The 144,179-nt window shown below is 43.3% G+C and overlaps 2 protein-coding genes and 2 long non-coding RNA genes across 5 annotated transcripts; 1 reads left to right on the forward strand and 3 right to left on the reverse strand.

Annotated features, from left to right (window-relative positions):
• Nucleotides 1-4,885: 4,885 nt before the first annotated feature.
• Nucleotides 4,886-57,219, reverse strand: LOC119654523 (little elongation complex subunit 2). 2 transcript variants are annotated; one of them, XM_038059965.1, is made up of 5 exons: nucleotides 57,014-57,219; nucleotides 51,314-51,981; nucleotides 50,615-51,244; nucleotides 5,807-6,032; nucleotides 4,886-5,753 (listed from the first exon to the last, which is right to left on the reverse strand). In XM_038059965.1, the coding sequence occupies exons 1-5, from the start codon at nucleotides 57,037-57,039 to the stop codon at nucleotides 5,294-5,296; spliced, it is 2,010 nt and encodes a 669-aa protein (XP_037915893.1). In that variant the 5' UTR covers nucleotides 57,040-57,219; the 3' UTR covers nucleotides 4,886-5,293. The 2 variants fall into 2 exon arrangements, with proteins under 2 accessions (XP_037915893.1, XP_037915892.1); XM_038059964.1 differs by having other exon boundaries at nucleotides 50,615-51,981.
• On the reverse strand, nucleotides 54,971-56,070 carry LOC119654525. The gene is made up of 3 exons (XR_005249826.1): nucleotides 56,056-56,070; nucleotides 55,078-55,418; nucleotides 54,971-55,028 (listed from the first exon to the last, which is right to left on the reverse strand). It is a non-coding gene; the product is annotated as an uncharacterized LOC119654525 (long non-coding RNA).
• A 41,132-nt stretch (nucleotides 57,220-98,351) lies between the features above and the next one.
• On the reverse strand, nucleotides 98,352-98,991 carry LOC119654782. Its single transcript, XR_005249847.1, has 2 exons — nucleotides 98,859-98,991; nucleotides 98,352-98,791 (listed from the first exon to the last, which is right to left on the reverse strand). It is a non-coding gene; the product is annotated as an uncharacterized LOC119654782 (long non-coding RNA).
• Nucleotides 98,992-99,723: 732 nt separating this feature from the next.
• On the forward strand, nucleotides 99,724-101,929 carry LOC119654781 (mRNA-decapping enzyme 1A). Its single transcript, XM_038060325.1, has 2 exons — nucleotides 99,724-100,586; nucleotides 100,641-101,929. Exons 1-2 carry the CDS (start codon nucleotides 99,879-99,881, stop codon nucleotides 101,127-101,129), a joined length of 1,197 nt encoding a protein of 398 aa, XP_037916253.1. The 5' UTR covers nucleotides 99,724-99,878; the 3' UTR covers nucleotides 101,130-101,929.
• Nucleotides 101,930-144,179: the final 42,250 nt, after the last annotated feature.

The raw sequence follows: 144,179 nt of genomic DNA on the forward strand, positions 1-144,179 counted from the left end.
CTTTCACCCACTCGTTTTTACGAAACTTAAACTTTTGTTTCGTATATAGGGATGATGTTTTCATCGCTTTCGCTTCCGAATCTGACCAGTTAGAACATATCGAGGGCATTTTTCAACGTTTTCTTGGGGCCCGACTTGTCTTAAACGTTGAAAACTGGAGATTCCTACAAAAGCAGGTGAAATTTCTCCGTCACTTAGTTACCCTTGACGGTATCCAACCTGACCCAGACAAAGTTGAGGCGATTAAGAGTTTTGCACTACTAACCACGGTGAAGGATCTGCGAAGGTTCTTGGGCATGTTAAATTTCTATCGTCGTTTCTTGCCCAGGACCGCTCATTATCAAGTCTGGGCCCAAAACTAGACTCTCGCGAGGTTGCGTGGCCTGCTGGGATCGTTCATTAGTTTGAAACGCTGCTGATATTTTCTCAGCCAGATGCACCACTAGCTATGTTCGTCGATACCTCAGATATTGCGGTAGGCGCCGCTCTTCACCAACGGGGAATTAAATCTGGCAACCGTTGAGTTTCTTTTCAAAACAGCTCAACGCAACTAGAACACCCATGATCGTGAACTACTCGCCGCGTACCTCGCTATAAAATACTTCCGTTTCCCCTTTGAGGACAGTCCGTTCACTGTGTTCGCAGACTATAATCCCCTTACATTCGCGCTTAGACAAAAGCCCGACAAAGCGTCCCCTCGCCAACTTAGGCACTTGAGTTATATCAGCCAGTTTACTTCTGATATCCAACATATGTATGGTAAAGACAATGTTGTTGCAGACGTTTTGTCTCAAATTTCGGAGGCCACAGTCCCCGCCGCGGTCGATTATACAACAATCGCCAAGGAACAAAAAGACGATGCAGAACTTCAGAGTTTGCGGAGTTTACTGGGAAGCGTTAAGGATCCTTTGGGAGCGGACGAAAAAAAGGGGGATTTACCGAATAACGTGCAGCGACTGCAATATAATATACATAGGACAAATGAAACGCCTGATAACGACGAGATTTGATGAGCACATCAGGGAAGCGGTAAATTGTGTTCGGAAACAAAAGTCGTCCATAAGGTCATCAGTGGCAGCGCACATAGTCGGAGAAGCCCATATCATTCAACGCGATAACCTTGAGCTCTTGCGGCATACAAACCGAACGACAACCTTGGACCCTTGGGAAAGTCTAGAAATTCTGACAGAAGACGCGACGCGGTTATTAAATACAGATTCCGGTAATTGCCCCTCAAAATTAATAAGACTTGCGGCGGTACTTAATAGATAATTAGGTTAATAATTTAATGTTTGTTTTTGTTAAAAGCAATTTAGGTAATTAGTGTTTTTAGTATAAATAGAATAGAATCGCAATTGTTTTCAATAGCTTTGTACTGATGAAAGGAGTAAGTTGCTCCCGAAATATATATATACATAATAAAATAAAATTGTAGTTTGGAGTAAGCTACTGGTCTATCAATTTCAGATTTCTCTCTTTGTCTCGGCAGGATGAACACCAAACAAGAGAGTGCGGGAAAGAGATGTGGATCCTCTGGGAAATCAGCAGGTTCCTAAGAGGAAAAAGGAAATACAAATAGTTCCGAAAAACGGAACTAAAATTTTCGAAGAGAGAGAGCAGGTCCCCCAAGTGCGAGCTCCGACAATCGACTCGACAAAATCCAAGGGGAATGAAAACGGTGGACGGTCAATTAGAAACTAATTCGGGAATCTCTGGCGAAGATTGGTATTCCCGCTTATTTTGCAGCTATTGTCAACAGCTATTTACAAGAACGGAGGCTTTGGTATGACACCGATGATGGACACCAGGAGGACGTTGTCTCCGCGGGTGTCTCATAGGGCTTCGTACTGGGCCCTCTGCTGTGGACTATCACGCACAGCGATGTACTACGCCGACGATATAGTGTTGGTTGTGGTCGAAAGCACCTCGAAGATGCTGAGTTATACTCTTGCGAAGCGATCAGTGCTGTTAAGGGTTGGCTAGAGAGTTCTGGTCCGACACTTGCCGACGAAAAAACGGAAGCGATCCTCATCACCAAGCGCGGTAATAGAAATTTTGCTCAGATTCACATTGGGAATCATATCATCACTTCTAAGCCTGCGATCAAATACTTCGGAGTGATGATAGACGGGAAGCTTAGCTATAAGCAACAAACTGCAATATGTTTATGACAAAGCATCCACTGCAAGTGTGGCCCTGGCAAGGATGATGCAGAACGTGGGAGGGCCACGGAATGCTTCCAGGTTGCTTATAGCTAGGGTAGTGTGTTCGATTCTGCTCTATGCCGCTTCAGTTTGGGGAAAGGCATTGCAGGTTGCATTTAACGCTAACGAACTGAGTTCAGTTCAGTCTACAGAAGAACAAGGGTGTGCTCGGCATTCAGGACTATATCAGATGATGCAGCATTCGTCATCTCTGGAATGATGCCCATTGACATGTTGGCAGATGAGATGACGAATATATATAATGCAAAGTCTATTTCTCTTTTATCGCTGACGAAGAACGCCGAAAGGGAGAGATCTCTAAATAGATGGCAAGAGCGTTGGGAACGCTCGGGAAAGGGTCGGAGGACATACAGGTTCATCCCTGCCATCAGGGAGTGGCTGGAGAGACGGCACGGTGAGATTAATTATAATCTTACTTAGTTTCTCATGGGGCATGGAGGATATCGTCAGTACCTCTTCAGGTTTAAACTAGATACCTCACCCGATTGTCCAAACTGCGATGGAGCCCCAGAGGACCCAGAGCATGTATTCTTCCACTGTCCAAGGATTGTTGGGGAAAGGAAGGACCTAGAGGAGTCTCTAGGGGAGGTGCTCGTACCAGAGAATCCTGAAAAATGTTAGCATGTCAGTAAGACTGAGATGCGATCAATTCCATGGTCGTATCTATCCAAAGTAAACTGCGAAAGGCAGAGGAGACTAGAAAAGCGCGGTTATGTACGCCGCGTAGAGACGAAAGCGGGCCAAGCTAAAATGAGCTGGCTCCGCCGCGTGATGCAATACCATACGGTAGTTCCACGGGGCTTGGGGGTAGCCGGGGTGGTTTTGGGACACGCTGGCGTGTCCAGGCGTGTCTTTTAAAGATTTCCACCTCCTTAAAAAAAAAAGACAGACAGACACCGACTCGATTCTAATAAGGTTTTGTTTCAGACAAACCCTTAAAAACAAACGATGCTTGAACACCGCTTGTGAAACGTGGGAGGCGCAACACTGCAAGGACCTTTCCTTTGAGCCCACATAACAATACTTCAAAAAAACGACACCGATATTTTTTTCCATTTTGTTCAAGATCGAGAAGATGGAACTTAATCAAAACTTGTAATTAAATCACTATGTATTCACCACACCGAAATTTATTTCCACTAAAACACGTTTGTTTAATATTGCACCGTTTCAATGCAATTCAAGTTGCATTCAAAATTCTTTATTTGGATTATTACAAGCATATATAAGTTCACACTAAATTCTAATGAATCAATTATGAAAAACTTACGTGAAGGATCGTAGTTTCCTATTCGGCTCGACGAACCAGCTGTTTCGGTGATGTCCTAGACGGCCTCGTCCAGGGGCTACTCTGCTTGGGCACTGGCTCGCGCACTAGGCCCTGGATTTTGCTTCGATGGCCGTGGTTATACTCGTTCCGGGCTGCCGAAACTTAGCTCGGGAACGCCTGGGAGTCCTACTGCAAAGGTTAAGTTGTTAAGCTTAATTCTAACACTTACGTTGTAACTCCACAGAGAACTTTCGGGTATCCAATAACTTCTCTTTATTTTCAAACGAATTTTAATTATCACTGGTAAATTCGTATACAATATTATCAACTTTTAACTTCTAACTGATTTCCTATACAATATTATCAGCTTTTAACTTTCTTGATAGTGAATTAAAGAGTCGCCGGGCGTGCAAACCGATATCGCGTTAAGTCACAGTCTCAGACCCCTGCGGGATATTACAGAACACTAAACTACCAAATGTAATATGACTCTTTAATTCACCCATCTGTTGACCCTTCCGTGTTTACACAACGATCGGAAGGTGTTCTTGTACATCACACAAGAACACTTGTTTATTATTATTCCCTCGTTTGTAGCAAAACGACACCTGTTGCTGCTAACGCAAATGTGACGTGAATTGTTGCTTGATGATACAGAAGAGAATTATGAGGAGGCCAAATACACCATTTCGCAGGTGATAGGCTAATACAAATACGCAAGAGAAGTTTGATGAAGCCAAATAAGCAAGAGGCTACATGCACAAGCCGATTATGACAGATTTGTTATTATTGGGCTGGGTCCAAAGATGCGGCTGCTAGAGAACACTTGGCCTAATCGCTTAAACAGGGACGATTGTGCGCCCTGTCACAGGTCCCACATTGTTAGTAATATTTTTTTCCTTTCTCTAGCTGTTTTTAAGGAATAATGAATGTTTCCCAATTATTTGACTTTTTTTGCTTTGGAGGTGCGCAACTTTCTGGCTGAAAACTCAGTGAAGCAGCTGCCTGCGCCCGGGAACACCCCGAATTAAAGCCCCATAGAAACACTAATGAAGAAAAAGGTAGCTGAATGGAAGTTGAAAAGCCAATATGAGCTGGATTTAATCCTCTTAAGGACGTGGAATGACGAAATTGACCAGCAAATTCTGCTGAATCTCGTTTCACCAGCGCCAGCGAGAATTAGAGCCGTAATTAAGGCAAAAGGGGGTGTAGCGAAATTCTAATTAGGCTAATCTAATATTGTGATTCGACGAGTTTTGTGATTGATATGAAACACAAACCAAATTTTTCGTAAACTAGACTAATTTGCAATAAAAGGCCCTCCTGAAAAAGTTTACATAGATTTTTTTTCTACAAAAGCAACTTTTAGTGCGAAATATCAATACAAAAAAACATTCATATTTACTTTATTTAACAGCTCGATATTTTTACTCAAAAATCAGATTTTCTTACTGATAGGATTTTTTTACCCAGCACTGTATTTTATAAATTAATGTGAAAAGATTTTTGAAAATAGTTGGCAGTTCGAAGAAGGAGGTTCACGACTTAACAATGTAATACTTTTGCTTCCTTAATATAATCGCAGTATTCAGTAGAATAAGATTGTTTATTATCATTGTATTCAATAACGTTATATTTACATGTTTGGAAGAAGCGAATTTCAATGTCCAATGATCTCTGTTTAACAAATTAACATTTTAGGGAATCGATTAAATTTTCCATTCGCCATTCATTACTGCCTTGGGTCTGATTCCAAAATACTTCATCAATATATTTACAAGATAGAAATAATTTCTTGCTAATATATTCCGGAGTTTCTTTTGAGAATTCCTGAAAGTTTATTCCTTAATCCTTTTTTCTTTTTACTAATTTTACTTCTAATAGTTATCTTCGATTTTTCTAATAGTTTTGTGCTTAATAGATGAGCACCACTAGAGTCTGACCTTATTATTGAATTCAAATTGGGCATTTTTCGCAGATCGTTATTACCATAAATATAGTCATTTTTAACTTCACTTTTGTTCATTTTTGCTTTTTTCCTTGTTCGTTTCGATTGAGTTGCAGCTTTATCCAATTCCTTATGCAACGACTTTTCACTGATGTGCCAGTGGGGAAAACAACAAGGAAGGACATTGTAGGTTTTATGCCAATCAGTTACCACATTGCCATCAATTGGAATGTAATCCGATGATTGTATGAAGTTTCCTTTGAAGCGAATACTTTCATATAATTCAGGAAGATTTATTCCGTTAACAGAGCTGTAAAAAATTTTTATTTATATTATGGAAATTTGATAATAATTCATCCATACTTTGTAGATGCTTTCGAATAGACCATCAGCTTATCACTAAATTTTGGATTGAACTTTAGCAAGTAATCGCCGACAGGAAAATTCTGAATCAGTGTAAGCATAGAGAAAAGAGGACTGAGCATATCTTCTGGGCTTGTGTTGTATAAACGCTTTAGTTCAGCTTCGATGTCGTTTAAATCCAGATTCTGTATTGCTATAAGTTTCGAATCATGAGCATCAAGTCGCACTGAAAATAGAATATATATATATGAAGGTACAACGGCTTCGAACAAATCTATATTAGGACATAAAAATGCATTAAACATTTGGCAAACTTTTTTATCTATATTAATATCTATTTTCAATGAGTTTTATGTACAGTACAAAGTCTTTACTGAACCATTATACGCGATTTCCTAGGGATTCAGTGCAAGGTGTAGGAACAAGAGCAGATCGCGCTTTACGGGAAGTAGCTCGCCCATCTTTGGAGTGTTACATTGTGAGATATAAGAGGGAGAAGGAGTATCTTTATATGATGTAATTATAATATTCGCTGCTTAATTATTTCTTCAAATTGTATTGTAAATAAGTTGGAAAAATGGTAATATAAGTATATGTTGATTTGTTTTCCAGACGAACTTTTGAAATGTATACTACAGCATTTTCACGTTATCTGATGATCTAGTTCGCCATCTTCCTGGTCACTGCAAATCTTACGTGCTGGTTTTTGTGCTTTTGTTTTATCATCATCATCAACGGCCCAACAACCGGTATCCGGTCAAGGACTGCCTTAATAAGGAACTCGAGACATCCCGGTTTTGCGCCGATTCGATATCCCTAAAAGCTGTCTGGCGTCCTGGCCTACGCCATTGCTCCATCTTAGGCAGAGTCTGCCTCGTCTTCTTTTTCTACCATAGATATTTCCCTTATGGACTTTCCGGGCTGGATCATCCTCATCCATACGGATTAAGTGACCCGCCCACCGTAACCTATTGAGCCAGATTTTATCCACAACCGGACGGTCATGGTATCGCTCATAGATTTCGTCGTTGTGTAGGCTACGGAATAGTCCATCCTCATGTAGGGGGCCAAAATTTCTTCGGAGGATTCTTCTCTCGAACGCGGCCAAGAGTTCGCAATTTTTCTTGCTAAGAACCAAAGTTTCCGAGGAATATATGAGGACTGGCAAGATCATAGTCTTATACAGTAAGAGCTTTGACCCTATGATAAGACGTTTCGAGCGAAACACTTTTTGTAAGCTGAAATAGGCTTTGTTGGCTGACAACAACTGTGCGCGGATTTCATTATCGTAGCTGTTATCGGTTGTGATTTTCGACCCTAGATAGGAGAAATTGTCAAAGGTTTCAAAGTTGTATTCTCCTATCCTTATTCTTCCTGTTTGACCAGTGCGGTTTGATGTTGTTAGTTGGTTCGTCTTCGGTGCTAACGTTGCCACCATATATTTTCTTTTGCCTTCATTGATGTGCAGCCCAAGATCTCGCGCCGCCTGCTCGATCTGGATGAAGGCAGTTTGTACGTCTCGGGTCGTTCTTCCCATCATGCTAATATCGTGAGCATAGGCCAGTAGTTGGGTGGACTTAAAGAGGATCGTACCTCTTGCATTTACCTCAGTATCACGGATCACTTTCTCGAGGGCCAGGTTAAAGAGGACGCATGATAGGGCATCCCCTTGTCTTAGACCGTTGTTGATGTCGAATGGTCTTGAGAGTGATCCTTCTGCTTTTATCTGGCCTCGCACATTGGTCAGGGTCAGCCTAGTCAGTCTTATTAGTTTCGTCGGGATACCGAATTCTCTCATGGCCGTGTACAGTTTTACCCTGGCTATGCTATCATAGACGGCTTTAAAATCGATGAATAGATGATGCAACTGTTGTCCATATTCCAACAGTTTTTCCATCGCTTGCCGCACAGAGAAAATCTGATCTCTTGCTGATTTGCCTGGAGTGAAGCCTCTTTGGTATGGGCCAATGATGTTCTGGGCGTATGGGGCTATCCGGCCTACCAAGGTAGCGGAGAATATCTTATAAATGGTACTCAGCACAGTGATACCTCTATAATTGCTGCACTGTGTGATATCCACCTTTTTATGTATGAGACAGATAATGCCTCGTTGCCAATCGTCAGGCATTTATTCGCTGTCCCATACCTTCAGGACAAGTTGATGAACCACTTGGTGTAACTGTTCGCCTCCCTATTTAACCAATTTGGCTGTAATTCCATCGGCTCTTGGCGACTTATGACTGTTTTTCCTAAACTTGGTGGTGGCAGTATTTGTACTTCGTCTTTAGTTGGCGGGACCTCCAACTCGCCGATGTTCTGGTTGTTCAGTAGTTCATCAAAGTACTCAACCCATCGCTGCAATATGCCCATTCTGTCGGAAATCAGATTTCTCTCTTTGTCTCGGCAGAATGAACATCGAAGTGTGTAAGACCTCCTGCTGACTTGTTGGTAAAACTTCCGCCTTCTATGCTTGGTGTAGTTGCTCCCTGTACTTTTCGAGTTCACAGACCTGTTGCCACTTCCAGGCTTCCTTTTTCAGTCTGTGAAGTCGCTTCTCCGCTCGCCGGAGTTCGTAATAAGTCTCTGTGTGTGCCCGCGTTCTTTGAGAATGCAACATTACTCGATATGCGGCATTCTTCCGTTCCATTGCTAGCTTATATTCATCGTCAAACCAGCCGTTCCGACTGCTTTTGCGACTGGGGCCAAGTATGTTTGTGGCCGTATCCATGATAACGTTCTTCAGGTGGTTGTGAAGATCATTTGTTTATGCTTCATCTCCAGCCCCTCTGTTAACTGCGGTTATTGCGGCATCCATTTCCCTCTTATAGATGTTGCGGAGGACTGTGTTGTGGTAGCTACAGTGTTAACTCTCACCTGATTGTCAGAGGGGATTCTAGGTGGTGTTGTTATTCGAGCTCGGAGTACCATGCCAACGAGATTCGAGTCTATATGTTCTGACATTCATCAAGGCTGAGAGGTGGCGGCCTTCGATCAACATCTTGTCAATTTGGTTGAAAGTGGTCCCGCCTGGACAGGCCCACGTATGTTTGTGGACCGCTTTCTGCGCAAACCAGGTACTTCCAACAACCATTTCGTGTGACCTTGCTAATTGAACAATCCGCAGTCCGTTATCATTTGTATCGACTGAATACGGGCTCCTTCCCTACTTGGCTGTTAAAATCCCCAAGTACGAATTTGATATCATATCCGGGACAGCTTCGAGGATCCACTCAACTGCCTCGTAGAAAGCATCCTTCTCCGACTCTGCAGTCTCCTCTGTAGGGGCGTGAACGTTAATGAGGCTTATATTTCTAAACTTGCCTCGCAAGCGCACAGTCCATAGCCGTTCGCCTATGTTTTCAAAGCCCATAGCAGCAGGTTTAATTTTTTGGCTGACTAAGAAACCTGCTCCGAGCACATGGTTTACTGGATGGTTACTATATGGTGTAGCAGCTGTTCTCCATTAAACCGGTCCCTGTCCAACGCATCTCCTGTAACCCTGTTACATCAGCCCTATATTGGGACAGGGTACCGGCTAGCTGCTCATCAGCTTTATCTCTGTACAGGGAGCGCACGTTCCATGAGAAAATGCGCAAATCGTTAATCCGTTGTCGTTGCCGGGTTCGTCGTTGTAAAGTCCATCCTGTCCGGGGCTCCTTTCGTGGCTTCGTAACATCGGTTTTCCGTGTAGGATTGTCAGCCCTACCCAACCCCCAACCTAGAGGACCAGTTACTACAATTCGTCCCGTTTTTAGGTGCGGGAGACTCGCCTTCATCCTTCTCCGTCTGCAGTTTTTCGTTAAGAAAGAGCTCGCAGCGGTCACCACGTGGAGGTGGAGATAGGGTTTGGTAGTAGAGCTGTTGGTTCAGCAGGCGTTTCCCAGGTTTTATGCTCTATCGTGGGTACCAATCCAGTTTTCGCCCTGGGATCTGTACTATCCTTTGACCACCTTCTTTATACATTTCTCTAAAATGTCCCATGACACGGGTGTGGTCCAATCTTGTTCTTCTGCCCTCATGTCCCTTTTTCTTTAGCCTTTAGCGGGGTCGACTCGTCGTGATTAGTTGCGCCATTTTGTACTATCAAAGACCTGATTTGGATGCAGTCGTGAGGCTTTCAAATCCCCAGCCAGCGTGTCTAAGTCACCGTTGTGTCGGCCGGGCTTTTGGTTACTTACCATCAATTTCGATGTCCAGACCAATCTTGGCGGGTGAATTCTCGTTGTCGTGAATTACATGACCATACCGCATAGTCGCACTGGTCGAAGGGGAACAATAAAGGTAGGAGACTACAACTTTGAGACCAGTGATAATTTCTCCCATTAGCTTAAAAAACTGTTCCGCTTGAAACATCGCACCATAGGGTCAGGAGCAAACCGGGATGTCTGGAGTTCTTTATTAAGGCAGGCCTAGACTGGATACCGGTTGCTGCACCGTTGATGATGATGAACAGTTAGAACCATAGAGGGCGACAGGGCGGACGACATTGCGGTAAATTTTAAATTTGAGACGTTCGTTGATACACTGATCACACAGAATACCAGTTGTGGAACACCACTTCAATCTTGTTTTCTGGTCTATATACATCATATCGTATTCTGGGCAAGTCATCGTGTAAATTTCATTCTGTTGTTTTTTATTTTGATAGATTGTAGTTTAGTTTTGAGTCAAATTTGTCTGCTGGTTGGAATCTAAGATTTTTAGACTTAATGTCAATTGTGTACTTTTAAGAAAGTGACCCTTTCAGCTGCAAGACAAATCTTTCTTTTCATTATATTCATGATTACGTCCTTCTGGAAATCGTCCAGGTATATCTATGATATAGTATTCCTCTTTCTGTCTCCTTTCTTTATTTAGTTGGGTCGTCATCATCTTGTGGAACATAGCATTGTCAGCTTTCTATAAATGTCATAGTTAGACTTTCCATTTTTCTGTACTATTTTTCGGTTCATGAAAGAAACTTCCCCCTCTTTTTCGTCTGAATTGTAAAATCTACTTTCCCGTGGTCATAAAACATCATCTGCAAACCTTATCCAAAATTTTGGAAGAACACTATTCTCTAGATTCTCCATGCATCTTTCACACACGCTGCTCTGATTATCGCTTTGTAGAACTTATTCGTAAGGGTGGAGTTGAAGGTCTTTCATTGGGACGGTCAGGAAAAATACTTTTACGACTCCAAGTTTTCTATCATTTCGTCATCTTGATCCTGTTCTCGAAACTATTTCTATTCCAGAAACTATTGTTAATCCTAGCATATGAATACATTCTCTAATCATCAATTTAGATTTGGGAAGTAGCACGATAGAATTGAGCAAGTTCACAACTTTGCATCAGAAATAAGCAATCCTCTTGAAGATATCAGACATTGTAGTATTCCCAAATTTGGAGTGTTCGGATAGATTTGACACACGAACTTATTAACAAAATTAGACTGTTCCTCCTCAAAAATGACTGACGGTTTCGTTCAGGGCAGAGGCAACTCTTCAGACGCTGCTCACCTCTGCCCTGGCAGCAGCGTTACCCAAAGTGGCAACAGGTGGAAAAAAGCTCCTTTATATGATCGCAAAAACATGACAAGGTTGCGAATTATATTGAACTGAAGCGCCAGTTGTTTTAGTCGGTCAGGCTGCTCCCAGGGCAGAAGTGAGGCAGCGTCTGAAGAGTTGCCTCTGCCCTGGACGACAGCGTCAGTCAGTTTTGGTTTTTTGATTTTTAAAACCCGCCTCTGGAAATAATAGGCCTGACCTTTCATTTGGTACTCCTTAAGCTATTATGAATGAAAAAAGACTCTCCTCCATGTATGAAAACCTATACTTTTAAGCTCAACATAGCACAATGTTATTCACTGTATGCACATGGGTTTGCAGTCCCAATCTTGTTCTTTGCAAGAACTACCCTTACCCATCTATTGGCAGATTCTAAGTCCGTATTACTCAACTGTATCATTCAGAATGAATATAGAAAGGCAGGTGTAGCAAAGGTGTTGTTTGCCATAATTTTTCCCGAACTGTTCTGTTTTCAGGAGAAGATCCAGACGCCGTTCAAATTCCCCCAGCAACTTAGATTTAATTATCACCACAGCAGAATTTGTCGCTTCCAAAATGTCGAAGTATTTGGTAACGTCGTCTGAATCCTTACCCCCAATTGCGATGTTATTTTGGCTGTAACCTTAGTTGTCGGTTTATTTCCTCCGAGAAATTGTTTTCATGTGACATTTTTCCAAACCCAACTGTATGCCGACATCCCAACTGAGCTGGATGGTGATGTGCAGGAAAGAGCGAAGTTGATTCTCGTCTTCGGCATTCAATTTGATGACGTCAATATACAATAAACGACTTAATATACATTTCGACAATATGCCATGTTTAATTTGGAACCCGTATTTGCTTTCATAAAAAAGACGTGATAATGAATTCAAAGCTAAACAGAGCTGCAGTGGGACCGTATTGATAATAAGCCGTTCTTTACAGCCTCAATTTATGAATATCAAAATGTTTTGAAATGTTCACGTAGAGAAGAAAGAAAAGTAATTGGTCGACATTTTGAATGGCAAGAGGCGCGCTGCCTAAGTTATCCCCTTGGTGAAGAATTGTGGAACTTCTTTCGGGTGTGATCAGTGCCCTCAAACTGCTTTAGCCAGAAGTTATGAATTACCTGTCTTTTCAAGGGCTGCTTCAATATCGACTTCACTTGTATCGGACATGGTTTGCTTGTAAATTGCACCGGCTGGGTTGTCTCCAAACACTTCTCCAGAAATTTTCTGCCTGATCCAGTCGAGGTTACTTTCCCGACCTAAAGTGCTGAGATTTTTATAAAATTCTCTTTAATTTTGGATAATTAAGAGGTTGTCTGTCTTTCGCTGGATGTTCTTTTGATTTCTGCGGATGCAATTGGAGCATTCCGCGAGTTTCTGCTTCAACACCTTGAAGTTTTTTACAATTGGCATATCGTTGGAGGCGTGGTAGTTTCCAATGATTTCCGCAACACATTCGCAACGCACTCTTCAAGATAACCAATTTCTTTTCACAACTTTTCGAATCGAAACACCCAGAACGACAAAGTCCTCCTGTGCATCATCAGCATGGTATCGCTCATAGATTTCGTAGTCCTAAACCAAACTAAGTTCTAAGCCAAACATTTTTTGGAGGATTCTACTCTCGAATCTGACTACGAGCTCGCATTTTTTTTTTTGCTAAGAACCCCCAACCCCCCGAATACATGAAGAGTGGCAAGATCATTGCCTTATAAAGTAAAAGCTATACAGTGAGACATTTCGAGCGGAACAGTTTTTATAAGCTGAAATAGGCTCTGCTGATTGCCAGCAACTGTGTGCGGATTTCATCGTCGTAGTTGTTATCGGTTGTGCCCCTAGATAGGAGAAATTATCAACGGTCTCAAAATATTAGTCTCCTATCTTTATTGCTCTTATTAGATCAGTGCTATTTGATGTTGGCGTTGAGATCACTTATTTCGTCCTACCTTCTTTGATGTGCAGCCCAAGATCTCGCGCCGCATGTTCAACCTGGATGGAGGCAGGTTATTCTTCTCATGATGTCGATATCGTCAACGTAGGCCAGTCGTTGGATGGATTTAGGCCCCAGGGCGAAACGTGGTTTGGTACCCACGGTGGAGCATAAAACCTGAGAAACGCCTGCTGAACCAACACCAATAGCTCTACTACCAAACCCTATCTCCACTTCCACCTGGTGACCGCTGTGAGTTCTTTCTTAACAAAAAGCTGCAGACAGAGAAGGATGAAGGTGAATCTCCCGCACCTAAAAACGGGACGAATTGTACCAATTGGTCCTCCAGGTTGGGGGTTGGGTAGGGCTGACAACCCTTCACGGAAAACAACTTGTTACGAAGACACAACAGAAGCCTCGGACTGGACAGATAGCACAACGACGACCCCAGCAACGACAAAGGAATAACTATTTGTGCATTTTCTCATGGAACGTGCGCTCCCTGTACAGAGATGAAGCTGATAAGCAGCTAACCGATACCCTGTCCCAATATAGGGCTGATGTAACAGCGTTACGGGAGATGCGTTGGATAGGGACCGGTTTCCTGGAGAAGAGTCCCTACACCATATAATATAGTAACCATCCAGTAAACCATGTGCTCGGAGCAGGTTTCTTAGTCAGCCAAAAAATTAAACCTGCTGCTATGGGCTTTGAAAACATAGGCGAACGGCTATGGACTGTGTGCTTGCGAGGCAAGTTTAGAAATATAAGCCTCATTAACGTTCACGCCCCTACAGAGGAGACTGCAGAGTCGGAGAAGGATGCTTTCTACGAGGCAGTTGAGTGGACTCTCGAAGCTGTCCCGGATATGATATCAAATTCGTACTTGGGGATTTTAACAGCCAAGTAGGGAAGGAGCCCGTATTCAGTCGATACGTTGGTTACCATAGCTTACACCAAAATACAAATGATAACGGACTGCGGATTGTTCAATTAGCAAGGTCACACGAAATGGTTGTTGGAAGTACCTGGTTTGCGCAGAAAGCGGTCCACAAACATACGTGGGCCTGTCCAGGCGGGACCACTTTCAACCAAATTGACAAGATGTTGATCGAAGGCCGCCACCTCTCAGCCTTGATGAATGTCAGAACATATAGGGGGGCCAATATAGACTCGAATCTCGTTGGCATGGTGCTCCGAGCTCAAATAACAACACCAACTAGAATCCCCTCTGACAATCAGGTGAGAGTGAATATTGAAGCCATCCACAACACAGTCCTCCACAACACCTACAAGGACGAAATGGATGCCGCAATAACCGCAGTCAACTGAGGACCTGGAGATGAAGCATAAACAAATGATCTTCACAATCACCTGAAGAACGTTATCATGGATACGGCCACAAACATACTTGGCCCCAGTCGCAAAAGCAGTCGGAACGGCTGGTTTGACGATGAATGTAAGCTAGCAACTGAACGGAAGAATGCCGCATACCGAATAATGCTGTATTCTTAAAGAACGCGGGCACGCACAGAGACTTATCACGAACTCCGGCGAGCGGAGAAGCGACTTCACAGACGGAAAAAGGAAGCCTGGGAGTGCCAGCAGGTCTGTGAACTAGAAAAGTACAGGGAGCAACCACACCAAGCATAGAAGGCGGAAGTTTTACCAACAAGTTAGCAGGAGGTCTTACACACCTCGATGTTCATCCTGCCGAGACAAAGAGAGAAATCTGATTTCCGACAGAATGGGCATATTGCAGCGATGGGTTGAGTACTTTGATGAACTACTGAACAACTAGAACATCGACGAGTTGGAGGTCCCACCAACTGAAGACGACGGAAAAATATTGCCACCACTAAGAATAGAAGAAATAGCCTCATTCATTGGCTTAAAAATTATAAGTCGCCAGGAGCCGATGGAATTACAGCCGGATTGATTAAATATGGGGGCGAACAGTTACACCAAGTGGTTCATCAATTTGTCCTGAAGGTATGGGACAACGAATCAATGCCTGACGATTGGCAACGAGGCATTATCTGTCTCACACATAAAAAGGGGGATATCACACAGTGTAGCAGTTATAGGAGGTATCACTGTGCTGAGTACGATTTATAAGATATTCTCCGCTACCTTGGGAGGCCGGATAAGCCCCATACGCCCAGAACATCATTGGCCTATACCAAAGAGGCTTCACTCCAGGCAAATCAGCAAGAGATTACATTTTCTCTGTGCGACAAGCGGTGGAAAAACTTTTGGAATATGGACATCAGTTGTACCATTTCTTCATCGACTTTAAAGCCGTAATCCGTATGGATGAGGATGATCCAGCCCGGAATGTCTATAAGGGCAATATTTATGGTAGAAAAAGAAGACGAGGCAAACCCTGCCTGAGATGGAAGGATGGCGTAGGTCAGGACGCCAGACAGATTTTAGGGATATCGACTTGGTGGACCTCTGCGGTTCCTTATTAAGGCAGGCCTAGACCGGATACCGGTTGTTGCGCCGGTGATGATGATGATGTCTCTCGGTATTGGATCTGGGCCTTGAAGTGTGTTAGATCACTTCATTCAAGACTGTAACCGTACACTACAGGAGTACAGTACCCTATAGAAGCCAAAGTGGTTAGCATTGCGCTCCCCCGAGATTATTACCCTGATTTGACTCAGGTACTCATTCACAGCAGAGTCGAATGGCATCCGACGTCAAATCACGATACAAACCCCACTGTCACCAGTTAAATTTGAACCGCGACCTTCCGTCCTTGTCCTCTAGTCACTTTCGCCATTCCCGTCCTTTTGAAACCATTCTGTGTGATATAGTGGAATAATACCGATTTACAATATGTTAATAGACGGATAAGGGTAGTTCTTGCAAACAATAACAACATCGACTACATGACGCGTTCATAACCCGATTTCCGGAGCTAAGTCACGTTCCGGAACAGAACGTCGTCAACCAGTACCGGGTGATAGTGAATAACAACCGAGCTGCCCTACCAACTAGGTAACAAATCTTCCAAGAGGTTTCACTTGGCTCGGTCTGGAGTTATCAAATTAACGGACTAGTCAAAGGAGTAACACAAGTACAAGTAAGGCATTCCATGAATCCAGTAGTCAGGAGAAGCTTTGTAACTGGGGATGTCGACCCAATTTATAGTGAGGCTTTGACTGCATTCCAGGGCGCATTCACAGAGTATGCTGAGATTCTCCCAGACGCTAGGCCAAGGATCCTAAAACTAAAGTATCCTTCGGCAAATAATAAAATCATTGTTGGCCTTGACAGAATTTTGATTGATCGTTTGGTTAACGAGATTACTGCGGCAGAGGTTCACAGCCTGGTCTACGTTGCAGCTGCCGCGGTTATTCGCCTCCATAATCAACATCTTAGAGCGAATAACAGATTTCGGCTCAAAAAAAAAGAGTCGAAAAGTTGAGAAAAGAGATTGGCCGTGTCACGCAAGCACTTCTTGGAAATCCATCGTCAAGAGTGCACAGATGCGTTGCGAACATCATTGCAAACTACCATCTCTCCAATGATATGCCAATCGAAGAAATCCTCGAGGTGCTGAAGCAGAAACTTGCGGTATGCTCCAATCGCATCCGTAGGTATCAAACGAGCTTTCAGCGAAGGACGGACAACACCTTATTCGTCCAGAACCAACCGGGATTTTATAAAAATCTCACCATCTCAAGTCGGGAAAGTTTGGAGCGAACGTAGCCGTTGCAATTTAGAAGCAGCGTGGCTCCCACACCTTATGCGTTCATGCGAGGCCCTCCCCGAAATGACCATGCCTGACATTACTGAAGCTGACGTAGAAGCAGCCCTTGAAAATACAAGTAATTGGAAAGCGCCAGGAGTTGATAAGATTCACAACTTCTGGCTGACGCGGTTCAAGAGCATTCAACGGGTATTGGCAGATCATTTTAGTCAGATGATTGTCGATCCGAAATTATTCACCAAAGGGATAACTTTTCTCATCCCCAAGGAACAGGGTGTCTCTTGCCCTTCAAAATGTCGACCAATTACTTGTCTTCCTACTATCTACAAGGTCTTCACTTCAGTTTCGTGCGCGAACATCTCAAAACATCTTGATGTTCATAAATTGATAACTGAGGAGCAAAAAGGATGCGCAAAAGGCTCCCGAGGCTGCAAAGAACATCTTGTAATCGATACCGTCGCTGTAAAGCAGGCTGTCCACCAAAAACGAAATATCTCGACAGCCTGCATCGATTATAAATCAACCTTTGACTCCATATCACATTCGTGGTTACTATAAGTGTTACGCTTGTATAAAATCAACCCGAATGTTGTTCTTCTCCTCAGAACAGTGATGAAGATTGGATTACGAAGCTATCGGTATCCTCACAAACATCAGGAGAGATACCAATCAGGCGTCGCATTTTCCAAGGCGACTCTCTAAGCCCACTGTGGTTTTGTTTGGCTTTGAATCCATTATCCCATCTTTTGCATGAAAGCAAATACGGGTTCCAAGCCAAGCATGGCATATTGTCGAAATGTACATTAAGCCATTTAATGTACATTGACGACATCAAATTGTATGCCAAAGACGAGAACCAACTTCGCTCCTTGCTGGGCATCACCATCCAGTTCAGCAGGGATATCGGCATGCAGCTGGGTTTGGAAAAATGTCGCATAAAAACAATTGTTCGGGGCAAACATACCGACAACGAAGGATACAGCCAAAATAACATCCGAATTGAGGGGATTGATTCGGACGATGTCTACAAATATCAAGCAAGCAACACCTGCTGTGGCAATAATCAAATCCGCCGAAAAATTGAGGATCACTATCCCACGTCATCGGGGAGGAAGGGGGCCTACTTGATTTAAAAACGTTGCACTACAATCAAGTGCATTCTCTTCGTGAGTTTTTCTTTGAGAAACAATCCTCTAGCCAAATACATCAGGCTGCCGTCATGGCAGATAATAAATTATCTCCTTTGAACTTGAAAAGCAGAGAATGGGATCACATGTCGAATGTTACTTCAGTCCAACAGAAGATCGACATGTGGAAAGAGAAATCCATTCAAGGAGGTCATATAAAAAATTTGTTGTTGGCAGGCATTAACATCGAAGCCTCCAACAAATGGTTGACAAATGGTGTACTTTTCTATGAGACCGAAGCATTCCTAACTTCAATTCAGGATGCTTCGCTCCCAACAAAAAATTATAAACGGTACATTCTTTACGACTCCTCAATCACCAACTCCAGTTGTAGGTTATGCAACTGTAAAGAGGAGACCATCCAGCACATAACATCTGCGTGCAGGATGTTGAGCAGTGCCGAGTAGACCAATCGTCATAACTCCGTCTGCAAGATTCTCCATTAAAACCTTGCGTTGAAGTATAACTTAGTGGCAACCTACCATCCTTATTATAAGCATATTCCGCAGAGAATCCTGGAAAATTATCGAGTCAAACTACTGTGGGATCACACTATTGCCACCGACCACAGTGTTAATCATAGCAGACCCGATCTAGTTTCTGAAGGAACAACGAGCGTGCTTCCTAATCGATGTAGCCGTACCGTTGGACCGGAACACTGTTGAAAAACAGCACGAGAAAATCCGGAACTACTGCCCCTTGGCAGACGATATGAAGCAGACTTGGAGACTACAAAAGATCGAAGTAGTCCCAGTGGTAATTTCAACGACGGGATTAGTCCCGCAGAACTTACATAAAGGGCTGGACTATACATGGAGATGCAAAAAGCGGTTATCCTTGCAACCTGTGCTATAGTCCGAAGAGTCCTGTCCGGTAACAATCTGACCTAATAGGTTTCAGTCTTGATCCGCACTGTCTTGGATTTAAGATCCATGTCTCTGTAGTGTAGAACCACCGCGTCATTGGCTGAAGTGTTTGCGACAATCGGGATGAAAATCCTGGGGGGTTTAACGTGAGTACCTGCCGTGAAGGCATAATCCCACAGTACTCTTCGGATACGGATTGATTTTGGGACCATAATCAGAGCCCCGCCATGCAAGCACAGCGGTCCTGGTTTATACTGAGTGCATGCTCAAGATTCATACCAGTGGATGCAAGGCCTATCTAACAGCTCTGCCGCAACTAAGGGGTACGGCACTCGAGTTGTACAGCGCAATTCCACGTTCAAACTCCGAGGAGCTCTGCCCGTGATGTAGGCATAACCACAACCACCATGAAACTTCCCACTAGGAAGCCAACCGCAAATAACCGGGCCGAGAACACATCTCCAGGAATTCTCCTGGAACATACGCTCTCAGAGGGCCATCCCGGTTCCCATGGTACCAGATAACCTCCGGTGAGGTTTCGTGGCAGAGCCACTTCAGATGAGTCCCTTGAAGACTCGGGCCTGATCGCCCTCCTCGAGTACGTGGGGAAGGTGACAATCGGGGTGTAGGAATACATTTTCGCATGGTCGCACATCCTTTAAGTTAAAACGCATCATCGCTGTGATGCAGGCCTTTGGATATTGCCTTCAGCCCATCCTTAGGTTGGTCGCCCCTCGGTCCGGTTGGGCGAGAAGAGGGACCGTGGGCTTTTTTAACTATATATATATATATATTGCAAGGATGATGCCCAACTTGGTAGGTCCGAAGTATAGTCGCAGGCTACTAATCGCGGGAGTGGTGAGGTCGATCCTGCTATACGCGGCCCCTGTCTGGGCGGGAGCGTTGAACCACGCTGTCAACCGGAGGAAGATAAGTTCGGCATACCGACCAATTGCGCTAAGGGTGTGCAGCGCATTTAGTACGGCGTCGACGGGGGCAGTGTGTTATCGCGGGAATGATCCCTATAGATCTTCTAGCGAGCGAGGTACACTGGCTCTACGAAAAACGGAAGGCAAATCCAGCCGAGGTGAATGCGGACTTCCGAAAAGCCATCAGTAGAGTTGTGTGGCAAGTGGCAACAACGGTGGGGTAATTCCGACAAGGGCCGGTGGACCCATACATTGATCCCGTGTATCAAGAAATGAGTCGACCGAAAGCACAGTTCCTTACGGGGCACGGTGGCTATAGGAAGTACTTGCATCGCTTCGAGTTGGACGAGTCTCCCAACTGTCCTGAATGCAGTGCTACACCCGACGACCCGGAGCACGTTATGTTCCATTGTCCCAGATTTCTGCGGCAGAAAAGGAGGTTGAACAGCATCTTGGGGCGGACATCGAGCCCTCCAACCTAGTGGAAGAGATGCTTAACTCAGAGAAAAGCTGGATGGCGGTAAATGAGACAGTAGCCGTGGTGCAGACAAAACTGGAGTTGGATCGAACTCGGAAGGCGGCACGACGGAGACGCGACATAGACGAGCTGGTGTAGCGAACCAGAGCCTCCCCCGCGAAGTAATACTTCACGGTGGTCCCGCAGAAAGGAGCGGAAGAGTGGGGGTGGTTTTAGTGAGTGCGAATCCCACACACTACTGCAACCTGGCGCAGCAGCGTCCTTCTAAGATTTCCGCCTCGATCCATAAAAAAAAGAAAAAAAAATATATATATATACATATATATATAGTTATAGTTAAAAAAGTCCATGGACCCTCTTCCCGCCCAACCGGACCGAGGGGCGACCAACCTAAGGATGGGCTAAAGGCTAAAGGTTACCCCTCAAAAAGTGATAGCTCCTTAAAGTATTGTTTTTACAAAATATCATGATTAATTTTGAATTTTCAATCCAAACTCCAGAAGATGAGAAAATGAGAAGAATATCCGAGTGGAAGAAGAAGAATAATTATATTGCTAGACGGCACTGTGAGTTAGGCAGTCTATGTAGAAACTGGCCTTTTGCCAAGAGTCGAGGCTTTAATTAAGCACACATGGACAGTGGACTCCTAAGATGATTGTACACCGTGCCATTGATTAAACTTGATGTGAACAGCGAGGACATTTTCTTATTTGCATCTTTTGTTCCACTTTTTACAAACAATTTACGACGACCCTATTATAGCTTAGTGTCCGGATGGCTCAAGTGGTTAGAGCGCTGGGCTGTCGTAGCGGAAGGTCGCGGTTCAAATCTCGCTGGGGGCAGAGGAATTTGTTATCGTGATTGGATGTCGGACACCAGTCGACTCAGCTGTGAATGAGTACCTGAGTCAAATCAGGGTAATAATCTCGGGCGAGCGCAATGCTGACCACATTGCCTCCCACAGTGTACTGTGGTGTACCGTTACGGTCTTGAATGAAGTGCTCTAACACACTTCAAGGCCTAGATCCAATATGGATTGTTGCGCCAACGATTATTATTATTATATTATAGCTTACAAACAGTCGGGAACTCAACCGCATTGAGAAGGTTTTGGCCGTTATAAAGTGAAATATACACCGTTATAAATCCAAAAATATTTAAAAATTGAAGGAAATCATTTCATTTCCTTCATACGATGCACTTACGACAAAATTAAGATAATTGTAAGACGCCCAGAATTTTCTTACTGATGATTATAAGTTTATAACTAACCCCCTTTTATTGGTTACTTATTTGAATTTTCCGCATTTCTCTCAAAACTGTCGTTTACCCCATAAATTCATTTATTTCATCAATTGATATGCCAATACTGATCAAGTTAATGCTCCTTTTGCCCTTTTGTATCAATAAACCCAAAACAAATTAAACAAGTCGAAATACCGGAATACCTATAACGTTGTAAATAATAGTTGGATTTTTGCCAAACTTTCCAAAATTATGCATTATGTTATTTATAACCATACCAAATTTTGTACTTCTGGGATGAACTTAAGGGCGATTTTCGGATAAATTAAAAAAATATTGTAATATATTATTGTTTAACTTTATTTAAAGGATTAATTTTGATGCCTAGACCTGTTATATTTTTTGGGGACGCATTTTGAGTTCTCACTAGCCTATATGTCATCCAGTATCAAAAATATCATTAGTTCCGACCCCTTTCATTTGATAACACACACAACCATATAAATAACACCCCGCTTTCACCCTTAAACCCAATGCAAAATAATGGACTCACAGACCACACGTTATCACCAAATTTCGTGACAATTAGTTTAGCCGCTTGTGAGTAAATCGAGTGTAACAGACACCTAATTAATTCTAATAAGGTTTTGTTTTACACAAAACTTTTAAAAGACCCTTTACATAACATATCTTATCGAAAAATACCCCAGAAACGTCATTTTTTTTTGTGACAGATTAAAAACAAGTTGGGAAACCGGAAGCTGGGGGCTTCAGGTACGAAAGGTTTTGTGTATTTCTTAGTACATATCACGTAATAAATGCATATACATGTATACATGTATTATGTGAGAATATTCACTTTCGGATGATATTGACATTCATAGTCTTTAATTTGCAAGGAAGCGACAACTTTCACGTATTATAACTTTGTTAGTAATAGCGCAATTTCGACCAAACTTGGTGAGATCATGCTCTATGTTATACTCTATATTACTGCTAACATGAACTTAAGGGGGGTTTTGCAGCCAATTACTAAAAATTATGGTAATATACTATTATTAACTTTATTTGTACAGATATCAGTATGGAAGGTATTTCGGAGCCCAGGCACCATATAGTGGCAGTCTCCTGATTTTTTTCAGATTTTTCGGTTTGGTAGTTTCTGAGAATGGCCCCCTTAAAGGAATGGTCACTTTCAACCCCCCGCACTCCCCACCTTTCCAACAAATGTCAAAACTAAGACCGGCTTCGAAAAGTACTAACCGAGACCTTTAATTTGATACCCCACATGAGTATATTTGATGCAAAAAAAATTTACACCCCCCTTTTGCATGTATGGGGACCCCCCCTTAAATTCGACGTAAAAGGATGTAACTCACTGTATGCGTGAGCGTTCACAGTTCCCATCTTTCTACCAAATTTGGTGTCAATCGCTATAACCGTTTCCGAGAAAAATACGTGTGACGGACAGACAGACAGACAGACAGAAATGTTTCAAGGAGCTCTGTTTAGAAGCGGACATAAATCCGTGGGGTAGCGCCTATAAAATCGTGACAGGGCGATTCAGAGGCCGATCATCACCGCAGATCACGTGCCCTATGCTCTTGTTGAAAATAATCCAGGGGTTATTTCCCCAGCAAGAGCGGGGTACTAACACTTTCCAGCGTCCCCTGAATGTGACGCCGTTTCCACCAGTCACCAGGGACGAGCTGCTGGAGATCTGCAGTCGAATAGACGACAGCAAAGCCCCGGGTCTGGACGGCATACCGAATAAGGCGCTCAAACTTGCCGTCAAATGTAGACCGGATATGTTCGCGGAGCTGTTCGAAGCGTGCATGTCCGAGGGTATCTTTCCAGCGACGTGGAAGCGGCAGAAGCTGGTGTTGCTGCCTAAGGCTGGCAAACTGCCAGGGGAACCGTCCTCCTATAGACCCATATGTCTTCTAGACACTATGGGGAAAATGTTGGAGCGGGTTATTTATAATAGACTACTCCCAGTCGTCGAGAGCCAAGGCGGCCTTTCAGATAGGCAGTATGGGTTCCGCAAAGCCAGATCAACCATTGATGCCATCAAAATGGTTACTGGCTTGGCCGAAAATGCAATTCACGGAAGGGGTTCTACCAGCAAATATTGTGTGGTGGTCACCCTGGATGTGAGGAATGCTTTTAACTCGGCCAATTGGAACCTTATACGAAAGTCTCTGGCGACGATTGGTGTTCCCACCTACCTTGCCACTATCATAGATAGCTATTTGCACGAGCGAACATTGTGGTATAATACCGATGATGGACCCAAGGAGTACATTGTCTCCGCGGGTGTCCCACAGGGCTCTGTACTGGGCCCACTACTGTGGAACATCATGTACAATGATGTGCTTAACCTTCCGGTTCCGGGGGAGGCCACGGTGGTGGGTTACGCCGATGACATAGCACTGGTTGTGGTCGCAAAGCATCTCGAGGATGCTGAGTTGTACTCAAGCGTAGCAATCAGTGCTGTTAAGGCTTGGCTGGAAAGTGCTGGACTGGCACTCGCGGAGGAAAAGACGGAAGCGGTCCTCATCACTAAGCGCCGCAAAAGAAATTACGCCTGCGTCAGAATCGGGGATCGTATCATCACTTCCAAGCCGGCCATCAAATACTTGGGGGTGATGATAGACGGAAAACTCAATTTTAAGCAGCACATAGAGCATACTTGTAAAAAAGCATCCACCACGAGTATGGCTCTCGCAAGGATGATGCCGAACGTAGGAGGACCGCGGCATACTTGCAGGCTGCTCATAGCCAAGGTGGTGAGTTCTATCATGCTGTATGCAGTCCCAGTTTGGGGAAACGCGCTACAGGTTTTAGGAAATGCATATAAACTGAGTAGGGTTTACAGAAGAACAGCCTTAAGGGTGTGTTCTGCCTTCAGGACCGTCTCAGACGATGCAGCGTTCATCATCTCGGGAATGATGCCAATTGACATCCTGGCAACCGAAATGATGAACATTTATAACACCAGGTCCATCTCTCCCTTATCTCAGGTGAAAAAAGCCGAAAGAGAGAGATCCATAAGCAGGTGGCAACAGCGATGGAACCAGTCAGAAAAAGGTCGTTGGACGTACAGGTTGATCCCTTCCATCAGGGAGTGGCTGGAGAGAAAGCATGGGGAGATCAATTATAATCTCACCCAGTTTCTCACCGGCCATGGAGGATACCGTCAATACCTGTACAGGTTTAAATTGGACACCTCGCCTAATTGTCCAAACTGCGACGGGGTCCCGGAGGACCCAGCGCACGTATTCTTCCAATGTCCTAGGTTCGTGGAAGAAAGGAGGAACGTAGAGGAAACTCTAGGTGAAGTGCTATCACCGGAAAATTTTGTCCGGAGAATGGTAGCTTGCCAGGAAGACTGGGATGCGATCAATTTCATGATCGCAGTGATCCAGGAGAAACTGCGAAAAGCAGAAGAAGTGAGGAAGGCGCGGTTACGGACCCCGCGGGAAGACGGAAGGAGACCTAGCTAAAGTAAGCTAACTCCGCCCCGTGATGTAATACCTAAAGGTGGTTCCACGGGGCAGGGGGGGAGTCGGGGGTGGTTTTAGTGGGTAAAAATCCCACACGCTGGTGTGTCCAGACCAGTGTCTTTTGAAGATTTCCACCTCCTCAAAAAAAAAAAAAAAAAAAAAAAAAAGACAGACAGACAGACAGACAGACAGACAGACAGACAGACAGACAGACAGACAGACAGACAGACAGACAGACCTGTGCGGAGTTGCCAAATCTCCCATCAGGCGCGTCCCTTCGTGCGGATAAGGGAATGCTCGGCGGATGCGTAGGAATATGCACATATACGCATTTGGAGGTGTGCGTGTATGGGCATGCTTATGCGCAGGCCGGGTAGGTGGGAAGTAAACGCCCGCCCGTGGATAAAAATTGGCTATGGGAAGGATACCCAGAAATAAAACCAAACATGGAGGAACAGAAGGAGAATAAAGTTACGGTGCAGGGCTTCGGAAACCCAGTACCGGCGGCTTTTGGGAGTGGGCAAGCAGGCTCCCGGCCGTCGATATCCCTCGACTGCAGTGCCTCGGTGGTGGATTACTTGGCCACCGTTGCATCAAATACTACAAGTAGCCTGGAGAAAGAGGCATTTAAAAGGAGTACATCACTCCCGAGAACGCCTGTTCAAAACCCAAGAAAAGATGGGGCACAAACTGGTCAGGTATTAGCCCATAGCGGGGTAACTACACCTGGTCGAAATATGTCGCAGGACTTAGTGGTTGATCCATTTAAGAGAAGCTCGACGATAGCGCGATCTCCTCCGAAATCAACCTTGATGAAGGAAGGAAATCTGGGAAGCATTCGGAAGGCTAATAAGTACGTAAGCGCCCAACGTGAAAACCAAGCGGAGGAGCTATGTCAGAGTCCGGAAGAATCATCGTTTGCCCTACTCGGAGGTAAAATAATAGAGTTGTCTGAATTTATTAAGGACAAACACAACGTGCACCAGGCCATCAAAAACATGGTGCGTACCATTCGGGTACTATACAATGGTGCCAAGGAAGAAAAAAACGCCTCGAAGAAATCAAGCGTCACCCAGGCAACACAAGTGACACCCCCTCAACATCCAAAGGGCGGTAAACTTGAAAAAAGGAGTAGAGAGTGCGCGAACGATTCTTTCGGATGCTCACAGGACGCGAAAAGGCAAAAAGGCCTCTCACCGGCAAAAGGCAAGGGAAAGAAAGTTACCAACATCGTGGAAACTGCGGCGCCGGCTCCAATTGACCCAAGGGAGGCAAAGCCTCAAAAAGGGACCAAGGAAGCATGGACCAAGGTTGGTGGAAGGAAAAACACGACGCAGAAAAGAAGATTACGGCCCGAATTAATCATCATCTCCAAAAAAGGGGATATGACTTACGCCGATATCCTTAGGAAGGTCAAATCCGATCCTGAGCTGATGGACCTTGGAGAAAACGTCAGCCGAATCAGACGCTCCCAGAAAGGAGACTTGATGCTTGAGCTGAAGAAGTCTCCGGGCAAAACGGTGGAAAATTTCCTCGGCAAGGTGGAGAAGTCCTTAGGAGAAGAAGCTCAAGTACGGGCCAGAAAGCAGGAGCTTGTCATCGAATGCAAGGACATTGACGAAATCACGACCAAGGAGGATATCCGTGACGCCCTAGAAAAGCAGTTCGGACCACTTGGCTTGCAAGATTCCGCAATCAGGGGACTGAGGAAGGCATACGGAGGCACGCAAACGGCAACTATAAGCTTACCAACTGAAGCAGCGTTCAAACTGCTGGCGGCTGGGAAAGTAAAAATAGGTTGGGTCGTTTGCCGACTCAGGGAGCAGGTATCCCTTAAGCGATGCTTTAGATGCCTGGAATTCGGCCACATAGCGGCAAAATGCACCGGTGACTGTGACAGGTCAAAATGTTGCAGAAAATGTGGGGGAGAAGGCCATATGTTCAGGGAATGCAAGGCTGAGCCTGAATGCATGCTCTGCAAGGAAAAAAAGGGCGTCGACTGTCGGCACGTTGCAGGCAGCAGCAGATGCCCAGTGTTTAGGCGAGCCTTGAATGCAGTAAAAAAATGAGGTTGATACAAATCAACCTCAACCACTGCGAGGCAGCGCAAGACCTTCTCTCGCAGACCATCTATGAGAAGGGAATCGAAGCTGCCATAATCAGCGAGCCCTATCGCAACAATAAGAGCGGTGCCTGGACTGCAGATGAAACTGGCAAGGCGGCAATATGGGCGTGTGGAAATCACGCCATTCAAGAAGTGATGGAGTTTCCAGAAGTTGGATTCGTCAGGGCAAAAATAGCTGGTATCTATATTTATAGTTGCTATGCTCCACCAAGCGCGACGATAACAGAATTCGAAGGAATCCTAGGTATGCTAGTCTCGGATGCAAGAAGTCGAAACCCCAAGATCATAGCTGGTGATTTCAACGCGTGGGCCGTGGATTGGGGCAGTCGCACTACGAACACCAGGGGCCGTATCCTGCTCGAGGCTTTCGCGGAGCTAGATTTGGTGCTTGCCAACACGGGAAACGCTTCCACTTTTCGTGGGACAGGGTCGGGCTCAAAAGTCGATCTGACATATGTGAGTACCACATTGGCGAGGAGAATGACATGGTTTGTCAGTGAGCATTATACTCACAGCGACCACCAGGCGATTTTCCTCCAGATCGAATATGGGCCATGCGTCGATGCGTGTTCCCGTGAGGCTGGAAACCGGGGCTGGTCCGTGAAAGGGCTTGAGGGGGATGCATTCATAGAGATGCTATTGGGAGCCCAATGTCCCGGTGGTGCGGCTACGGAAAAGGTAGAGCAAATGATGGGACGCATAACAAGAGCATGCGACGCTGCTATGCCGAGGCGACGAGTTCTCGCAAAAAGGCGCTCAAACTATTGGTGGAATGAAGAGATCGCGGTGCTACGGAATGCATGTTTTCGTGCTAGAAGGATCTGCCAACGATCTAGAGCAAGACCAGACTTCGACGAGAAACGGCTAGCATATGTGAACCTTCGAGGTAGGCTTAAGCAGGCTATACGGACCAGCAAGCGAGAATGCTTCAAGGAGCTTTGCACAGAGGCAGACCAAAGCCCCTGGGGAACAGCGTACAGGATAGTTATGAAGAAGATGAGAGGGCGAACACCACAATTGACCTGTCCGCATCTTCTGCTCGATATCGTGACGGCGCTCTTCCCCCCGGATAAAGGGGAGCGCAAACAACACAAGCGAGCACTCGACGTCTACACCATACCTGCGGTAACTGAGGAGGAACTTATGCAAATTTGCCGGAGAATTGGTGATAACAAAGCACCCGGTCTGGATGCTGTTCCCAATAGAGCCCTTAAACTCGCTGTTAAGACCAGACCCGACTGGTTTATCAGCGTGTTTGAGACATGCATGATAGAAGGAATTTTCCCCGATCGGTGGAAGAGGCAAAAACTAGTTTTGCTCCCGAAGCCGAATAAACATCCAGGACACCCTTCATCATACCGACCGATTTGCCTTATCGACACGGCAGGAAAGATGCTCGAAAGGGTCATCTACAACAGACTGCTCCCTATCATCGAATACAAGGATGGACTATCGGAGCGACAATTTGGATTTCGTCAAGCCCACTCAACGATCGACGCCGTAGACGTTGTTTTGAAGCTGGCTCGAGACGCGATGTCGTCTAAAAAATGCTGTGCCGTAGTGACATTGGACATCAAAAATGCGTTCAATTCCGCAAGCTGGGAGTGGATAAAAAGTTCACTGGCTAACACGGGTGTCCCTAGTTACTTGACTAAGCTCCTCAACAGTTACCTTTCGGAGAGGACACTTTGGTACGACACGGATGAGGGATCCAAGCAGTACACCGTCACCGCAGGAGTACCACAGGGCTCAGTGTTGGGTCCTCTCCTGTGGAACGTCATGTACAATGGGGTCCTTGTCCTTCCCGTGCCAAAGGAGGCCACGATAATCGGTTTCGCAGATGATCTAGCTGTGGTTGTCGTCGCGAATGAACCTGAAGACGTCGAAATGTACGCTAACGAAACCATTAGCGCCATAAAAGCGTGGCTGGAGATGGTTCAGCTTGACCTTGCGGAACAAAAGACGGAGGCGGTCTTGATTACCAATCGTAGGAAGAGGAATACGATTAATATTCGCGTTGGTAGTCACGTCATCACTTCGAAGCCGGTTATCAAATACCTGGGGGTGATGATTGACGCTAAGATCAATTTCAGGGGACATCTGGACTATGCCTGTGCGAAAGCGGCAAATACCAGCGTATCATTAGCGCGGATGATGCCTAACATTGGAGGTCCAAGGTATAGTCGCAGATTACTTGTGGCCGGAGTGGTTCGCTCCACACTATTATACGCGGCACCAGTTTGGGAGGAAGCATTAGTGTGTGAGAGTAATCGTAGGAGAGTGAATATGACTTACCGCTTAGTGGCGCTAAGGGTGTGCAGCGCCTTCAGAACAATATCAGGCGAGGCAGCGTGTGTTATTGCGGGAATGATCCCGATAGACATTCTGGCAAGTGAGACACGCTGCCTGTACGAGACAAGGAAAATGAATCCTCTTGAAAAGGATGCAGAACGCCGAAAGGCGGCAAGGCGAGAGTCGCTGGAAAAGTGGCAGAAACGGTGGGATGACTCGCAGAGGGGTCGCTGGACCCACACTTTGATTCCCCGTATTGAAGAGTGGATCCAGCGACGACACGGTGAGATTAACTACCATCTGACGCAATTCCTGTCGGGACATGGCGGTTACAGGAAGTACCTGCACCAATTCAGGCTGGATGATTCTCCCTTGTGTCCTGAATGTGGTTGCACACCTGAGGACCCGGAGCATGTTATATTCCACTGTCCACGATTTCTCTCAGAAAGGAGGAGTCTGGAAGACTCCCTGAAAACCACTCTAAGCCCGCAGAACATCGTCGGGGAAATGTTGAAATCGGAGGGAAACTGGTGTGCGGTGAACACCGCCATCAAACGAATACAAGAAAAACTGACAAGAGCGGAGCGCGCAAGGAGGACGCGAAGAACGGAAGGCGTGGTCGCGTAAAGCACAGTCCACCCCGCGAAGTAATGCTTTGCGGCGGTCCCGCGGGGAAGGAAAAAGGAGAAAGTGGGGGTGGTTTTAGTGGGTGAGAATCCCACACGCTGCTGCAACCTGGCGCGGCAGTGTCTTTCTAAGATTTCCACCTCCATCCATAAAAAAAAAAAAAAAAAAAAAAAGACAGACAGACAGACAGACAGACAGACAGACAGACAGACGGTAAACCGATTTTAATAAGGTTTTGTGTTTACACAAAACCTTAAAAAGAGATTAGCTTTCGCGTTTTAACGGTGGAATAATCCCTTAAGATGAAAACCAAGCTGCTGTTTTAATTTTAAACGATTAATTTGATTGATTTATTTATATGATTTTTTTTACTAATAATGTGTACGAATACAAATGAAAATTAAGTATACAGTTAGTTTTTAATCGCTGCGTAAAGTGACAGAAGAAAATACCAACCTACAAGAGATTGGATGAGGCAACCAAGAAAGTAGTTATCATCCTAAAACGAATCAAGGCGAAAAATTGTAACATTGCAAAACGTTTGAAAGTTAATCTTTCATCAGCGGGACGAATTTTAAAAGAGCACCATCAAACTGGCCAGCTACGGGGCTGTGCTAGTAACTCCAAAGACAGCACTCATTTAAAATGTGTAACTGTTTTTTGATTTTACTGAACTGGGAATAAAATCGTTCAAACAGCAGAAACCTTAATCTTATTGAAAATCTGTTGTTAAGTCTTAGGCACGAAGTCAGACGAAAAATCCCAGAACGTTTAATGATTTGAAAAAAAAAACAATAAACACATTATGGAGTAAAGGTATTATAAAACACTACCTTCTGAATTTGGTTGATTTGTGTGAAACAAAACCTTATTAAAACGATTCAATGTCTGTCACACCCATTTTACTCGGAAGCGGCTAAATGTATTATCACGAAATTTAGTGAGAAGTAAGTTGGCATCAGTTACTATTGAGTTTAAGGTACTCATACATGTGTAAAAGGGAGATGTAATTTTTGTCAGAATATGTCGTGTGAGCTATCAAATGAGAGGGCTTCATTACTACTTTTCCAAACGAGTTCTATTTGATCTTGCTTGAAACAGGTCGCGTTTTCAGAATCTACACAACCGGAAAATCTAAACAAGCCGGGAAACCGGAAGCTGGGCGCTTCAGGTATGAAAGGTTTTGTTTGCTCTTGTGTGAGTATATTTGAGTGTAGAATTATCCCATTTGTAAAGACAACTTGAGCTACTGTAACTTTGTTAATAATAGTATGATTTCGATCAAACTTGGAGATAATATGCTTCATATTATATTTTACACTACTACCAACTTCTATAACTCTGAGATAAACTTAAGGGGGGTTCTCCTCAATTTTCCCAAAAATATGGTAATATACTATTATTAACTTAATTTGAACAGATATCGATATGGAGAGTATTTTGAGGCCTGGGCACCGTATAGAGGCAGTTTCATGATTTTTTTCAGATTTTTGGGTTGGATAGTTTCTGAGAATGGCTCCGTTAAAGAAATCATCAATTTGTACAACTTCCACTCCCCGCCTTTTTAACAAATCTCAAAACTGGGGCCGGCTTCGAGAAGTACTAATCGAGACCTTTCATTTGATACCCCACATGACTATATTTGGTGAAAAAAAAATTTTACACCCCCCTTTTACATGTACGGAGACCCCCCCCCCCCCCTAAATCTCAACGTAGGAGGATATCACTCACTGCATATCTGGGGGTCCACAGGTCCCACCTTCTCACCAAATTTCGTGTCAATCCGTACAGCTGTTTCTGAGAAAAGTGCCTCTCACATACAGACAGACAGAAAACTGGCAAGGCGGCAATTTGGGCGTATGGAAATCAGGCCATTCAAGAAGTGGAGTTTCCAGAAGTTCGATTCGTCAGGGCAAAAATAGCTGGTTTCTTTATATATAGTTGCTATGCTCCACCAAGCGCGACGATAACAGAATTCGAAGGAATGCTAAGTATGCTAGTCTCGGATGCAAGAAGTCGAAACCGCAAGATCATAGCTAGTGATTTCAACGCGTGGGCCGCCGAACACCAGGGGCCGTATCCTGCTTGAGGCTTTCGCGGAGCTAGATTTGGTGCTTGCCAACACGGGAAACGTTTCCACTTTTCGTGGGACAGGGTCGGGCTCAATAGTCGATCTGACATATGTGAGTACCACATTGGCGAGGAGAATGACATGGCTTGTCAGTGAGAATTATACTCACAGCGACCACCAGGCGATTTTCCTCCAGATTGAATATGGGCCACGCGTCGATGCGTGTTCCCGTGAGGCTGGAAACCGGGGCTGGTCCGTGAAAGGGCTTGAGGGGGATGCATTCATAGAGATGCTATTGGGAGGTCAAAGTCCCGGTGGTGCGGCTACGGAAAAGGTAGAGCATGCGACGCTGCTATGCCGAGGCGACGAGTTCTCGCAAAAAGGCGCTCAAACTATTGGTGGAATGAAGAGATCGCGGTGTTACGGGATGCGTGTTTTCGTGCTAGAAGGACCTGCCAACGATCTAGAAAAAGACCAGACTTCGACGAGAAACGGCTAGTATATGTGAACCTTCGAGGTAGGCTTAAGCAGGCTATATGAACCAGCAAGCGAGAATGCTTCAAGGAACTTTGCGCGGAGGCAGACCAAAGCCCCTGGGGAACAGCGTACAGGATAGTTATGAAGAAAATGAGAGGGCGAAAACCACAACTGACCTGCCCGCATCTTCTGCTCGATATCGTGATGGCGCTCTTCTCCCCGGATAAAGGGGAGCGTAAACAACACAGGCAAGCATTGGACATCTACACCATACCTGCGGTAACTGAGGAGAAACTTACGCAAATTTGCCGGAGAATTGGTGATAACAAAGCACCCGGTCTGGATGCTGTTCCCAATAGAGCTCTTAAACTCGCTGTTAAGATCAGACCCGACTGATGTATTAGCATGTTTGAAACATGCATCGGAATAGACACGTTGATTTTGTAGCAATGAAGCGTGAGGAATCAAAGCGCTCAATGGACCCCCCCCCCCACATTCCCGAGCCTGGCTAGCACAGAGGCGTGCAAGAACGTGTCGACCGAGCACTTTGATGGAGCTTCAATCTTTGCGGGCGGACCTTCACGGTCAACTTCGCCAATTTTTTTAGGTTTCTGGGATAACTCTGCCCTCTAGGTCGTTGTCGGCCACTTAAGATGATCGCTCTGATCGTTCTACCCAATTAAGATCATTACAGACCCCTTGGCTCATTCTTTTTACTGTATTAGACAGTAGAGAATTTGCATTACTTAATCAATATATAGTTCACCTCTATAACGTTAGTTATGAAGATGACACACAATTGACCTGCCCGCATCTTCTGCTTGATACCGTGACGGCGCTCTTCCCCCCGGATAAAGGGGAGCGCAAACAACACAAGCAAGCACTGGACGTCTACACCATACCTGCGGTAACTGAGGAAGAACTTACGACTGGTTTATCAGCGTGTTTGAAACATGCATGACAGAAGGAGTTTTCCCCGACTGGTGGAAGAGGCAAAAACTAGTTTTGCTCCCGAAGCCGAATAAAAGCCCAGGACACCCATCATCATTCCGACCGATTTGCCTTATCGACACGGGACAGAAAAGATGCTCGGAAGGGTCATCTACAACAGACTGCACCCTATCATCGAATATAAGGATGGACTATCGGAGCGACAATTTGGATTTCGTAAAACCCACTCAACGATCGACGCCGTAGACGTTGTTTTGAAGCTGGCTCGAGACGCGATGTCGTCTAAAAAATGCTGTGCCGTAGTGACGTTGGACATCAAAAATGCGTTCAATTCCGCAAACTGGGAGTGGATAAAAAGTTCACTGGCTAAAACGGGCGTCCCTAGTTACTTGACTAAGCTCCTCAACAGTTACCTTTCGGAGAGGACACTGTGGTACGACACGGATGAGGGATCCAAGTAATACACCGTCACCGCAGGAGTACCACAGGGCTCAGTGTTGGGTCCTCCCCTGTGGAACGTCATGTACAATGGGGTCCTTGTCCTTCCCGTGCCAAAGGAGGCCACGATAATCGGTTTCGCAGATGATCTAGCTGTGGTTGTCGTCGCGAAAGAACCTGAAGACGTTGAAATGTACGCTAATGAAACCATTAGCGCAATAAAAGCGTGACTAGAGATGGTTCAGCTTGACCTTGCGGAACAAAAGACGGAGGTGGTGTTGATTACCAATCGTAGGAAGAGGAATACGGTTAATATTCGCATTGGTGGTCACGTCATCACTTCGAAACCGGTTATCAAATACCTAGGGGTGATGATTGACGCTAAAATCAATTTCAAGGGACATCTGCACTATGCCTGTGAGAAAGCGGCAAATACCAGGGTATCATTAGCGCGGACGATGCCTAACATTGGAGGTCCAAGGTACAGTCGCAGATTACTTGTGGCCGGAGTGGTTCGCTCTACACTATTATACGCGGCATCAGTTTGGGAGGAAGCACTAGCATGTGAGGGTAATCGTAGGAGAGGGAATATGACTTACCGCTTAGTGGCGCTAAGGGTGTGCAGAACAATATCAGGCGAGGCAGCGTGTGTTATTGCGGGAATGATCCCGATAGACATTCTGGCAAGTGAGACACGCTGCCTGTACGAGGCAAGGAAAATGAATCCTCTTGAAAAGGATGCAGAATACCGAAAGGCGGCAAGGCGATAGTCGCTGGAGAAGTGGCAGAAACCGTGGGACGACTCGCAGAGTGGTCACTGGATCCACACTTTGATTCCCCGTATTGAGTAGTGGATCCAGCGACGACACGGTGAGATTAACTACCATCTGATGAGAGAGATTAACTACCATCTGATGCAATTCCTGTCAGGACATGGCGGTTGCAGGAAGTACCTGCACCAATTCAGGTTGGATGATTCTCCCTTGTGTCCTGAATGTGGTTGCACACCTGAGGACCCGGAGCATGTTATGTTCCACTGTCCACGATTTCTCTCAGAAAGGAGGAGTCTGGAAGACTCCCGGAAAACCACCCTAAGCCCGCAGAACATCGTCGGGGAAATGTTGAAATCGGAGGGAAACTGGTGTGCGATGAACACCGCAATCAAACGAATACAAGAGGAACATGGAAGAGCGGAGCGCGCAAGGAGTACGCGAAGAACGGAAGGCGTGGTCGCGTAAAACGCAGTCCACTCCGCGAAGTAATGCTTTGCGGCGGTCCCGCGGGGAAGGAAAAAGGAGAAAGTGGGGGTGGTTTTAGTGGGTGAGAATCCCACACGCTGCTGCAACCTGGCGCGGCAGTGTCTTTGTAAGATTTCCACCTCCATCCATGAAAAAAAAGACAAGACACGCAGACAGACAGACAGACATTGAACCGATTTTAATAAGGTTCTATTTTACAAAAAGAACCTTAAAAATTGTGCATCTATTTATAAATTTAAGCCTTAAAATACACCCCTTTTCGATATCTGCTCAAAGTTAAGGGGGTCATCCCGTGTGAAGGCCGTTTTTTTTTTGGCTTTTTTTAGAAATTTTTTGTGAAGAACTGGATAAAGATACAAATACCAATTTTTCACCATAGATTTATTAATATCTTGAGCGTTCATAGTAATTTTTCCAGCCCGATCGCATAGTCCGTTATTGAAATACTGAGCACTTTATACACCCATCTGCAAAAAATATGTTTTTCTGCTGCCACGCTAGAGGGCGCTGTGATCATCTTAAAGGAAAAAAAAGTAAACGGCATTTTAACGTACAGACTTAACTACAGTCCGCAAACTAGGATTATGAAAAACTAAAACTAAATTTTTGGTGCCCTGTTAAACTGTTTTTTTATGAATTTTGGTGTTTTTTCACACCTTTAAGGAATAAAAAAAAAACTACTGAATCAATTGCAATTATACTAGTTTGCGGACCGTAGAAATATGTTCTGAATACATGTGAAAATTTCTAAGAATTTCGTTGGATAGATTTTGGGCTATGGTGGCAGCCGATTTTCAACATGCAGTTTCGAAAAAACATATTTAAAAAGTAGAATGCGATTTTTAGCCATAAAACCTTAATTGGCCTGTATGTATGTAGCTTTGTACTGATGAAGGGAGTAAGTTGCTCCCGAAAAATATATATACATAATAAAATAAAATTGTAGTTTCGAGTAAGCTACTGGTCTATCAATTTTAGACTTAGCTACAAATGATAGTATGCTGCTCCCAAGCCCAGGAAAAGGAGGAGGGTTTGAGGCAACGTACTCTGTACTATCTTCACTAAAATCAAAATAGAATGCTGAGATCAGGGAAAGAGATAAATAGAGTATAGTTGGAGTTACTCCACTATGCTAAATCCTACCTTATCTCTCTTGGTGACAGGCCCCGCGACAGGCCGACCAATAAAATGCATACAATGTCGTTACAAACATGATGATCGGATTGAGTCACAAGCCTCGGAGAAATGCTAGGGCATCCACCTCAGTTGCAGGACGTGGCAGGACGGGCCCCGGTCCTGTCGAGAAATGGGCAAGGGTTCTTGAGGCATGGACGGCGTCAGGACGTAAGTATGTTAGTCCGAACAAAACGAACAAAACAAATATGTGTCTGCACGCTAAATGTTGGTACCCTAAGTGGAAAGACCGAGGAACTCGCAAGATCCTTTCGGAAAAGGCGCATTAATATCTGCGCTCTGCAAGAAACCCGATGGTCTGGTGCCAAAAGCTGCGACATTGAACGCGAACGCGGTAAAAATGGCTATAAACTTCTCTATTTTGGTAACCCATACACTCAATATCTCAAAGGTTTTCCGTGATGCCATTACAGAAGTCGAACGATTTGATGATCGGCTGATGAAGCTCACCATTATATCAGCTGATCGCACTATTCACTTCTTCACCGCGTATGCACCACAGACAGGTCGACCTGATGCCGAGAAAGATGCCTTCTGGCAACTTCTCGATGAAAAGACTTGTCACGTACCTGCTGACGACTATATTATTATTGCCGGCGACCTTAATGGTCATAGCGGTAGACGGCAGACGGTAACAGGTGCCATGGCGAAAAGGGGTTCGGAGCGCGCAATGAGGGTGGCGAGCGTATAATCAATTTTGGGGACACCCATGACCTTGTACTTATGAATACATGGTTCATCAAACAATTGTCTCATCTTCCTACATTTTATAGTGGGAACAGTAAAACGCAAATCGATTATATTCTCATAAGACGCCGACATTTTACCACCGTCACTGATTCCAAAGTCGTTCCCTATGAGACCATCGCACGTCAACATCGGCCATTGATTATCGTCCTGCGAATTAAGCCTCCGATAAAAAAGCGTGAGGAACGCACTAGCTCGCGGCGCATCAAATGGTGGCGATGTGGTGAGAAGAAGGAAGAAACCACCTCACTCATACGATTGCCGACCATTTCGAATGTGGAAGAATCGTGGAACCAAATGAAAGACACGATCCACAAAGCAGCCTCTGCTACCCTCGGGGTCAACAAGCAGGGTGAGCGGTACATCAACCGAGATACTTGGCTTAGGAATGATGATGTTGAAATGAAGGTCCTTGAAAAGAAACGCCTCTACCACAAATTTCTCGACGATAAAACGCCTGCCGACGCCACCCAAGCAAACCATTACAAAAATCTTTACGATAAACTCGACACTCGGGATGGGGAGAGAGATCTGTATCGACTTGCTAATAGCCGTAACGAACGCACACAGGATATCGAACACTTCTGCTGCGTTAATGACAAAGACGGTACTTTTCTTAACTATCGTCGAGCTGCAACGGATAGGTGGCGAGAATACTTCGAGCAGATTTCAATTGAAGAATTTGCTCATCCTCTACTTCCACAATCATTGCCGACATTTGAAGCAGTTCTACCAGTCAGCGCAACTGAAGTCGAGGAGGCAATAAAACGAATGAAATCGGGGAAAGCAACAGGACCTGACGACATCGCATCTGAGCTCTGGAAAGCGAAGAGCTCGGACCCAATACTGTGGCTCAGTGAATTTTTTAATCGGGTTATTCAGGAAGGCAGAACACCATCTGACTAGCAGGAAAGTACCATGGAAAACCATATGGAAAAAGAAAGGTAGTCCAGAAGAATGTTCAAATTACCGTCCGGTCCGGTTGCTTTTCCATACCTTGATGTATTTTGAACACATTCTTCACAACCGTATTCGCGAAATCGTTCAAATAACCATGAATCAAGCCGGATTTGTCAAAAACTGCAGAACTACTGACGCAATACACCGTGTACCACACGAACTCATCTGGTATGATTTACGACAACACTTAGTGCCAGAAGAACTCGTGCGCTGGGTTCAATTGCTCTACCACGATCTGTAAAGTAAATTTCGAAGTATGGCGGGTGTATCAAAACCGCTTTGTGTCTCTGTTGGTGTTCATCAAGGAAGCGCCCTCTCACAAACAAACACTCCTCTTTGTTCTTGTTATGGACACCGTCACATGGGATATCCAACGTCCTGCGCCCTACACACTGCTTTATGCAGATGATATTTTCCTAGCATATGATAGCAAAAATCCTCTCGAGATATTTTCCTAGCATATGATAGCAAAAATCATCTCGAGCAACTTGTCCAAAAATAGAATTATCGCCTCAGGCAACACGGTCTCAGATTGAATCTAAACAAAACTGAATTTCTGAAGACCGAATCCCCTTGAAACAGGCACAATCACTGTCAGCGACAGTGATCTGCCCAGAACTGAGCGATTTAAATATCTCCGGTCCCACGATATCAGCCAATGGAGAACTGCGTTATGAACGCATTAAGGCAAGCTGGAGGAAGTGGCGTTCTACTACTGGTGTTCTTTGTGATCGACGTATCAACGAACGTCTCAAATCTAAAATTTAGCGCAATGTCGTCCGTCCAGTCGCTCTCTATGCTTCTGAGTGTTCGCCGACTATAAAAGACAATGAACGGCGTCTTGTGGTAATGGAGACGAAGATGCTACGTTGGACTGGTGGGGTGACACGGTTTGATCACATCCGAAATGAGGATATCCGTGATCGTTATGGGGTTGCACCGACGGTGGAAAAATTGAGAGAGAGGCGTCTTCCATGGTATGGTCATGAAATTCGTGATAAAGAGAATTCACTTGCCAAGATTGGTCTGAACATCGAATTCGATTGTAAACGACCAAAAGGCAGACCTAAACAACGGTGGCTTGATACGCTGGATGGGGATTTAAAAGCCTCGAAATTGCACCCAGATCAGGCATTCGATAGAGCCAAATGGCGAAACCGATCACGACAAGCCGACCCCGCTTATGAATGGGGCAAAGACTGAAGAAAAAGAAGAAGAGGACAATATCTAACCCCTTAATTGGCCATTAATCTGCTATACCTAATCCATAGACCTTAGATTTTTTCAAGAAGCATATGTACATCCTTGGCTTCAATTTTTGCCTGTTTAGCAAAGTGATTCCAACATCATTCGGACCCATAAATGCGAGCTTTATTACGGCGATCGGCATAAATCTGGCTTGTGACTTATCACGTGTATAACACTATAATTTCCGAACAACTCCGAATATCAAAAAATCACTTTACCCATATATTCTACACTATATCTAGATACAATTGATGGCCATGCACATGCACGCATCCGGAGATCTGCGTGTATGGGTATGTTTATGCGCAGGCCGGGTAGGTGGGAAGTAAACGCCCACCCGTGGATAAAAATTGGCTATGGGAAGGATACCCAGAAATAAAACCAAACGTGGAGGAGCAGAAGAAGAATGAAGTTACGGTGCAGGGCTTCGGAAACCCAGTAACGGCGGTTTTTGGGAGTGAGCAAGCGGGCTCCCGGCTGTCGATATCCAACGACCGCAGTGCCTCAGTAGTGGGAACTTTGGCTACTGTGGCATCTAATGTTGACCCGTTCAGAAGGAGCTCGATTTTTTGCAGATCCCCTCCCACACGGGCACAAGCCCCCACGATCGCTACCCCCAGTGGGAAGCGTATAGCGGGAGTCTTCGATGAGGAAGAATCACTGACGCCGATTCACCCGAGCGATGTTTTGGGCAATGATCAGTCTGGAGCTGCCTTTACTGCCCTCGGTAAGAAGATCATGGAGCTGTGTGAGTTTATAAAGGAGCGCAGGAACATTCACCAAAATATAAGGGCCATGATAAGAGGCATCAGTTTGACGTACAGCAAGGCCCAGGATGAACGAGTAGGAAAGTCGCCGATTGGAAAAGTCAACCAGGCAACTCAAGTAACGCCGGTTCAAAACACAGAAGGGGAGAAACCGGGGAAGAGGCTGCTCGAAAAGCTAAATGACTCAACAATCCAGCAAACCCCGAAAAGAAAAAAGGACTCAACTCCGAAAAAGGCGGAGTTCATGAAAAGTACGTCTGAAGCTGCCAGTGAAAATACTGCAGATTCTACCTCGAGAAAAGGGATCGAACCTTCAAAGGCGAATGCGGAATCTTGGAGGAAGGTAGAACCGCGGAAAAAAAATTATCGGAGGAAGATTAGACCGGAGGTGATTTTCATTTCTAAACGGGGCGAAGGGTCATACGCCGACATTCTCAGGAAAGTGAAGGCAGACCCCGAACTCACCAATTTGAGAGACAACGTCAGCCGCATTAGACGGTCCCAGAAGGGAGATCTTATGTTGGAACTTAAGAAATCCAAGGATGTAACCGCGGACAAATTCTTAAGCCAAATCGGGAAGACATTAGGGCAGGAAGCCGACATAAGAGCTAGCAGGCCGGAGATCACTATAATCTGCAAAGATATAGATGAAATCACGACGAAAGTGTGAAAACTTTCGAGGGGAACAGGTTTTCCGCGGTGCTCAAATCCGACATATCCCTGAATTGTACGGCTGGAGAGAATGTCACCCAGATCACTCGATGGGTGACGGAAGCATGCGATGCTACTATGCTCAGAAGGCGATTGCTCCCCAGTAGGCAACCCACCTACTGGTGGAACAATGAAATCGCAAGTTTGCGAGCCGCATGTTTTTGGGCAAGGAGGCTTTTTTTTTTTTTTTGGGAGTAGGGTAGGTGAATGCGTTTACGTACAGAGTGTTGGACTCCCGCAACAGCACGCTGGCGGACTACCAACTAAACACCTCCCTGTCACCAGAGAACTAGCCTGGAACCGTTTGACACATTACTTCGGGCTAGCCCTCCCGCTCTCCCGGCTTTGGGAGCCTTCAAGTCAGGGAATTCCTTTCACCAACGGGAGGGGAGGGGAGGAAGGGAGTTGTTAGTTCAGGGAACCCCTTACCGTCCGATCCCTCTGCCGGTCGAGTTCAATCTTCTTCGTAGTAAGAAGAGCCCGAACATAATGCGCAATACGCAAGGAGGCTTTGCCAGAGGCTCAGGGAAAAACCCGGTGGTGACGGTCGAGAGGAGGCACAGAAGCAATTGCGTGGTCGCCTAAAGGAAGCCATTCGGAGGAGCAAAAGGAACTGCTTCAAACAGCTGTGCGACCATGCCGACATAAACCCTTGGGGCGAGGCTTACAGAGTGGTGATGAAAAGGCTGCGGAAATCACCCCAGGTGACCTGTCCGCGCCTCCTGAAACAGATTGTTACCACTCTGTTCCCTCACCACGAAAATAGGGGAAGGCAAATTTTTGTCCAGCTAAATGACGGCATAATACCGCCTGTAACTGTGGAGGAGCTGCGGGAAAATAGGTTCTGTGATAACAAGGCCCCAGGTTTGGATGGCATCCCCAACCGAGCTTTGAAACTGGCAGTGAAGACTAGACCCGACCTTTTCGCCAACACCTTCGAGGCGTGCCTAAAAGAAGGAATATTCCCTGCCCAGTGGAAAAAGCAAAAGTTGGTGTTGCTTCCGAAGCCTGGCAAGCCACCTGGAAACCCAGCGTCGTATCGTCCTATCTGCCTGTGGGATACAATGGGGAAGATGATGGAGAGAGTCATCTACAACAGACTCCTGCCCATCGTCGAAGCCAGCAATGGTTTGTCGGAACGCCAGTTTGGTTTCCGACGCGCCCACTCTACGGTGGACGCAATTGGCATGGTGGTAAACCTGGCAAAAGATGTATTGATTTCTGGCGGCTGCTGTGCCGTGGTGACGTTGGATGTCAAAAACGCATTCAACTCAGCCAACTGGAATAGAATTAAAGGGGCGTTGGCTGACATAGGTGTCCCCGGATATTTAGCGAATTTGGTGGAAAACTACCTCTCAGAGAGGACTCTCTGGTACGGGACGGATGGGGGCCCCAAAGAGTACATTGTCACAGCCGTGGTACCACAGGGATCGGTATTTGGTCCCTTGTTGTGGAATATCATGTATAATGGGGTGCTTGCTCTTCCCATCCCAGAGGGGACTACGATTGTCGGCTTTGCTGATGACCTAGCTGTGGTTGGTGCAGCAAAACACCCAGAAGATGTGGAGGTTTACGCAACGGAAACAGTGAGAGCGGTAAAGTTCTGGCTAGAAAAGGCCGGGCTGACCTTGGCGGACGCGAAAACGGAAGCGGTCTTAATAACGAAACGCAGGAAAAATAACACTGTAAAAGTGGAGGTCGGTGGACATACGGTCGTATCAAAGCCGGCTATCAAATACCTGGGGGTAATAATTGACACCGAATTGAGTTTTAGGGAACACCTAGAGTATGCATGCCAAAAGGCAGCCAGTGCCACCACGGCACTTGCAAAAATGTTGCCAAATATTGGTGGCAGAAACATTGCCGGTGGTTGGCGCTAGCCGGAGTGGTGCGCTCCATCCTGCTCGACTCGTCGCCTGTGTGGGCAGAGGCGCCTGCAAACTCTCAGAGACGGAAGCAGGTGAACTCGGTTTACCGGCGGATGGCTTTAAGGGTTTGCAGTGCTTTTAGAACCACATCAGATGAGGCAGTATTGGTGGTGGCAGGCATGATCCCGGTTGACATTCTGGCCAAAGAAATGAGTGTCCTGTACAATGCAAGACATATGGAGGGGCATGCACAGCGTAGAAATGCGGTAAGATCAGAGTCGCTTGATCTCTGGCAACGCAGATGGGACGAGTCTACGAAAGGTCGGTGGACGCACAGGCTCATTCCCAATATTAGGGTGTGGCTTGAGCGAAAAGATGGGGAGACCAACTACCACGTTACCCAGTTCCTCACGGGACACGGTGGTTGCTACAGGCAATATCTGCATCGCTTTGGGTTGGATGATTCTCCAAACTGTCCCAGATGCGATGGCATACCGGAGGATCCAGAGCATGTGATGTTTCACTGCCCACGATTTGCGATGGAGAGAAGGAGCTTAAACCAGGTGCTGGGCAGGAGCGGGACCCCGGAGACCTTGGTTACTGAGATGCTGGAGTCCGAGGAGAAGTGGCTTGCGGTTGGTTCCGCAATCATCCAAATGCAGGAGGACTTGATGAAGGAAAAAAGAAGGAGGAAAGCCGCAAATAGGAGAAGGATGAGTGCCTAAGAGCAAACCTACCCCGCGAAGTAATACCTCAATGGTGGTCCCGCGGGGCTAGGGCTGGAGAGACCGGGGGTGGTTTTTAGTGGGTGTGGATCCCACACGCGCCCGCTGTAGTTCCGCCGTTCGGGCGGCGGAGCTGCGGCGGACGTGTCTTTCTAAGATTTTCCACCTCTGTGTACGCACAAAAAAAAAAAAAATATGTGCATTAATGAAGTTTACGGGTAGTGTACATATAATTCAGATAGATGTATTTGTAATCAAGTGTAGTTAGATGCGATTTTGGTGTATCAAACCACCACCAGTTGGCGCTGTTGGTGTTGAATATTGAAGTATAAATACTCCTATATTTAGTCAAGGTGTCATTTTAGTTTTCACCATCCTTGGGATAACAGGGAATAGAAAGGAAAAAAAGAGCCAAGAACGTATACTTTTCCTGTATGAGTTCAAACTCGGTCAGCAAGCGGCGGAGATGACCAAGAACATTAACACCGCATTTGGAGCTGATACGGTAACCGAACGAACCACATGGCGTCAGGCGACGTAAACCTTCAAAGTGAGCCACGTGGACTTCCAGGACCATCGATTGACAACGACGAGCTGCGTTTGCTAGTCGAATCCGACACACGTCAGTCTGTGAGGGACATTGCAGAGAAACTGGGCGTACACTATTTGACAGCTTCCCGGCACTTGCAACAACTTGGAAAGGTGAAAAAGCTCGACAAATGAGTTCCGCATGCCCTTACGGAGCAAAACATGGCCCTTCGAATGGAAATTTGCAGTTCTCTACACACCCGCAACAGAGCCGATCCTTTTTTGCACACAATGGCTAGATGCTGATGAGCCACCGAAGCATATGCCGAAACCCAGCCTCCATCCGAAGTAGGTATAGGTGACTGTTTGGTGGTCTACAGGTGGTGTTATCCACTATTCATTTTTGACACCTGGAGGAACGACAAATGCACAGAAATACTGTGCCCAACTCGAGGAAATGCACCAAAAATTGAGTATCCAACGGCTGAGATTGGTCAACAGAGATGGTGTGATACTCCCTCCTTCACGACAATGCACAACCTCAGAAGAACGGTTCAAAAGTTGAATGAATTGCAGTATGAGACTCTGCCTCATCCACAATATTACACACAACAATTTAATACATTAAACCAGAGGTATTCAATATACATACTATATATTAAGATATATATGCTTTTGCGCACGAAGTAGATAGGAGATATGGGTACGATCAATTTATATAATAATAATAATAATCGTTGGCGCAACAATCCAATTGGATCAGGGCCTTGAAGTGTGTTAGAGCACTTTACTCAAGACCGTAACGGGACACTATAGGGTTACAGTACCCTGATTTGATTCAGATGAACTGGAATCCGACGTCAAATCACGATATATATCCCACTGTCAACAGATTTGAACCTTCCGTACGACAGCCTTGTGCTCTAACTACTCAGCTATCCGGATACTGGACAATTTATATACGTGCATGTATGTATTGCATTTGGTAATAGGCAGTTGTCTGTTTAGGGTGAGAATAACATCTATGTTTGTTTGGAAAAATATGGAAGAATATGTTGGATTTGTAGCTATATACGGATGGAAAAATATGTGTAAAACACACACACAACACATAAATCTTTATACCCGAAGCGTGAGCTTCCGGTATTCCGACTTGTTTAATTGTTGCATTCATTATCAATTAGCTATAAGCGGTCTCTTATCAGTTATATGCTATTTTTCAGTATAGGTTTTTGTTAAATATAGAATTACCTTTTTAAGGTATTGTATGAAACAAAGCCTTATTAGAATCGAGACGATGTCTCTCTGTCCGTCACACCCGATTTATTCCGAAACGGCTTGACCGATTATCACGAAAATTGGTGAGAGCGTGTGATCTGTTGTTCCCTTTACATACAGCAAGTGGCGCCATTTTATGTTAAGTTTAAGGGGGGAGCTCCCCATACATGTCAATGGAGGGTGAACCTTTTTTTTCATAAAATGTAGCCATGTGGGGTATCAAATGAAAGAGCTTAATTAGTACTTTTCGAAACTGGTTCCATATTTGATATCGGGAGTGGGAGCTAAAAAAAAACCACCAAAAAGTGTAACAGGTTTTGATCTCAGAACCTATCTAACTGAAAAATCTGAAAAAACTCACAGTGGTGCATCTCTAAGAAATCTATGCCTCAAAATACATCCGGTTCCAATATCTGCACAAATAAAGTTAACAATAGCATATTTCCACATTTTAGAAATTTACCCGGCAACCCGCCTTATGTCCATCCCAGAAGTACCAAATTCGGTATGTGGATAAGGGATAACATAATGCACAATTTGGTCAAGCTTGAAGAAAATGCAACTATTATTAACAAAGTTATAGGGGGTGAAACTTTGCGATTTTGTGTGAATTTCGTGCATTCTACAACGTGTATGACTTCATCATCCCATATCAATTTGTCAATACCGCAACTAAATCAGTTCATATGAATGGGGTCGCAAAGAATTTTTTTGTTTTAGTTTTTTAGTTATTTGTATATGCATGTCAATTATTCCAAACAGAGATGTGTGCATTTAGGTATATAGTATATGCGTGCTAATGAAGTTTGCGGGTAGCGTCCAATTCAGATAGATATATTTGTACATTAAACGAAACGTATTTAATATACGTACTATATATGTACATATGTATGCTTTTGTGCACGAAGTAAATGGGAAATATGAATACGATGGCTGTAATATGGTTGTAAAATCTACGTATGGCTTGTAGTTTGGAAAAATATGAACGAATGTGTTGGATTTGTAGCTATATTCGGATAGAAAAATCTGCGTTGATGTTTCTTACATAAGATCAACACACAACCTTTATACCCGGAGCGCGAGCTTCCTGTATTCCGGCTTAAATAATGTATAAGTGTCTATACTTACATAGCCTATCACTACAACGCGAATAAAATTATTTTTAAATAAACCATAGCTCAAATTCAAGCGATAATTAATTATGGCCGAACCGCCAAAGGAGCTGAACCACCGTGCAATTTCTGTCTGTCCATCTGTCTGTCACACGAAATTTACTCCGAACCGGCCGGAGCTATCGTCACATAATTCGGTATGTGGTCTATGAGCCGCTACACGTGCAAAGAGTGGCATTATTTTTATTTAAACCATTGAGGATTAGTTTGGTGGGTGTTGAGTTGGTGGATCTCGTGAGATCACAATGATTAAACGTTAAACAGGCAAGATCAGAATAGACTCCGTCGGTTAGAAAATAACTATGTTTTCGACGCCGAAATAGTACTTTCACTTAATCAGTTACCATATCCAACCAATTCGGAACGTTTAAAAATTGAATGCTCACAAGACGGAAAAGATAACGCGGTGATTGGCTGACACTCCATGTGACTTCACGGAAATAGCAATTTAATCTTGGTTTGTATTTGTTACTTTTTATTTTAAAAGTAATCAATCAGTTTTTAACAGAAAAATGGGTAATTGCTGTGTGAAAGGGCAATCCTTCAATTTACCTTACATTTCGGTAGTAATGGTGACAAGCTATTTAGCAAATTCTGGCAAGTAAAACGGAAAGTTCAATATGTTGTTTGCCCCATGTTAACTGTACTAAGTAGAATAATAGTATTGTAATGTTAATTAATATTTGTCTTCATCGATTGCTTCAAACATATTTTCGATTTTACAAGTGTGAGAAATATAATATAATATAATTAATGCAAATCTTTGCCATATTTCTAAAGTTACAGAGACTATGCAGTGTGGGAGTGCAGTTAATGGGCAAGGATAATGTTTACACGGCTTTGGCGGAAATTATGCCCGAACACAGGTGCACAAGGAACTTCACTCACATCTGTACCTAGAGCAATGATGAAACGGGCCGCAAGAAAATGTACTTGCATTGAACGGGATTTGAACCGTGGGGCGGTTGAATATTCGCGGTGTCTCTTCCCTTTCTGATCATATATTATCAATTATTAACAAAGTTATAGAGCGTAAAGGTTTTGTATTTGATATGAATTGCCCAAATCAAATAGATTTACATATGAACATATGTATGCAACCAGCGGTATTCAATTCAATTTGTACGCATTGTACGCGGTATTAGAATATGTTTGTTTGTTTGGGATGAGCTATATTGATGACTTTAATATTTACATGTGTATATTTTACAGTTTGGAAATATATGAGGACTATTTTGAATGTACGAATGGAGAAACGTGCATAGAAAGTTTCTCACATAAGATGCACACAAAACCGATTTGAATTATTACTAATTTCTTCGTTTTGAATGCAGCTGAATTTCACATATAAATCAACAAAACCCATGATGAACATGCATTAAATATGATGCATACCAAACTATCCACTCACAATCATCTAAGGCATGTTCCCGCAAAATTTAACTCGCGTAAAAGGACAAACAAAAATGTTAGCCCAATATGTGAGCCCATTCCCAGGTCTAGAATCAACATGTATCTGTTTCTGGGAGCTACATTTATACGCATTATTACAGCTAGTTACACATGCTGCGAATATAGTTGCAAAATGTGTTTATATAAGTAGTACAGTGGAGAACAGGGAGCTTTATTAGTTGATATTATCGTATGTTTCACGTGTGGTGATTTGATACAGTTGGAAACAACGAATGCAATTTCAAGTCAAGCAGTTTGGAATTGGTTACTATGACTGCACGTCGCACACTGGGGACTTTACAGGGCACTCGTGCTCAAAACCATGTTTTTCGTGTTAGAATCTAACTAAATAATAAATAATGAGATAAAAACAGGCATAAACTAAAAAAAAAAACCCGAGAACATTTATATTTTCAACGCTTGGTTCAGTTGTTAAGTACAGTAAGTAAGGTGAAATATTAAGATAAGAATCAGTTCAATAAAAAATGATAATAATAAAAAAAAATAGGAAGAAATATGAATGTATATTTATTTGCACTTGATTCATTTTGCGTGCAAAATAATTTCTGGGAAGTGAATTAAAATCTTATGCAGTCGGACTTACGTATTTCCATGGATATAAACGTATGTATAATTTGGCAGTTTCCAAAAAAAAAATTGACTTTTTCTTTATTTAGATCAAAACCACTTGAAATTGTTTGTAGAATCATGTAAAGTCGTCTAATAAGTTATTTATTAAGTCCAGAAATAGTTGCGGATTCTTTGAAATTTTGAAAAAACTTCCTGGCTACATCCCCATTGTTATTGCTATCGTACCCAGGTGTTGTTTGATCGGTTATTAGTAACATTTTTTCCTAAATTTTTCTTGACGATTTTTTTTTTGTTGTTCTCAACAATATCGGTTGGGATTCGCCAAGATTTAATCGGTAATTTATATGCTAGTTGCAGTAAAAATTCAAATGTTCTTATCCATGAATGTAACACTGAAATACCAAATGACAGGAAGCCATCGACAATTCTAGATAATATCATATTTGTTGTTGAATATACACATTGTTGTTAAAATTTTTAGACGCGGCACCGCATAAATAGCATCAAATTTTTGTTTGTACTGCGTATGACTGGAATTATCATCGAAACCCACTTTTAAATTAGGGTTGGAAAATACAATGGATCCAAACTTCTAATAACATCTTTTAGAGCTGACAGTAGCCGACAGGTAGTATGGTCTAAAATTGATTGTAATGGTATCTCAGCTTCACTTTCTTTTAAAGAAATATTTTCTGGGTAATATTTTAATTTTTCTTTTTGGACAAATTTGTTAAGGGGGAATAATTGCTTCGCAAACCTCCAGATTACGTTACATTGTTTCATCAGTTACTAGCAAATGTGTTGACTTCTGGACATATTTATCTTTTATATTTTTGAGCAAACCCTAGGATTTCGGATACTTTCTTCACCACGTCCAATTGCATTTGTAAAGCATAAGCTAAAACATCCGGATGATTTCCAACACGCAAAGCTGCTCTTTTCCCACGTTTCGTCTGCTCGCTACTTGCTTGGAAATCGAATAGTGGCCGACCGCAACCACCTCTTCAATGTCGGTTGATTTGAAATACGTCGGACCCTTCTAGCCATCTCTTTTCTATTTAAAAAAATCAGTCCTTATGTCTATTGCAACTGACCTTCTATTGTAACATTACATTGGCGGATTTGAAATCCCCTTGCGCGAAATTGAAATATTCACATTCAAAAATAAAAGTGACTGGTCAGATTTGAAGGCAAATTTCTCCCTAATTTCGCCATTAAAATTTGTTTTTTGCATTTTAATGTATTACATACCATTACTAGAACTCGCCCTAGTAATTTGAAGCAGAACTTGCAAAAGATAAGAAATTGACGTATATTTGCTTTTGCCACTTCGAATATATGTAATAATTAAGTCTAATACCAACGGGAAATGACAAGGACTAAGAATGGTAAAAGTAAACAATTGGGACTAAACCTGTTTAGCTGATGGTCTGCCGAAATGTTTACATTGTTTTAGTCATTTAATAAATTCAAAATAACGTAAAATTAAAATTAAGGTTTTGAGTGCTATTTACGAAGAAAAGGCCCCAGTGTGCGTCGTTGCTAGCTGCTAATGCCAAAATGGGATGATCATTTTGAAAGACTGCCAAAAAGTATATTTAAAGGACAATGGTCCACCGACGACGTTACGAAAACCATGAGAAGACACTATAGATGCACACAACAAAAACGTTACTTTATTTATCGAGCTGAGTACGAAGTCGTGTATCACAGAACCCAAGGGATTGTCAACGCATGGAATTAGCAGCTTTCGAATTTTTTATTTAATATTTTTTTATATGTGTGTTGATGTTTGTTGATATGTTTGTGTTGATATATTTCTGATACAACTTATTTTCATATTCATTCAGTTCAAAATACGTACCTCGTTTTGAATAATAAAAATATACTTCTATTCAATAATTAAATATAATCAATAATTCAACGTACCTCGTTTAGTGAATCCATTAGAAATTAAATATTGCCGTAACCATTCTCTAGTTAGTTCATTTTTAGTCATTAGTTCTGCACCGAAGTCGATTTTGTTTTCTATCTTAAGTGACAGATTCACAAAAGTGGGCTCTCCATTTTCAAACTGAAAAAAAGGAACGCTGGTTTTTGTGATAATATTCATTTGCATTGAATTCGCATTAGAACTTTTCCTTTTTATTGCCCATTTTCTGAAAATTTCACTTGAGCTGAATGCGATGGATTCGGACGGACGAGGTGTTTTCTTGTGTAAATATTCATTGTAGTCAACAATATGATAGTCACAGTCTAAATCAACAGCATGTATATCCATATGTTCTCCATAAGTGTTCTTTCTTATTTTTCCATCATCTAGTGATAAGCAGCGACAATCTGCTTTCGATAACATCTGCTGTCTAATGATGTACTCCAAAGTTTGATGACAAACAAATTCGGTTCCAGAACGAAGTGGTAATGGTTCATCAAAAGAGATTAATCCATTCGAATTGCAATCTGATGGAGTAATTTTAAATGCTATCTCCCAACTTTCTAATGTGGGGCAACAGTTTAGAAGAAGGATTGCTGAAGCCTCAGGAAGGATAATGGCAGTCTCTGCAAATAGGCGCTCTATATTCTCTTGATTTGAAGTTTGAAATGAAAGAAATTCAATTTCAGAAATACTTTTCTCTGATTTCAACACATTAGTAAAGTTGAAATTTGGTAAATATTCGATAACATCACCGCTCTGTTTAACAATCTCGCCTTGTGTATACTGTATCGCATTCTCATTTTTTGACCCAAATGGAATTGCACTTTGAATTGAGTAGAACTGATTACCTTTGTTAATAATCTTCTGTGCTTTATTTTGAAGGATTTGCAAGTATTGTGCTATTAATACTTCCTTTAGCCTTGAAGTTCGAATTGGCTCTACACACAACATCTTTTCCACAATTGCATTGAATTCTTTCATTTCCTGAACTCTTTTATTTGATGTAAGAACTTGCGACGAAGTCTTCATTTTCTCTTGATCATGAAGCAAAACTTGCAGACCTGACTTATGCTCCTTTTCCGTCAGCGCCGAAACTTTTGTAAATACCGCAAACATTTTCGACATTCTAGTTTTGCTCACTAATTCCGAATTATCCACAATAGGATTTACTATTACTTTTTTGCTTCTTGGATCGATAGAAACTGCTTCGTAATCGATACTAAGCTGAGTTTCATTCTTTGACGTAAGTGGTGCCTCTATTTCATTCAAATGACAGAAAAAAATATCACTGTTTTTCGCCGAAAAAGTGTCATCGAAGTATTTCAAATACTCTCTGGATTGCCGAATTTTATACCATGACCTTAAAAAATCAAAAGAAAATATTAAAGCTAGAGAGTGAGAATATCTTACAATAAATAGGAGAAATACAACTGCGAAGGTAATAACCACAAATAAGGATTCAATGGCTTCAAGCTCATAATTCAAATTCTATTTTATACAAGATAACAGCCTCTTCAGAAAAACCAATTTCTCAGCTAATGAAGAGCTTAGGACGATATCGCAGGTCTCTAAAAATCTGTCCTAGCCACCTAAAGCCCTAATTCCAACGGCACAAATTAAACATCTTTCCCTTAGCTCGTCGCCTCATTTAAATCGAATTTACCACTTTTCTCGGCTCGCGTATGAAGGCACCGTTATTTCAACTGGCCTTCGGGTCATTTCCTACCGACTACGATGTTCATAGCGATTCCAGCTAGTGAGTTCTTGTCATCGCGAAATATATGATCATACCATCGAAGATGCCGCTCTCACAACTTTCCGCGACCCGCACAACCCCCTATCGACCACCGATGGCTTCATTTCGCACGTGATCATAGCGTGTTATGCCCTGCCACATTATAATCTGCATTACCAGAAGGCGCCGTTCATTGCCTATCATTTTTGCCCACGCCTGGGACCAATAGAGGGCACTTACTGAACGGCACTGCGGTAGTTTTCAGATTTGCGACATTTATTATTGGAACCCACTATATCCAGGCTATGCAGATGTGTGAATCAATTTCATAGAACAATTCAACGTTGGCGGAGAGCATTGACCCGAGATACTTAAACGGCCCAGTGCTGGACAGATCGTTGCCGCTGACAGTGATAGTACCTGTCTCACTAGAGTCGGTCGTCAAGAACTCTCTTTTATTCGGATTCAATCGAAGATCGTGGTGTATAAGTCAATGATTGTATTTTTGGACAAGCTGCTCGAGATCAGCTTTATTGTGAGACGCTAAGAGGGCGTCATCTGCCTAAAGCAATGTGTAGGACACTGGCCGTTAGATGTCCTGCGTGACAGTGTCAATATCAAGAACAAAGAAGAGCGAGGTGAAGGCACTTCCTTCATGTACATCGACAGGGATACGGAGTGTTTTTGGTACATCTTTTTTTGAAATCCCAATTCAATCTAGCGCACGAATTCCTCTGACACTAAATGTTGTCGCAGTGCATATCAGATGAGATTGTGTGATGCACGATCAGACGTCTTCTCTAGCTCCATTATCCTAACCGTACAGGCAACGTTCTGTCACCAATATCAAATATTAACATTCAACAGCCGATATTACTAAATATTCCTTATCAATAGAGGTGAATGCCATGCATTTATCAGATTCATAGCGTAATATGTATAGTACCGCCAAGTATGTGTAAATGAAGACATTTCATATAACAGAAGAAGAAAGCAAAAGAACCCATATACTACAGTATGTTTTTTTTTTTCGTTTAAGAATTGTAGCTTTGATCAAGTTCTAATTTCATTTGTAATAATTCGTACCCACATTGTGTTTTGCGGATTATAAAAAGTGTATAACACCTTCGTTCGGTCACACTGCTTCCAGAGTGGAGGTAAAGCAGCGCCTGATAAGTTACCTTTGCCCTGGACGAAACCGTTAGCCACCTTCGTTTTTTTACTATAGAAAGATATTTTTCACATGCAAAGAACAGGAAATCTTGATTCTGGGGAACGAGGATTACATCACTTAAAAATTTATGCATTTTGTATTGATTTGTCGGCATCGTGTGTAAGCAAGAAATCCTCGAAAACATTTTTCAATATCAAACCCAACTTAGAGACCAGGGAATCATATACAGATTCGAAAACGACACCCGGCATCATCACTTTGGTGATGTAGTGATGTTTGGATTGGGCTTGGTTAAATGTGATACTACGCTTTAAGGTGATTATCACTTTTGTGATATTACATACATCAAATATCCACCTTTATTGCGATGTTGTCAGGTCCATTTACTTTGCCCAGTTTCATTCGTGTAATTGGCTCTTCAACTTGTGATGCTGACAAATGGGATTTTCAAACGGCAATCGAAATGCTGACAAGGTTTGCGAAAATGATGGATGGGTAAATTTCTTTGCTCGATGTATTCTCGCCACAATCTGTCTTTTGTTAGCAATGTACCATTGTATTGTTAATACAACAGAAGTATTCAATTCTTACATGCGAAATGGCAGTGTAATTTTTTTTCTCACAATTTGGTTATGTAGGGTATCAAACAAAAGGGATAATTGCTGATCTTATTTCCAATATTAGGCAAAATTCATGTATGGCAACTTGAGGTCGTTTATTAAATTTCAATTAATGCCTTGCAAAACAGAGGGAAATATCTCTGAACGAATTCCTTTGGGTGATAACTATACGTCAACTGAGGATGACCCAGCGGTCAGCCGATTGACTCTAAAATTAAAACTGGAGCTCAATTTAGTGGCAATGATACTGTGAAAGGAGTATCGAAGGAAAGCGACTAAAGAGCACCAGAGATAGTGATGCTGAGGAGATGATTCGGTTGGAAGATCAAATAGTAAGAATATTGGAAATGGATATTCTACGAGAGTGAGGCGGGGATAGAGACTAAAACTTTTTATTTTTCAAAAGTTAACTTCCATTTACCAGTTTACACAAATACAAAAACTAGATATACGAAATGTGATTCTGAAACACTCAGAACAGGTCTCAACACCTGCACTATCACACTCTTCTTGGGTTTCTTTTGATGATTCCGCTTCTAATATAGATACGGTTTAAAATGTTGACAATTATTAATATTATCACTTTAATTTATGTGTACATTTATGTAATGTAAAATTAAATTACTGGATAAGACTACGATCTTGCCAGTCCTTATGTATTCCTCGGAGACTTGGGTTCTTAGCAAGAAAAATTGCGAACTCTTCGCCGCGTTCGAGAGAAGAATCCTCCGAAGAATTTTGGCCCCCTACATAGACAATTCCGTAGCCTACATAACGATGAAATATATGAACGATAACACGACGGTTGTGGATAAAATACCGCTCAACAGGTTGCGGTGGGCGGTCCGTATGAATGAGGATGATCCAGCCACGAAAACCTATAAGAGCAACATCTATGATAGAAAAAGAAGACGAGGTAAACCCTACCTGAATTGGTGCACCTCGGCGCAAAACCGGGTTGTCCCCTTAAAGTTACATCTTTCTTCTGGTGAAATTGGTTCACGAAAGTTTGTTTTTTGCTTTCTAATATCTCCTTCAATAATCGTCAGTATGTAACCAAATGGTTTAGAGACATTCTGGCATATTTAAAAAGTTATTTGGGTAACTTTTTTCCCGTAAGTTAGTAGTTTCATGTATGCCGGTTCTCTTCTTTTTGACAATTTTACACTCAAGTGACCTTACGCTCATTGAATAATATACGCTACGCTGCGCTACATTCCGCTACGCTTTTAGTCTGCACTGGACCTAGTCTGCGCTCGGCCTAAATGCTTAAAAGATAATTTTGGAACATTTGACCGCCGTTATTTTGATCAACATTTGGTAAATAGGGTTTTCCGGAATGGTTGCGGGTTGTCGCACTTCATTTTTAAGTCGTAAATTTTGGATAACAGGGTTGTCGTTTGGGGATATTCGAAAGATTAAAATCGCAAAATATGGGGTGGCGGAATGTGAAAATTTGTCACCTCTTGATTTGAAATTGAATAAAACGTTTCAAAGCACCACCGTAGAATTCAATTAACATGCATGCAATTAACTTTTTCTCAAAATTGATTGGCTCCAAAATGAGGAGCGGCAGCCCTAACCTTTTTTATCGAAAACGATCCGCGATTCGCACCCACCAACACAATAAAAAATCTAAAAAAACAAACGCCCATTCTAATATTTTACACAATAGGCTCCCCGCCATATTTTCACTAATGACAGAAATTACTTGTATGGTGCAACCTAACAAAACTCTCAAAAACCGTTTTGGAAAAATGTCTATCAGCAATTGAAATTTCAAGCAAATTCAAACAGACTGAATAGCCCGCGCCATGTTGTGAGACGTCACAACTCTACCGAGGAGACTTCATTGGCATGGCAACCCATAAAAATGTATAACTGTCAATTTCCCGTGGCATTTACAATTCAATTAGTGCCTTCCACAGTTCTCACAACGAATTCATGTAAATTAATTACATTCAAAAGTAACAGCCAAAAAACGAAAAGCGCCACCATATTGCAAATGACGCAACAAACTCTCTCTCACGCATCGCAAAAGCTTTCCGAACTTTTCTGCGTGCGGCATTGCGCATCGAACTTGTATATTGCTTCATACAAGTCCGTGTAATGAACTTCATTTGACAGCTCTCTCACTACGGAAATACGCAGTTACTCTGCTGTTGTATTTGGGCCTTAAGCATTCGGAGATCGGAAAGACCACAAACGCGGAGGATACCGTTCCATTCCATGGATCAAGTTTGATGGCATTCCACGCAACTGCCGTGGTATGTTCAAAAAGCTTTTAGGAAACTGAATTAGGTGCAACAGGGAGTTTCGAGTTGCGACTCCTGGAAATTACAAAACTGTCAAATTGTCACTTCGATCACGATGAAAATCGAACGGGACAGGAGCCTTCGCGAGCATTTATGAGACGAAGCTATAAGCTGTGTCCGATATCACTCGAGTCTCGCGATGTGTACGGACAAGCACCACCAAAGTCGTTACCTTTGGCTTGTGAGTTTACTGCCAAAAAGGGATTTTGAGGAGGTAATTATTTAGGAGATACTCTTCAGCTGATTTGACATTTCATCGCCATGCGAAGGCGATCGAAATCCGACAGAATACTCGCGATTAGACACAAATCTCAAACGGTACGCGTTTGTTTGCAAGAATTCTTCAGAACTCGCATTCATAGTGTGCAGTCTTATTTGGCGAATCACAACTTGGTGACGAAAACCGCGTATGTTTCACGAATCTAGACATGCAAAATCACAGATTAGTAAATAGAGAAATCAGGGAGCAAATAAGATCGGCTTTAGTTGCCTTTCTGTAGAATTATATATAAAGCTAACTCTACCGAACACTCAACGTAAATACTCACCAACTCAACTCACAAGGCTCTTCCATCTCTTCTTTATGCCCGCTTATATTATCCGTTAACTTGTTTTGGCCCCGGCAGCCTAATATCAATGCCGTAGCTTATTTGACATATATAGCAAGAACATGGATTACATCGACGCTTTCCCGGATTGACACTTAGGTTAAAGGCAGTGTACACAGACTAGACAAGGTAATATCAATACGAAACGTCAAATTGATGATAACGTCACTTGGACTGATACAATGTGTAGTGAAAATTAATAAATATCCGGTATCACTGGAACTATCATGGCTAAAGGAGAGTTATAGATTAAGATTTGTAGGAAACATCTCTGCTATGAAAAAGTCCATATCTATGAAAATCGACAGAAACATCTGAGAGATATTCGATTTTAAAATTCCAATTTGATAAGATAGTCACAGATTTGTTGGTTCTGCGACCAAAAATGAAATCATGACTAGAATTTATTATTAGCAAATTGGATCACGATTATGTTCGATAAAGAGCATAAACGTAACATGAACGCACCAAATTAATAAATAATATTAATAACTTTTCTCTTTTTAGTGGGCGGTTCTGGAAGGAAATAATTTCGATGCCTAATTCGAAAATAGAGACAGCATTTTAAAAATAGCTTTTTAACGAAATCGCCTTTTGAAGTAACTTTTGTCACTAAAATTTTATCATTTAAATATTTCGTACGGCCGTGTCCGCATTTCACTTTTGCTCACTGTATATAGTTATGACCCGAACTAGAACTAACGAAATTATTCAAAGGTAGAATTTTGGCTGCTTCTAATAAATTAAATATCAATTCAAAAACGTCTAAAAAGGATCTTAGTGCCAACGAATTTCGATGTTGTGTTGTGATTATTCTCATAAAACAATAATTAAAACCGATCCAGCAGTTCCTGAGGTTTCCGAAGATATTTGCGACCATTTGGAGTGTAAAAAGTTATTAAGTCTAAATACATATCGAAACCGCATAGCGAATATTATCATTTTTAAAAGTACTGGGCACTTGCCCACGAAAGAGTAGTCCGCGCACTGAATAGCAGAAATAAGTTCCTTCTCAAATATGTGCGGCCCGCTATCAAGTAGATGGTAGGCTCAAGACAACTCATCTCAAAGAAAAATTTTCATCTCTATAAGCTTAAACCAGTTTAGGTTCTAACAACGCGATTTCGGTCGTTACAATTCATACCCTTGGCGGATTTTGAATTCAATATAAACGAGCCAAATACCACCGGTCACGCCGCTCCGGGTAGAGAGAGGTCAAGATATTAATAAATCTATGGTGAAAAAAATTCTAAAAAATGCATTAGAGTCTTTATTCATTTCTTCTTAAGTGGGATGACCCACTTAGTAGAAGTTTAACGAAACTAGCAGATACGACAAACGCTTATTGTAGGCAGTCGCATTCAACTCTTATTGAGGGATTTCACATATCTGACAGATATGACTTTGCAAGGAACACTGCAATTGAGGCTTTTTCGATCATATGGACATGCCATTCGCACTGGCGGGAACTCATCTGCGAAGATTGGTTTGAGAATGGAAGTCGATTGAGAATAAACCAACAACAAGGATGGCTTGATATGCTAAATGGTGATTTGAGAGCCTGTCAATTCCATCATATTAGGTCCATAAATTAGCAAAATGGTGGATTTGACCGAGGACAGCCGGCCCCGCATTTGCCTATCATAGTTCTGACTAGTCGCTGACAATTGACAGTTCACTTGTCAGTGGATAAAAGCATTGAATGGAAACTTAGCATTATATGGTTCTGGAAGAGACGAAGTCATAAAAATGATTATAATAAATAAAGAATCTCAACTCGGAATTTCCTGCTGCTATTAATTAAGTTGGCTAAAAAAATTTTAGAGATGCCATGCCAAAAAAATCCACAATGCCATTGAATACTTTCCACTTAAAATCGCTAATAAGCTGGTGCAACGCAAATAATCGTAGACGCAAGTGATTATAAGTTCTATTCAAGGTTAAGAGGAAAAACTTAAAAATTAGAATTTATTCGTTTTATTAAAGAAATTCCATTCTTAAGCATCTTCCTTCAACTTATAATATTAATTGAATTAAATCTTAAATTTAACACCTCTTTTAAATGTTCTTTTATCTATCTATTCAATTGCATCTGATTATTAATATCTTATTTTATGGGTGGAAAACGTAACTCAAAAATCAGGGCCATGCGCTTGTACGAAGTCTAGTCCCCAAAATATGTCTCATTAGGAGATCTGTTTAAATAAACTTAATAATAAATTATTACCAGCTTTTAGGATTGGACCGGATAACCCCTCTTAGGTTCATCCTAGTTTTACTAAATTGCAGCAACCTAGGGAACAGTATCGCGTTCAACACTGCAAAGTTTCATGAGAATCCGGCTATTAGTTTGCTCCGAATTTACTGCATCTTAAGCCATGCAAATAAGATGCTGACGTCATAGTTAACGAGAATAATTGACATTCGAGTAAAAAAAGTCGAATATATAAAGAATTTACTTACCTTTACCCTTTGCTGCTATTAAGTGAGTCCTTTTTATGGTTTTGTGTGAAACAAAACCTTATTAAAATCGATTCAATGTCTGTCTGTCCGTCTGTCGGTTTGTCACACCCAATTTACTCGGAGACATCTGGACCAATTATGTGGTCTGTGTGTCCCATTATATGTAGCGATTAACACCATTTTAGGTTAAGTTTGGAGAGGAGGTCCCCACACATTATTTGCATATCAGTATCAATTACTCGAGGCAGACATGTGTATGTACTCGTATATGTATGTGTAATAAAGCTTGCCTGGTTACCAGCGGTTTCTAGTTTACGTACGCGCATTTGTGCAAGGAGTGCCTGAAGATGCGTTAGATCAATTTATCAATGCGGTAGCAGACAATGTTCGTTTATTGTTTATTTTTATGATGAACACAGTATTTATGTCAGCGATATGTATGTTGATATGTGTATCATCTGGTTTAGCGCAATATTGTAGAATATTTTGTATTCAGGGAGGCAGGGAGTTTCTCACACAAGATTAACCCAAAACATTTATACCCCAACACGCCCAGCTCCCGGTATCCCGACTTGTTTGTTTGTGTGTTTTTGGTGAACTTCTTCATATTTGCTAATAATGTTGAACTGCTGCTGTCAAGCGTATGAAATTAGTTATTATCAGAGCAAATTATTTCTATAAATAGCTGCTGACACAGTTGAATTTTGCATTATTTTGCCAGTGCAATTGCCATGCACTCAAAGTTCCTCACATATGGAAACAAAACCTTTTATATCTAAAGCGTCCAGCTTCCAGTTTTCCGACTTTTTTAAATTTATTTGCGAGTTTCTCTGCCGGTGTATTTATATGCACTTTCATGAGATTGCTTTTGTATCTGAAATACAAGAACAATCAATTAGTAAATTGGTGAACATTATAGCGGGAAGTGAAGATATAATGACGTTACGTTGTTAAAATTTGTTACAAAATGGCTGTATTTCTCCATATAAATTTCAAGTCAGTATAATTCCCTTTTCAATTTCTTCAATATAACTATGATTATTAGCTTTGCTAATTTTACCCACAGTTAATTAAATTTTCCAAATTCTTTCTATATTTATTTACAGGGAATTTTGGTTACGAAATTTAATCACAATTTGATCAACTATATCAATTTTTGTGTAGTTAAGAGAAGGTATAGGGCGTAAATAAGATGTTGATACTGGGTTGTTGTAAAATATTGGAATACTTAATACTAAGCATAGGATGTTGCTATTAACTTTTGCAGATAACTATATAGTTAGTTATACGTTGAAATTCATAAAAACGGGTAGCAGTGTTTCGAGAAAGTAGCCATTACATTTTTACATTAAAAAAAAACATGGAAAAAAAATTTATCTACATAGAGTCCTCAATTCCAGCACCACATAGTAAAAAGCCTGCTGCAGCGCCAATATCTAGGTAACACTTGCTCCTTGCTCCCACCTTTTTTTATTAATTTGGTTATCATCATTATTAATATTTCGAAGGAGTTCAAGGATTTGCTGGCGATTGTTGTTGTACATTATATCGAACATATAATCCTTTTTTGAAAAAAGCTGTTTGTTAAATTATCAAGATAATCCGCAGAATATTCATCCGGTCCAAGGTTCGAATCCCGCGCCGTGCAAAACCGATATTTTGAAAATTTTTCAGAAAATGTACATTCGGTCGCCACTCAGGTAAAGACGCCAGTGAAGTATTTTATTCACCTTGTGTTCGGGCGTTATTCTCGCTAAAGCCGTATAAACATTGTGTTGCGCATTAACTGCACTTTCCCCACTGCATCGTCTTTATAAGTTTTAAACTGGGACCTGCAAATCAATTATGTAGCAATATGTCGGAGATTTGCATTAATTTAATTTCTCACATTTGCAAAATAGAAAATATGTTTGAAGCATTCGGTGCAAATAGGTGTCGGTGTCAACATTACAACACTATTATTGCAATAGAATCCCCGCTTTAGAAAATGACTGAGCAATTTGAATCTTATCCACGTGAAAGTATCAGGTTAAATGTTTATTAGTTTTTACTTTTAGAGTAATCAATCAGTTTTTAACAGGAGAGTGGGAAATTGACGCGTGATTTCTTCAAGTTACTTTACGTTTCAGTAGTAATCGCAACAAGCTTTATAGCAAATTGTGACATTTTTACCTGAACGGCAATAAAACGTACATTTCTGAAAGATTCACAGGTCGCAAAAAAATGGATTTGCACTCAAAGACGCCTCAAAGTCCACTGCGTGCATCGTCTTCGTTGTCCGTTTCGCTTCGTTTAAACTTAGCAAACCACTTTTGAACGTTTGATTTTATTGGTGTCCGAATAACGTTTATCAAGCCAAGCCTTGGCTTCAATAGTATTTTTTTTCGCAGAAAGCAATGCTTTATTAACCCATAAAATTCCTTTTTATCTAATTTCTCCAAACTAACAAAAATTGTTTCATTCAAAATGCTCTATCCCATAAACTAATAGTCCGACCGATGTTAAATTTGTATACGTATCTTTTGACGGTTAGGGTTATGTAAAAATCATATGAATTTAATACTTGTAGCGCCACCTGTGTGTTGCCCCACGACTTTTTTAGCCCAACTTTTACTTGCTCTGGGATAATATCGTAAGTAACTCTTATATATATTCATGGTTGTATAAACCTGTGCTCCTATTTGAATACGAACTTTATTTGTTGGTATCGAGTAATTTCTATCTAACAACATTAACTGATATTTTAATCTGTTAACATAATCTTTCTTTATTGGAATTAAAAGAGTCTCGTTTTTTGGTTCTGAATGAATGGTAACATTATCGTTAATGGGTGCGGGTATCGGTGTAGATCCATTTTGAACTTGCAATGACTCAGAAATACTTTCAATGTTTATATTATCTGCAAGTTGAATGTTTTATTCCCTTCAAATATTTATTATTTCTTGTAGAGTCTTTTTAGGCTGTTTACGAATTATTGATGATTGTTCGCCCACATGTATTGTCTGTACCATCCTTAATACGTGACAAAATGTGCGTAACTGGATTATTTTTACCTTTAATATGATTTATTTGAAAATCAAATTTGTTCAAATGAAGTTTCCATTTTATGAGTTTTTCTTTTTGTGAATTAACCAAATTAAAGGACCATGGTCTGTTAAGAGTTCAAAAAGAAGAGCAAACACATAAGGCCTAAAGTTGTTTGTTGGCCAAACAATGGCACGCAACTCTTTCTCAACTGTAAGATGGGCATTTAGAATACGTGTTGCGTAAACTATTGGAGTGGCACCTAAGAGTTTTCGAAAAATCTGAATATTCTTATATGGATGAATTAGTGAGAATCAGTTTCAGTTTGCTAGAATATTCTATATATTCGATGTTATTGCTGTATATTTTCACATAATTTTTCAGACAGAACTGTTAAAGCAGAATAATCCCTAATGAATTCTTTATAATACCCCGCCCAGGAACGATCTAACTTATTTAATAGTCTTAGGAATTTTATCCAATTTGATGGGACTTGTTTTCCTCACCCATACGCCCACCCAACCTATTCAGCCGGATTTTATCCACAACCAGGCTGTTTTGGTATCGTTTATAAATTTCGTCGTTATGTAGGATACGGAATCGTCCATCCTCATGTAAGGGGCCAAAAACTTCTTCGGAGGATTCTTCTCCCGAACGCAGCCACGAGTTCCCATTTTTTTTTGTTAAGAACCTAAGTCTCCGAGGAATACTTGAGGACTGGCAAAATCATTGTCTTATACAGTAAGAGTTTTGACCCTATGGAGAGACGTTCCGAGCAAAATAGTTTTGGTAAGCTGAAATAGGCTCTACCAGTAGGCAACAACCGTGCGCGGATTTCATCGTCGTGGCTGTTGTGATTTTCGCGTATGGTGCCTCTCGCGGTTATCTCAGCATCACAGATTACTTTTTCCAGGGAAAAGGTAAAAAGGTGCACGATAGAGCATCTTCTTATTTTAGACCGTTGTTGATGTCGAACGGTCTCGAGAGTGATCCTGTTGCTTTTATCTGACCTTGCACATTGTCCAGGTCAACTTAGTCAATCTTATCCATTTGGTCAGAATACCGAATTCTCGCATAGCCATATCTCTGGCTATGCTATCACAAGTGGCTTTGAAGTGTATGAGCTATTCCAACAATCTTTCTATTGCTTGCCGTAGAGAGAAAATCTGATCTGTTACTGATTTGCCCACCTAGCAGGATAGCGGAAAATACCTTATAGATGGTACTCAGCAACGTGATATCTCTATAATTGCTGCACTGTGTTATATCTCACATATGGGACAGTTAATGCCTATTTGCCAATCGTCAGGCATTGATCCCCTAGCGATGTTGTACGTCAGTGAGTTCGATTCCGTAATGATTTCTCGTATCTCGTCCCCTTCCTTGTGGATTTTCAGTTGACATTTGATTCTTGGAAGCGCAGGATTAGGCATTCGAAGTCGCCCAATATTAGGGAATACCACACCAGCTTCCTTCAACGCTCGATCAACGGGAAAATTTCTCTTGCGTCATATAAACCGAACGACAACCTTGGACGCGGTTATTAAACACAGACTCAGGTAATTGCCCTTCAAAATTAATAAGATCCGCCGCGGTAATTAACAGGTAATTAGGTTAATATTTTAAAAAAATTGTTTAAAGTAATTTAAGTAATTAGTGATTAAGTATAAACAAGTCGGGAAACCGGAAGCTGGACGCCTTAGGTACGAAAGGTCTTGTGTATTTCTTAGCACGTAGCATGTAATATATCCATATATTATGTGAGAGTATCCACTTCGGGTGATATTGACATTCATAGTTTTCAATTTTCAAAAGCAACAACTTTGACATATTGTTTGTTAGTAATAGTGCGATTTCCACCATGGTATGATCATGCTCTACATTACAGCCTAGGTCGCTGCAAAATTTCGTGGTGCTAGGATGAATTTAAGGGGGGTTTCCAGCCAATTACAAAAAACCCTAATAATATACTATTATTAACTTTATTTGAACAGATACCGGTATGGAAGGTATTTCGGAGCCCAGGCACCATATAGTGGCAGCCTCCTGATTTTTTCAGATTTGGGTAGTTTGGTAGTTTCTGAGAATGGCCCCCTTAAAGGAATGATTAATTTAAATCCCCTGCACTCCCCACCTTTCCAACAAATGTCAAAACTAAGCCCGGCTTCGAAAAGTACTAACCATGTATGGAGGCCCTCCTTAAGTTCGTCGTAAAAGTAGTAGTAGTGTATGCATGGGCGTTCACAGTTCCCAGCTTTCTACCGAATTTGGTGTCAATCGCTGTAACCGTCTCCGATAAAAATGTGTGTGACGGACAGACAGACAGTAAAGCGGTTTTAATAAGGTTTTGTGTCTACACAAAACCTGGTGTGGTTGTCCGCTGTACTTTTCAACTTCACAGCCTTATTGGTTGTCCGAAGCTTCCTTTTTCTGTGTGTGTTCGCTTCTCCACTCGACGGAGTTCCTGATAGACCTCTGCACATGTCCGCATTCTTTGAGAGTGCAGCATTCTTCCGTCCCATTTGGGGAGTCCTTTCGTTAAATCGTCCTTTCGTCTAATCTATAATTAGCTTTCCTCAATTTGTCAAACAAATTTTCTATGTTTAGAATTATAAAAATAATCGTTGGCGCAACAATCCAATTGGATCAGGGTCTTGAAGTGTGTTAGAGCACCTAATTCAAGACTGTAACGGTACACTATATGATTACAGTACCCTATAGTAGGCAATGTGGACAACATTGCGCTCGCCCGAGATTATTACCCTGATTTAACTCTGGTACGCATTCAGCCTTGTAAAATTTTGCACCGACATAGAGGACAGTCTCGTGCATACACATGCCAAGTTCCATGGAAATCCAACTATTAGTGTCAAAGTTATAGAAGTTCAAACTTATCAATTTCGTTCTAATTAACAGCCTAAACCATACAAATAAGATGCTGACGTCATAATTAACGAGAATAATCGACATTCGAGTGAAACATTAAAATTCCATTCAAGAAGAATCTAATTCTCCCTAGCCTTTTTTAAGGTTTTGTGTAAGACAAAACCTTATTAAAATCGATTCAATGTCTGTCTGTCTGTCTGTCTCACGCATTTTTCTCCAAGGCTAAACCGATCCGAACGACATTTGGTGGACAGATGGGAGCTATGAAATCCCACGGGGGACTCCCCATATATACAAAGGGGGGATTCAAATATTTTTTTTACCGGATATAGTTGTGTACAGTATCAAATGAAAGGTCTCGATTTGTACTTTCCGAAACAGACATTAGTTTTGGCATAGATTGCAAAGTGCGTGAGTAAGGAGTCAAAATGTAAGAACTTAAAGTGAGACAGGACTGATTTCCGGAAACTGCCTAACATAAAAATCCAGAAAAAATCAGGGTGGTGCGCTTAGATGAAATCTCGGTCTCAAAATATGTCCCATTCCGATATCTGCTCAAATAAACTTACTAATAGTATATTACCACTTTTTAGAAATTTACTGAAAAACCCCCCTTAAATTCATCCTAGGACTTGCGAATTTTGTAGCATAGAGGGCAGTTCCTCCTAGGTGTACAAAATTTTGCACCGACCTAGAGGACAGTTTTGTGCATACACATGCCAAGTTCCATGAAAATCCAACTATTAGTGTCAAAGTTATAGAAGTTCAAACTTCCAAACTTCCAACCATTCAAGAAGAATCTAATTCTCCCTAGCCCTTTTTACGGTTTTGTGTAAAACAAAACCTTATTAGAATCGAAACGGTGTCTGTCTGTCCATCTGTCCGTCTGTGTGTCTGCCTGTCTGTCACACGCAATTTTCTCAGACAGACAGACAGTCTGTCTGTCTGTCTGGCACACCCGATTTATTCGGAAGCGACTAGACTGATTGCCACAAAAATTGGTGAGAGTATGTAATCTGGTGTTCCCTATACATGCAGTAGGTGGCGCCATCTTGTGTTAAGTTTAAGGGGGGCTCCCCGTACATGTGAATGGAGGGTGAACATTTTTTTTTCACTGAATCTAGCCATGTTGGGTATCAAATGAAATTATTACTTTTCGTAACCGGTTCAATATTTGATGTTGGGTGAAACATGGGGGAGTGAGGGGTTAAAATATGACCCACAAAAATTGTAATAGGTCTTGTTCTCGGAACCCATCCAACCGAAAAATCTGAAAAAAATCGCAGTGATGCATCTCTACGAAATCTAGGCCTCAAAATATATCCGGTTCCGATATCTGCACAAATAAAGTTAATAATAGTATATTTACACATTTCAGAAATTTACCCCCCCTTATCTTCATCCTATAAGTATAAAATTTGGCATGCGTATAACGAAGAAGATAATGCATAATCTGGTCAAGTTTGAAGAAAATCCAACCATTATTAACAAAGTATCATCACATATCAATTCGTCAATACCACAACGAAATGAGTTCTTATGATTGGGGTCCCAAAGAATTATTTTGTTTTAGTTTTTTAGTCATTTGTATATGAATATCAATTACTCGACAGACTTGTTTGTATGTAGGTATATAGTATATGAACTTTAGGGGTAGTGCCTACTTCAAATAGATATAAGAAGTTAATCGGAAATATGGGTACGATCAATTTATATACGTGCATATATGTGTATAGTATTTGGAAATAGGTAGTTTGTTTGTTAAGGGTGAGCGTAATATCTATGGTTGTAATATGTACGGATGTCTTGTGGTTTGGAACAATATGAAGGATTATGTTGGATTTGCAGCTATATACGAATAGAAAAATGTGCGTTAAAATTTCTTACATAAGATGAACACAAAACCTTTATACCCGAAGCGTGAGCTTGCGGTATTCCGACTTGTTTATATTTGATGTTGGTTAAATTCTTGGCATTTGCTAATAATATTAAACTCAGAGTGTGAAGCGTATGAAGTTGACTATTATCAACACAGTGCTTTCCATCAAATGATTTATTTAAATTACTTTCTAAAAAATAGAGGCCAATCGAATTTTTAACTATGTGACACGGAACTGTCAGGCTCATCGCTCCTCACATCTTTTTCTTTTCCTTCAGCCTTCAGTTCACAAGCGGGGTCGGCTCGTCGTGATCGGTTTCGTCATTTTATTTTATCAAATGCCTGATCAGGATGTAATCGCGAGACCTTCAAATCCCCATCCAGTCTATCAAGTAACCATTGTTTGGCCGGCTTTTTGGTTGCTTACCATTGACTTCGATGTTCAGACCAATATTGGTAAGTGAATTCTCTTTAGCGTGAATTACGCTACACTATCCAAAACGCTTCTCTCGCAGTTTTTCCACGATCGGTGCAAACCCATATCGGTCGCGGTTATTCTCATTTCAGACGTGATCAAAACGTGTCACGCCACCAGTGCAAAGCAACATCTTCGTCCCCATTACCGCAAGGCGCCGTTCATTGTCCTTTATAGTCGGCCAACACTCAGAACTATAGAGAGCGGCAGATAGACGACATTGCAATAAATTTTAGATATCGGACGTGCGCTGATACGTCGATCATTTAACTAAATTAGTCCATTTCTTTGCAAACCACAATTTTTAAGTACACCCGAACATAGACTAGGTTTTTTACAATCAATACTCGATAGATGTAATAATTAGAATTTATTAAATTTTAATGAATCAGCAAGAGCAAACGACTATTTACACACATTAGAGGCAGAAGAGAATGATCTCGCTTCATGTGTTTCTTTCTGCCCCTAACTCATGGCACACTTTCCTCGCTAGTTCCTCCGATAGTTCCGCGCCACCTATTTGTTCGCATTCGCAACATTTGAAATAAATTTCGAATGCTGCGAATCCTGCCGCGCCACAATCACAAAGAACACCAGTTGGGGAACGCCACTTCATCCAGGTTGCATTAATACGTGAAACAATTTCAGTTCTCCATTGGCTGATAGCATTGACTCGAAATATTTAAATCGCTGAGTTCTGGCAATGACAGTAACCTGCCCCTCGGGATATTTAAATCGCTCAGTTCTGGCAATCGCAGTAACCTGCCCAGAACTGAGGGATTTTAATATCTCGGGTCAATGCTATAAGCCAATGGATAACTACGTTATGCTCCTCACATAGGGAAACACAAAACCTTTTATATCTGAAGCGTCAAGCTTCCGGTTTCCCGACTTGTTCTTCATTATTGGTGGACAGTTTTTATGTTGTTTTTTGGTGGACAGTTTTTTATGTTGTTCAACTCCGCCATGCTATTAACATAGTATGCTGGTCCCAAGCCCAGGTAAAAGAGGAGGTTTTGAGGCAGCGTACTCTGTACTATCCTCAGTAAAACAAAAATAAAATGCTGAGATCAGGGAAAGAGATAAATAGAGTATAGTTGGAGTTATTCTACTATGCTAAATCCTACCTGATCTCCCTTGGTGACAGGCCCCGCGACAGGTCGACAAAGAAAATGCATACAATGTCGTTACAAACTTGATGATCGGATTGAGTCACAAGCCTCGGAGAAATGCTAGGCCGTCCACCTCAGTCGACGCGGCAGGACGGGCCCTGGTCCTGTCGAGAAATGGGCAAGGGTTCTTGACGCATGGACGGCGTCAGGACGTAGGCAAGTTAGTCCCAACAGAACGAACAAAACAAATATAGGTCTGCACGCTAAATGTTGGTACCCTAACTGGAAAGACCGAGGAACTCGCAAGAGCCTTTCGGAAAAGGCGCATTAATATCTGCGCTCTACAAGAAACCCGATGGTCTGGCGCCAAAAGCTGCGACATTGAACGCGAACGCGGTAAAAATGGCTACAAACTTCTCTATTTTGGTAACCCATACACTCAATATGGTGTTGGCATTGCCATCTCAGAGAGTTTCCGTGATGCCATTAAAGAAGTCGAACGATTTGATGATCGGCTGATGAAGCTCACCATTATATCGGCTGATCGCACTATTCACTTCTTCACCGCGTATGCACCAGACAGGTCGACCTGATGCCGAGAAAGATGCCCTCTGGCAACTTCTCGATGAAAAGACTTGTCACGTGCCTGCTGACGATTATATAATCATTGCCGGCGACCTTAATGGTCATGTGGGTGAAAAGGCAGACGGTAACAGGTGCCATGGGGAAAGGGGTTCGGAGCGCGCAATGAGGGTGGCGAGCGTATAATCGATTTTGTGGACACCCAAGACCTTGCACTTATGAATACATGGTTCATCAAACGATTGTCTCATCTTCCTACATTTTATAGTGGGAACAGTAAAACGCAAATCGATTATATTCTCATAAAACGCCGACATTTTACCACTGTCACTGATTGCAAAGTCGTTCCCTATGAGACCATCGCACCTCAACATCGGCCGTTGATTGCCGTCCTGCGAATTAAGCCATCGATAAAACAGCGTGAGGAATGCACTGGCCCGCCGCGCATTAAATGGTGGCGATTTGGTGAGAAAAAAGAAGAAACGATCTCACTCATACGATTGTCGACCATTACGAATGTATAATAGAAGAATCATGGAACCAAATGAAAGACACGATCTACAAAGCGGCCTCTGCAACCCTCGGGGACACCAAGCCGCGTAAGCGGTACATCAACCAAGATACTTGGCTTAGGAATGATGAAGTTGAAATGAAGGTCCGTGAAAAGAAACGCCTCTAACACAAATTTCTCGACGATAAAACGCCTGGTAATTAGCAAATTTATAAGAATGCCAACCGGGAAGCAAAGAAAGCGGTCGCTGTCACCCGAGCGAACCATTTCAAAAATCTTTACGATAAACTGGACACTCGGGATGACGAGAGAGATCTGTATCGACTTGCTAAAAGCCGTAATGAGCGCACACAGTATATCGAACACTTCTGTTGCATTAATGACAAGAACGGTACTTTGCTTACTGATCGTCGAGCCGCGACGGATAGATGGCGAGAATACTTCGAGCAGATTTCAACTGAAGAATTTGCTCATCTTCCACTTCCAAAATTATTGCCGACATTTGGAGCAGTTCCACCAGTGAGCGCAACTGAAGTCGAAGAGGCAATAAAACGAATGAAATCGGGGAAAGCAACAAGAGCTGACGACATCGCATTTGAGCTCTGGAAAGCGAAGAGCTGGGACCCAACACTGTGGTTCAGTGAATTCTTTAACCGGGTTATTCAGGAAGGACGAACACCATTTGACTGGCAAGAAAGTACCACTGTTCCAATATGGAAAAAGAAAGGTAGTCCAGAAGAATGTTCAAATTACCGTCCGATCCGGTTACTTTCCCATACCATAAAGATTTTTGAACGCATTCTTGACAACCGTATTCGCGAAATCGTTCAAATAACCATGAATTTGTCAAGAATTGCGGAACTACTGGCGCAATACACGCTGCGCCGTTACCCATGGAGAAACACCGTGAGAAGCGTCGCCCTCTTTACATTGCATTTCTGGATCTAGAGAAGGCGTTTGACCGTGTACCACACGAACTCATCTGGTATGCTTTACGACAACACTTTGTGCCAAAAGAACTCGTGCGCTGGGTTCAATTGCTCTACCATGATCCGAAAAGTAAAGTTCGAAGTATGGCGCGTGTGTCAAAACCGCTTCGTGTCTCTGTTGGTGTTCATCAAGGAAGCGCCCTCCCACCACTCCTTCTTGTTCTTGTTATGGACAACGTCACACTGGATATCCAACGTCCAGCGCCCTACACACTTTTTGTTCTTGTTATGGACAACGTCACACTGGATATCCAACGTCCAGCGCCCTACACACTGCTTTATGCAGATGTTGTTTTCCTAGCATCTGATAGCAAAAATGATCTCGAGCAACTTGTTCAAAAATGGAATGATCGCCTCATGCAACACGGTCTCAGATTGAATTTAAACAAAACTGAATTTTTGACGACCGATTCCCATGAAACAGGCACAATCACTGTCAGCGGCAGTGATCTGCCCAGAACTGAGCGATTTAAATACCTCAAGTCAACGCTATCAGCCAATGGAGAACTGCGTTATGAAATTGCTTCACGAATTAACGCAACCTGGATGAAGTGGCGTTCCACAACTGGTGTTCTTTGTGATCGACGTATCAACGAACGTCTCAAATCTAAAATTTACCGCAATGTCGTCGGTCCAGTCGCTCTCTATGGTTCTGAGTGTTGGCCAACGATAAAAGACAATGAACGACAATGAAAGCCTCGAGATTGCACCCAGATCAAGCATTCGATAGAGCTAAATGGCGAAGCCGATCACGACGAGCCGACCCCGCTTGTGAACGGGACAAAGGCTGAAGAAAAAGAAAAAAAAAGATTTTTTATGTTGTTCATATTATATAGTGAAATAAAAGCTTTCAGATATTAGTTTAGAGCCTTGTTTCATGCACTAAGGGAGACTTCCCATATAGTGGAGAAGGATGCTCTCTACTAGCAGTTGCACGCAGTTCAGGAGAGGCTTCCTAAAAATGACATTTCGATCGTGATGGATGATTTGAATGGCAAGATGGGCTCAGACAACACCTTCCTCGGACATGTGATGGGGAAGAACGGTCCCCAACCATAAAGATAATAGGGGGAGGTTTGTGGTTTTCTTCCACTTCCACCGCCTCGTTATTAGTGGTACATTGTTCGAGGAAAGAGCCAGCCATAATGTGATTCAGAAGTTGTCTCCTGGATGTGCCAAACAAGAAAGACGCTGCATCGCTTTCGAAAGGGATCACCAGCTTATGGTCGTTTACGTTAGTTTGCGTAATATATCGGCCACTTTTCGTAAGGTCGGAAAACTTAAACTTCCGAAGTTCAACATCGATCACTTATATGATTCAGTTATCACTCGCCCGTGAGAGTGCTGTTTTGTTTATTCGATGGCGGATATACTGAGCAACCAGCCTGACAGTATCGATGATCACTGGACTACCATCAAACATGCTCTTTCTTTGGGAGCTGTACAGGTTCATCGGACGCGTCCCGAAAAGGCATCAGGATTTGGCTGGCTACGGAATCATAGAAGTGGATCGATGAACGCTCGAACTCCGATACCGAGCGAAATCTCGAGAAGTTCACCGTAGTAGCCGTGACAAAAGCCAATTTTCAGAACGCGATGCTTTCAGAAGTGTATACAACATCATCATCCTATCTTTCCCAGAAGATGTGGAGGAGTTCAATGGACAATGACATCTTTCCTCAAACACCTCGACTACGCTAATTATATCTCCTTGTTCTCTCACTGAATCATGAACCTTGGCCAAATGTCTCTGCATTTGGAAAGATGTTTTGAGATGTTCGCGCACAAAACTGAAGTGAAGACCTTGTAGATGGTAGGACGACAAGTAATTGGTGGTAATTTTGAAGGGCAAAAGCTACGCTGCTTCTAAATTGCAACGGCTAGGTTCGCGAGCAAATTCTCCAGAAGTTCAGCGTAGTAGCCGTGACAAAAGCCAATTCGCAGAACGCAATGATTTCAGAAGTGTATACAGCATCATCATCCTGTCTTTTCCAGAGGATGTGGAGGAGTTCAATGGACAATGACGTCTTTCTTCAAACACCTCGACTACGCTGATGACATCTCCTCGTTCTCTCATCGAGTAATTTTTTTTTTTTTTTTCTTTTGGAGTAGGGTAGGTGAATGCGTTTACGCACAGAGTGTTGGACTCCCGCAACAGCACGCTGGCGGACTACCAACTAAACACCTCCCTGTCATCAGAGAACTAGCCTGGAACCGTTTGACACATTACTTCGGGCTAGCCCTCCCGCTCTCCCGGCTTTGGGAGCCTTCAAGTCAGGGAATTCCTTTCACCAACGGGAGGGGAGGGGAGGAAGGGAGTTGTTAGTTCAGGGAACCCCTTACCGTCCGATCCCTTTGCCGGTCGAGTTCAATCTTCTTCGTAGTAAGAAGAGCCCGAACATAATGCGCAATACGATTCCAGCTGCCAGCGCTCTTCAGCATCTCTCTGACAATGTTGTCTGGAGAGAGCTCCCCCGTGTCTGCATAAAGCTGCTGGCGGAGGCGATCCCACCTCTCGCAAGAGAAAAAGGTGTGTTCAGCGTCATCCGGCACTCTATTGCAGAACACACAATCAGGAGATCGCACCTTCCCAACCCTGTGCAGGTAAGACTGAAAACCTCCATGCCCACTTAGAAGTTGGGTAAGGAAGTAATCAATCTCACCGTGCTTTCTGTTCAACCACGGGTCTAATTTGTCGATGAGCCGCGCAGTCCACTTGCCCCTTGGCTCATTTTGCCAAGAAACTTGCCACTCGTTAAGGGTGCGTTGACGTTCTTCACGGGCAACCACTTCTCTTAAGTTTTCGCCCTTACGGCGATAGATAGCTTTGCGCTCCTTGGCAAGGAGGGCAACGGGGATCACTCCCGCAATCGCCATCACAGCCGGTTCGGAGACAGTGCGATAAGCAGACGCCACTCGCAAAGCTCCCCGCCTTTGCACTTGAGCTAGGCGTTTACGATGCACCTCCTTGTCAAGGGCATCAGCCCATACCTCCGCACCATAGAGAAGAACGGACTGCGTTGCTCCCATGAGGAGACCTCTCCTAGTTGATATAGGGCCGCCCACATTCGCCATTAGCCGACTCAAGGCCGCGACTCCTGCTGCAGCCCTGTCCGCGGCTGCTTTGATTTGCTCGAAGAAGCTCATCTTCGAGTCGAGCATTAAACCAAGGTATTTAACCGCTGGTTTTGACTCTATAGTCAACTCGCCGATCGATATGGGACGCAAGGTCGGGATTCTCCTTCTGGTCAGGATGACTACTTCGGTTTTCTCCAGCGCAAGGTTGAAACCGTGAGCAGTCATCCATCCGCTTACCCGTCGCATCAATATGTCAAGTCTGCTTTGCGCCTGTTCAACAATGCGTCCGGCAACAAGTGCCACAACGTCGTCTGGATAACCGACCAGGCGCGACTCTTCAGGCATATCGAGTCTCAGCAGACTATCGTAGGAAGCATTCCAGAGGTCCGGCCCTAGGATGGATCCCTGCGCTACTACCGACGTGATTTCCATCCTCCTCTGGCCCTCTAGCGTCTCATAGAACAGGGAGCGGTCTTTCAGATAATCCCTCAATATCCGCAAGAGATAGCTTGGCACGTGAAAGGAGTTCTCTAGTGTGCCCAGCATATCTGTCCATCTTACGGAATTGAAGGCATTTCTGACGTCAAGCGTTATGAGGAGCACTATCCGTCGAGATCGGCGGCTGTGCGCCCCGGCTCGATTAAACGCATCTACGACCTCCATAACAGCATCCACTGTAGATTTCCCTGTTCTAAACCCGAACTGCCTTGCGGATAAGTCCCCGGCAGCACGGATCGCTTCAGCGAGTCTACCCCTGATGAGCTTCTCGAGCACTTTTCCGGCCGTGTCAAGCATACACAGCGGTCGGTATGCAGACGGGAGCTCCGGATCTCCTTTACCCTTACGGATCAACGCGAGTCTGGCCACTTTCCAGCGAGAAGGAAAAATGCCCTCCTTCAAGCACGCGTTGAACGCTTCGAGCAGCAATTCTGGCCGTTGGCGGAACACCAGTTTGTAAACTTCCGCCGGGATGCCATCAGGGCCTGGCGCCTTCCTGTTTTTCATAGTGAGAACCGCTTCTTCGAGTTCTCCCATTGTGAAAAGGGGGCAATCCACGAGGCTTTCCGCACTGTTTACATCAACCCGTACAGGGTGTCTGGGGAACAATGCCCGCACAATGCGGTCCATCTGGTCCATCTCATCGAGTCATGACCCTTGGCCAAATGTCTCTGCATTTGGAAAGAGAAGCAAGTAGAATTAAACTGTAGTAAACACCATCAAAGCAAAGGTTCTCAGTCTGGCCGGTCATCTGCATTAATGGCCAGTTCGGGTTTAGAACAGGGAAATCTAAAGTGGATGCTGTTATGGAGGTCGTAGATGCGGTTAATGGAGCCGAGGCACACAGCCGCCGATCTCGACGGATAGTGCTCCTCATAACGCTTGATGTCAGAAATGCCTTTAATTCCGTAAGATGGACAGATATGCTAGGCACACCAAAGAACTCCTTCCACGTGCCAAGTTGTCTCTTGCTGGATATTGAGGGATTATTGGAAAAACCGGTCCCTGCTCTATGAGACGCTAGGGGGCCAGAGGAGGATGAAAATCACGTCAGGAATAACACAGGGATCCATCCTAGGGCCGGACCTCTGGAGCGCTTCCTACGATAGTCTGCTGAGACTCGATATGCCGAAAAGTCGCGCCTGGTCGGTTATGCAGACGACGTTGCGGCACTTGTTGCCGGACGCACTGTTGAACGAGCGCAAAGCAGACTTGGCATATTGATGCGACGGATAAGCGGATGGAAAAAACCGAAGTAGTCATCCTGACCAGAAAGAGAATCCCGACCCTGCGTACCATATCGATCGGTGAGTTGACTATAAAGTCAAAACCAACGGTTAAATACCTTGGTTTAATGCCCGACCCAAAGATGAGCTTACTCGAGCAAATCAAAGCAGCAGCGGACAGGGCTGCAGCTGGAGTCGCAGCCTTGAGTCGGCTAATGGCGAATGTCGGGGGATCTTTAGCTTAGCGTCTGGGACCATTTCAGCATATTCTGTGAATGCGAGCTGGAATGCGATCAAAGCCTCATTATAAATTGGGTCGACATCCCCAGTTACTAAGCTCCTCCTGACTACTAGGTTCATGGAATGCCTCGCAGGTGGAGTACTTGTGTTGCTCCTTTGACTAGTCCGGTAATTTGGTAGCTCCAAACCGAGCTCAAGTGAAACCTCTTGGAAGATTTGTTGCCTAGTTGGTAAGGCAACTCGGTTGTTATTCACTATCACTCGGTACTGGTTGACGACGTTCTGTTCGGTAACATGATTTAGTTCCGGCAATCAGGTTATGAACGCGTCATGAAGCCGGTGTCGGTACCCTGATGGATTCCGTTCCAAATTCGTGACACGGTAATAGGCGCGGACGATAAATTCGTTGAGTTGGTTCGTCCAAACAATACGACGCCTAGCTCTTCCGTCACTGGTGGTTGACGGCATAACCGCCAAAACATCCAAGGGGGAAGAGCTGCTCTGATGTTGTTAAGCGACTCTTAACCGTATTGGGTACTGTCTTCGGGTCCCATCAAAAGAATTTGAAATATTTTCCCCAATTTTGTTCCCACGAGTGTTGGGCAGGCAGTCAACCCTGCAACAGAGCCCTAATGTTGCAATGCCCCATGGTTACTTCCAAAGGTAGGGAAGGTATTTCGAGGGGAGCCGCTGAAATACAGTGTAACGTCACTGCAATTCACCCGATAGGCGCGTCGATTCCTTGAGCCCGAATTGCGGGTTTGTTAAGGAGGTTTACTCCCCCTGAAAGGGAATAATAGGTAAAGAAATGTGAACACAAAGGGAAACGTTCTGCTTGTCCTCGGCTAATTATTTACAAGATTAACTTGCGATATTTGTAGCTGACCCGGTAGGCCATGTCTTTATCCGCAACCCATGACACGTGCCTGTTTGCATGCAGCTCTGCGTTTGCGACTCAGGTCGAGAATAACCTGGTGCGCGGGAAGTTGCCAAATCTCCCATCAGGCGCGTCCATTCGTGCGGATATGGAAATGCTCGGCGGTGTCATGGGCATGGACATGCACGCATCCGAAGATATGCGTGTATGGGCATGCTTATGCGCAGGCCGAGTAGGTGGGAAGTAAACGCCCACCAGTGGATAAAAATTGACTATAGGAAGGATACGCAGAAATGAAACCAAACATGGAGGAACAGGAGGAGAGTAAAGTTACGGTGCAGGGCTTCGGAAACCCAGTACCGGCGGTTTTTAGGAGTGGGCAAGCGGGCTCCCGGCCGTCGATATCCAACGACCGCAGTGCCTCAGTAGTGGGAACCTTGACTACTGTGGCATCTTATGTTATAAGCGTACGGAAGGGACTGGAACTAGCTCCATTGACGGACCCGTTCAGAAGGAGTTCGATTCTTCGTAGATCCCCTCCCACACGGGCACAAGCCCCCGCGATCGCTACTCCCAGTGGGAAGTGCGTAGTGGTGAGTCACTCGAGCGATGTTTTGGGCAACAATCAGTCTGGAGCTGCCTTTACTGCCCTGGGAATATAAGGGCCATGATAAGAAGCGTCCGTTTGGCGTACGGCGAGGCCCAGTACGAACGAAGGGGAAAGCCGTCGATTGAAAAAGTGAACCAGGCAACTCAAGTAACGTCTGTTCAAAATGCAAAAGTGGAAAGACCAGGGAAGAGGCTGCGCGAAAAGCTGAACGACTCAACAGGCCAGCAAACCCCGAAAAGAAAAAAGGATTCAAGTCCCTAAAAGGCGAAGCATATGAGAACTACAACTGAAACTACCAGTAAAACTATTGCAACGGCGACCTTCAGAAAAGAGATCGGACCTTCAAAGGTGGATGCCGAAGCTTGGAGGAAGGTGGAACCGCGGAAAAGAAATGATCGGAGGGAGATAAAATCAGAGGTGATTATCATTTCCAAACGAGGCGAAGGGTCATATGCCGACATTCTTAGGAGAGTGAAGTCAGACCCCGAACTCACCAACTTGGGAGACATTGGCAGCCGCACTAGACGGTCCCAGAAGAGAGACCTTATGTTGGAGCTTAAGAAATCCAAGGATGTAACCGCGGACAAATTCTTGAGCCAAATCGGAAAGTCGTTGGGACATGAAGTCGACATAACGGCTAGCAGGCCGAAGATCACTATAATCTGCAAAGATAAAAAGGAAAGTACGACGAAGGACGAGGTTCGCGAAGCGTTGGAAAAGCATTTCGATCTTGCCGGACTACAAGAGACAGCGGTAAAAACGCTGAGGAAAGCCTACGGAGGAACACAAAAAGCCATCACCAGCCTACCAGTAGAGAACGCACTCAAACTGTTAGCAGCAAGGAGAGTGAGAATAGGCTGGGTTATGTGTCGCCTTAGGGAACAGGTGGCGTTGAAGCGATGCTTCAGATGCCTTGGCTTCAGTCACATTGTGAAGGCATGCACTAGTCCAAATGACAGGTCGAAGCAATGCAGGAGATGCGGAGTGAAAGGTCATATCAGCAAGAACTGCGGAGCTAACCCAAATTGTCTACTGTGCAAAGGAAAGGAGGGTGTGGATCATCGGCACATTGCAGGCAGCAGCAGGTGCACGGAATACAGGAGAGCCCTTAGCACGAATCGCAGATGAGGTTGATACAAATCAAGAGCGGATTGAGCTCAAAAAAGAGTTCTCACGGGTGGTGTGCTCGGCTGGACAGGGAAAGCTTTCGAGGGGGACACGTTTTCCGTGGAACTCAAACCCAACATATCCCTGAATGGTACGGCTAGAGGAAAAGTCACCCAAATCACCCGATGGGTGACGGAAGCATGCGATGCTACTATGCCCAAAAGTCGATTGTTCTACAGCAGGCAACCCAGCTACTGATGGAACAATGAAATCGCAAGCCTGCGAGCCGCATGTTTCCGGGGAGTACCGACAAGGATCAACCGCACGCTCAGGAGCCCCAACCTCAAAAACGCTGTCAGTGCAAGCCGCAAGGAAAAAGTTTCTTTTTAAGTTGTAAAATTTTGACATATTCCTTCCGTGTTCTAGTAAAAGCGTAAATAAATATAGAACCACCGCAAGAGACGGCGACGATATTCTTTTTAAAATTCTTCGTTGGAGTTCCGCTCTCGTGGCGAGTTTTTTATTTTTGATCTTCGCGTCAAGCGTCCGCTTCGGGGTACATCGGTGGATTTTGCTGAAGTTTGTTTTTCTTTTGTCTTTTGTACGGGCATTTGGGGGTGCGGTCTGACGTCGTCAAATTAGGGTCTCTTCAAATTCGGTACAGTCGCGTCCTCGACTCATTTCGCATCGTTTAGCTTAGCAGCCAAGCACGCGGTAGGCCCATCTGACCCTTAAGTGACCGCCCCCGCTGTGCGCGTTTCTCTTTCTTGGCGAAGGAACCCGGAGTTGTGGTTCGTCCATCTGGAGGGACAATTCCAGATGCCCGGAATCACAGCGCACGCGACCAAGTTTAAGCACGCCATTCTAGTAGTAGTAGTAGGAGATCATCCTCTTTGTGGCAGACATTGTCAAAACGGCCTGCTACAATGTACTCAAAATGGAGCTAATTAAGCGCCTGTCGATAAGTGAATCAGTTAAGCTGGATCACTTGCTGGCAGGTTTGACGTTGGGCGATCGCGAAATGAGGCAGTTGGGTAGAAGCAAAATCGACGACTTGCTGAAGTCGCTCTGGCTTCGACGACTTTCAGAGAGTGCCCAGACGGCCTCGCGTTCGTCTCCGGTTCTTTAGAGGCGCTGGCCGTTGTGGCTGATAAGGTGTATGAGGTGCGCGCTTGTCCCACGATAGCAGCCGTTCAGAAGCCTTCAGAAAAAATAGGCAAGCTGAAGTTCGAAATCACTGCTCTTGTGGCCTCCATGGCGGAAATGAGGGCGACGCTGGACGCTCAGCCACGTCGCCTAACAATTTACGACCCTCTCAGCAGGCGCAGTTCTCTTGTTGATACTGGTGCGGAAGTTTCGGTTCTTCCCGTGCCCTGGCACCACCGGCTATTCCCACAATCTTTGAAATTTCCGGCGGCAAATTCCTCGCGCATTAACACCTACGGTTACAAGCAGGTGAACGTGGCGATTCATCCTGGCGGATGTCAGCTTCCCCATTTTAGGCGCAGACTTTTTGTGTCACTATGGGCTGCTAGTGGATTTATAGACTCCACAACCAACCTCAATTCGTCAGGCAGAATCTCATCTCACCCCTACAACAATCTTTCCGTACTTTTGGAGGACATTACTGACTCTCGTGTTGGGGCACTCCTCCAAAAGTTCAGCCAGATTACTACCGAATGTAGAATCTCTAAACCAGTGAAGCACAATGTGCACCACCACATTAACAACACTGGTTTAGTTATCTTCTCAAAGGTGCGTCCTCTATCACCCCAAAAGCTGGCTATTGCACGGAAAGAATTCGAGCAACTAATCCAACAGGATATCTGCAGATCTTCAGACAGCTGTCGGTCTGCCCCACTCCATATGGTCCCTAAGCCGAATGGTGCCCCGTGGGGATTATAGAAGACAAAACGTACAGATTGTTCCTGACCGATATCCCATTCCACTCATCCACGACTTTGCACATCATTTCGCAAACTGCCGCATCTTTTCGACCTTGGATTTAACCAAGGCGTATGCACACCCTTTGGACGATTCGAGTTCACACGGATGACTTTCCCAAGGCTGCCCAACACCAGTACGTTTTGAACGCGTACTTGTCTGGCCCCAAAACAAAAGAGACACGAGAGATTGTATTGTCTGAAGAGGCTGTCCGCGCGTTTGACAAATCCCGACAACAACTGGCTGATGCTACAGTCTCGGCATTTCCTCGACAAAATGCACCTCTAGCCGTTTTTGTTGATGCCTCTGACATCGCAGTAGGTGCTGCTCTTCACCAAAAAGTGAATCAAGTCGTTGGGCTTTTTCTCTAAACATTTGAACCCCGCTCAACGGAACTACAGTACCTACGATCGAGAACTGCTGGCCGCGTACTTGAGCATTAAATACGTTCGTTTCTCCCTAGAAGGCAGGCCGTTCACAGTGTTCACGTACCATAGGCCTCTCACGTATTGTTTAAACAAAGCGTCTCCTCGTCAGTTTGACACCTGAGCTTTATAAACCAGTTCACGTCCGACATAATGCAGCCCGTCCGGCAAGGACAACACAGTTGCTGACGCTTTGCCACATGCCTCCGAGGTAAACTTCCCCGCCTCACTCGACTTCTCGGCTATAGCTAAGGCAGAAGAGGATAACGTAGTGCTTTAGAGCCTCAAATCCAACCCCAAATACAAATTTCGGAATTGCCTATCTTCAGCTCGAAACTCTCTCTCTGCTGCGAGTACTCGGAAAACGGACCCCGACCATACATTCTGGCGACCTTTCGCAAGGAAGTGTTCCACGCAGTTCACGACTTAGCGCATCCAGGCATCAGGACAACAAATCGGCTAGTCACCGAAAAATACTTCTGGCCATGAATAAGGACGTCAACTCCTGGGCCAGAGAGTGCATAGCATGCCAGAAGTGTAAGGTCACCAGGCATGTAAGAAAAGAAGTGGGTTCATTCCCACGCACTACCAAGCGATTCCACACAATACACCTCGACATCGAAGGCCCTTTGCGAGCCTCGCACGGTTTCAAGTATAGTCTCACAATCATCTACAGACTTACGCGGTGGCCTGAAGCAATACATCTGATGGACATTACGGCGCAATCTTGTGCCAAAGCCCTCTGTCGAGAGTGGATCCCTTGCTTTGGTGTCCCTGCAGTGATTATCACTGACCAGGGAATGCAATTTGAGTCCACCCTTTTTATTGGAATTGGGCAAACTACTGGGATTCCAACGCTAGCGGACTACTGCATACCGCCCGCAATCAAGTGGGATGCTAGAGCGTTGGCACCGAACGCAGAAATCCGCCAATATGACCCGCGACGATCCATCCTGGACTCAAGTCTTGCGCCGAGAGGAATTTGGAGGAGAGCTTAAGGCTCCCAAGTGACCCGGTCTTCGACAAGACCTGCTGGGAGACAACCTCCACACCCTTAAAACCACACCTCCCGTCCGACACACATCCGCACCTGCCTGCGCTCCCAGAGAGCTAGTCTCGGGCACGCGCGTCCTGGTCAGGAAGGATGCTGTCCGGAAGCCATTGCAGCCTCCATACGAAGGCCCGTACCGTGTTCACGAGCGTGGAGAACATTTCCTCCAGCCCGAAATCGGGGGACACAGGAAGGCTATCTCCTTGTCCAGGCTGACGCCAGTTTGCGCCCCAAATCAACGTCGCGTTCGCTTCGCCGAATGATGGGAAACGCGGTTTTGGGTTCAGTCGCTGAAACCCCTAGATTTCATCAGGGGGCGAAGTGATGTGGAGCAGCGGGGTTAGCAACATTTATTTCGAATGTTATTAATTCAACTGACAGATGCCATCGTCGATGCTGTCCGTGGCTATTTTGACATAGAATTAAATGATTGAATGATTATTAAGTTGTCAACCATCGACCGGACTGGTCGACTTCATTTGGATTTTATCTAAAACTAAAATAATAATTGTAAATATAAGTTGTAAAATAAAAGAAAATGTTTCAATGCTCTTCCCGTCCCATAGGGGACTATGATTGTCGGCTTTGCTGAGGACCTAGCTGTAGTTGTTGCAACAAAGCACTGCGAAGATCTGGAGGTCCACGCGACGGAAGCAGTGAGAGCGGTAAAGTCCTCGCTAGAAAAGGCCGGGCTGACCTTAGCGTACGCGAAAACGGAAGCGGTCTTAATAACGAACCGCAGGAAAAATAGCACTGTGAAAGTCGAAGTCGGTGGACATACGGTCGTATCAAAGCTGGCTATCAAATACCTGGGGGTAATAATTGACACCGAATTGAGTTTTAGAGAACACCTAATGTATGCATGTCAAAAAGCAGCCAGTGCCACCACGGCACTTGCAAAAATGTTGCCAAATATTGGTGGGCCGAAACATTGCCGGAGGTTGGCGCTAGCCGGAGCGGTGCGCTCCATCCTCCTCTACTCGTCGCCTGTGTGGGCGGAGGCGCTTGCAAACTCTCAGAGACGGAAGCAGGTGAACTCGGTTTACCGGCGGATGGCTTTGAGGGTTTGCAGTGCTTTTAGAACCACATCAGATGAGGCAGTATTGGTGGTGGCAGGCATGATCCCGGTTGACATTCTGGCCAAAGAAATGAGTGTCCTGTACAATGCAAGACATATGGAGGGACATGCACAGCGTAGAAATGCGGTAAGATCAGAGTCGCTTGATCTCTGGCAACGCAGATGGGACGAGTCTACGAAAGGTCGGTGGACGCACAGGCTCATTCCCAATATTAAGGTGTGGCTTGAGCGAAAACATGGGGAGACCAACTACCACATTACCCAGTTCCTCACGGGACACGGTGGTTGCTACAGGCAATATCTGCACCGCTGTGGGTTGGATGATTCTCCAAACTGTCCCAGATGCGATGGCATACCGGAGGATCCAGAGCATGTGATGTTTCACTGCCCACGATTTGCGATGGAGAGAAGGAGCTTAAACCAGGTGCTGGGCAGGGGCGGGACCCCGGAGAGCTTGGTTACTGAGATGCTGGAGTCCGAGGAGAAGTGGCTTGCTGTTGGCTCCGCAATCATCCAAATGCAGGAGGAGTTGATGAAGGAACAAAGAAGGAGGAAAGCCGCAAATAGGAGAAGGGCGGGTGCCTAAGAGCAAACCTACCCCACCTAGTAATGCCTTAATGGTGGTCACGCGGGGCTAGAGAGACGGGGGATGGTTTTTAGTGGCTGTGAATCCCACACGCGCCCGCGATAGCTCCGGCGTTCGGGCGGCGGAGCTGGGGCGGACGTGTCTAAGATGTTCCACCTCCGTGTACGCACAAAAAAAAAAGATGTACACATACACATACAGAAACCAGGGCAGTGCGAATTGCGCGGTGAATGCGTCTGGCAACACCGCAATCTAGGCGTGCGGAAGACTGGCCATTCGGGAAGTCATGGCCCCACCGGCAGTCGGTTTTATAGGGGCGAAGATCAACGGTGTTCATATTTACAGCTGCTACGCTCCTCCTAGTGCAACATTAGCACAATATGAGGAGATGTTAGACAGTCTGGTGTTGGACGCTAGAGACCGCAGCCCTAAAATCATTGCGGGCGATTTCAACGCGTGGGCCCTGGAGTGGGGAAGCCGATCTACGAACACCAGAGGTCAAATTGTGTTGGAGTCTTTTGCGGAGCTGGACGTTTCGGCGAGTCCGTTCTACGGTCGATGCAGTAGCAAAGGTCGTGGAATTGGCTCGTAATGCAATGGCCATGGGCAAATGCTGTGCTTTGGTGACGCTGGACGTCAAAAATGCTTTTAACTCAGCCAACTGTGGCTGGATTAAGGGCACTTTGGACAAACTGGGTGTACCTAGCTTCTTGGCTCGGCTCATCGAGAGTTACCTTTCGGACAGAATCTCTGGTACGAGGCGGACGACGGGCCGAAGGAGTACATTGTGACAGCAGGTGTGCCTCAAGGTTCTGTATTGGGACCGCTGCTGTGGAACATAATGTACGACGGAGTGCTTGGCCTACGCGTGCCGGAGGAGGGAACGCTGAATGGTTTTGCGGACGACCTGGCGGTAGTTGCAATTGCAAAGCATCCCGAGGACGTGAAGCTTATGCAAATGAAGCCTTCAAGTCATGGTTACGAATGGCTAGACCTGGCGAACGAAAAGATCGTGGCGGTCCTCATTACCAATCGTAGGAAGAACAACACGGCTAACATCTGGGTTGGTAATCGTGAGGTCGTCTCAAAATCAGTTGTCAAATACCTGGGAATGATGATCGATGCCAAGCTGAGTTTCAAGGAATACTTGGATTATGCACGAGAGAAGACAGCGAATGCCAGCTCATCCCTTGCAAGGATGATGCCTAACGTGGAAAGGCCGAAGTATAGTCACAGGCTACTCATCGCGGGAGTGGTAAGACAAATCCAGCCGAGGTGAAAGCGGATTTCCGAAAAGCCATCAGGGGAGAGTTGTGTGGCGAGTGGCAACAACGGTGGGATAATTTCAACAAGGGACGGTGGACCCATACATTGATCCCGTGTATCGATAAATGGGTCAACCGAAAGCACGGAGAGTTGAATTACCACCTGACACAGTTCCTTACGAGACACGGTGGCTATAGGAAGTACTTGCATCGCTTCGAGTTGGACGAGTCTCCCAACTGTCCTGAATGCGGTGCTACACCCGACGACCCGGAGCACGTTATGTTCCATTGTCCCAGATTTCTGCAGCAGAAAAGGAGATTGAACAGCATCTTGGGGCGGACATCGAGCCCTCCAACCTGGTGGAAGAGATGCTTAAGTCGGAGAAAAGCTGGATGGCGGTAAACGAGACAGTAGCCATGGTGCAGACAAAACTCCTGGAGTTGGATCGAGCTCGGAAGGCGGCGCGACGGAGACGCGACATAGACGAGCTGGTATAGCGAACCAGAGCCTCCCCCGCGAAGTAATACTTCACGGTGGTCCCACGGAGAGGCGCGGAAGAGTGGGGGTGGTTTTAGTGGGTACGAATCCCACACACTACTGCAACCTGGCGCAGCAGCGTCTTTCTAAGATTTCCAGCTCGTTCCATAAAAAAAAAGAAAAAAAAATATATATAGATATGAAGATATATATATAGTTATAGTTAAAAAGGTCCATGGACCCTCTTCCCGCCCAACCGGACCGAGGCCAAAGGCCCGCATCACAGCGATGATGCGTTTTAACGCAAAGTGTGTGCGACCATGCGAAAATGTATTCCTATATCCCCCCCCCCCCCCAAATACACTACAGAGACATGGATCTTGAATCGAAGACAGTGCGGATCAAGACTGAAACTCATTAACGCTTTATGTAAGTTCTGCGGGACTAATCCCGTCGCTGAAATTTCCACTGGGACTACTTCGATTTTTGTAGTCTCCAGACATATGCTATGTGCTGGATGGTCTCCTCTTCACAGTTGCATAACCTACAACTGCAGTTGGTGATTGAAGAGTCGTGAAGAATGTACCGTTTATAATTTTTTGTTGGGAGCGAAGCATCCTCAATTGAAGTTAGGAATGCTTCGGTCTCATAGAAAAGTACACCATTTGTCAACCATTTGTTGGAGGCTTCGATGTCAATGCCTGACAATAACAAATTTTTGATATGACCTCCGTGAATGGGTTTCTGAAATTTATTATCTGCCATGACATTTGGCTAGAGGATTGTTTCTTATAGAAAAACTCACGAAGAGAATGCACTTGGTTGTAGTGCAACGTTTTTTAATCAAGTACCCCCCTTTCTCCCTGATGACGTGAGATAGTGTGTCCCAATTTTTCGGCAGCTCTATTGTGCATGTTGTTGTTTGCAAGAACTACCCTTACCCGTCTATTGACAGGTTCTAAATCCGTATTACTTCACTGGATTACACCGAAAGTATATAGAAGGGCGGGAATGGCAAAGGTGTTGATTGTCATGATATTATTCCCGTAGGAGGACAAGATCCAGACGCCGTTCAAATTCCCCTTCAAATATATATATGTTTATGGATAATCTAAGTTGCTGGGGAAATTTGAACGGCGTCTAGATCTCGTCCTTAAAACTGAGCTGAACTCTTCATTGGCCGGAGGTTTTCTCTTTTTTTTTGGACAAATCAACATGCCAATGAATGATAAGAGTTTGCATTTGAAACCGATTCAACCGCGGTTGATCAGTAACCTTGAACAGCTTCACATCCAGTCTGCCCAGGATGAGTTCATTGAACGATGACTCAGTCTGAGAAGTCGAACTTCCCCAAGCCCACGTGAAACATCTGGAAAGGAAAGCGAGGAAGACCCTGCAAAGTGGCATACACAAACTGAGATCGATAGGTACATTTTAGTGACCAAAAGAAAGCGGAGCCCCCAATCAACAAATGACAAAAAAGTGCATAAAATAATGAAAGCAAATGGAGGCACCAGTAGTGGAAAAAGTTTGCTTTGCTTGGCAACGATGATGAAATCAGCAAGGAAATTAATTCTTCACCAGAGTACAAGTTACCACCGATATATCTCCGAGAAAAAAACATGAATAAATTGGAGAAGTTGACCGTTAAAAATGCGTTTCATGTAGTCGCTGTCACCAAGGATAACATACATGAAACTAAAATTCAAATTTACGCCGAAAACAATTTTAGAATTGTCGTGTCTGAATTCGAAAAGGTATGAAAATAATGATAAGTGCTACTAATCTTGTAGTTGTAATGAAAGGCATTGAATCAGAAGTAGAAACGAGTGGCATCCAAAAAACATTGGAAGTTGATGGATTCAAGGTTAATTCGGTATACAATATAATTAACCGGGATAAAATTCCTCGACAGCTATACCGTGTCGTACTGGAACCAGGCCAGACAAAGCTAAACAAGTCGCGAAACCGGAAGCCGGACACTTCAGGTACGAAAGGTTTTGTGTATTTCTTAGTACGTAGCACGTAATATATGCATATATTATGTGAGAATATCCACTTTCGGATGATATTGACATTCATGGTCTTGAATTTGCAAAGAAGCAGCAACTTTGAGGTATTATAATGTCGTTAGTAAAATTGCGATTTCCACCAAACTTGAGATCATGCTCGATGTTATATCCTATATAGTTGCGAAATTTCGTGGTGCTGGCATGAACTTAAGGGCGGTTTTGCAGCTTATTTCTAAAAATTACAGTCATATACTATTATTAACTTTATTTGTACAGATATCAGTATGGATTTTGGAGCCCAGGCAGCATATAGTGGCAGCCTCCTAATTTTTTTCAGATTTCTCGGTGTGGTAGTTCCTGAGAATGGGCCCCTTAAAGGAATGATCACTTTCAACCCCCACACTCTTCACCTTTCCACAAATGTCAAAACTAAAACCGGCTTCGAAAAGTACTAACTGAGACCTTTATTTAATACCCCGCATGACTATATTTGATGAAAAGAAATTTACACCCCCCTTTTGCATGTATGGGGACCCCCACCCCCTCACTGTATTTGTCAGCGTTCACACTTCCCAGCTATCTACCAAATTTGGTGTCAATCGCTGTAACTGTCTCCGAGAAAAATGGGTGTGACGGACAAACAGACAGACAGACAGCAAACCGATTTTAATAAGGTTTTGTGTTTACACAAAACAAAGGGCGAGACGTATAAAATGTATAACTTTAAATATCTAATCCATTGCAAAATTCTTTTTGCCAGGAATTTGGTCATACAAAAGCACAAAATAAAGAATGTTTGTGTAATCTGCGAAGACTTACAAAATACAATTGATTGAGCTAAAAACAAGAAGGACTGAAGTGCCAAATCTTGCAGTGAGTACAGTGGACCACATATTGCTAACTACAGAGGTTGTTCAGTGTACATAGATATTAAGTAAAAGATGCGACCACAGCCACGTCAGCAACCACATAAAATAGCCAAATCATCTTTCAGAACTGTGCAGATGCCAGTCAAAACACCTAGCAATCAGCCCGTCCTTAGCTATGTAACTGTTCTTAAATTCATTTCCCAAGGCCAAGCACCGGTGAACCCCGCCTCGCAGTCACGTTGACACAAACTATGACACAATTTCTGGCATCAAAGCAGACCATGTTCCAGGAGATGATGCGTAACCAAACGCAACAAGGTTCACGGTGGAACTGGTATTCTAATAAAATTCCGGCTTAGACACGCCCTCTGAACAGTTACTGCAAAGAATACCTTCACCGAATTTAGCGACAAAATCACCTTTTCAGTCGTATCTTGCTTCAAATTTAAATTTAAAGTTACGGCTCAACAGTTTACCGATTTATTCAGCAATCTTGGAAAGAAATTTATAGCGGTCGGGGACTATAATTCCAGGCACACCCACTAAGGATCAAGAATAATCTCTCCGAAAGGCAGACAACTATTCGAAAACATAAGCAAGTCCAAATGGTTTGATGTTATTTCTTCAGGACAGCCTACGTATTGACTCACTGACCTGTGCAAAATTCCTAATCTTATCGATTTTGAGAATACAAAACAAACCATCGCTCCCCTGTTATAATCACTATCACCAGCCAAGCAACAAATTTAAACAGGCCCGATAAACTAACAAAAAGAGGACAAATTGGTTGAAGTACAAGAACTACATTAGCGCTCATCTCCACGTCAGTGTTCCACTGAAAACTTCCACGCCACCGAAAATGCTCTCGAGCAATTCAGCCAATACTTCGTCGCAGTAGCTCGACACTCTTTTCCACCGCTGAAAACTAGTAGTGGGTCCAGAAAAATATCGCCGGCAGGACTTCAACAGTTGATAAGGAGTAAACGAAATTTGAGCCGGGAATTACAGGAACATCGGTCCCCGAGACTGAAGTAAGAGCTCTCAAAAGCCAAGCAGAGACTTTCTCAATTGTGTACTGCAGAAAGTCAATTCGAAGAAGACTGCTGCCTTGACGCCATTATCCCAACTGTGGCAACGATTTAACGCTAGCAAGCTCATATCGGTCAATCAGTTTGTTATCCGTAGGGTCAAAGCTTCTCAATGCCGTCCTCCTGGCAAAACTCTCACCGTTTCTTGCCGACGAAAAAGTAGTTCTCCAACATCAATTTGCTTTCCGCAAAAAAAAATATAATACGACGGGGCAAGTTCATAGAATTGTGGCGGGAATTGGCCGAGCATTGAAAGAGACGAAGAATTGTCCTACGGTGCTCCTGGACCTAGCACAGGCGTGTGTGTGTGTGTGTTTGAGGTGGGGGAGAGGCAAAGCCTCTGAGCACTCAGACCTTAGTGGTCCATTGTACTCGATTCCCCCGTCTAACGGAATATCCCGGATTCGTTTAGGTATCGTAGGATTTCCATTAGCGGATATGATGCTATCCACTGCAGTTGGAGCATATCAGCACCAAAAATCTTATGTCTGATGCGCCCGTAAGCGTATCATCTTGGATATTTCCTATTCTGCACATTTGCCTTGCTAGTGAATTATGGCTAGTCAGAACACCCTTGTGGGTCCTCCTTGCAAGTCCTTCTGCTTTTCGACAGAATAAACTTTGCAATATATTTGTTTGGTTCTGACAGGAAGTTTGGTCCATCTAGCAACATGAAGGCTTCGCCACCTGTCATTATGGGAAGCTTGTTCCCAGTTTTTGATAGCAGCCAATGCTACCGACACTCCAATTGTTGGTTCCGGTGCGGCCATGAGGAAAGTTGAACTCTCTTTTACTAACGCATCCGGGATTTCATTTCCCTCTACACCACAATGACCAGGTAACCAAAGTAAATCCACCATATTGAATCTGGAAACAAAATTCAATCGGTTTCTACAATCCTCAACGATTTTTGAAGTGATCAAAGTGCTACTCAACGTTCTCAACGCAGCCTGACTATCGCAACAGATTGCGATGTGCCTGCCCTTCAACCGCTCGTCAATCATCCAGGTTGCAGCCTTTAGGATCGTATACACTTCAGGCTGAAAGACCGTTACAGCACAGTCATTTGATGGAGTATGGCAAGAAGGTGTGGTGTACCAAACTAAGAAACTGTTTCCCTCTAATGTTCGCGAGATTCTTGCATCCTATCTAGTTGAGTGGAAGTTTAGTATTCGGAACAAAAGTTTTACCACACGTGACCACAACATCAATGCCGGCGTATCGCAAGGAAGCGTACTAGAACCGATGCAGTAATATAGTCACATCTATATTTGCGGATGACACTTCGTTTCTGTCCAAGCGTCTTACTGCGCCATTCAAATCGGATCGAAAAATGGTGGACGCAGAAAAGGTATATTGAAGCTAAGAAGCAACAGAGGACCATTAAGAGTCTACACTGACTTTTAAACAAACGCTCTATGCTTAAACTGTAGTGCAAAGTCCTTTTGTACAAGGCAGCTTAAAGCCTATCTGGACATATAGGATCCAGTAATAGGGTCTTACGAAAATGTAAGTTAGCACCTACACGTGCATTAAATACCTGCATGCGCACACAATATTTGCTGACGCCATGGCTGCGCCAATTTTCAGTCATCGGTTCAGCATTGCAATTTTTCCTGACTTCAACAACATTGCTGCGGCATCAACTATCAACATAGGTGTTAAGGAATATTGTCATTAGGAATTAGTTCAGTTCTTGTATAGACTCAAAATAATAAATATCAGGCTCAGTCCTGAAATTATTTTTCTAAAAAACACAAACGGTGTTTGAATTTATTAACTGACGCCCGAACAGGGACCGCTCAATAAAGCACGCGAGACATTGCTAAGGATTGGTAAGGTAATAAAAACTACTAAGTCTAACACGTCTTAACATCTTGCTGAAACTGGCCGATAGTCCTTGCAATTTCATCTGAAAAGTTTACGCGAATCGAAGGTAAAGTACGCGATAATTAAGCGTCGGTATTCGAGTAAACGCGATCGGAAAAGTTTATATCCGCAGACGAAAACCCAGAATTAACCGGAATTCTGAAACGCGTGTGTTTCCGTATTATTGGTTCCCAAGTAATCTGTGCACAAGGAAGCGAGGCAAAAGGGAAAGAAACCAAAGGACTTTAAGCGGTCTCAATAATACCCACAAAGGAGCACTCTACCCGAGGACCCAACACAATGAATTTTGAAGAAAACCCACATGGGAAAACAGGGAATTTTACTTATGTTAGTGACTACCTTTGTAAAATTACTCCAAATATATAGATTAAACAATTATGAAAAATCCACACAATTTATATGGAAGTGTTATTTTATTTTAAGACAAATTATTCATTCATCATTTCCATACGCACATTACTGAATCCAAAGATTCATTTAGCTAATTTTCCTGAAAATTGTTTAGTAAAACCGAATCAATATTTTGTATACATACAAGCAAACAAGAGTGAGTGAATTGGTAAAAGTGAACAGTGATAGTGAGTGCCTGCAATCGATTCTATTTCGTTTCCTTTACTCCGTTAAAAAAGGTGCGGTCACTTAAATTTGCGAATTATGTCGAATCCTCACAATTTAATCTATCTAGCGCGATTAAACATGGATAGTTTAGCTGAGGCACTATCTAATTTAGAAACTTCAGGTACAAGTGGCAATGAATCCGATAACGCACCCGATAATGAAACTGTGCGGCTCATTACGCGAATAGTCGCAGAAACCCTTAAGACTCAAGGGAGACAACTCTTCGGTTCTATCATGAACCCAGCATCCGATATCAATAATGATGTCGATGTACCGATTAACGTCGATGATAACGGGAATTTATCAGACATGGACAAAATCCCCGACTTTGTTAAGAGTTTAAGAACGTTTTCTGGGGAACCAGGCAAATTCAGCTCATGGCGAAAAAGTGTTGATCGGATTCTCCACATTTACGATCATTTAAAGGGCACGCTAAAGTATTATGGGATCTTATCAACTATACGAAATAAAATTATCGGTCACGCGGATATTGCACTGGAGTCCTACAATACTCCTCTAAATTGGGCTAAAATTTCCAAGTGCCTAACTCTCCACTATGCGGATAAGAGGGATCTCGGCACTTTGGAGTACCAAATGACCACGTTGGTGCAAGGTGGAAACACCATTTCCCAATTCTATCAGGTGTACAACCGCCTCTCGTTCATCCTGAATAAATTGCGTTCCATTGATATGAGTCAGGATGCGATGAATATTATGACACAGGCTTATCGCGACAAAACGCTAGATACCTTTGTCAGGGGACTAGGAGGCGACTTACCAAAACTATTAAGCATTCCCGAACCGGTGGATCTACCACACTTGTGCTTTAAATTACAGAACATGGATTACCGTGCCCAGTACGCGAACAATTCTAATTCTTACTCGAGAAAGGTACATCATAACGCTCCACCTCCGATTCCACCGCGAAAATTAATAGCAAACCCTTCCGGACCAGCCCCCATTCCGGCGCCTAGACGCGAATTTCATCCAGAACTCCTTCACAACCCTCAAGCTCCTCAACATCCACGTCCCTTCTTTCCAGTTAACCATCAACCCCAGCGTGAAAACAACTACAGTGCACCACCCCCCCGACCACCACGAGGCCCAGTGGCCATGGACGTCGATCAGTCTATAAGGTCATACGCTGTGAATTATACCAATAGACCACAAAATCAAAGATGGCTTCAAAAACGCCCTCAACGACACCACCAACCATCTAAAGTACAAAGGGTTTACTACACAGAACCCGACGAAAGTACCGTCGTCTCAGGAACGGTCAACAACATCAATATCAGAGCCTCACATTTGAATGAAGAGCAATCAAATAAATTGTAGTCTTTTGAAACGCCAATTTGGGGAAGAATAACTTTTTCTCAGTAGTCGATCTCAAAAGCGGATTTCATCAAATTCTAGAGAACGGGATATACCCAAAACTGTTTTTTTCCATCAACAATGGCAAATTTGAATTCACGCGCCTTCCATTTGGTCTGAAAAATGCTACTTCAATATTTCAGACGACTCTCCACGGCATACTTCGTGAACACATAGGCGTTCGCTATTATGTCTATATCGACGATATTATCATCTTCGGGAAAGATGAAATAGAACATTTCAAGACCTTAGAGTTGGTGCTGGGAACATTGGAAGCGTCTAATATGAAAATCCAGTTAGACAAATGTGAGTTTCTTAAAAACGAAGTAGAATTTTTAGGTTTCATAGTAAGTGACGACTGGATCAAAACGAATCGAAAAAAGGTGCAGGCAATCTCAAACATGCCCACGCCTAGAATACTCAGAGACCTGTGGTCATTTTCAGGAATGTCAGGTTATTACAGACATTTCTTTCACGATTACGCCAAAATTGCGAAGCCTTTGACTTCTCTTTTAAGAGGGGAAGATGGACGAGTGTCCGAAAATCCATCAAAAAATAAAGCCATTCACTTAGACCCAAACGCCATACATGCCTTTAATACTTTAAAAAATGGTCTCACTTCTGAGGAAGTAATGTTAAAACATCCTAATTTCGAGAAAGAATTCCAGCTAACAACTGACGCCTCTGACTGCGCCATTGGCGCAGTTCTTTCTCAAGACAACAAAACTATTGTCTTCCTCTCCAGAACCTTAACGAAAACCGAAGAAGATCATGTCACCAACGAGAAGGAGATGCTCGCGATCATTTGGGCTCTCAATTCCTTACGCAGTTACCTATGCATTTCTTGGAATATACACTGAGTATCCACCGCTTACGTATGCTCTCAGTAATAAAAATACGAATAGCGAAATGAAGAGATGGAAGTCCATCTCAGAGGAATACAACCATGAGTTAGAGTACAAGCCAGGTAAAGCTAACGTGGTAGCTGATTCTTTTTCGTGACTTCCCAAACCAACATTAATTAACTCCCTAACACCTACAGACCATAGCAATGAAAGCTCATCACACAACACCATTCCCACTGTCGAATCGCCTATTAACGTTTTCAGAAACCAAATCGTCTTGAAAACCGGCGAGGAAGGCAGTTATCAACTCGGGAACCCTTTTCCAAATTATACAAGGCACACGATTATTAAGCCGCATTACGCAAAGCAGGATGTCGTAAACATTTTCAAAAGGTATCTTAATCCCAACACCATAAATGGCCTTCTAACTAGCGAAGAGATAATGGACAAAGTTCAAGAAATTTACCCCAATCATTTCAGCAGTTACCGGATACGATTCACACGGAGAATCGTAGAGGATATCCCCAGTGAAGTGGAACAGGAAGAAAAAATTTTGCAAACACACAGAAGGGCTCATCGCAATGCCGAGGAAAATCGGTTGCAACTCCTTGAAACCTTATATTTTCCGAAAATGGCAGCAAAAATGAAGAACTTAGTAAAACGCTGCTCAGTTTGCAAAGAAAACAAATATGGTTGACACCCCAACAAACCCTTTTTGAATTCTACTCCAATCCCCACACCATTCACATCGACCTATTTAGTACAGAAAAACACCGAGTCCTAACCGCTGTGGACAAATTTTCAAAATTTGGTCAAGCCAAAATAATTGCTTCGAAATCTATCGCAGACATCAAGCAGACTCTTATTGACCTGCTTTTCCTTTCTTTGTGTCCCAGAAATTGTCGTCATTGACAATGAAAGTTCACTCAGATCAGCTTCCATAGCTTCATTGATGGAAGATGAACTCAAAATTAAAGTATATAAAACACCTCCATGCAAAAGTGAAGTTAATGGGCAGGTCGAACGTTGGCATAGTACGCTCATCGAAATAATGAGGTGCTTAAAAAAGGATGGACCATCCAGACCCTTTGAAAATCTTCTGCAAGGTGCAGTGAATGAATATAATTTCACAATACACTCAACGACTGGAAAAAAGGCAGTCGAGTCACATTTTGGCCGTACACCAGGAATAGATCCGGAAGAATTAGAGAAAATTCGATCGTCATGGGTTCGATCGTATATGGAAAGACTAAAGCGGAAACAACAAACGGACATGAAAACTCACAATAAGACGAGACAACCGACTAAACAATACGAAATAGGTGAAACAGTTTACGTAAGGCAAAACAAAAGAGTAGGCTCAAAATTGATACCACGATATAAGCAAGAAATTGTTAAAGAAAATAATAATTCTAAAATTTTAACGAAATCCGGAAAGGTTATTCACAAGAGCCACATACGTAACTAAAGTTTTTGTTTTCAGACTTCTACCTCACATAATCAACGCAAACTTTACGGGCTCCCAAATTGTGTCCTTGCATACGGGGAGAGCGAAAAAAACAAGAAAGATGGAAACTTTAAACTGATCCACACTATTGACACCGACCAGTACGAACGTTTCCTAACGGATATAGAACCTATTCTCAATCTTTCGGAAGTTAGGCAATTCTCCTTCTCATCCCACCTGTCTTATGAACTCCAACAAACTCACGACCTCATTCGAAATTTAAGACCCCGACTTTATTGGCTCTGCATGGAAATGGATTGCAGGTAATCCAGATCACGAAGACTTCCTCACTATTAAAGCTAAAATTAACAATGTTTTGGAAAATAGCAATAAACAAGTAATAATAAATCAAATATACAACGATAGAACTAATAATATTACAAGAATCACTAACGAAATTAAAAAAATAATCAAAGAAAACAATAAATAAATTACGATATGATATTAGATGTACAATTTAGACTATCACTGGTAAAGGAAGAACTAAAAAATATCAACCTCGTAATACATTGGGCAAAATTAGGTGTCATAAATTCAATAATCCTCTCAAAAACAAAATTAAATTGGCCACGGACATAATGGACAAAGATCTGCTCCCATATTCCACAATTGAAGAGGCTTTAAACTTTTCAGAAATAAAAATAATAACAAACATGTCATCCATACTGTACATTGTTAATATTCCATTGACTACTAGCCTCACTTATGAATCCTTGTTAATTAAAGCAGTTAAGAAAAACCATGTAATCAATGATATTAAATTTAGTGGAATTTTGAGAAATAATGAAAAATATTTGGCGTAATTGGTAATTGTAAAAACATAAATTATTTAACCATTTGTAAATCCGACGAAATCACGGATATCTCAAGTACATTCTGTATACCGAACTTGATGAGGAGCTCCGCAGCCATATGCAATATAACCAATAACGTGCACATACCAACCATTGAAGAAATCGCATTCGGTACCATACTATTGAACCAATTCGCCGGAACTATCGAAGCAGATGGAGTAGTCCACAAGCTGAACGGTACCTAACTAATAAAGATTCATAATACCAACCTAACGGTTAATGGGAGGACCACAGTTAGATACTAGACAGCTACCTCACTCCCCCTTGCCCCTCAAGGGGGAAATCAGTGCGAGTACACACGATTTCAAATTGTTTTGCCCTTGAGCATGAGCGAGATGTACCGAAAACCCGATCAGCTGTGTTTGACATACCGCCCGGACTTGTCAATGTATTGGTGAGATTGGCAAGTTTTTGCTTATGGATAAGTGAATACGTGAAACAACTATTTGCTATATGGGTGAGCACGCCGTAGTACCAGAATAGCAAAAGCTCACCGATCTCTCTCTTACCAATACGATTTGACGAAGATTATGCCTTTTCCTTGTTTAGCGTCTCTGATGTGTACAGATAAGCTTCTGCAAGCATATTTGCAAGTGGGGTTATTTTTGTAAGGGTACTGCCTATAGTAGATCTACTGTGGGGAGGACCTTTATCAACGGCGAATCTACAATGATAAATGTACTACCCGCCATACTACAGCCATCTCCGAAAGTCAAGGCCTATCAGGAAATATTCTCGCTAGAGATGATGAAAGATCTCCATATAAACAACACCAGCGAGATTCAGTTGATGCGAACCGAAACAAGCACGCATCAAATGGCGACCTACGGAATACTTACCATAATCGAATGTTGCCTTACAGTCTCTATCAGTTGCAGGGTGTGTCCCAAATTCAAGACCAAGCCCACCGTTACAACAATTGAGATGAAGCAAACATCGGAATCTTCACCACCTCCGGCGCCTATCCCTACAACAGTTGAAAGGAAACAATCACCGCAATTACCACCACCACCTCCGGCAGCAAAGGAAACATCCTCAATACCAGATCGACGACCAGAAATAAAAAATGTCAGGTTCAACAACATCTAATTTTTTTAGCGATCGAGGACTATCCGCATTTAAATGTGGGCGAGTTAGCACTTGCACGTGCATTCAATACCTGCATGCGCACACAATATTTGCTGACGCCATGGCTGCGCCAATTTTCAGTCATCGATTCAGCATTGCAATTTCTCGAGACTTCAACAAAATTGCTGCGGCATCAACTATCAACATAGGCGTTAAGGAATATTGTCATTAGGATTTAGTTCAGTTCTTGTATAGACTCAAAATAATCAACGTCAGGCTTAGCCCTGAAATTATTTTTTTAAAAAACACAAACGGTGTTTGAATTTATTAACTTGTATAGTAGAGAGCTATTGCAACGCACGCAATTCAGAATTCTGCGAACAATCCCAGGGGCGCCTTGATTCGTGAAAAATAACCAGCTTCACAGAGATCTTCAGATACCCACAGTCTTGCATAAGATTGCAGCCTATACCAGCAAACACATGTACAAGCTGACAACTGATCCCGATAATTTCGCAAAGGATCTGCTGCGAAAGTAAAAGAAATTGACGGCTCAAGATGCTTCAAATATTTGAAAGATGGATCCAATAATGTCAATATGTGGTGAAAGCATAACGTTCTACTAGCCGCTAATAATCATACATACCCCGATCATTGGAAAGAGTTATGTACCCTTGGTTTTAAGATTTGATTACTTAATGTGAGTTTTTTTTGTAAATGAAAGATTCATTAATGAAAGAAAATAGTTAAAAATGGAAAAAAATACCAAAAAGATTTTTTGTTTTTTAATAATTCAAAAAATAAAGACGATAGTGGAAACTGCTTCCTTAATCATTTACCGAGAGAAAGGTCACACTTTTGTACTTTAGGATTTTTTCACTATATTTTTTATTTTTGAGATATTCGAAACAAAATGATTTTAGTTTTAAATATAAAAAAATTGGAGAAAACAATTTTTTTCCGAAACCATGCACTTTAAATTCACCAAACTTTCAGAATTTTTTGCGTGGGCTCAAATACAGTAGGTTCTCATTCGTCTTACTTTTAATTTATATGAAAAAATAAGTTTTGACTTTATTGATTTTTACATAAAAAATCAGATAATTGCATTATTTTGATCCTAGCTCCTTTATTATTTATCCCACCGATTTCCACTAACTAAATTAATCTAAAAATTTCCACTATATCAGCATAGCGTTGACCAACGCGATCCTGAAAGTATTAATTTTTTTAGCCATTGCGATTTGACGAGCTATAGCTCAATCCATATTGCACGTACAGAAAAATGAAAAGATTCATATTCTTTGCTATTCAATTTGGTTTGTTTCCGCTTCATATCATTTCTACATAAAATAAATGACTCCGGAGTTTTTTGCGAAAAACCGTCTAAGCCATACATATTTTCGAAGAAGGAAGGGACATGTCTGAACATAAATAATCCGAAAACTAGTATGTACTTGCACGAACAATTTTGATAAGACTTTGCTTAGGATTGACCATTTCATCGATTTCTGCGGTTATTTAAAAAAAAATTCCACCGCGAAGGAGAGTGCCACACCGCTCCAAGGGGAAGCGCAAATCGGCACTAGTATAACTTTTCTGTCTTATGCGACCTACGACAATTTTTTAATTATTTTGTTTTTAAGAATGCGATGACCGGAAATGGGGTCATTACAACTTTAACGACTTAACTAACAGGACAGGCAATTGTGACATTTCTTTTTAGCTACTGACGTGTTTCAGTCGCAGTTCCAAATGATACGGGTCTAAGCGTTTAACTGTCATGGCAAGTTCAAAATGCCTTTAGCGAACTCGATTAATTGTTACAATACCTTCTATGATTTCGTCTCTTCCACTACTACATAGCGGCAAATTTTCATTCAACATTTCTCCCCTGATAAAAGAAGTGTCAAATTGACCTTCCGACCACGAAGAGATGGACCGTGGCGAGCTGAGTGCAGTCAAAAAAAGTGACGTTGCAAAATCGCGGCTACGTCCTAGCACGTTAAAGAATGCTCCCGAGCTCCTATTGTCACGCAACGATGGTGGGAATAATGTGGTAATTAACGGTTGGCGGAATACCATCTGCCTGGCTATTAGCCTATATTCTCGGAATTTGGCAGAGAAAAGTCAATGACACCAAAAAAGAGCAGGAGGATTTAGTAGGCGGGTTGCTTAATTCAGTCATTAAAGTCGACTTGTCATAGATGTCATTCAGATTGTCAATTGCCGCTTACTTCAAGTGAAATTGGAACAATCAAAGAGACAGGTGAAGGGTCGTAGTGTTGGAGTGTCAAAGATGGCTGATCAGATTGAACTGCGTATGAATTTGGCAGCAATTAAACGAGTTGATCCGTACGCCAAAGACATCGTGGATTCTTCCGCACACGTTGCATTCTACACATTCAATTCTGAAGAAAGCGAATGGGAAAAAACGGATGTAGAGGGTGCTTTCTTCATTTACAGCCGGAACGCTGAACCTATCCACAGTATTTTTATAAACAACAGACTCAATACGAATTCTTTTGTTGAGCCGATAACAGGACAACTTGAGCTGCAGTCACAGCCTCCGTTCCTCCTCTATCGCAACGAAAGGTCACGTATTCGAGGTTTTTGGTTCTATAACAGTTCAGAGTGTGACCGCATCGGAGAGTTGGTAGGACGTCTAATCAAAGAGTGTGAGGTAAAAAGCAGTGTGAATAAGACGCAAGAAATGATGCGGCCGGCAACAAACAATGTCGACATTTTTACTATGCTGAGTAAAGCCCAGGAAGACTTTAATAATGCAAAAGGCCAGTCGAATAGTACGAAGAGCGAAAGTCGGCCGCAACCAGATGTTACATCGCAAAGTGTGATGAATTTTTTCGCAGCTGCAAAGCCGGCAGCCGCATCTGAAGTTCCTTTGTTCCAAAGGCTGTTATCAAATCCAGTGAGTGTTGATCAAATCGAGAAACAACAAAGAGCAACGACGCCACAAGATGAAGTTCTAGTGCCACCTTTTCAAGCGGTAAGCCACATAACCCCCGATAACTATCCTCAAATAAATGTTGCACCTTTTTAGAATCAAGAATTGGTTGTATCGCCTTTGGCGAAATTCATGGGATCGTCAAATGTGAGTGCAACAAGCTGTCGCAACCCTGCTCCACTTACGAGTACGCAAGGCGCTTCAGAGGTAGAATCGAATTCGCAGCAAAAGCCCATTCAACAACTTCTCCGGCGTGAAAATTCTTTGCCAATCCAATCACCGTCATCTTCGTCGAAGCCAGCGCTAATGCCTCCCACCATGTTCCTATCGACATCGTCGGGCAAAGCCCCGGCAAGCATTGATGGTATCAGTCAGAATCCTACAATATTGGCGGCGAACATTACGCAGGCATTGAACCAAATGGACCTTTCCGGACCAGAAGCGGTGGGCTTCGCGAAGCCTGAACCCCTGACTCAGACGCAATTGCTGCAGGCAATGCTGTATTTAATAAAAAATGATCCAGATTTCATAAAAAAATTGCACGAAGCCTATCTCAAATCATTTACTGACATGGTGTCGTCGTAATTGTGCAGATATTCCCATTTGCTTGGAATGGTATTACGCTTGGAAGCAACTTCCCTAGTTGTTAAATATTTTTAAGTATTCGTAAACACACTAGGAACTTCGAATTCGACGAGAACTTTTAATCAGATTATTTTGCTTAAGGCCGATGGAGGAAACACGGTATGCGCTTGCATAAAATCTTAGGATTCTCAAGAAATTGGTTGGCCATTTAAACAGTTACAGTAGATTTTATTGAAAATTTCTCAAGCCCAAGTATTTGCTGCGGTTTGAACTTTTCAGATCCCGCCTTTGAACAAAGAAACTATGCCTTCAGCCGAAAATGAAGTTGTGAGCGTGTAGTGGCATTGCGTCTTTTAATCAAGTACCATAATTTTATGTCCTTAGCAGGCACCAGTCTTTGAATATTTGAATTAAAATTTTATCGCCAAAAGTCGAAGTTTCCCGTGAAGACGACTTGACTATTCACTTCCAGCTTTTCCAAAATGTCCTTAAACAATTGTTTGCTTCTTTCCTGACAAAAACTTTCTATTGGCATACGTTGGATGATGATTAATGCGATTACTCACTTGTACCATAAGCGAATCACAAGCTAGAGAATATACCAATAAAGAGCATTTGTATGATAGCTTCATTAAAGAGTTTCGTGATGTAATACGTGAAAGTCGAAAACACTAGTCTCTTGTGGACATTGTTTAGAATAAAAACGGTAATGTTAAGAGAAATGAAAATTTTAATAGCGACTCGTTGGAAACAATACTCGAAAAAATTAAGAAAATAAATCAAACTTCAAGGAAATCTGATTTCATCGTATGATTTCATGCGCTTACCAAGATAGTTCCTTCCCGCTGGGTCGCCCCATACAGAATAAATTGTTTCCGAAGATACATAATTGCACCCTCCTAATAGTTGTAATAGGGAGGTTGCTAGCCCACAACGAAGCATATTAGGAATTTTTCCCAAACTAAAAAAAAGTTATTTAGTATTAATGATTGTTGATACATATACGCGAACCGTAGTATGCTTTTTTGTTCTCAAGGAAATCAGATGAGCGGTGAAAGTTTCAGCCATAATGGTAGGTTGTTAATTCTTCAATACGCAGGGGAGAACCAGAGATATTTTTGAAGTGGGAAGAATTAAGTCGAGTTCAAATTTGGACATTATATTAGTCATATTTCACTCAACTATTGAGAAGGCTTTTGAATAATTTAAGCCAAAAATAACAAAAGTTACGTGGCATTAGTCCACTGAATACAACTGCGGGATGTGTAGCGACTCCAATTTGTGTCTGAAACTAAAAAAAATTAATTTTACATTGCTTATTTATTTTTTAATAATATAAACCTCAATGCGGAGAAATAGTCACAATTAAAAATTTTGCAGGTGTTCGAAAAAAAATATTTCAATTTCCATGAAACTATGGTATCATCCCAAATGTTTTTCGTACATGAAGAAATTTTTCATTCATTGCAAATAAAATAAAGTTACAACAAATGCAAATGCACTCATGCAAGGGACTGGCACCAAGTATTTATAAATACGCTAGTTACATATCGCTACAAGGTTGTGTGTGTGTGTTTGAGGTGGGGGAGAGGCAATGCCTCTGAGCACTCAAACCCTAGTGGTCCATTGTGCTTGATTCTCCCGTCTAATGGAATACCCCGGATTCGTTTTTATATCGCAGGATTTCCGTTAGTGGATGTGATGCTACCCACAGTTGGAGCACGTCAGCATAAAAAATCTGATACCTGATGCGTCCATTGGCGGGTCACTCACACAGAAAATGTTCCCTGGATTCCGTTTCCTCATTACAGGATGGACACGTATTATCTTGGATAATTTCTATTCTAAACATATGCCCAGCTAGTGAATTATGGCCAGTCAGAATGCCTACAATACTTCTCCAAGTCTTCCTGCTTTTCGACAGGATAAACTTTGCAGGATGTTTGGTTCTGACAGGAAAAGTTTGGTCTGTCTAGCAGCATTAAGGCTTCGCCACCTGTCATTATGGAAAGCTGGCTCCGGTTCGGACATGGGGAAAGTTGAAGCCTCTTTTGCTAAGGCATCCAAGATTTCATTTCCCTCTACACCACAATGATCAGGTACCCAGAGTAAATCCACCGTATTGAATCTAGAAACAGAATTCAATCGGTTTCTACACTCGTGAACGATTGTGCAGCTTGACTATCGCTACTGATTGCGACGCGCCTGCCTTTCAACCGCTCGTAAATCATCGAGATTACCGCCCTTAGGATCACATGCACTTCAGTCTGAAAGACCGTTGTATATTATCCCAACGGAAAAGCCCATTTTTCGCTTTTTTCGAGAGTTAGACTCCTGCTCCAGAACCCAGTTCTAATTCTGAACCATCGGTGTAGAAGACGTCAGTATATTCTGACACGCATTTTTCTGTTCGTCTCAGTTTTCTCTTCGTTTCAAGATAACTTCATATCTTCTACCAAACATATGTATGAGAATCCGAGGATCAGAAGGCTCTGCAAAAACTGGATTCAGTTCTCCTAATAACTCTTCCAACACTCTGTGCCCCCTTAGTCCATTGCTTTCCCATAGATCTAATCGAATTAGTCTATTAGCTGCTCTCATTGCAGTGCTCTGAATAAATAAATCCAAGGGCCGTAAATTGAGTAACGTTTGAATCATCATAATTTAAGTTTTGGCTTAAATATTTCCACCAGGGCGATTTCGTACTCAACTCGCTTTGCTCACTTTTCTTTCGAGTTTCTCCCGTGATATAAATAAACATTTTTTTTTATCGCGTGACCACTTTTGTCGTTGGATACAATGCGAAGAAAATTAGCGAAAAAAGATAAAACAAAACTTAACTTACTGAGGGCTAATTATAGGAATTCATTTTCCTAGGGTAAATTAAAATATGGACGGAGGTAAAAGGTCGTAATAACGACATCAAAAAGTCGAAAATGACTAGTTATACTCCTATTAACTTCCTATACTATGGAGACTTTTAGTTTCATACACTGCCTTCACTTTTCGTGTCATGGATCAGTCCAACCGCTGGACATATTATTCGGTTGGATTTTTTTTCAATACCCCAACCGCAAAATGTTTAATCTTCAAAAGGATAATTCGCTTTAACAGTTGTGCTGAAAAATTCGTAAGTTAACATAGAAAAAAATTGTTTATAAAATTTGATTTTATTATTCAATATAATTGTCTTCGAGGGTGATACAAGGATTATGGCGATCATACAATTTTTATAGTACGATTTGCCTTTAGCCTCAAAATAGGCCTCAGACAATAGGCTCAGATGAAATAAAAAAATTCTAGACGAATCTGTCAGCGTTTGGTCGAAACCATGCCACGAAGAGTAAAGGCTGTATATGGCGCTAAAAGTTCTCATATGAAGTATCAACAAGTCATTTCAAATTTTCCTACAAAAATACAGTTTCTTTTGTAATTCACCCGGTGAGTTGGGGCTTAAAAATGCACTTAAAGCGATTTCGTCATCTGAAAAGCCAAGTGGTAGCAGACGCGAACTCAGTGTTGCGTTGCTCCTGACGGCTACCGCACAAAATATTGCTTCTTAACAGCAGTTTGACAGAACAACAGCAACAGTAAAATGCCCTCTTCTTGAGAGGCATTTTAAACCCTGCTTGTATTCAGTTCGTTGTCGAGCGTTCATCGCAAATTCGTAAATTGTATGAAGCTAAAGGTATGAACTACATTCTTATCGAGGTGTTTTCAACTTTGCCTATGTAGAGGCGGGATTGATAAATCGTGTGGTGTTTGATCCGATGGAATGAACTCTTTCTAATTTGAATCCGATCGAAATGAACAGTGAATGCTTAAGTTTCCAATTTGATTTGGAGGTAGAGATGTGGCTTGAAGTTAAAATTAGTGTTGAATATAAGTTGTAAGTAGTTTTCGAATTGAAAGTGGTGTATTTATCGAATCAATGAAAGGTGAGGGTATTCATTGTTGTGTTATTAATCTGTTAGTGAAGTCTTTTGGATCGCGGTCGTTTGCTAGTAAAAAAGCAAAAAAATTGTTGATAAATGGAAGTATTATTTTTAAATGCCCGAAAGAAATCTTGCGTTCGTGATTTTTCTAGTAAATTGTTTAGTGTTGTGGATTGGTTCGTCGACTGCGACATTAAAAACAAATTTATTTCTGGGGCATGCCTGTTATTTTTTACCGAAAGTAACGTGTGGCGAACAGAAAGATTTAGTGATTTAAATAATTTTCATAAAGCTATTGTATTGTAAGCGTTACAGGAGATGCGACCGGTTTCCTGGAGAAGAGCCGCTACACCATATATTATAGTGGCCATCAAGTAAACCATGTGCTTGGAGTAGGTTTCTTAGTCAGCCAAAAAATGAAACCTGCTGTTATCGTTTTTGAAAACATAGGCGAACGGCTATGCACTGTGCGCTTGCGAGGCAAGTTTAGAAATATAAGCCTCATAAATGTTCACGTCCCTACTCAGGAGACTGCAGAGTCGGAGAAGGATACCTTCTACGAGGCAGTAGAACGAACCCTCGAAGCCTGTCCCAGATATGATATCAAAATCATACTTGGGGATTTTAACAGCCAAGTAGGGAAGGAGCCCGTATTCAGTCGATACGTTGGCTTCCATACCTTACACGCAAATACAAATGATAACGGACTGCGGATTATTCAATTAGCAGGGTCACACGAAATGGTTGTTGGAAGTACCTGGTTTGCGCGGAAAGCGGTCCACAAACATACGTGGGCCTCTCCAGACGGGACCAGTTTCAATCAAAGTGACCACGTGTTGATCGAACGCCGCCACCTCTCAGCCTTCATGAATGTCAGAACATATAGGGGGGCCAATATAGACTCGTTGGCATGGTGCTCCGAGCTCGAATAACAACACCACCTAGAATCCCCTCTCACAATCAGGTAGGAGTTAACACTGAAGCCATCCACAACACAGCCCTCCGCGACACCTATAAGAGGGAAATGGATGCCGCAATAATCGCAGTCAACAGAGGACCTGGAGATGAAGCATCAACAAATGATTTTCACAGATAACCTGAAGAAGGTTATCATTGATACGGCCACAAACATACTTGGCCCTAGCCGCAAAAGGAGTCGGAACGGCTGGTTTGACGATTAATGTAAGCTGTGAACTAGAAAAGTACAGGGAGCAACCGCACCAGGCGCGAAAGTTTTACCAACAAGTCAGTAGGATGAAGCCTTATATGCCTCGATGCTCATCCTGCCGAGACAAAGAGGGAAATCTGATTTCCGACAGAATGGGCATATTGGAGCGATGGGTTGAGTACTTTGATGAGCTACTGAACAACCAGAACATCGGCGAGTTGGAGGTCCTTCCAGCTGAAGACGACGGACAAATACTGCCACCACCAAGTTTAGGAGAAACAGTCCGTGCAATTCATCGGCTTAAAATTCATAAGTCGCCAGGAACCGTGGAATTACAGCCGAATTGGTTAAATATGGAGGCGACCAGTTACACCAAGTGGTTCATCAACTTGTGTTCAAGGTATGGGACAGCGAATCATTGCCTGATGATTGGCAACGAGGCATTATCTGTCTCATACATAAAAAGGGAGATATCACACAGTGCAGCAATTATAGAGATATCACGTTGCTGAGTACCATCTATAAGATATTCTCCTCCATCTTGCTAGGCCAGATAGCCCCATTCGCCCAGAATATCATTGGCCCATACCAAAGAGGCTTCACTCCAGGCAAATCAGTAACAGATCAGATTTTCTCTGTGGAGCAAGCGATGGAATAACTGTTGGAATATGGACAACAGCTGCACCATCTATTCATCGACTTTAAAGCCGCCCATGGTAGCATGGCCAGGGTAAAACTGTACACGGCCATGAGAAAGTTCGGTATCCCGACGAAACTAATAAGACTGACTAGGCTGACCCTGACCAATGTGCGAGGCCAGATAAAAGCAGCAGGATCAATCTCAAGACCATTCGACATCAACAACGGTCTATGACAAGGGGATGCCCTATCATGCGTCCTCTTTAACCTGGCCCTCGAGAAAGTGATCTGTGATGCTGATGTAAATGCAAGAGGTACGGTCCTCTTTAAGTCCACACAACTACTGGCCTATGCTGACGATATCGACATCATTTGAAGAACTACCCGAGACGTACAAACTGCCTTCATCCAGATCGAGCAGGTGGCCATTGGGGCGAGATCTTGGACTGCACATCAATGAAGGCAAGACAAAAAATATGGTGGCAGCGTCAGCACCGAAGACCAACCGACCAACAACATCAAACCGCACTGGTCAAACAGGAAGAATAAGGATAGGAGAATACAACTTTGAGACCGTTGACAATTTCTCCTATCTAGGTCGAAAATCACAACCGATAACAGCTACGATGATGAAATCCGCGCACGATTGTTGTCAGCCAACAAAACCTATTTCAACTTACAAAAACTGTTTCGCTCGAAACGTCTCACCATAGGGTCAAAGCTCTTACTGTACAAGACAATGATCTTGCCAGTCCTCATGTATTCCTCGGAGACTTGGGTTCTTAGCGAGAAAAATTGCGAACTCTTGGCCGCGTTCGAGAGAAGAATCCTCCGAAGAATTTTTGGCCCCCTACATGAGGATGGACGATTCCGTAGCCTACACAATGACGAAATCTATGAGCGATACCATGTCCGTCCGGTTGTGGATAAAATCCGGCTCAATAGGTTACGGTGGGCGGGTCACTTAATCCGTATGGATGAGGATGATCCCACCAGGAAAGTCTATAATGGCAATATCTATGGTAGAAAAAGAAGACGAGGCAGACCCTGCCTAGGATGGAGCGATGGCGTAGGCCAGAACGCCAGACAGCTTTTAGGGATATCGAATTGGTGGACCTCGGCGCAAAACCGGGATGTCTAGAGGTCCTTATTAAGGCAGGCCTAGATCGGATTCCGGTTGTTACCCCGTTGATGATGATGATGATATTGTAAGGCACGGAAAAAAGCGGTTGAATATTTGAGCTCGGTATTAGCTTTGTCTTAATTTGGTAACAATCCAAGTATCAAAGTTTTGATCGATACTTATTACAGATTATCAATTACGAAACATTAATATATATGTATATATTTCCTGTATGTTTTTCAATGCTATGTTGTTGGCTTTTAAATAATTTTAATAAAAGCAACATTTTGAGCCGTGTTATGATTTATACAGTAGTTTCTTCTTTTGTTTTTATGTCACTGTATTTTCGTTAAGAAGGGGAAACAATGCTCCCCTTGCTTCCAATGACGTACCATCACTGACTCCGGAATTTAATGTTTTTACATGATTAAAATTAAATACCTTACATATAAATTGAAGCGAGCCAGCTTTATACTACAGAGGGTTTATACAAATTACCGTTTTATTTGTAATCTTAACTAATTATTGCTACTTATGATACTTAGTTCTAAGCACCCTGCCCACCAAGAACTGTTGCTATGTTCCTGTTTAAGAAGAAGTTTTTCCGTTACAGGAGTGGCTGGTTCAAGTTGGTGGTGTTGATTAGTATCAACTAAATAGGCTTTATGAATTTCGATTGTATGTCGACAATCCTTGAAGTTTGTGGTGATACTCGTATTATAGCAGATAGACTTTAGAAAATACAAACCTTTGGAGATTATTACGATTGGTTGCGTAGTAGACTCTAGCCAGTTGTTGGCTCGCATTCGCTGCTTTCAAAGTAAATGTTGCGTTGGCTGCTCGTTTGTAAATCTCGAACAAAAGGCAGTTAGGAAGAGCACCAATGCTTGTAATATGTTCACCGAGCAATGATGTTCTGTGATTGACATTCTATTATATTACATTAGACAAATTGCCTTGGACTAGTTCATCCCGAAATAGTCTGCGTAAATCTCTAGTACTGACATATTTCCAGTGCCTAAGCTCTGAGTAATGGCAATGAATAAGCTGGAAGTCCCTTCGTTCAATTATTGGAAACACTTCTGATATGATGACACCACTTTCAAACAAGGAAATTTGTGTTGCCCTTATTTCCTTTTGCCTAATGAAAAACGGGTGTCGCAGTTTTGATTGTACCTGGGCAAGTTTACTGTGAAATAAGCCTGGAGAGCATGTTTCCGCAAAATTTTCAAATCCTGATTTGATTCTGTACAGGGCCTCGTATCGATGTCGAATTTGCCATCTGAAAGCTATTTGACACTTGGTTAGGGAATCAATGTGCTTCTATGAAGCTGTACTAAACCGACTTTCCTGCCAGTGTCTTCGATATTTGATTAAGGTTTTGTGTGAAACAAAATCTTATTAGAATCGAGTCGATGTCTGTCTTTTTTTTTCAGGAAGTGGAAATCTTCAAAAGACTCTGGTCTGGGCACGCCAGAGTGTGGGATTTTTACCCACTAAAACCACCCCCGACTAACACCCTTCCCCCTACCTCGTGGAACCACCTTTAGGTATTACATCACGGGGCGGAGTTAGCTTACTTTAGCTAGGTCTCCTTCCGTCTACCCGCGGGGTTCGCGTATTCCTCACTTCTTCTGCTTTTCGCAGTTTATCCTAGATTACTGCGATCATGGAATTGATCGCATCCCAGTCTTCCTGACAAGCTACCATTCTCCGGACAAAATTTTACAGTGATAGCACTTCACCTAGAGTTTCCTCTAGGTTCCTCCTTTCTTCCACGAACACTGGAAGAATGCGTGCGCTGGGTCCACTGGGACCTCGTCGCAGTTTGGAGGCGAGGTGTCCAATTTAAACCTGTACAGGTATTGACGGTATCCTCCATGATCGGTGAGAAACTGGATGAGATTATAATTGATCTCCCCATGCTTTCTCTCCAACCACTCCCCGATGGAAGGGATCAACCTGTAAGTCCAACGACCCTTTTCTGTCTGGTCCCATCGCTGTTGCCATCTGCTTATGGATCTCTCCCTTCCGGCTTTTTTCACCTGGACCTGGGGTTATAAATGTTCATCGTTTCGGTTGCCAGGATGTCAATCGGTATCATTCCCAAGATGACGAACGCTGCATCGTCTGAGACGGTCCTGAAGGCAGAACACACCCTTAAGGATGTTCTTCTGTAAACCGTACTCAGTTTATGTGTATTGCCTAAAACCTGCAGTGCTTTTCCCCAAACTGGGACTGCATACAGCATGGTAGAGTTCACCACCCTGGCTATGAGCAGCCTGCAAGTATGCCGCGATCCTCCTACGTTCGACATCATCCTTGCCAGACTCATACTCGTGGTGGATGCTCTTTTACAAATATGTACTATGTGCTGCTTAAAATTGAGTTTTCCGTCTATCATTTGATGGCTGGCTTGGAAGTGATGATACGATCGCTTAGTGATGAGAACCGCTTCCGTCTTTTCCTCCGCGAGTGCCAGTCCAGCACTCTTTAACCAAGCCTTAACAGCACTAATTGCTTCGCTTGAGTACAACTAAACCGGTCCTCGAGATGCTTTGCGACCACAACCAGTGCTATATCATCGGCGAAACCCACCACCGTGGCCTCCTCCGGAACCGGAAGGTTAAGTACATCATTATACATGATGTTCCACAGTAGTGGACCCAATACAGAGCCCTGTGGGACACCCACGGAGACAACGTACTCTTTGGGTCCATCATCGGTATTATACCAGAGTGTCCGCTCTTGCAAGTAACAATCGATACTAGCGGCGAGGTAGGTGGGAACACTAATCGTCGCCAGAGACTTTCTTATAAGGTTCCAATTAGCCGAGTTGAATGCATTCCTCACATCCAGCGTCACCACCACACAATATTTGCTGGTACAACCCCTTCCGTGAATTGCATTTTCGGCCAAGCCAGTAACCATTTTGATGGCATCAATGGTTGATCTGGCTTTACGGAACCCATACTGCCTCGAAGACTGGGAGTAATCTATTATAAATAACCCGCTCCAACATTTTCCCCGCGTGTGTTCCCCATAGGTGGACGGTTCCCCTGGAGGTTTGCCAACCTTAGGCAACAGCACCAGCTTCTGCCGCTTCCATGGTGCACGAAAGATATCCTCGAACATGCACGTTTCGGTATGCCGTCAAGACCCAGGGCTTCGCTGTCGCCTATTCGACTGTAGATCTCCAGCAGCTCGTCTCTGGTGACTAGTGGAATCGGCGTCACATTCAGGTTGCGCGGGAAGGTGTCTCTTGCTGCGGAAATAACCCCTGGATTATTTTCAACAAGAGCTTAGGCACGTGATCTGTGGAGATGATGGGCCTCTGAATCGTCCTGTCACGATTTTATAGGCACTACCCCACGGATTTATACCCACTTCCGAACAGAGCTCCTTAAAACTTTCCCTCTTACTCCGCTGGATGGCGAGCTTGAGGTTCTTGCGAGCTTGCCTAGCCACATCTCCTTGAATGTTTACTCATCCATCGCTTTTGCAGACCACCCTGGTGTTCTTTTGAATTTCGTCTTCCGGGGTGCGGCTATCCTGCCTTGTGGCTCCGTCCATAGTTCAAAGGTGATTGTCTGATGGTCGCTGTACGTGAAGTCCTCGCTAACTTGTCAGGACATGTCACGTGTTAGCGCAGGGCTGACAAATTGAATAATTGAACCAGTTACCCCTTTCCGATAAGTGTTTACATCGCCTTCGTTGGCCAGAACTACATCCAACTGGGCGAATGCTTCTAATAAGCATCGCCCCTATGCGTTATTCTCTCTGCTGCCCCACTCGATGCGTGGGCTCATTAAAGTCACTGGCTATCAGCTTTGGACCTCGTCCTCTTGCGTCGTGCACAAGATCGTCTAACAGGTCTTCAAATTCAAGCAGTGCGTGGCTTGGAGGGGCGTAACAGTTATATACGAATATACCGCTTATTTTTGCCCACACAAAGCCCCTAGCCGCCTGACGCATGCTATATTGTATGGCTTGACGACCGCACGCCCATATCGCCGCTCCACCAGTCGAATCTGTGACCCATACACCATCGTCAAGATTTCTGTACGGTTCGCTAATGATAGCAACCTTCATCGCGGATTCGTATGTGGTCTACGCAAGCAAATCTTGTACGACCCTGCAATGATTGAGGTTTATTTGTATTAACCTCATTTTTTCACTGCAGTTAACGCCTTCCTAAATTCTGGACATTTACCACTTCCGGTAATATGCTGGTTATCCTGTCAGTCATTTTCTTCGCACAAAATGCATTTGCAGCTATTGCACTCCTTAGCAATATCTCCTTTTTCCCCACACCTTCGACATCGATCGATGCCGCTAGTGCATGCGTTCGTGAAGTGTCCAAACATTAGGCATTTGAAGCACCTTTCTAAAGAGATTTGTTCCCTTAGTCGGCAAACAAACCCATCCAATCCGAAGCTCCCCCACGGCTAACAACTTTTGCGCTGACTCCACTGGCAGTCGCATTGTGGTCGTTTGAGTACCGCCATAAGCTTTTGTTAGGCTCACGATAGATTCTTCGCAGAATTCCTCCAACTTGAATTGTTCCTTCAAGGCAGTGCAGATCTCTTTTCTGGATGTTACCTCATCGATATCCTTCCACTGTATATAGAGACCTCATGTTTTTGGGAACGAACCGCGATATTCTCCCCAAGGGAGTTTATAACTTGGTTACGAAAGCCGTCAGTTTTCCCCACGCTCGATTTTCTCAGCTCAAACATGAGATCCCCTTTCTGGGTCCTCTAGATTTTGAGACATTTCCGCTTAGGACTTTTCGGTCTCCGCGTACGTTAGATGTCCTCTGCTGGAGATTACAGTTGTTTCCGGGCGAATTCGCACCTTTGGTTTCTTGTTTCTTTTTTTTATTCACGACCTTACTTCAACCATAGTTGTTATTTTCTTTCAGTGTCGCTTCACTAGCCGGCTTTCCTACTTTGGGTGCTTTGCGCGCTTCTGAACTTTTAGTTCCGTTTGATGGACTGGTCAAGACCCCTTTTCCTTTTTGGGGCCTGTTGATTCTCCAAAGCTTCTCCATTTTTGTCTCGCACCCTCTTACCTTAGTGAAGGTCGATGGCTTTGTGTTTTGGTATCAGTTGGGTCGCCTGTGACACTGTTGAGGCTGGGATGTCCGGCTTTTCCTTAGGCTTTCTTATTTCTTCCTGTGACCTATTGTAAAGCACCCTGATGGCTCTCACCATGTTCTTAATAGCTTGGGGCACATTGCGCTTGTCCTTGATGAATTCGGACAGCTTAACTATTTTAGTCCTAAGCTTCCAAGCTCCTTTTACTGACTCCTTCACTTTTTTCAATTGCTGAGCTCCCATGAGCTTTCTCTTTTGCCGGCTTTGGTATTGGAGGAGATTGTAAAATTGATGAGCTTCTCCTGAATGGATCTATTTGCTGCTGCTGGAATACCTCTTGAGCAAATCCGATGGGTGTCGAAATCACCTTTTTTGACCTACTATCTCCTTTTAGCCCATCACTCTTTGTCTTTTTAATTGGTGTTCTTGACAGAGTTGTGCTTCGTTTGAACGTCTCCTTCTCCAAATCTAAAACACTTGTAATATTAGATGCAACGGTGGCCAAGTTGTCCACCACCGAGGCACTGCGGTCGAAGGATATCGACGGCCGGGAGCCTGCTTGCTCACTCCCAAAAGCCGCCGGTACTGGGGTTCCGAGCCCCTGCACCGTAACTTTACTCCTTTTCAATTCGTCCATGTTGGTTTTATTTTGTGAGTGTTCTCCCCATAGCCATTTTGGTTCACGCACCAGGGACGAGCAAACAGTAGCCCATGCATAGTCAGAAAAGAAAAGTGCATGAACACATATTTACACATCAATAGATATGCCTCTATCCGCAACCTGGAGTCGTGCCTGATGGGAGATCTGGCAACTCCTCACAGGAGTCGATGTATGTCTGTCCGTCTGTCTGTCTGTCACACCCGACTTATTCGGAAACGGCTAGACCGATCATCACGAAAATTGGTGAGAGCGTGTGATCTGTTGTTCCCTTTAGATACAATATGTGGCGCCATCTTGTGTTAAGTTTAAAGAAGGGCTCCCCATACATGTGAATGTAGGGTGCAAATTTTTTTTCATATAATGTGGTCATGTGGGAAATCAAATGAAAGGGCTCAATTAGTACTTTTCGAAACTGTTTCCAGATTTGATTTCGGATGAAACATAAGGGAGCGAGGGCTCAAAATATGACTATCAAAAAGTGTAACAAGTTTCGTTCTCAGAACCTACCCAACCGAAAAATCTGGAAAGAATAACAGTGGTGCATCCCTATGAAATTTAGGCCTCGAAATACATGTGTGAATTTCATGCATTCTACAACCTATATGATGTCATCATCACATATTAAGTCAACAATACCACGACGAAATGAGTTCTTATGAATGGGGTCCCAAAGAATTATTTTGTTTTAGTTTTTTAGTCATTTGTATATGAATATCAATTATTCCAAACAGACGTGTGTGTATGTAGGTATATAGTATATGCGTGCAAATGAAGTTTGCGGGTAGTATCTAATTCAGATAGATATTTTTATACATTAAACCAACCGTATTTAATATATGTACTATATATGTACATATGTATGCTTTTGTGCACGAAGTAAAACAGAATATCAATTTATATACGTGCATATGTACAGTATTCGGAAATCGGCAGTTTGTTTGTTTAGAGTGAGGATAATATTTATGGATTTAATAAGTACGTATGTCTTGCAGTTTGGAAAAATATGAAGGACTATATCGGATTTGTAGCTATATACGGATAGAAAAATGTGCGTTGAAGTTTCTTACATAAGATGAATACAAAACCTTTATACCCCAAACGCGAGCTTCCGGTATTCCAACTTGTTTTTTCTTTGCTCCCAGGGAGTGATAGCGTCAAGGATCCTATTTAATATGTGGCTCAGTCGCTCTACTAGCTCTTTGCATCGTGTATTATAATAAAGTCGAATACGTTCTACGTAAATGTCAAATGTGTTTTTATACAAATATCGCATATTAACCGAGCCTTCGGAATTTTCTTCGGATGATATGAGAGTGTCCTTTTACTAACCGTACTTTGCCAACAAGTTCCACATACCATATACATTTGACTCGGGACGCTTGATAGTGTAATTTGCAATTACCAAATCTTTTCGGGACTTGGTAATGATTGGTCGGTTTGTTTCCGACTCCATCCTCTTTCGACAATGGGCAGATCTTCATTATCGGGCGTTTCAGCATGCCTTCCTTAGTTCTGATACTCTGGTTAGTCCATTTTCTCCTGGGTGAAGCGCTAAGATTCTCTCTAATGGCCATTGAGTAGAGGCTTAATTTTCAAGTTTGACAAGACCTGAATCCTCTGTCTTCAAGGTTCGATCTTTGCTGAACCGCTTTGCTTGTTGTTGTAACTGCATTAGGTATTCCAAGCACCAAAGTTGCCAAAAGCGTTACTTCATTTTCTGGGTGAATTTCAATTTCTTCGTCACAGTATCTTGTGCATATCCATGGGATAATTCATAGAAGTTTTCTCCAGTGAGAAAATGTTCAGGCGTGAAAGTATTTAACTCCTTCGGGCCATGCTTATCGAGGTCAGAGGTCTTGAATTTAAGTAGACCTAGATCTGGCTGGCAGAGTGTACATCTCTCCAACATTGAGCAGATAAGCGCCGACCATCTTTACTAAATGCCGTCTTATACATTTTACAGCAGCCTCCCAGATTCCCACAAAATGTGGACTTCTTGGTGTTTAGATTCCTAAACACTGCACGTCCTTGTTAGTGAACCTTGGGTGCACAAAACAGCTAACGAGAGAGGTTCTGGAATTTAAAATGATTTTAAAAGTTCAACTCCATAAATTAAACAAATACTGCATCCCCTCATTCTCAACTCAAGTCAGAGTGACGAAGAATCTTCATTATGTGATCCCGGCACTCCTAAAATCTGCCTTACTTAACTTCAGTTCCAGGTTGTTTAAGGTCCGTTGTTGGACTCGCCACAGATAAATCCTTCGTGGGAAGTTGAAACAGAAAATATATGCTAGATTTCTTTACCAGTTTACACTTGCGATGGCTGTAAATTCCGCTTTAGTGCAAACATTATCTTTCCTTATTTTAATAAAACAAATAAGTCTATTGAGTTTCCCAAAAACTACTTTAAACTATTTCTTTCTATGCGTAGACTTCTTAACTTCTCCATTTCCCTGTTTGCACTTTAAAAAACGGGTAATATTTTTCCATTCACCTCCACGAATCCGGAACGTGCTGACGATAATTGACTGTCGTTCTGTTTACTAACAGGCACAGGTAAGGATCGATACTACTGGGCGTATGTCGGTATGTCGATTACGATGTAAATAGCTAATATTATAAATTATTGTGTGATTGCTCATGGCCTGCAGTTTGCGCTTGCTTCGCAATTGTTGACATAAATGTATTGTATGTGCGTGTTTGGGTATATTTCGGGTATCCTGTATTCATCCAAATATCCTCCTGCCAAAAGAAACTTTTGGTACACGTTGTCGAGCTCGGACAGTGAATTTTGTACTAAATTTTGCACCGGCACCGCGTGCCAAGTTTCATGAAAAAGACGTCATAATTAAAGAGAATAATTAACATTCGAACAAAATATTAAAATTCCATTCATGAAGAATCTACTTCCCCCTAGTGTAAAACGAAACCTTATTAAAATCGGTGTCTGTCTGCCTGTCCGTCACACGCATTTTTCTCGGAGACGGCTACATCGACCGGCATCAAATTTGGTGGAAAAGTGGAGACTGTGAACCCTCACGCACACAGTGAGCTACATCCTGCGTTGAATTTACATGCAAAAGGAGGGGTAATTTTTTTCACCAAATGTAGTCATGTGGGGTATCAAATGAAAGGACTTGGTTAGTGTTTTTCGAAGCGGGGCCTAGTTTTGACATTAGCTGAAAAGGTGGGGAGTGCAGGGGGTCGAAAGTGATCATTTCTTTAAAGGACCCATTCTCAGAAACTACCCAATCGAAAAATCAGGCGGCTGCCACTATACCCTCCATACCGATATCTGTTCAAATACAGTTAATAATAGTATATAGCTATAATTTTTATTAATTGGCTGCAAACCCCCAATAAGTTCATCGTAGGATCATGCAACAATGTAGGCTATAGTATAGAGCATGATCCTGCTAAATTTGGTGGAAATCTCACTATAACTAACAAAGTTATAGCAGGTCAAAGTTGATATTTGGTGGAAATCTCACTATAACTAACAAAGTTATAGCAGGTCAAAGTTGATATTTCTGTGCAAATTTAAGACTTTGAATGTAGTTGTCACGCGAAAGTGTATATTCCCACATAATATATGCAGATATTACGTGCTAGATTCTAATGGGATAATTGCACACTCAAATGGCTTTATAAAAAAAATACACAAAACCTTTCATACCTGAAGCGTCCAGCTTCCGGTTTCCTGCCTTGTTTATATGTTACTTGAAGCCACTCGCTGCACCCTCAAAAAAACTTGCTCCAGGGGGATTATGACGGCACACAATTTGCCATGCCTCCTTTTAAACTCGGGCTGCCCCAACCAGATTTGTGCCATTATCTGACGGCACCGACCTATGTTGACCCCGCTGGCTAGTAAATCCTTGAAAGGCGGCCAGATATGCGTTGGTACTTAGGTCAGAAAAATCTCCTGATGCATGGCCTTAGTGGCAACGACTTCCTTAATTGGAATCGCCCGCACAAATTAGTACCTATATTCTCGAACATGTAACTCAGCGACACCCGTTCTACCGAAAGATTAGCCATCCAAGGAGCGATCCTCTATCCTCTGAATCTGGTGCACTTAATACACTCCCTTATATATTTTTCGACTCGTTGCTGGAGGCCGGAACATAATATAATACTTTTCTCGCATCAAAGTCATAGTTAGACTTATCCCGCAATGGTCATGTTTCTCGTGAATTTCATGGATCGGTAGCCAATAAGATGGCGCTTCACTAATATGATCGGGTGTTTTTGTTCTTAAGGTATCAAGACCTGACTCAGCTGCCTCCCAACTCGATGAGGACCAGAGAGATCATCCAAAAAGGGTTGCGAGCACTAAGGCAGTGAGACTGGCTGACCCTTCTGAACCCCTCCTAATTGCTTCTAAAACAGTGCTTCCTGCTGGCACTTAATTACCGTATTTCCGGCTTGCTACAAGTCTAGAGTTGTTAAAGGAGCGGAGACTTTGAATTTTCACCTTATGCACTTAGCAATGGTATTCACTAGTCGTTTTAAAGGGGTCATCCCGTGTGTCGGGTTGGAGAAATCGATTTTTTTTGCATGAATTGTATCTATATATAGCAGAGTATATGTGAGCAAAGGGGTTTACCCATATTCCGAGTCGTTCAGAAATTACAGTGTTAAACAAGTAAGGAGTTTGCAGCCGCGGCTAGAGCACTCGATGAGAAAGAGCATAGAATTTTTTTTTTACCTGTTGCACCTTATAAATTCGAATACAGGTATAAACCTAAAAAGATGGAAAACCAATCAATTGTCTAAACTTATTTGCTGTTTGGAATAAAAAGGATAATCCAGTCTAGAGTGAGCACTGAAAGGCTTTCAAGCTATACTCAGTTATATTTTGTTGTAAGTTTGTGCTGTTTGTGCGTTCAGTAATTTTTTTAAATGGATCGTACGAAGGGAGATCGCTTTAACGTTCAATGTCATGCTCGCACTAAAAAACGAGTATTTCATGCGAATCGATACTTATCAGAGAAGAAAAAGGACTTCGCATCAACATCAGCAAAGAAACTTTTAGCAAGCATGAACATGGATGCTCCAATTGCGACAAGTTTTGTATGCTGGAGTTTTCTCCGGTAATTCTGCAAATTTCTGCAAATAATAAAATATATGTAGTAGTAAAAAAGGAATGCGTAGGACATGTCGAGAAAAGAATGGGAACGCGGCTTAGAAATGCAAAGAAGAATCACAAAGGCATTGGTGGAAAAGGGGCTGGAAAACTTACTGATAAGGTTATTAACGACCTCAGTATATTTTTTGGGCTAGCTTTTCGCCGCCACGCAAATTCGATAGAAGGAATGAAGCAAGAAATTTGGGCAACTTTTTTCCATAAATGCTCTACAGACGAAAATCCTCAGCATCAAAATTGTCCAGCAGGCGAGGACAGTTGGTGCAAATGACGCAAAGCGGAAGATAAAGGAGAACTGGATAGTTTTCACCACGAGAAGGCACCTTTGACTGAAGAAGTTAAAACAGTCACCAAACCAATCTACGAAGATTTGTCACGAGATGATCTCTTGAACAGATATTTAGGAGCAGAGACGTTAGATGCATTGATCTGAACTTTCGCTCCTAAACACCTTCAATCTGGGGTCAAGGTCGTAGGAATAGCCACTTTTCTGGCTGTAATTATTTTCAATGGAGGATTCAATGGCATTTTCAAAATCCTAGTGACAATGGGATGTCAAGTTGGTCACATATGTCAGGTTTATGCCGACCGCCGTAATGGAGCGCGAATTTGGCGGTCCGAACGACGATCGACTGACCTCGCTAAAAAAGCCAGAATTGAAACCAGAGAGCAACAATCGGCCTTGCAAGACTTTTCTGAAGAAACGGAGGGTGCTCTCTGTGGACCAGATATTAATTAATGGTGAGTTAAAATTTTACTGTTGATAATTACATTTAAATTTTCAAATACGTTTTTCTCGAAACTTGAAAATCGGGTGCCACCATAGCTCAAAATCTATCCAACCAAATTATTTGAAATTTTCACGACTTCTTTAATACATATTCCTACGGTCCGCAAACTAGGATAATTGCAATCGGACGGGTCGTTTTTTTTTCATAAAAAAAGCCGTGAAAAAACACCAATCCAAAAAATTAAGTTTAAAAGCCCACCAAAAATTTACCTTTTAATATTTTCTAATTATCCTAGTTTGCGGACGGTGGAATATTGTCCACATTAAAATGCCGTATATTTTTTTTTCCTCAAATGAACACAACGCCCTCCAGCATGGGAGCAGAAAAACACCTTTTTTTGGAGATGAGTGCATAAATTGACACGTATTCCGAAAACTAGCTACGATATCAAGCTGAAAATCACATATACTAGAGATATTAATAAACATATGGTGAAAAAATCACGTTTCTATCTTTATCCAGTCCTCCAAAATAATTTTTCAAAAAAAGGCAAAAAAAAAACGGCCTTCACACAGGATGACCCCCTTAATGATGAAAAACATACTATGAAATCAGTAACAGCCGCTCAAATACCGAATGGTCTATATTCACTTGTGCACAACTACTCTAGCCTTCAGGAAAAAGGGTCAGGAGCTTCCGTCTTAGAAAAGAACAAGTCGGAATACCAGAAGCTTGCGCTTCGGGTATAAAGGTTTTGTGTTCATTTTATGAACAAAATGAAATGAATGAAATTTCAATGCACATTTTTCTATCCGTATATAGCTACAGATCCAACATATTCCTTCATATTTTTTCAAACTACAAGCCATACGTACATATAACAGCCATAGATATTACGCTCACCCTAAACAAACAAACTGCTTATTTCCGAATACTGTATACATATATGCATGTACATAAATTGATCGTACCCATATTTCCGATTTATTTCTTACATCTATCTGAATTAGGCACTACTCCCAAAGTTCATTAGCACGCATATACTATATACCTACATACACATACGTTTGTTTGGTAAAGTTTTATCCCCTATAACTTTGTTAAGAACTGTTGGATTTGCTTCAAACTTCAAACCAAATTGAGCATTATATTCTTCGTTACACGCATGCCAAATTTTGTACTTCTGGGATGAACATACGGGGGGCTGCCGGGTAAATTTCTAAAATGTGGAAATATGCTATTATTAACTTTATTTGTGCAGATATCGGAACCGGATATATTTTGAGGCCTAGATTTCGTAGAGATGCACTACTGTGATTTTTTTTTCAAATTTTTCGGTTGGATAGGTTCTAAGAACGAGACCTGTTGCACTTTTTGTGGGTCATATTTTGAGCCCTCACTCCCTTATATTTCACCCAATATTAAATAGCTTCGAAAAGTACTAATTGAGACCTTTCATCTGATACCCCACATGCCTTAATTCTGTGAAAAAAAAAACGTGCACCATGCACATGTATGGGGAGCGCCCTTAAACTTAACACAAAATAGCGCCACTTACTGCATGTAAAGGGAACACCAGATTACATACTCTCACTAATTTTCATGCCAATTGGTCTAGCCGTTTCCGAATAAATCGGGTGTGACAAACAGACAGAGAGACAGACGGGCAGACGGACAGACAGACATCGACTCGATTCTAATAAGGTTTTGTTTCACACAAAACCTTAAAAACCAGAGAACCATAACTCATACTCCATGAACTTCCGTAAATGCTACCTCTCGAAGCGCAGTCAGCCGGGTTCCATCTCCATCTCACCGTCCGTGAGTGATTTCGGAAGTATCGAGGATTGGCGGATAGTCGCGACTCGACGCTTTACTACTCTATTGTGTAATTTTTTTCCGATTCCTGATCCAAGGGAGAGCTACTTCGGAATCTGTGTAAGTTGTGAATTTAATAGGGATGTCGTCTAGTCTCCGACTCAAGGTCCGATACAGCTCCACCACACTCTCACCGACCCGGGCTTTTAATCTGGTTATACGCTTCTTAGCTGCCATTGGTCGCACAACAAATTTTTCACTTATTTTTACACGCCTGTAAATAACTGCACCATATTCGTCTCCAGTTGCATCACTAAACACCACTAGCTCCGTAATGCTATCCGATTTCCCATATCCAGTCCACTTCGGAATCCGAACCTGATTAAGATGATCCGATCCGGAAGTCACTTTTCCGAACTGTTCTTACGCAAGCTCCGAGAACCAATTGTCCCAGTCCTAACGTTCCTCCCAAATGCCGCTCTTCCTTCTGCAAGTCTACGTAAACCTTCAACTGCCTCGATTTATCCACGTCTTCTAGTAGTCATAAAGCAAATCGTCTATATAGAACGTGTCTTTGCTACCTGATGAAGAATTCTTATTGCTTGCCAAGGAGCACAAACTACTTCATAAGTGACCCTCTTCAGAAAATAGTCCCCTATCGGCTCCTCGGGACTGCTTCTCCACAAAATACGCATTTTCGGCTGATCCTCTGGAAGCAGAATCTGTCCATGCATTTTAGTTATATGCCCAGAAAAGACGTACTTAGATTTTTAATTGCAAGGAGCAGCCAAGGAGATAATATCGAAAATATGAGTTTGGAGCTTCGGACCATGATATGGCTTGGCTGAGCCTAATGCTCATCTGATTTCTCCATAAGCTCGGGGTCTTTTAACCACCCCCTCTAATGCTCAAGAAAATGGTGAACTATTTTGTGAAAATATCGCCCGTCCTTCTGCCGATAATATTTGGTGTGGAACACCGTCTCACACCGTCCCTCTCCCATTTAGGCAGCTCCCACCCGGCCATTCTGAAGATTATCCTCCTTGCCTATATCTGTATGTGCAGATGGAGAGGGGTTAATCCTAGAAGGACCACACGCAAGCCAGTCTTTGGAATTTGTGTGACTACCTGGCACATGTGCTGAGTTCAGTTCTTTGTGTCCCCTATGACTCTTAGGTGAGCAAGCTTTCGCTTTCTAGTGAATGGTACTATGGTGGTTTTGGCTGGATTAATATGCAGCTCCGCCTTCCTGCACCAGGCACTAGCAACCCTTAGTCTAGTTTCATACTTCACATAAGCGGTGTGTGGACAATCTTTAGTAGTATTTAGAACAATGGAATGTGTGGCAGTCGGTACTTCTATTTGGCTATTTTCCAACATTCTGATATCCAGAAAGCTACGGTGTTTTCCACCACTGTTTCTAGTTCCAGTTCGCTCCTAGTATCACCGTTCCTTGAAGGTGCGTTGAAAAGGAATCCCAATCCGTTCTCCTCAGATTCCTTATTATTCTTTTTATTTCGGAGTTGTTCTCAATGTCGAATCTGATTACTCTATGATCCGACATAGAGCGCTCATCCGACACCCCTTGATACTCGACCGGCCTTTCCTTAGAGTTATATCTAGTACCTTTTGTATAGTGCTGATATTACAATCAAAATAAATGCAAATAAAATAGAAGCGCAACACAGGCACTTCGTGATAACTTTACATTCCACAAGTTGCAAGTGTGCCTGAAACTTTACATAAATTCGGTAAACAAATAGTCAATCAACATATCGGCAAAAGTCTGAATGTTGATGTCGGCAAAAATTATGTAGCTAAACGGCATAGGAAATTGTTTGAGGCAACTTCTTCGTTGGTACTTGCTCTAAGTAAATACCAACATCCGAAATAGTCGATTGATCTGGCCTCTTCCTGGCTGTTAGCTATTTCGAGGTTTTGGAAAGCCTAATAGTAAGTCGTGGAGGTGCTTTGCTTTTCCCTTGCAGGGAAGTACCACCATGCACACATTGGGTAACGGTGGTGAAGTCACCAATGTAAAGGCATTCTAATTGTAATTTTTATGTAATTACATTAATAAATAATAATAAATCACACCTATATCCGAAGACGTATCTTTTACTTCTTGCAAAACGAGGTCCCCGGGAGCAGTAAACCAGCCCTAACAGACACCAGACGGAGGGCAATTACTTTTGTGGGGTACAGTAGTACAGCCTCCAGTAAGCAACGAGGTTCCGCGGCGGCCAAGAGAAGGACAGAACGCCACGAGGCGCCTGGAATGGCAGGCGCTCTTCCTGATTCAAGAGTACGCCAGACCAACTTGCGGAAACTTTAGGAACGGCGGAGGGTCGAGAAATTGGAGTATCGGCAACCAAAAAGGAAGAAGTAGCGAGATTCCCTCTTTCCCAACAATTGGATTTATAAAACGAAAATGAAAATAAGATTAATAAAGGATTTTATACTTTAAAACAGTTTTGGTATTCAAATGAATACAGGTGTTGGTAGGTGCTATCGACTTTCCACATAACGCTGATCACGAATGTTGGAGTGTTCCCTATGTTATATATCTCCAACTTATTGCTAAAAATAAATTCAAGAAGGTATTCTTCGAGGCTTTGTGATGGACTTTGGTATCACAGCCGAGGAGAAGAGGCGATCTCCTCTCGCAATATTTCACCAGGCTAGCTACTAGCTCCGGTAGGATCTGGATGTGTCGACTGGGAAGTAGCCTGATGGTACGACAGCCTCCCGTGTACTGCCTCCGGCTTCCAGTGAGACTTGGACTGCTACAAGTCTCCAGTCAGGATATCTGAAAGACATATATATTTTAAATTACATTTAAGAGCGATGCAAGCTCTTAGTTTTTCGCACGAGAAGTTCCAAATTACCTGTATGCTTCCTCCTTGCAGACCGCGAATTCGCGCCCGGGACACCTAGGGCTCCTAAGCCAGCACTATTGCAATGTTCTTGTTGGAACTTGCCCTTGCAATTACTGCAAACGCGGCTTTCGCATCACCATCATCAACGGGGCAACAATCGAGATCCGGTCTAGGCCTGAACTAATAAGGAACTCCAGACATCCCCGTTTTACGCCGAGGTCCACCGATTCGATATTCCTAAAAGCTATCTGGCGTTCTGACCCACGCCATGTCTCCATCCCACCAAGGCCTGCCCCGGCTTCTTTTTTTACCATAGATATTGTCCTGATAGACTTTCTGGGCTGGATCATCCTCATCCATACGGATTAAGTGACCCGGTCACCGTAACCTATTGAGCCGGATTTTATCTACAAACAGACAGTCATGGTATCACTCATAGATTTCATCGCCCTTCCATCCAGACATGTAGGGGGCCAAAAATTCTTCGCAGCATTCTTCTCTCGAACGCGGCCAAGAGTTTTTTTGCTAAGAACTCAGGTCTCCGAGGAATACATAAGGACTGGCAAGATCATATTCTTGTACAGAAAAAGCTTTGACTATATGGTGAGACGTTTCGAGCGAAACAGTTTTTGACGCTGAAATTGGCTTTGTTGGCAGCCAACAACCGGATTTAATCGTCATAGCTTTTATCGGTTGTGATTTTCGAAAATTTTCAACGGTCTCAAAATTGTAGTCTCCTATCTTTATTATTTTCGTTCACCAGTGCGATTCGAGGTTGTTCGTTCTTTGGTTTTTGGTACTGACGTTGCCATCATGTACTTCGTCTTGCATTCATTAATGTGCAGCCGGAGATCTCACGCCGCCTGCTCGATCTGGATGAAGGTAGACTGTACATCTTGGGTTGTTCTTCCCATAATACCAAGCTCATCAGCGTAGGCCAGTGGTTGGATGGACTTAAAGAGGATGGTGCCTCTCGTATTTACGTCTGCATCGCGAATCATTTTCTCCAGGGCCAGGTTAAAGAGAACGCTTGATAAGGCGTCCCCTTGTCGTAGACCGTTGTTGATGTCGAATGGTCTCGACAGTGATCCTGCTGTTTTTATCTGACGTCGCACATTTGTCAGGGTCAGTTTTATTAATTTCGTCGGGATACCGAACTCTCTCATGGCCGTGTACAGTTTTACCTTGGGTATGCTATCATGGGCGGCTTTAAAGTCGATGAAGAGATGGTGTAACTGATGTCCATATTTCAACAATTGTTCCATTGCTTGCCGCGAGAGAAAATCTGATCTGTTACTGATTTACCTGGAGTGAAGCCTCTTTGGTATGGGGCAATGATGTTCTGGGCGTATGGGGTTATCCGGCCTAGCAAAATAGAGGAGAATATCTTATAGATGGGACTCAGCGACGTAACATCTCTATAATTGCTGCATTGCGTGATATCCCCCTTTTTCTGTATGAGACAGATAATGCCTCTTTGCCAATCGTCAGGCATTGATTCGCTGTTCCATACTTTTTTAAGCCGGTGGATTGCACGGACTGTTTCTTCTATACTTGGTGGTGGCAGCATTTGTCCATCGTCTTCAGTTGGTGGGACCTTCAACTCGCCGATATTTTGGTTGTTGAGCAGTTCATTTAAATACTCAACTCGCTCCAATATGAACATTCTGTCAGAAATCAGATTTCCCTCTTTGTTTCGGCAGGATGAGCATCGAGGTTTATAAGGGTTCATCCTGCTAACTTGTTGATAAAACTTGCTTGCCTGGTGCTGTTGCTTCCTGTACTTTTCGAGATCACAGGCCTGTTGATTCTCTCAGGTTTCCCTTTTCCGTCTGTGAAGTCACTTCTCCGTTCGTCGGAGTTTCTGGTGGGTCTCTGCGTCACCCGCGTTCTTTGAGAATGCAGCATTACTCGGTATGCGGCATTCTTTTGCTCCGTTTAGAGTGTTTTGAAGAGGCTTGTCCTATTTTCCGAGGCCAAAGAGGTAAAACGGTTCCATGGTAGAACCGAGAACTGCAGAGACTCAGGAAATCAACCAGACGACTTCAAAATCGTGCTTGCAAAAGCAATAAAGATGAAGACTGGCTATACTTCCGGAACTCATAGCGTGAATATAAGAGGCTCGTAAAACGTTCGAAATCAGACTCTTTTAGAGCGTATTGTGAGGAGCTGGAAGATGAAAGGGAGACTTCCAGGTTGTGCAGAGTCCTTAATAAGGATGAGTCGGCCAAGTTCCACTTTCTTAGAAAACCAGATGGTACTTTCACGAACTCCAGAGTTTAGTCTATACAGACTCTCTTGGAAGTATATTATCCGGGAGAAGAGGTCTCAGAAGTGGGAAGAAGATAATTGGCAGTTTCCGCAAACCCTTCAACACGAAGGTGTTGCAAAGGGAATTGGGACACTGCGAGAGCGGTTGTTACCAATGAAAAAGCAAGAGCTGCTATACTATCATTTGAACACTTCAAAGCACCTGGTATGAATAGTATTTACCCAGCGATGCTAAAGGAGGGTATAGAGCACTTAGAGAAACTTCTAAGAAATATTTTTCGAGGATGTCTTGCTTTGGGCTACGTGCCTTCCTCTTGGCAGAAGGTGAAGGTAGTCTTCATACCAAATCCTGGAAAAGATGACTATTCTAATCCAAAGAACTGCAAACAAATCAGCCTAACATTCTTTTCGCTGAAATATCTGGAGAGACTTGTTGGGCGTCACATTCGCGAGAAGGCGCTAAAGTAACACCCCCTAAATGAAAACCAATATGTTTACCAACGTGGAAAGTCCTGTGAGTCTACTCTTCATTCTTTGGTTTCAAAGATAGACGATGCAACTCTGAAGGTTGCGTACGCGATGGGGGTGTTCGTGGACACTGAAGGGGCTTTTGACTGCGCGCCCTTCCAAAAGCTTTGTGATGCCGCCAGAGAGCATGGTGTTGACGAAACTCTAATAAAGTGGATCTACGCTATGCTAACGCAGAGATTGTGTGCTGAAGTGAGTGTTGATCGCTACTTAACAACGGAAGCGACGAAAGGTTGCCCTCAAGGAGGTGTGCTATCGCCACTTCTGTGGAGTATGCTGTTCAACTCACTACTATTCAAACTGCAAAATCTGCCACTACACGCTCAAGCTTATGCTGGTGGCATGACTGTACTGGCTGTTGGTCGAGATGTCGGAATGGTGTGTAGAAATACACAACGCGTCGTTGATTCAATTGGCAGTTGATGTCTCAGGCATGGACTTTCAGTAAATCGAAATAAAACCACAATGGCTTTGCCTTCTAGAGATGAGGGGGTACAACCCTTCAACTCTCCGAAGAAGTGAAATATCTGGGAGTTATTCTCGACAAGAAGCTTCTTTGGAACAAACGTGTATAGGTAAAGATGAAACGAGCTCTCACAGCTTATGGGCTGTCTAGGCGGACCTTTGCCTCGACATGGAGACGTAGGCCTCAGGTAGTAATGTGGATATATGTTGCTATCATCAGGCCGATGTTTGCTTATGCATCCGTAGTGTGGGGAGTTAAGGTGAAACAGAAAAGTTTTCGCTGTAAACTAGCCACACTGCAAAGAACTGTGTGTCTGGGTATCACCGGTGCCATGAGCACCACATCCGGCGCAGCTCTGAATGCATTACTCAATTTGCAGCCATTAGATTTGTTTATTCAGAGCACTGCAATGAGAACGGCTCATAGACTAATTCGATTAGATCTATGGGAAAACAATGGACATGGGGGTACAGAGCAATGGAAGAGGCATTGGGAGAACTGAATCTAGTTTTCGCGATGGCTTCCGATTCTCAGATCCCCAAACATCTGTTTGGTAGAAGATGTGATGTTATCTTGAAAAGGAGAGAAAACGACGAACGAGAAGAATGCATATCAGGATATACTGACGTCTTCTACACCGATGGCTTAAAGACAGAAAATGGTTCTGGGGCAGGAGTCTACATCTCGAATAAAAACCAGAAGTAGGCTTTTCCTTTGGGAAATACACAACGGTCTTTCATGCTGAAGTGTATGCGATCCTAAAGGCTGCAACCTGGACGTTTGACGAGCGGTTGAAGGGCAGGCGCATTGCAATCTGTAGCGATAATCAAGATGCATTGAGGGCGTTGAATAGTACTTTGATCACTTCAAAAATCGTTCAGGAATGTAGAAACCAATTGAATTCTGTTTCCAGATTCAATATGGTGGATTTACTCTGGGTACCTGGTCATTGTGGTGTAGAGGGAAATGAAATCTCGGATGCGTTAGCAAAAGAGGCTTCAACTTTCCCCATGCCCGGACCGGAACCAGCAATTGGGGTGTCGGTAGCATTGGCTGATGTTGCTATCAAAAACTGGGAACAAGCTTCCCATAATGATAGGTGGCGAAGCCTTAATGCTGCTAGACAGACTCTCCCTGCCAGAACCAAACAAAGTTTATCCTGTCGAAAAGCAGGAGGATTTTCAAAAGTATTGTAGGCATTCTGACTAACCATAATTCACTAGCTGGGCATATTTTCAGAATAGGAATTATCCAAGATGATTCGTGTCCATCCTGTAATAAGGAAGCGGAATTCACGGAACATTTTCTATGTGAGTGCCCCGATTACGGACGCATCAGGTATCAGATTTTTGGTGCTGACGTGCTCCAACTGCAACGGATAGCATCGCATCCACTAACGGAAATCCTGCGATACATAAACGAATCCGGGATATTCCGTTAGACGGGGGAATCGAATACAATGGATCACTAAGGTCTGGGTGCCCAGAGGCTTTGCCTCTCCCCCACCTCAAACACAGTAACACACACATCACTTAAATACGGGCTTCGTCTCTACTTGACTGTTGAAATCTCCAAGTATGATTTTGATATCATACTTGGGACAGACTTCGAGGGTCTGCTCAACTGCCTCGTAGAAGGTATCCTTCTCCGACTGTGCAGACTCCTCTGTAGGGGCGTGAAAATTAATGAGGATTATACTTCTAAATTTGCCTCGCAAGCGCACAGTGCATAGCCGTTCGCTTATATTTTCAAAGTCGATAACAGCAAGTTTCATTTTTTGGCTGACTAAGAAACGTACTCCGAGCACACGGTTTACTGGATAGCCACTATTATATATGGTGTAGTGGCTCTTCCCCAGCAAGCCGGTGCCTGTCCAACGCATTTCCTGCAACGCTGTTACGTCAGCCCTATATTGGGACAGGGTATCGTCTAGCTGCTTAGCAGCTCCATCTTTGTTAGGTGGCGCACCTTCTATGAGAAAATGCGTTAAATCGTTATTCCGTTGTCATTGCCGGGTTCGTCGTTGTAAATTCCATCCTGTCCGAGGCTCCTTCTGTTTTTTTGTGTAGGGTTGCCAGCCCTAGCCAACGCCCAACCTGGAGGACCAGTTGGTACATTTTGTCCCGTCTTTAGGTGCAGCCCTCCATCTTTGGACAGATTTGTCTTCCATATTGACTTCATACCTAATCGGTTCGCTTGCATGTGAATGTGCCTGCTAGATGCGTCAAAATAACATAAATCTAGTGTAAATATTCTACTGGACCTTTATTGGTTACTTGCTCTTCACGTTTCCATTAATATAGGTCTCTACTGGGTTGTGTCGATCTGTGTCTATTTAATAATGAATCCATTAAATTTAGAGCTTCTAAAGATATTGCGTTAAAATATCTTCGAGTTTTAAGCTGATCAGTCACGTGAAAGTGGCCCCAAGATATTGTGCATACAACATGCACTCAGAATGCATCGATTCCCCAAGAGATGCAGGGAAGCCTGCATAATCCGATTTAAAGTGTGGGAATGTGCTATATTGTTGTGCGAGAACCCATTAGCGTCAATCCTTAAGTTGCGAACAATATTACTAACTTCTTATGTAAATGCAGAGACTATTAATGCTTCTTTGTAATTGAGATACTTGCCAACATGCTGTTCAATCAAGCTTTATTGATGGACTCAATCGTGTACTGAAAATTCCTGTGTCTTTTGGTCTTATCTTCACAAGGAACATATGATGTGTTCATGTACTTAGATAGTGATTAATGAAAATTTGATGCAAAGCAAATTCCTAATTACCTGTCAACAGTTAGTATGTGATCATTTCTGATACGTGCGCATGGCATCGATTTATTTCCCAGTTGTTTCACCTGAAAGTAGCAAGCATACATGATGGTGGGTGAAGGTGCAAAGCAAATTCAGAAAAATATTAAATTAAATTTGCTAGAGTTTCGTGAGAGAATGCTGCTAGTTTTCAATCAAAAATTTTCTTTGGGAACTTGAGAAGCCTTTAGATGGGACAGAGTGCTTGGGTCCGCGAAAGGAATATAGACTTTCCAGCCATCGACCTCACCCGTTTTGCATTAAATGTTAGAACTAGTCAGGATTGAAAAGTATTAATCGAGGCCTTCCCTTCGATATCCCACACGATTATGTTTGGTGAAAATAAAATGTACAACTCCATTTTGCAAGTGTTCATCCTAGGATGAATTCAAGGGGGGTTTTGCAGTCATTTTCGAAAAGTTGATAACATACTACAGCGGAATCCTAATAATTATTCGTCTTTCTAGCTTATTCATACAAATTTTCCAGTCCCCAGAGTTAATTTTCTTTATTTTACACTCCCGTAATCTCGATATTTCGTACTAGTCCCTTGGCGGTACGAATTATCGGGATTTTACTGTATTAATAATAATAAGCTTGGATGGAGTTTGGATTAGACAAGTGTCGAATCCAAGCCATCCGCAAAGGTCATCACGGGCCGCATGCCGGACATAGCATTGCTGACCTCCACATCGAAGCTATGACCGAGACAGACTTCTACAAGTACCTAGGAATTCTGCAAGGAACCCATGCTCGAGTTGGTGATCTGAAGGATGCTCTGCTGTCCGAATTCCTGCAACGTGTAAAGCTGGTGCTGAAATCGCATCTCTCGGGAAAGAATAAAATAAGCGCGTTGAATGTATTCGCTATCCCTTCACTGGCTTATGCATTCGGAATATTGCCGTGGACGAAGACCGACCTGGAAAACATCCAGCGGCGGATACGGACAACTATGTCTAAATTTCGAATGCATCACGCAAAGTCTGCTGTGGAGCGGATGAACCTGCCTCGTGACATCGGAGGTAGGGGCACAACATCATCGTTAAGTCGACTCGCTGCGCGCTTATTTTTACGGCAAAGAGCAGGCGAGTCCCTTGCATGCGGCTGTCTGTAAGGCAGACTGTGGCGTCTCGAGCGGGTGGTTGTAGTTCCCATAATATTGTCAGCTACAGGTATTGTACCTAAATCCCTCATGGCTTCCCTTGATGTTCTGGGGCTTTCGCACAGTCTGGTTCAAACCATGCAGAAGTACAACATTCTGCATACGTGTTCGATGTTGCGTGGAGTACTCGACGGATTCTCCCACTGACCTACCACCGGCCACCACCGCCAGCGCCCCTTTAGTTTTTAAGTAGATAGGATCGTCCGAGCCTAAATGACCTTCCGTACGACAGCCTTGCGCTCTAACCACTCAGCTTTTCGGACATTTTACTGTATTAGTAGGTTTATTTGAGCAAATACCGCTAACGAATTGAATTCACGATAGTGTAAGCTGCACCACCCCCATGAGTATCCTCCAGCGCGACCTCACTTGCCTGAGTGAGGCATTGAAGTTAACCCCGACAAGGATCCGCCCATTCGTGCCCAAGATAGCATCCTCCAAAGCACAAACCTTCCGTCGAAAGTACGGCATCGTGTCTCATTCGGCGGAAGATAGACACTGAAGAATGTTATCCCTAGACACCGAATCCAGACAAAGCCGTCCTTGGGTAAGAACCCCAAGGAGGATGCGTTCCGAATCTACATGGAAGCGGTACCTGATATGTCAGGGTGCCATGAAATTGGGTCCTCGTTTAGCTACTGCTCACTGATACTAAATCAGTTTTGTTCTCCACAGTGAACTGTGCTGGCAACCCGTGAGCAGTTGGACTTCGGTGCATATTGATTTGTAGGACCACCAGGCGTGATTAACCGTATTTGCGGTATGTTGCCCTTCTGTCAGGTCCCTGACAGGTTGCAGACGTGTGCCCATAATCCAAATATCTGTAACATTTGGTTGGGGCGGCCCGGATTCGTATCCTAGATACTACCCAACCAATTCTGCTCGGCAATTTCCACCAAAGCGAGTTTTTGGCCTCGGGAGTTCGCAAAACTGATACCAATTCAATGACGGTCTTTTCTATCTCGTTATTTTCTGTGAGCTAGTCAAGGTCTCGAATTTTCAGAGAGCACGTGGGTTCTAGGCTAGACACCAAAGCTTCCCCCCCCCCCCCCAGAGGCCCCTTGAATGCTTCACAGAATGTAAATTTATTTGTTGTCCCCGTTTTACGAATGGAAGACACTTGTAACGAATTTTACTGAAGACTTCCGCAAAAGTCCTGCTGGCGGTTTGGTCCTCCTTCGTCTCTTCACCTTTTCGTTTGGTGCTCCATCCTTCGTGTCCGCCTTGACTTATTTTGATGATGCGGCTTATTGTTTTCTCTTCTCCCTCTTCGTCTTCTTCTTTTAGGCCCCTGAGTGAAGTCTTCTTCTGATGGCCCTTCCTCCTTTCGTTTTTTCCCCAGCTCACTCTGTAATGGACTGTCTGCGATTCATTTGGCGCTCGTAGTGATTTCATCGGGAGGCGCGGTTTTTTATGCTCCCCGCGATTTTTCTCTTACTCTCCATGTCCGCCTATAAGACCAAATTATGTAGAGGAGGTCCTCCAGCTCCATTAGACCGCTTTTCATCCCTTTGCTGACGTTTTTCTGGAGGAACGTTGCAGATCGCATGCGTTTCACAACTACCACGCATGTCTTAATTTTTTCAGTTTTCGCCAGAGTAGTCGACAGCGCTCCCACTCGGCTGTGCCACTTTTCGCAACTATACCACTGCGTAGTACTGTTTGGGTTGCCGTCTCCTTTGCAGGTGCCGCATGACTTTGCGAGTTTTTTCTCTGTTTGTACATCCCGTTCTCTGGTCGGGTATTTTGGCCCTTACTGCATCTTTCGCTGGGCGTTGGGGCGATCGACGCATTTACGTATTGCGTATTAACGCAGCCAGCTCACTCTCCATTCCCATTATCTCTTCGTTCGTATTGCTTATGTTTGCCATTTAAGCTTTTGGACGAGATTTTAATATTTCACTTGAATGTCAATTATTCTCGTTAATTATGACGTTAGGATTTTATTTACATGGCTTAAGATCAGTAAATTCGCCCGAAATTGATAGGTTTGAACTACTATAACTTTGACACTAATAGCCGGATTTCCATGAAAATTGACATGCAGTTCAAACTTGACTGCATTGCGTATGCGCCTCTATGCTGCTGCAAAATTTGGAACTTCTAGGATGAACTTAAGTGATTTTTTCCAGTCATTTTCCGAAAGTCGGTAACATACAATTAGTAAGTTTATTTGAGACAGAACCGGAACGGGACATATTTTGAGGCCTAGATTTGATATAAATGCACCATCCTGATTTTTTTTTTATTTTTGGGTTGCATAGCTTCTGAAAATGAGTCCTGTCTCAGTTTAAGTGTGCACATTTTGATTCCTTACTCGCGCTCTTTGCAATTCGCAGTTCACGCTAAAACTAAAACTAGAACAATTTCCAAAAATACTAATCAAGATCTTTCATTTGATACCTCGGTGAAAAAATGTTTATATCACCCATTTGCATGCATGGGTAGCTCCCTTTAAACTCCACGTAAATTTGTGTTCCTCACAGTATGCGTGGGAAGTCATAGTTCCAATATGTGGACCAAATTTCGTTCGGATCGGTTGAGTCATTTTAGAGAAAAGTGGTTGTCAGAAAGACAGTGAATCACAAAAAGCTTAAAGCTTTCGTCGAGGATATCAGGGAATTATTTCTGCAGTAAGGCACGAAACACTATTTCACCGTCCTCCCTGACGTTTCACGCGTGAAATTAATTTTGACACTTTTATATTTTTATGAGTAACTGCCAGTTCCCAGTCTGCAACATGGCGTAGGTTTTTCAGTGCATTTTAATTTGGTTAAATGCTTTTAATTTCAAACAGCTTTTTTCAAAAAGGGAGTTTCGTTAGATTGCACTATAGAAGTAATTCCCGTCATTCATGAAAATAAGGGAATCTGCGTCCATTAAGTCTTCTCAACGCTTCCTTGGCTTTCCTTTTGGTCGACCAACACCGGCTCTGCCTTTCAACACTCGTTTCGGAATTATTCCCTTTTCGGATTTTGACTAGTCTCGATGCTGGTGGATCGTCAAATAATTCATACAATTCATGATTGTATCTGATTCTGATATGCAACGGTTTTTCAAGCCGAAGATTATGCGATCCTAAGGGCGGCAAACTGGCTGATTGACGAGCGGTTGAAGGGAAAGCCAAGCTGCATTGAGGGCGTTGAGTAGTCTTTTGATCACCTCGAAAATCGTTCTGGAATCCAGAAACCGCTTAAACTCTATCTCTAAATTAAATACGGTGGAACCGTGTGTTTTGATAATTGCCTGTCAACTACTGCTTTTTCGCCAAAGTCTGATCTTCCTCTACAACCATTGAAGATATTAGAATCCCTTTCTACCATATCATCGACTACGACTACGAAATGGAAACATCGAAGGTTTTTAAGGAACGAACAACGGTGCTTCGCGGAGTTCATCGAGAATTCGCAGCGTAGCTACAGAAAGGATAGCGGTTTCAGGAAAGCCGTCGACTATTTCAAAAAAAGGCTAGCGGACATCGACAAACACTTCAGCACATTGGAAGCAAACCACGAGCTGCTGCTAGCTAGTCTCGCGGAAGACCATCCATATTATAAACACGGTTTGTATGGTGCTACCAAACGTCTCTATATGGCTACAAGGGTGATATATACGGAGAAGTACGAACGGTAATGTTTCTGACCCTGTCGGAGGCTACGCATTACCTACGGCCAAACCAATTATAACAGCGCCAACCGCAGAACACTTACATTCTGCTCCTACGGCGGCTTACATCCTTCTTGAATCTGGGGCATCAATATATAATGGTAGCAATATTCCAAGGCTGCCGACAATTGAAATACCACACTTCAGTGGCGATTACACGCAGTAGAAGGCATTCATTGGCTTGTTCAAGACTATTATACATAGCGATCCCACGATAGGGCCACTACAAACAAGTCGGAATACCGGAAGCTCGCGCTTCGGGTATAAAGGTTTTGTGTTTATTTTATGTAAGAAATTTCAACGCACATTTTTCTATCCAAATATAGCTACAAATCCAACATAATCCTTCATATTTTTCCAAACTGCGAGACATACCTACATATTACAACCATAGATATTACGCTCAACCTAAACAAACAAACTGCCTATTTCCGAATACTGTACACATATATAAATTGTATATAAATTGTTCGTCCCCATATTTAGGATTTACTTCTTATATCTATTTGAATTAGGCACTACCCTCAAAGTTCATTAGCACGCATATATTATATACCTATATATACACATGTCTGGTTGACAAATAACCAAAAAACTAAAACAAAATAATTCTCTGCGACCCAATTCTGTGGTATTGACGAATTGATAAGCGATGATGACGTCATATAGGTTATAGAGTGCACGAAATTCACAAAAAATTGTAAAGTTTTACCCCCTATAACTTTATTAATGATAGTTGGATTTTCTTCAAACTTGACCAAACTGTGCACTATGTTCTTCAATACACGCATGCCAAATTTTGTACTTCTGGGATGAACATAAGGGGGGTGCCGGGTAAATTTCTAAAATGTGGAAATATGCTATTATTAACTTTATTTGTGCAGATATCGGAAGCGGATATATTTTGAGGCCTAGATTTCGTAGAGATCCACCACTGTGATTTTTTTCAGATTTTTCGGTCGGTAGGTTCGTAGAACGAGACCTGTTACACTTTTTGTGGGTCATATTTTGAACCCTCACTCCCCTATGTTTCATCCAATATCAAATATTGAACCAGTTTCGAAAAGTACTAATTGGGACCTTGATACCTCAGATGGCTACATTCTGTGAAAAAAAAATGTGCACCCTCCATTAACATGTATGGGGAGCCCCCTCTTAAACTTAACACAAGATGGCGCCACTCGCTACATGTAAAGGGAAAACCAGATTACATACTCTCACCAACTTTGGTGACAATCGGTCTAACCGTTTCCGAATAAATCGGGTGTAACAGACAGACAGACGGACAGACAGACACCGTCTCGATTAAAAAAGCGCTTTAAATGCCTCATGTTTGGGCACTTCACCAAGGTATGCACCAGCAGCATTGATCGATCCGAGATTGATTAGCTATAATACCCAATTTCTCACGGGACATGGAGGATATCTCCAATACCTTCACAGGTTTAAATTGGAGACCTCACCCGACTGCCCAAATTGCGATGGAGTCCCAGAGGACCCAGAGTATGTATTCTTCCACTGTCCGAGATTTGTGGAAGAAAGGGGGAATCTAGAGGAGACTCTAGGAGAGGTGCTGGTACCAGAAAATCTGGTGCCGAAAATGCTAGCGCATCAAGAGAATTGGGATGCGGTCAACTCCATGATTGCATCTATTCAAGATGAACTGCGAAAGGCAGAGGAAAGGAGAAAAGCGCGGTCACGTGCGCCACGTACAGAAGAAATGGGATTAAGCTAGATTGAGCTGACTCGCCCCGTGATGTAATACCTTATGGTGGTTCCACGGGGTAGGGAGGGAGTCGGGGGTGGTTTTAGTGGGTAAAAATCCCACACGCTGGTATGTCCAGACCAGCGTCTTTTGAAGATTTCCATCTCCTCAAAAAAAAGACACCGTCTCGATAAGGTTTTGTTTCACACAAAGCCTTAAAAATGCAATACTTGCTGAGCTATCTAAAGAGAGAATGCGTTGAACTCTGAAATAGCCATCTTTGCACTAGACGAACGTTTCTCCAACAAAATGACAATGATCTACGTTGATGCGATCATGAATGTCAAGAAAGCCGAGCAAAGATCTCCTTCAGATATAATGAACTTATACAACACTATTCAAAACTGTGTCGCCGATTTGAAAAACAAGCGATACAATCTTGACTCTTGGGATCCAAAACCGGTTCGCATTACCATGAGAAAACTCGATGCCGAGAACCTTCGCATTTTGGGGAAATCTACGATATCCAAAAGATATGCCAAAGCTTGAGGAAGTATACAATTTTCTTTTGAGGAGGAGGAGGCATAAATTACTCGCCGCATTGTGGAAAAGAAAAGGTCACACATATCTGTGGCAAAGTCTGGTCGATCTACCAAGAATAAGAAAACAGATCTGAACTGTGGTTTCTGCAAAGAACATGGGCATAACATATACCGATGCGAGACATTCAAGAATCTCCCCGTGAGCGACCGCAATTTGTGCAAAAATTGTCTATTGCATAAGAAATCCCTCGAATGCAAGCAGTCTTACCATATCACACACTACGCAGAACCAACATTAGTATCTTCCAATCTAGCAACGAGAAGACATACTAATAGAACACTCATCAAAAGGACGGTTCTAGCGACCGCTTGGATCAATGTAATCATGGATTCTGGTCGAAGAATAACACTACAAGTGCTGATCGATCCAGTGCAGACATCATTCCTTTCTGCAAAGGCTGCTAAGGGAATCGAGCTGCGAACCGCAAACATAATTGCAAACGTCACCGGAATCAGGGGTAACGAGACAACAACCGTATGGAAAAAAAGAAACAATCAGAATCACTCCAAGGTTCCCCTCAAGGCTGAATCTTCCCGTTGAAACTTTGGTTATGGCAAAACTGTCTTCAACGTTTCCCGAGGAAACCACTTTTGTGAATGATCTTAGTCCAATTTGGTCATAAGGGCTTTCAGATCCAAACTTCAACGAACAAGGGATGCACTTGTTTGCACTGATGAAGGGAACAAGTGGTTCCCGAAATATCGGTATTTGCAAGAATAAATACCCACACCAACGAAAAAGAAACAACAAGTTTTATTATTTCAATTAATTAATTGTTGGAAACACCGCATAATTTCACTCTGAGTTTTTGTAAGTTGAAATAAGTTCTGTTGGCTGACAACAACCGTGCGCGGATTTCATCCTCGTAGCTGTTATCGATTGTGATTTTCGACCCTAGATAGGCGAAATTATCAACGGTCTCTCCTATCTTTATTCTTCCCGTCTGACCAGAGCGGCTTGATGTTGTTGGTTGGTGGGTCTTCGGTGCTGATGTTCCCACCATATATTTTGTCTTGCCTTCATTGATATGCACCCCAAGATCTCGCGCCGTTTGCGCGATCTGGATAAAGGCAGTTTGTACGCCACCTCGTTCTTCCCATGATGTCGATATCATCAGCATAGGCCAGTAGTTGGATATAGTTAAAGAGAACCATACTCCTCGCATTTACCTCAGCATTACGGATCATTTTCTCGAGGGCCAGGTTAAAGAGGACGCATTGTAGGGCATCCCCTTGTCGTAGACCGTTGTTGATGCCGAATGGTCTTGAGATTGATCCTGCTGCTTTTATCTGGCCTCGCACATTGGTCAGGGTCAGCCTAGTCAGTCTTATTAGTTTCGTCGGGATACCGAATTCTCTCATGGCCGTGTACAGTTTTACCCTGGCTATGCTATCATAGGCGGCTTTAAAGTCGATGAAAAGGCGGTGTAACTGTTGTCCATATTCCAACAGTTTTTCCATCGCTTGCCGCAGAGAGAAAATCTGATCTGTTGCTGATTTGCCTGGAGTGAAGCCTCTTTGGTATGGGCCAATGATGTTCTGGGCGTATGGGGCTATCCGGCCTAGCAAGATAGTGGAGAATATCTTATAGATGGTACTCAGCAACGTGATACCTCTATAATTGCTGAACTGTGTGATATCCCCCTTTTTATGTATGAGACAGATAATACCTCGTTGCCAATCATCAGGCAATGATTCGATGTCCCATACCTTGAACACAAGTTGATGAACCACTTGGTGTAACTGGTCGCCTTCATATTTAACGAATTCGGCTGTAATTCCACGGCTCCTAGCGACTTATGGTTTTTAAGTCGATGGATTGCACGGACTGTTTCTCCTATACTTGGTGGTGACAGTATTGGTCCGTCGTCTTCAGTTGGCGGGACCTCCAACTCGCCGATGTTCTGGTTGTTCAGTAGTTCATAAAAGTAATCAACCCATCGCTCCAATATGCACATTCTCCCAGTAATCAGATATTCCTCTCTGTCTCGGCAGGGTGAGTATTGAGGTGTATAAGGCTTCATCCTGCTAACTTGTTTGTAAAACTTGCGCGCCTAGTGCTGTTGCTCCTTGCACTTTCCGAATTCACAGACTTGTTAGTTCTCCCAGGCTTCCTTTCCCCTTCTGTGAAGTCGCTTCTCCGCTCGACGGAGTTCGTAATAAGTCTCTGCGCGTGTCCGCGTTCTTTGAGAATGCAACATTACTCGGTATGCAGCATTCTTCCGTTCTGTCGCTAGATAACATTCATCGTCAAACCAGCCGTTCTGACTCTTTTTGCGGCTGGGACCAATTATGTTTGTGGCCGTATTTATGATAACGTTCTTCATCTCTCTCTCTGTTGACTGCGATTATTGCGGCATCCATTTCCCTCTTATAAGTGTTACGGAGGGCTATGTTGTGAATGGCTTCACTGTTAATTCTCACCTGATTGTAAGAGGAGATTCTGGGTGGTGTTGTTAATCGCACTCGAGCACCATGCCAACGAGATAGTGATGATGATTTTGATATCAAACTTGGGACAAGCCTCGAGGGTTCGTTCTACTGCCCCGTGGAAGGTATCCTTCTCCAACTCTGCAGTCTCCTCTGTATGTATGTTAATGAGGCTTATATTTCTAAATTTGCTTGACAAGTGCAGAGTGCATAGTCGTTCGATTATGTTTATAAAGCCGATTTTTTGGCTGACTAAGAACCCTGCTCCGAACACATGGTTTACTGGATGGCCGCTATATAATATGGTGTAGTGACTCTTCTTCAAGAAACCGGTCCCTGTCCAACGCATCTCCTGTAACGCTGTTACATCAGCCCTATATTGGAACAGGGTATCAGCTCGCTGCTTGGCAGCTCCATCTCTATACAGGGAGCGCACGTTCCATGAGAAAATGCGCAAATCGTTACTCCTTTGTCGTTCCCGGGTTCGTCGTTTTATTATCCGTCCAGTCCGAGGCTCCTTCATGGCTTCGTAACTTCGGTTTTCCGTGTAGGGTTGATCAAGTAAGCAAGACTTTTGTTATTCAAGGCTAGCGGTGAGTCTGCCCTAGCGCTTGATTCACATTCCTTGGCTCTTCGCCAGTTTGAATTTGGTAGATCGGTTTCCAATTCAAAATTTTTGGTCCATCGACCCGGGTACAGACAATTTCGAATTCTGACGCAACCAATACTCATCATCTCCGCCGACAAATTGACATAATTGTAATTAGGTGCAGACGAGTTACTTGGTTCTGTTGACAAAAGAACGATAAAGTAGCCATTTCCAGCATTACAGTACTAAGTAGTGGTCACTGAGCTATTCGGTACGCCAGAAACAAGGGGCGACAAGGCGCCATCAGCAAGCACCACTGTGCGATATGACAACTTTTCGAGCATCACCAGGTTAGGGCGAACTATAGGAAAGACAGCACAGAACGACGCAGCCATGCTTATTTTGAAGCAGGGCTCCACATACTGGAGGAACTCTGGACGACATGTCAGGGGCAACATCTGCTAAGTCTTGCGAGACTGCCACCAACTCTGAGCGACGTGATTAATACCTATACGAGTTCAAACGGCATGAGGAGTATTATTTGGATATTCTATCAGAATTCAAAGACGGCACGAACAAAGAAGAAAACCGCGCTGGAGCGGTCGGATTAGGAGCGAACCGGATCCAGCTTGAGTGACTAGTGATCCTGAGATTCGATGGGAACTATACTCAGTGAAGGATGTTCATCGAGTCGTTCACTTCGATGGTGGACATGTGGCGCGGCAGGATCCGCAGCATTCGAAATTTATTTCGTATGTTGCGAATGCGGACACGTAGATGGCGCGGAACTCTCCACTCGTTTTAGAACTCGCCACGAGAGTGGAGGATTAGCGGTGAGAAAGTGCCGTTGGTTGGGACAGAAAAGACCGCATGGAAATAAGCCGGTCTCTTCTGTCTCAACCACGAAGGAGGTTGGAAGTGGCCGGCGACTATAAAGTGATTTTGCATTGTGAATTGTACCAATTTATATATTTAATTTATATTTTATTATTTTAAATTAAAGTGATTTTGCATTTCAAAATTTCGCCACCATACTACAAAAGATTTGTAATTTAACTCTGTATTGGTGACCCCGAGAACGCGCAGCAAAGTGCCGCCATCGCAATCACGCTCGCCGGCTCCAACGTTTACGCCGCCGCCGCCACAACCATCGCCACCGCAGCCAGCCGCCAACACCTGCGCCACCGCCGCAGTCACTCTCGCCGTCTCCAGCACCGCCATCGCCGCCGCAGCTATAACGCGTAGTCGACGCCACAGCAGTTTCCACTACCACCGAAAAAGCCGCCGCTACAACCCCGACGCCATTACCGCAGCCCCGCACGTCAACAATTGCAGCACCTTTGTGAATTAGTGAATAAGTGAAATTCATTACTTTTAATATTGTTTTTGCAACTTTAATTGTAAGTACCATTGCAACGTCCAAAACAAGGAAAAGTGCCTAGGGTGCTGAGTTTGTCGAATTATATTGCTCTAAGTTTTATTTCAACTGTGCTGTGAACTATTGAAAAAGTTATATTCATTTTAAAAATCGAATCCTAAATCAATTAAGGTAATAATCGCTGGAAGAGACGGCGTCAAGGCATTTATATTCACCGCGGGTTCTCCATTTTCTTGGCGAGTTCCTCCTTTATTTTCGGTCTGCGCTTGAGAGCGTCCGCTTCGGGTTGTGTTATCTACTCTGTTCGTGCGGTCATTTGTGGGTGCGGCCTGCCGTGTTGGAGCAAATTCACCGCGTTTTCATTACAAACTCACCGCGTTTTCATTGCAAACTCCTACTTTTTGTTACTCAAGATGTCGTTCGACAACAAAGACGCGACAGGCCCATCGGACCCGCAAGTGACCGCCCTCGCCGTACGCGTTCCTCCGTTTTGGCGACGGAACCCGGAGCTGTGGTCCATACATTTGGAAGCACAGTTCCAAATGTCCGGGATCACATCGGACGCGACCCGCTTCAACTATGCGGTGGTTGACCTGGATGAAGAGTCGATTCTTCTGGTGTCCGACGTAGTGAAATCGGCATCATACTCGCAACTCAAGAGCGAGTTGATCGGGCGCCTGTCGGCAAGCGAGTCGGCAAAATTAGACCACTTGCTGGCAGGTTTAACGTTGGGTGATCGAACTCCCAGCCAATTGCTTCGCGAAATGAGGCAATTGGGTGGGAGCAAGATTGGCGATGACCTGATCAAGTCGCTCTGGCTGCGACGGCTCCTGGAGGGCACCCAGGCGATTGCGTCTCCGGTTCCTTAGAGGAACCGGCAGCGACGGCCGACCAGGTGCAGGAGGTATACGTACGCCCAACCATAGCGGAGATAGCCGCTTTAACAGCCAGCGTGGCGGAGATGCGGGCGACGTTGGACGCTCAGCGTTTGAGTAGCAGATCGCGAGCTCGCTCACGGTCTTCCACACGAAAAGGGCGTTCGGGTAGCAGGTCGTCAAGACAGCCTGCGGACAAAGGTATTTGCTGGTACCATCGTAACTTCGGAGATAAAGCGACAAGATGTACGCTACCTTGTAAATTCGCGCCTACCGCAAAAAACTAGGTCCGCGGGGGGTCTTGGCGACGGCCACCCAGACCGCAGCGCCACGTCGCCTAACTATTTTCGACCCCCTCAGCAAGCGCAACTACCTCGTCGACACTGGTGCGGAGGTTTCGGTTCTTCCCGTACCACGGCATTATCGACTACATCCACAACCCCTCAAACTGGCTGCAGCAAATTCCTCCCGCATCAATACATACGGGTACAGGCAAGTGGACGTGAGTCTTGGCTTGCGTAGGACGTTTTCGTGGCGTTTCATCCTGGCGAATGTCAGCTTCCCCATATTAGGCGCAGACTTGTGTCACTATGGGTTGCTGGTGGACTTGCAAAATAAGTCCCTTATAGACCCCACGATCAACCTTAATTCGTCGGGGCAAGTGGTATCTCACGCTGGCAATAACCTTTCCGTTCGTTTGGAAGACATCACCGACTCTCGTGTTCGGACACTCCTCCAAAAGTTCGGCCAGATTACTACCGAGTGTAGTCTCTCGAAACCAGTGAAGCACAATGTGCAGCACCACATAAATACTACTGGTTCCCCGATTTTCTCGAAGGTGCGTCCTCTACCACCCCAGAAACTGGCTATTGCGCGGAAAGAATTTGAACAACTTGTTCAACAGGGTATCTGCAGGCCCTCAAACAGCTGTTGGTCTTCCCCTTTACATATGGTCCCTGAGCCAAATGGCGAATGGCGTCCCTGTGGGGATTACAGAAGGCTAAACGCACAGACTGTTCCTGACCGATATCCGATTCCACTTATCCACGACTTTGCGCATCACCTCGCGAATTACCGCATCTTTTCGACCTTGGACTTAGCCAAGGCATACCACCAAATCCCAGTAGCTCCTGAAGACATTCCAAAGACGGCAATATGCACACCCTTTGGACTCTTCGAGTTCACCCGAATGACTTTCAGATTGTGCAATGCGGCGCAAACAAAGGTTCATTCACTCAGTCCTGCGAAACCTCGATTTCTGTTTCGTGTATTGGTCGCTTCTTCCGCTGAGTCTGAGCACTTAGCCCATCTCGAGTGCATTTTTCAACGTCTCCTTGAGGCCGGTTTAGTCCTAAACGT

Source organism: Hermetia illucens, chromosome 4 (genome assembly GCF_905115235.1).
Source record: "Hermetia illucens chromosome 4, iHerIll2.2.curated.20191125, whole genome shotgun sequence".
Lineage (NCBI taxonomy): Eukaryota > Metazoa > Arthropoda > Insecta > Diptera > Stratiomyidae > Hermetia > Hermetia illucens.

What these genes read in the sequence shown, in the direction of transcription:
- LOC119654523 (XM_038059964.1), bottom strand. Translation starts at nt 57,039, where the DNA reads ATGGAAGAGCCTTGTGAGTTGAGTTG. An exon ending in GAGCCTTGTGAGTTGAGTTG is followed by an intron (nt 51,982 to 57,013) that starts GTGAGTATTTAC and finishes TGATTTTTTAAG; the next exon opens with GTCATGGTATAAAATTCGGC. An exon ending in TATTCGAAAGCATCTACAAA is followed by an intron (nt 5,754 to 5,806) that starts GTATGGATGAAT and finishes AATTTTTTACAG; the next exon opens with CTCTGTTAACGGAATAAATC.
- LOC119654781 (XM_038060325.1), top strand. Translation starts at nt 99,879, where the DNA reads ATGGCTGATCAGATTGAACTGCGTATGAATTTGGCAGCAATTAAACGA. An exon ending in TAGTGCCACCTTTTCAAGCG is followed by an intron (nt 100,587 to 100,640) that starts GTAAGCCACATA and finishes GCACCTTTTTAG; the next exon opens with AATCAAGAATTGGTTGTATC.